Consider the following 144,179-nt stretch of genomic DNA (forward strand, 5'->3'; position numbering starts at 1 on the left):
TTCTGTTTAAGAGAATTGTCTTGCCCTTCTGGTACATTCGAGGCACTTGTGTCTAGTTCATTATGCTTGGTCAGCTGGAACTAGTTGGAAGGATCCAACAGTTGCTGTGTGACATCTCACTAGTTTAATTGAGTTTCATTGCTCTCTCAATGTTCTCACAATTTCACTCAGCATATTTTTTTTAACTCCATAAATTATGTACTGTTTTTGTGGTTGGAAGAGCAACCCTTTTAAATTTGACATTTCAAACATCTTTGCGCTGTGAGCATTCTCTCTGTCTCTCATCCATTCAACCTTTCCTGTCTGTCTTAATCCTGTCAAAGAGAGCAGGAAAGCACTCACATTTTTTTTCAGACACCCTCACATCTTCAGGATGCCCCTGAATAATATACAGCCCACAAGTTGTTTTTATAGAATCCCTCCAGTGTGGAAACTGGCCACTCGGCCCAACAAGTCAACACTGACTTTCTGAAGAGCATCCCACCCAGATTCACCCACCTGTCACATTCCAATTTCTCCCAATCCACTTAACCTGCACATCTTTGGACTGTGGGAGGAAACTGGAGCATCCGGAGGAAACCCACACAGACACAGAAAGAATGTGCAAACTCCACACAGACAGTTGCCCGAGGGTGGAATCGAGCCTGGGTCTCTGGTTCTTAAAATGTAGTCAAAACAGCAGCCATTTTGTACATCATAGAGTCCCATCAATGGGGACTGAGTAGGGAGTGACAAGTTGATTTATTTTTGATGGCAATGTTGACAGATAATTGTTGGTCAGCATCCCAGAACTCTCTGCTAGCCTTCAAAGAGTATCGTACAATTTTTATTTTTATCCAAGCTATTAACTTCCACCACCTGCAATAGAGCACAACATGAGATGCACAGGTGAAAATTTATCTCCAAGCCACACTCCATCCTGATTGGAATCAAAAACAGAAATTGCTGGAGAAACTCAGCAGGTCTGCCATCATCTGTGGAGAGAAAGCAGGATTAGCATCTTGAGTTCAGTGACTCTTCTTCAAAACAATAGTAACTCGTTAAAGGTGATGACACAGGGATGGGCTGGGGGGTGGAAAGGAGTAAGCCAATAGGTGGAGTTGGAGTCCAGAATAACCGTTAGGCAGACAACAGGATGGTTGGTAGTAAGCCAACTATCCACAATCTGCTCACCCCTCTGCCCCACCTCGCGTCATCAGCATATTTTTGTTATTCATTCATGGAAAGTGCTGGTCAGGCCAGCATTTACTGACCAGAGTGCAATTAAGATTCAACCACATTACTCTGCGTCTGGAGTCACATGTAGGACAGACCATGTAAGGACAGCAGTTTCCACACCCCCCCACCCCCACCCCCCCAAACAGCATTAGTGAACCATGTGGGTTACTCCCCAGCAAATAAAATGCTCATCATCAGACTTTTAATTCAAGATTTTTTATTGAATTCAAATTCCACCTTCTGCCCTGGTGAGATTCAAACCCACACCCTCAGAACATTACCTGGGTCTTTGGATTAACAGTTAAATGATAGTGTCACTAGGCAATTGCCTTCCCTCAGTTGTGTACCATCTTTAACCAGTTTTTAAAAAGGGTCACTGGACTCGAGACATTAATTCTGTTTCATTCCCCACAGATGCTGCCAGACCTGCTGAGGTTCTCCAGCACGTTCTGTTTTTGGTTTAGATTTCCAGCATTCACCGTTCATTGGTTTATGATCCACCCTGATTTGATTGTTCCTCTTCACAATTACTGGGCAGAGTCCTCCCCGCTCCTGAACAACATCAGAGATAGTGGGAAATTCGGGACTTCCAGGTGAGGTGTTCAGCTTGAGACAGCACCTAGAAGTTTGCCTACCGAACCAGTGGGAGTGGGAGGAGAGTAAAGAACCTGCTGAGTAAAGAGATGATTTGGAGGAGCCAGGGTTGGACTGGTGTGGACAAAGTTAAAAATTACACAATACCAGGGTACAGTCCGACAGGTTTATTTGGAAGCACTAACTTTCTGAACACTGCTCCTTCATCAGTGGTTGTCATCAGGAAAAAAAGAGATTGTTCAGAAAGAAATAGTGTTGAAGGTCTCTTAGTTCCACCCAACCTGATGATGTCACAGTCTTTGGGTGGTGGTCTTTGAGTTCTACAGGAACTTTCTTAGGGAGCAGGAGCCTTCTGTACAATTCCTGAGACTCCTTCATAACTGTGGCTGACCAATAACATTGGTTGTTCTTATTGCGATGGAGTAATTAGCCATTTTGCCAGAACTAAGACAAGTGCCTCATCTCAGCCTTATCTGTGGGTTTATCTTCTGCCACAGGTCCCACACCAGGATCAGTGGCAGTGAACTACCTAAAAATGGACCCTTATTCTGTGCCATGTCTGGCAGAGGTGACAGCTATCATGAGATCCTCATCGTGACACTCAGAGTAAGAGCCACAAAGCCTGATCTCTCAGGGTGGATTACAGAATGAGGCAGCTCGGCCCATCGGTCTTTGCTACAAGTTGAATTAATCCCCTGTCTCTGTCCCACCCTGTTCACCTCCTTCTCATCCTAAGTTCTTCTATAAGACTGTCCACTCTCCCATCCTAATCAGCATGAAATCCAGGATGTGAAGATGTTGCAAAACACAAGCTGTTTCACTTAATCGCTGTTCCTATGTGGCTAAGTTTCCAGGTGGAGGATATTAGGCACGTTGCCTGTGTGTTTTACTGTAGCTTAGTGATACTCCCTTCTTGGATAAATGCAGCAGCATTTGGCAAAGTGGATTTTCCACCTGGGACCTCTTTACTCAGATTCAAAAATGTAGCCGACAAGCACGAGAGCTCATGTGGAACATTAACCAGTCCATTAGAGGAATCTTAACTACATCAGAAAGTCTCGGAGTAAACACTTCAAAAAAAAAGGAGTCAAAACCTTTTTGAGGATTGGGAAATGGGCCAGTTGAGGAAAAGAGCTCGACTATTTTCCCAAGATTGGGTCTTCCCGTGATAGTAAATGGCATTATTTTCAGCCTTTGCTACTAGACCTCTCTCTCTGTAATGGCGGCGCTGTGAGTACCCCTCCACCACACTGACTGCTGGGGTACATGAGGGTCGCTCACCACCATCTTTGTTTACTCCACCATGACCCTGGTTGGCGAAAGCACACCAACCTGAAGGTGCCTCTCTGACTGAGTGACCAACACATTACATCAAAAGGGTGGTGCACTCTGACCCCCCTTCCCATCCTAGACCTATACCAATCATTCACCTTTTTATTGAATTCAATGTTGTCCAGCCTAATACTAACACATCATATAAAGACACAAAGGTCCCACCCACCCAGAGCACCCAGCAGTCAATGACAAAGTCCTTCGGCCTGTCAGCAACAATTTCAGTAACTTTTGGGTAGCGGAACAGCTTGTAGGTGTGAATGATATGGACAGAAGGTTTCAGACCTCTGGTCTAGGATGTGTTTTCTTTCTCTCTCTGCAATGAAAAATACCTAAAATGTGAATAAAGCCAATTTATTTTCCCCAATCAATTGCTTCAAGCTGTAGCTCTTAATCAATCACTAAGACTCTGTAATTTGTGAACCAGTTGCTCTGTGCCTTCTGCAAGCAAGTGAAAATACCTGGAGAAGAGAGGGTTGAGGAGCAGCAAGTCCTGACAAACCTTAAGGATCAGCTCAGTGAACCCTGTGGGCAGGGGCCACTCACCTGCCTTCCCAGTCCTTCCCTCCACCCAGCGCACCAATGCTTTTTTGAGTCTGTCTGTATGTGTTTGTATGGGGAGGTTTATAAGGAGATTAGAGCTTTAACCAGTAGAGTTATATGGCGATGGTTCATGATTGTTTACTTGTACCTAGATTCTAATTAATTGTAACAAATAGTCATTCTTGTTAAGTACAGAAACCTGGTCTGTGTTTTCAGTCATCCTAGTGCTAAACAGATAGACACATCAGGGATGATGCATGCTTTGATAAAATCTTTAATCTTTGTAATGACTCTGGGAAGGGCAGGGTTTGAGTTCCAGAGTGCTCACCCAGTGCAGTATGAGACCCTACAGCTCCCTACCCTCTCCCACCTCCCCATACCCTCCTCAATGATCAATGCACAGGCCCCCAGGATTGTATTCACCCCAGATCTCTGACTCATATTGACACATAGCTGCAGGAAGTGCCTGAACGGACCCCTAGCCGCTGTCCTTGCAGCTCCCTGACTGACCCTTGGTCACTGTCCTTGCAGCTCCCTGACTGACCCCTGGCGACTGACCTTGCAGCTCCCTGACTGACCCCTGGTCACTGTCCTTGCAGCTCCCTGACTGATCCCCGGCCAATGTCCTTGCAGCTCCCTGACTGACCCCTGGCGACTGACCTTGCAGCTCCCTGACTGACCCCTGGCCAATGTCCTTGCAGCTCCCTGTTTGACCCCGCCGTTCACTGACTGCTCCTGCTAGCCCCGACCGGACTGACCCCTGCCCACTCCCCGGGCTGTACCCGGGCACATATCCCATGACCATCAGCAGACTGGGTGATTGGGTGACTGTGCCAAGCCTTTGGACTGAATGTGGACTGTGCCCATGACCAGTGGGCACCAGGGCCTTTTGCCGGAGGTGGGTTAGTATTGTTATTATTAATGAGGCAGGATTGTTTTTAATTCAGAGCCTAACGAGCAACAATCCCCCTCAAGGGGCAACTTGCCACTGCCCAGAGAGAATCTCATCTTGGAGACGGGCAGCTGCACAAAAGACAGAGTGAGATGCTCCCGATGGAGAGAGAGAGAGACCTCAGCAGACTCCTCACTCAATTCTGACACCAATCTCACTCCTTCAGGCCCCGATCAGAGTCCACCCTACAGCTCTGATACCTCCATCTGGCTCCACCTCACATTTTGTTGCAGCAAAGTCCCTCCTGATGATTTACGATGCCAGAGGTGCTGTAAGAATGTGAGTTGTCGCTGATGTAGTGGACAGTGGATGTAAAACCCAGTTCAGACTATTGAATAGTCCAAATGAATTCTTCTCTCTGCTCGGCTCTGCTCAATGCAAAGCTTCCTGGGGCCAGGCAGGAGATTCATGCGACGAACTGATGAACATGAAACCTGCAATCTCACTTGTTCGAAACCTTTGCAAGGCAGCTGTTGGGGAAGGGGCAATTGCTACCAGGGTGGGTGAGAAGGATGTGTGTGGGGTGGGGGGATGTGTTTCGGTACAGGCTAGTTTACTCTGCAACAAACTGTGTCCGCCCCTGACAAGCAAGTGCCTGCTGCTGAACGATGAGAACAGGAATGTGTACCACTCGCCTGAAATATTGTCTCTCAGCACAGAAGGGAGAGACAGCGATACTTGTAATGTAAAAATTAGATGTACATTTATAATTTATGTTCATTAAATCTGTTAATTATCATAACATTATTGCTTTATTGAATAATGCATATTTTATGAGTCAGGATTTTGGATGCAGCACGTAGAGACAGGAAAGTATGAATAATTTGAGATAAAAAGGAGAATATATTTTGATATTTAAATGACCTTTTGCCTGCCCCCAGGAGAGAGTCACCACAACCAGTTTGTTGGGAAATGGGCCAGACCCAGGCAGCTGGAACAGGTTGAGTCTGGGAACATGGTCAGTGTAGACAGGCTGAACCAAGGGCTCTGCTTCCATTCTGTATAACTCTATAACTCCTTATCTGCTGCTTCATTAGCTCACTAAGATTGGAAGAAACCTCCAGGGATCAGCTTCAAAGAAACAAGAAAGAAACTCATTCATGTGGGCGGCTCAGTGGTTAGCACTGCTGCCTCACAGCGCCTGAGACCCGGGTTCAATTCCCGACTCAGGCGACTGACTGTGTGGAGTTTGCACGTTCTCCCCGTGTCTGCGTGGGTTTCCTCCGGGTGCTCCGGTTTCCTCCCACAGTCCAAAGATGTGCGCGTCAGGTGAATTGGCCATGCTAAATTGCCCGTAGTGTTAGGTAAGGGGTAAATGTAGGGGTATGGGTGGGTTGCGCTTCGGCGGGTCGGTGTGGACTTGTTGGGCCGAAGGGCCTGTTTCCGCACTGTAAGTAATCTAATCTAATCTAATCTAATGTCATGTGTTAGGACCATAGGAAGAGAAAGAGGCCTTTCAGCCTTGTGAGCTTATTCTATCATGCTGTTAAATGTTGGCAGATCTGTGTCTTAACTCCATTGAACTAACTTGGTTCCATTAAATTTAACAAAATTCTGTCAGTCTCAAGGGAGCCTCAGTTTCAAGGGGAGAGGGTTCCAGATTCCCATTACCCTGTGAGTGAAGTGTTCCCTGATATAACCCCTGATTTTAACGGTATGTCCCTTCATTCTGGACTGACCCCACTTGAGGAAACAGCTTCCATCTGCCTCCCTTACCAGTTCCACTGACGCTCCAGTGTGAAGTCATCGGAGGGGTGCAACTGAGGTTTACAAGAACGGTCCCTGGGATGAGGAATTTGAATGGTGATGATGATTTGGAGAAATTGGGAAGCTTTCCCTTGGAGGAGAGAAAACTAAGAGGAGAACAAATGTAAACAGAGTGCTGGGGAGATTCAGCAGGTCTGGCAGGATCTGTGCAGAGAGAAACACTCAGAATTATAGAATCCCCACATTGTGGAAGCAGGCCATTCAGCGCATTGAGTCCACACTGTTCCCACCCAGACCCTCACTCACACCTCTACGCGCTCTCTGTAACCCTGCATTTCCAATGGCTAACCCACCTAACCTGCACATCCCTGGACACAATGGGCAATTCAGCATAGCCAATCCACCCTAACCTGCACATCCCTGGACACTATGGGCAATTTGGCATGGCCAATCCACCCTAACCTGCACACCTTTGCACTGTGGGAGAGAACCAGAGCACCCAGAAGAAACCCATGCAGCCATGGGGAGAACATGCAAACTCCACACAGACAGTCACCCGAGAGTAGAATCGAACCCAGGTCCCTGGTGCTATGAGGCAGCAGTGCTAACCACTGAGCCGAGTCTGAATAAAAAGGAACAGCTTATGTTTTGCAACTTCTTTACAACTAGGTTCTGTAGAAAAGTCACACTAGGTTCGAAACATTAACTCTGTTTCTCTCTCTGCAGATGCTGTTAGACCTGCTGAGTTTCTCAAACACTTGCTGTTTTTGTTTCAGATTTTCAGAGACTGCAATATTTCACTTTCATTAAAGTTCAGAAGAGGTTTGATAAAGGTTTTCAATATCCCCTACAGAGGAGATACGGAGAAATTGTTCCTAATTGTTAAAGGATCAAGAACAAGATTAGAGATAATTTGATCAGCAAGTAAAAGTGAGATGAGGAGAAACCTTTTTGTCAGTGTATGGTTAGGGTGAGGAATGCACTGCCTGGGATTGTGGGGGAGAGCAGGGTCAACCGAAGTGTTCCAAAAGGAAAGTAGATGGTTATTTGAAATACGGTGAATAGGGATATGGGAGATGATGGGAGAATGGCTCAGATGGCATGGCCATTTGCAAAGTCACTGGGCTGCATGGCTCCTTCTGCAAATCTGTGCCTCTGTGGTTTATGATTCTCTATTAGACCACTCCTCTGTCTGTAGGTGGCGGGGTGGCTCAGTGGTTAGCATTGCTGCCTCACAGTGCCAGGGGCCCAGGTTTGATTCCAGCCTCAGGTGACTGTCTGTGTGGAGTTTGCACACTCTCCCTGTGGTTTTCCTCCCACAATCCAAAGATGTGCAGTTTAGGTGAATTGGCCATGCTAAATTGACCATGGTGTAGGTTATTAATCAGGGTAAATATAGGGTAGGGAAATGGATCTAGGTGGGTTACTCTTTGGAGGGTTGGTGTGGACTTATTGGGCTGTAGGGTCTGTTTCCACACTGTAGGGATTCTAATTCTACTGTATTGAAGTGTATACAGGCTGGATCTCCCTAATCCAGTACTCTATGTTGTCTCAACCTTTGTGCTTCAGCTCCTACAGAGCTCCCAGCTGTCCTTATAGTAGCTCTGCATTGATCTTTACTGATATTAATTTTGCTACACTTTCTCCAGTCTGAATATCCTGAATCATGCTTTTGGTGTTCAGCTGAAAAAATCATTCATCCATTCAGTTGGTCAGTGATTGATACAAATCAAGGTCATATCCTGATTTTTAAAGTGTCTGTGCAGTGAATATACCTGACTTCCTGTGGATCAGCAAAGCGCTGGTCCTCACGCTGTCAGATTAGGAGGGTTCAACCTGTACAGGCCTACTCTGTGGAACCAATCCTTTCAATGTAACCCTTTGAGCCCAGGTAGCATTCTAACAAAGATTTCCAGTCACTTGGGCACAAACACGCATTAAAAAGCACCGTGCTCTTTAAAAGCATCTTTCATTGATTAGTCATAAGTATATTAAAAATTGGAAAAAGTCTGTTTGAGTAGGTAGGGTGGTTGGAGACAGGAAGTCTTGTAATACAACCTACAAGATTACAGGACTGGAAACCTTTAAGCAGTTAAAAGGAATTGTGACTGGTTTCGATTTTTCTATCTCGTTCCCATTTCCAGAGTTTCATTTAAACATCATAATACTATCATTGAATTTGGTGGTATTCACTGTGGACAGAATTAATGTCATTACACTGTAACCCGAAGGTATTTCCGATAAACTGTTTTCAACAAGGGATGCTTTTAAAACAAGAAAGAGAATTACTTTAATGCAGTGCCTTTCACAGTCTTGGTGTTCCAAAGATCTTTGCAGGGAATGGAGTATTTCAAAGTGTGGTCACTGTTGTGTTTTGCAAAATATTGTTGCCAACCTGTGCTCAGCAAGGTTCCACAAACTGCAATGTGATAAATGAGCAGATAATCTTTAAAATCTGATTGAAGATTTGTAGCTTGGGTATCCGTTGTTGTGGTTCTGCTCGCCGAGCTGGAAGTTTTTGCTGCAAACGTTTCGTTCCCTGGCTAGGGAACATCATCAGTGCTGTTGGAGCCTCGTGTGAAGCGCGTGTAAATACCGGAAGAAACATCAAAGCAGCGCTTCACACGAGGCTCCAACAGCACTGATGATGTTCCCTAGCCAGGGAACGAAACGTTTGCAGCAAAAACTTCCAGCTCGGCGAGCAGAACCACAACAACGAGCAGATAATCTGTTCTTGAAAGTTGACTAGGAGATAAATGCTGGTTGTTTTGACTGAGATAGGAGGACTGCATGATCACTCTCGTCCCATTTCTCAATGGGCTACAACGTAGAGTAAAACTATTTTATCCAAGTCCTGGTAAGGCCAATTGTATGCTTTCTCTATATTAGGCTTAGAGTGAGGAGAGGAGAAAGTGAGGTCTGCAGATGCTGGAGATCAGAGCTGAAAATGTGTTGCTGGAAAAGCGCAGCAGGTCAGGCAGCATCCAAGGAACAGGAGATTCGACGTTTCGGGCATAAACCCTTCTTCAGGAATTAGGCTTAGAGTGAGGCGATCCATCAATCTGGGTTCCTTAAGAAACACAAAATGATCAATTAATTATAAAGCAAAACCCATTCAACAAAGATGGAGAATGGGCTAACACACACAGTTTTTGATATGAAAATATAGATGTTTATCCTTCTAGGGAAAATCTAAAACATTCACACACAAGCACACACACCAATGAATCACCTCAGGTAAAGGGAAACAAAAAAACTGATTTGTTTCTCCAGAGAATCTCTTCAAAAGAAGTTTCTGGACAATGGTAATTATTCTTGAAGGCAAAACAGGGTAGGGCATAAAGTTTTCTCAGGTCTATCAACCTGGTTCTCTTGTACATGTGGTCAACCCACTGATCAAACTTGTTTCTCTCTGGGAGATTGGCAGACATAGTTTGCTCAGGAAATGCAATATTAATAAGTTATTTCCCTTGCTCTTCCAGAAGAACAATGAGATTGTATCCTGATCTCATAGTAAAGGTATTTCAGAAACTGGAGGCACGAACTGAGAGGCTTACTGTATGGTATGCTTTCTTAAACTGGAATCCAAAAGCACAAACTCCCAACCTGCAATTGTAACTCCCAGAAATAAAACATTTAGCTGTTGTGCCTGAAGTAAGTTCAAATGACCAAGAGCAGCAATTATCTGGAACTATGTGATTTCCAAAAAATGCCTTTTAAAGAAAAAATTCTAATGTGTCGTTTCATAGTAATTTTATTTAAAAAAAGGCATCTCCACACTCGTCAAACTCAAGACCCAATTATAAATAGTAAGTACCTTCATAACTCATAAGAAGGGGCATGAGTTTCACATGTCATATAAGAGATAAGATCTCCGACAGCACAGAATTCCCTCAGCACTGAGTGTAGCAAAGTAGGATTAGAGTGGACTTGAACATTTGACAACTTAATTAAGGCCATCATTGTGTCCATCACTGAAAAGCTCAGTGGGTCCAAAAACCTTTGAGAACATTGGCTTTTGTGATTCCCTTGAGTCAAAGCTGGGATATTCTAATGTTCACAGCTAGTCCTGAGATCCTACTGCCAGTGATGTAGCCAGAATCCTGGTGATATTCCTGAGCCCCCCTGTTGGGACTCCCATCTTGGGCCATTTCACTACATTATTGGTGCTTATAAATCAAATTGTTGTTGAGCTGTAGCCATTTCCAGGTGTCACCATGAGGTTTCTGACACTGTGTGGCTGGAATTACAGTAATTATTCCAGGAACTGATTGGTCACTAACCATTTGTATCAGCAAGCAAACTCTAAGCAGCTTATTTAGCTATATCTCTTTCACTCTCATATGGGAAGTGTGCATGTATTGCCTCATTAGGCCATTTCAGAGGGATGAAGAGCTTATGCCCAAAATGTTGATTCTCCTGTTCCTCGAATGCTGCCTGACTGGCTGTGCTTTTCCAGCACCACATTTTTTTACTCTGATCTCCAGCATCTCCAGTCCTCACTTTCTACCCTTTCAGAGAGAAGTTAAGAGTCCACCTTGCAACTGAGTTTGGAATCAGACAGCAAATGTCCTTCCTTTAGGGACATTAGTGAACCGGTTGGGTTTTCCTGGCAATCACCAACAGTAGGGAGAAAGGGACCCTCCAACCATAGGTAACAACGAGAACTGCAGATGCTGGAAACCAAAGTCTAGATTAGAGTGGTGCTGGAAAAGCACAGCAGGTCAGGCAGCATCCGAGGAGCAGGAAAATCCACGTTTTGGGCAAAATCCCTTCATCAGGAATGAAAAATCAATTTCCCTGCTCCTCGGATGCTGCCTGACCTGCTGTGCTTTTCCAGCACCACTCTAATCTAGACCCTCCAATCATACCAGATCACTTTGGATTTTACTAGTTTCCCCATTTCTCCTCCCCCCACCTTACTCCAGATCCAACCTTCCAACTTGGCATCACTCTCTTGACCTGTCCATCTTCCTTCCCATTTATCCACTCCACCCTCCCCTCCGACATATCCACTTCTCCCCCACCTTCATCTACTAATCACATTCTAGCTCCCTTGCCCCCAGTCCTACTCCCCTCCCATTTATCTCTCAGCCCCATGGCCCACAAGCCTCATTCTTGATGAAGGGCTTATTCCCGAAACCTTGATTCTCCTGCTCTTTGGATGCTGCCTGACCATTTGTGCTTTTCCAGCACCACATTCCTGACATTCATCAACAGTAACATGGTCACCGGCTTTTTGTAGAGTCATAGAGCTGTACAGCACAGAAACACACCTTTCAGTCCAACTTGTCTATGCCAACCAGATATCCTAAATTAATCTAGTCCCTTTTGCCAGCAATTCCTATTCATGTACCCACCCAAGCGCCTTCCAATGGCAGATTTTATTGAATTTGCATTTTAACCATCTGCCAAGGTGGTATTCGAACCCGTGTCCTCGTGGAATTAGCCTGGGGTTCTGGATTAGTATTCTAGTGATATTCCGACTACATCACCAGCTCTCCCTCAGACCCAAAAACTGCACTTGCTTATTTCTGCAAAGATCCCCTTGTATTGACCAAGTCACCTTGCATCAGGGTCAGTCCTTCTGACACTGTCAATTCTTATGGAGTAGAATGCAATAGGTACCATGGCAACCAAAGATGTACCATTTATTCTCTGGCAGTAGCAAAGGTTAAATGTGGTGAAAAAGGGTGAGTTTCCTGAAATGCCAGATTGGCTCCCTCGCTTTACAAGATCTGATAGAAACTTGCCCTAAAATCTCATCAGAGTCAAAGTTTACAATGAATCTGAAGCTTAGCTCCAGGGTAGATACATTTCCCAAGCCATGGTCTGAACCCCAGAAGGTGAAACCAATAAAACTGGTGAGGGACACACACTGGTTCAACTCATCTCATATGTCACAGGATGGAGTTCAAAAATTGCCAAGCCATTCAAATAAAAGCAAATACTGTGGCTACTGGAAATCTGAAACAAAAACAGAGGATGCTGGAGAAACTTAGCAGATCTGGCAGCATCCAAGTTAATGTTTTGAGTTTGGTGTAACTCTTATACTAAGAATCTTGTACTCTTATATAAATTATATTGGATTAGATTACTTACAGTGTGGAAACAGGCCCTTTGGCCCAACAAGTCCACACCGACTCACCAAAGCACAACCCACCCATACCCCTACATTTACCCCTTACCTAACACTATGGGCAATTTAGCATGGCTAATTCACCTGACCCGCACATCTTTGTGACTGTGGGAGGAAACCGGAGCACCCGGAGGAAACCCACGCAGACATGGGGAGAACGTGCAAACTCCACACAGTCAGTCGCCTGAGTCTGGAATTGAACCTGGCTCTCAGGCGCTGTGAGGCAGCAGTGCTAACCACTGTGCCACCGTGCCGCCCACAAACCATGAACTCTGTTTCTCTCTGTATAGATGCTGCCAGACCTTCTGAGTTCCTCCAGCATTCCCAGTGCTAGATATGTCATCCATCCATCACATCATCAAGATGGCGGTGGAATTGGGGACCTGAACGGGTGCTCGTCCACTCTGACTACTTTTCTTTTAATTTACGCTTTTCTGTGTGTTTTTTTTTCTTCTCTTTTCCTTTACTGACCTCTCGTCCTGTGTTCGGATGACATCGGCGGTGGTGAGGGATCCCAGCGCAGACTCGAATGCGCCCTCACTTAGTATCTGGGATGAGCATGGGCCCTGACATCGGAAATGGCGGCTGTTACATCAGCGGAGGCCATGTTGGCCAGATAGGCCCAGTGGTGAAAGATGGCGCTTGAGGATCAGCAACTTTGTTGTTGGTTGGGTCTGGTGCTGGGGGCAAAACAGTGAGAGAAGGACACCATGGCTTGGCCAGATGGGCCCAGCACTGAGAGATGTGACTTTGATGTTGGTTGGTCCAACACAGGAGGGGAATCGGCCTTGCGTTGCAAGATGGCGTCTGAAGAGTGTCAACTTCAACATTGGTTTGGTCTGGTGTAGATGGTAAAAAATGAGGTCTGCAGATGCTGGAGATCACAGCTGCAAATGTGTTGCTGGTCAAAGCACAGCAGGTTAGGCAGCATCTCAGGAATAGAGAATTCGACGTTTCGAGCATAAGCCCTTCATCAGGAATAAGAGAGAGAGAGCCAAGCCGGCTGAGATAAAAGGTAGGGAGGAGGGACTAGGGGGAGGGGCGATGGAGGTGGGATAGGTGGAAGGAGGTCAAGGTGAGGGTGATAGGCCGGAGTGGGGTGGGGGCGGAGAGGAACGGGTCTGTTTGAGAACGTGGCTGAAGAGCTTCTGTGCAGAGGAGATGACCTGGGGGGTGCAGTGAGAGAGGGACTCACTGAAATCCTTGTAGAGGGAGGAAGAGAGCTTCTTCAAGGAAGGCATCCTTGTAAGAGGATTCGCAGTAGGTTAAAATCTTCGAGTAAAAAATGAGGTCTGCAGATGCTGGAGATCACAGCTGCAAATGTGTTGCTGGTCAAAGCACAGCAGGTTAGGCAGCATCTCAGGAATAGAGAATTCGACGTTTCGAGCATAAGCCCTTCATCAGGAATAAGAGAGAGAGAGCCAAGCCGGCTGAGATAAAAGGTAGGGAGGAGGGACTAGGGGGAGGGGCGATGGAGGTGGGATAGGTGGAAGGAGGTCAAGGTGAGGGTGATAGGCCGGAGTGGGGTGGGGGCGGAGAGGAACGGGTCTGTTTGAGAACGTGGCTGAAGAGCTTCTGTGCAGAGGAGATGACCTGGGGGGTGCAGTGAGAGAGGGACTCACTGAAATCCTTGTAGAGGGAGGAAGAGAGCTTCTTCAAGGAAGGCATCCTTCACGTTCTCAAATCCTCTGCACAGAAGCTCTTCAGCCACGTTCTCAAATCCTCTGCACAGAAGCTCTTCAGCCACGTTCTCAAAGCCTAACCTGCTGTGCTTTGACCAGCAACACATTTGCAGCTGTGATCTCCAGCATCTGCAGACCTCATTTTTTACTCGAAGATTTTAACCTACTGCGAATCCTCTTACAAGGATGCCTTCCTTGAAGAAGCTCTCTTCCTCCCTCTACAAGGATTTCAGTGAGTCCCTCTCTCACTGCACCCCCCAGGTCATCTCCTCTGCACAGAAGCTCTTCAGCCACGTTCTCAAACAGACCCGTTCCTCTCCGCCCCCACCCCACTCCGGCCTATCACCCTCACCTTGACCTCCTTCCACCTATCCCACCTCCATCGCCCCTCCCCCTAGTCCCTCCTCCCTACCTTTTATCTCAGCCGGCTTGGCTCTCTCTCTCTTATTCCTGATGAAGGGCTTATGCTCGAAACGTCGAATTCTCTATTCCTGAGATGCTGCCTAACCTGCTGTGCTTTGACCAGCAACACATTTGCAGCTGGTGTAGATGGTGATGGGATGGCAATGGGATGGCAATCAAGGAGGGTAGGTGGAACAGGCATCGTTAATGATGAGCTGGCTCATGACCAATGGATTCTCTTTAAGCTTCATCTTTCTATTTTTTTCTTATTCTTAAACTATTCCAAAATGGTGCTGGATCACTGTATTTTACTGTTTTTCTCACTGTAGGTATACATGGATAATAAAATCATTCATTCATTCATCATTCAGAGCAATTGCTATTTGTGGAATCTTGCTGTGCAGCAATTGGCTGCTGCGTTTCCTGCATGGAACAGTGAACACTTAATTTGAAAGAAAGCAAAAGACAGCTATTGAATCCCCATGAAGCACTAAATTAATGTAAGTCCTTCTTTCTATCAGTCAGACATTTTGATTCCCTCTTGCCCTGTGACCTTGTGGCCTCTGCAGGTGAGATTGAGAAATTAATGTCACTCGAAAGCCAATTTTACCAGGTCCCCACCAGACATTAGATTCAGACTCCCTTGAACAGTATCACTTAGGATCGTTAATAACAATCTGATAACTGATACCTCCATCTCAGCATCTTGGCCTGGTTTCAAACCTGGCCCCTGGGGGTGGGTGGTGGTGACGGTGGGGGTCATGGTGGAAGAATATTACTCTCGGGTGAGTTTTCAAATCATGAAAGCTATCCTGCACAATTAAATTCACACTTCACGGGCAGTAAAGTCATTCTGTAAAACTATCCCTGCTTTCAGAAAAGAAGCAAAATTCACATTATTTTCTTTAGGAATGTCCTTCGAATGTGGACACACACATCTGCAGAAACTCAGCTCCCCACCCCCCTCCCCGACCCCCCCCCCCCAAACCTCACTTGACTGGGGTCAAGGAATGAGAAATAGATTTGTTCTGTCCCTTATTTCTACTATAATGGAAAACTGCTTTTTCAATTTAGGCATTTAATTTTTTGCCTGGGGCCAGGAGTTGTGGATTGGACTGGAATCATCGAATTTCCCGTCTTTGAAGAATAATTATCCTGAAAAAAAAGGGAGGCAGGAACTGAAATGAACAGTGATATTGCAATCATGAATACATAACTCAATGTGTAATAGCTGGGGAAGGCCCCTAGGACATGGTATTAAATAGTTTAGCTCTCGCTGTCTGTGTGTTGTGTTTTGGGTCTTGCTGCCTGATTTAACTATTTATTGTAAAGCATCTATTGCGCTTCACCACCAATAGGGACACACTGAGAAACTGCTATCCATGATGCACTTTACTGATAATTTGTTTATATACGTGTCTTTATCTTACCAGTAAGCCTTATATATTTTTTGCCCTTCCAGTCTGCTTGTTTGAGAATGATTCTAAATAGGCTCAGATTTATAGGACAAATTTGATTTATTGTCGTCACATGTACCTAAATACAATGAAAAGCTTTGTTTTGTGAGCAGTCCAGGCAGATCATAGCAAACAAGGATATACTAATCACGGCGTGCTTCGACAGAACAAGGTATACAAGGTTACACTGCATAGGAAGTGCACAAAGCCAGATCAGCATTAACAAGATTAGCAGTATTTGAAGTTAGAGAGGTCCATTCAGCAGTCTTATAACAGCAGAGAAAGAACTGTTCCTGAATTTAATGGTGCATGTTATGACCATAACAACATGACGGTTGGAGGAAGAGCGCCTCATCTTCCGCCTGGGAACCCTCCAACCACAAGGGATGAACTCAGATTTCTCCAGTTTCCTCATTTCCCCTCCCCCCCACCTTGTCTCAGTCGATTCCCTCGAACTCAGCACCGCCCTCCTAACCTGCAATCTTCTTCCTGACCTCTCCGCCCCCACCCCACTCCGGCCTATCACCCTCACCTTGACCTTCTTCCACCTATCACATCTCCATCGCCCCTCCCCCAAGTCCCTCCTCCCTACCTTTTATCTTAGCCTGCTGGACACACTTTCCCCATTCCTGATGAAGGGCTTATGCCCTAAACGTCGAATTTCCTGCTCCTTGGATCCTGCCTGACCTGCTGCGCTTTTCCAGCAACACATTTTCAGCTCTGATCTCCAGCATCTGCAGACCTCACTTTCTCCTCCCTAATGTATCTGACTCTACTACCACTGCTGGCAGGGTATACCACGTACCCCACCACTCTCTGAGTAAAGAATCTACCTCTGACATCTCCTCTAAACCTTCCCCCAATTACCTTAAAATCATGCTGTCTTGTGATAGATATTTCTGCCCTGGGATTCAAGCTGCTGTATCTTCTGCCAGACGGAAGAGGTTGTAGGAGAGCATTAACAAGGTGGGGGGTCTTTGATGAAGAAAATCTTTGCATTTTTCAATGCCTCTGTGAGCACCTGCAGCAGCAATTGCAGACACTGAGCAAATGCACAGTAAGATCCCACAAACAGCAACAAGATGCATGAACAAATCATCAGTTTCCAGCTGGTTGGTGAAATAGTGGACAGCAGGCAGGACTCCTTTACACTCCCACAAAGTAGCACAGTGAGATCTTTTACATCTACCTGACAGGGCAGGTGGGGTCTCAGTTCAATGTCCCATTGAAAAAACAGAGCCTGTGACCATGCAGAGCTCCTTCAGTACTGCACTGGGCATACCAGCCTGGATTAGGGCTCCAGACTGAGTCTTGAATCCATAACTTTCTTTCTCTAAGCTGGGAATATCACTGTAAACTCTGTAAACCTGCACTCTCTTTATAAAAATAACGAAAGAACTGCAGATGCTGTAAATCAGAAACAAAAACAGAAGTTGCTGAAAAAGCTCAGCAGGTCTGGCAGCATCTGTGGAGAGAAATCAGAGTTAGCGTTTTGGATCGAGTGAGCCTTCCTCAGAATCTTGTGTTCAGACCTGCTAAGCTTTACCTGCCCCTCTCGGTTGTGACTGTATCTGGGACCCTGGGCACTGGATAAGGTGCCATATCGGAGGTTATTTATGGAAATTTAAAATTCACAGTATAGGGGTAGCACACTGTCATGGATGGGAGGTCAACTGGCTAACAGGAAATTGAGAATAAGCATAGCTGGGTCTGGATCTGGTTGGCAAGACGTAATGAACTGGGCCACAGGGATCAGTGTTATGGTATGAACTTTATACAAATTATATAAATGATTTGGATAAAGGGACAAAAGATATGGTAGCTAAATTTGCGGACATAAAAACAGGTAGGAAAATAAGTTGGGAAGAGCACATAAAGTTACAAAGAGATATAGATCACTGAAGTGAATAGGGACGGATCTGGCAAATTGAATATAACATGGGAATATGTGAAATTATCCATTTAGGCAGAAAAAATATTTAGAAAACATATCATGTAGATAGTGAGGGATTGCAGAACTGTGAGGTGCAGAGGGATCTGAATGTGTAATTCACTAAAGGTTAGTATGCAGATACAGCAAGTAATTAGGAATGCTAAGTGAATATTATTGCTTATTGGGAGGGGAATTAAATACAAAAGTAAGGAGGTTCTGTCTCAGTTACACTTGGTGAGACTGCATCTGGAGAAAAGATGTAAATACTTTGGAATCAATTCTGAGAAATTTTATTAGAGAAAAGGTCACACAGACTAGGCTTGTATCCACTGGATTTTGAGTAAGAGATGACTTGATTGGAACAAAGATATTCCTGAAGGATCTTAACCGGCTGCATGTGGAAAGCATATTTTCTCTTTGGGGCAATCTCAAACTAGGGGTCACCTATTTTATACAGAGGTGAGGGATTCCCTTTCTCAGAAGGTTGGGGTATCTTGCTATTTTTTTTCTCAAAATGAGACAAAAGCAGAATCTTTGAAGAATTTCTAGATAGAGGAAGATAGAATCTTAACAAACAAGAAGCTGAATTGTTACCAGTGAAGACTAGAATGTGTTTCTTACAAATTCATTCACAGGATATGGTGTTGCTGGCTAGACCCCCACTTAATACCGATCCCTAATTGTTAAGAGTCAACCACATTGCTGTGGGTATGGAGTCACCTCTAGACCAGACCAGGTAAGGATGGCAGTTTCCTTCCCTGAAGGACATTAGTGAATCAGATGGATTTTTCCTGACAATGGTCATCGTTAGATTGTTAATTTCAGATTTTCATCAAATTCAAATTCAACCATCTGCTGTGGTAGGATTCGAACCCAGGTCCCTTGAGCATCAATTGTGTCTCTGAATAACAGACCAGCAATAATACCACAAGGCCTTGGTCTCCTTTTAAATAAGCAGATCAGCCATGAGCTTGTTGATTGGTGGAAACATCTCAAGGGTGTTCACTTACTCCTAATTCATGGGATTTTAAAGGCCAGAGCTGGTTGGAAAAGATGGTGGGAAGGAAAAACTTTCAAGAGAGCCCATTTGGTGGGGCACTTAATGAAACCATTTCAATCAGCATCAATTCATTTCCAGTGGAAATGTTCTGGGCCTTTCATAAAACATCAAAACTCTCAACATCCCTCAGCTGGAACTATGCACCGAGAATTCCGGCCAGAATTCCTGAGGGAGGCTGAGAACATTCTGAGATGGTTTCCTTTAAGGTACGATATGATGGTTAAAGAGGAAGTCAGGACTCTGATATTACTTGTCATATTCCCTTCTCGTTTTTTGAAAGGGGATATGATATGTCCCAAATTCCATTCCGCCGACACGTGTCTGCTTTTTAAGAGTTGGTTTTGGAAAATGGAATGTTCTACCTGCTACCAAACTCCCTTCATATTTTACAAGAGGAAACTTCAGGTTGAGATCACTTTGCCATTTAAAGTCCAACTTCCTTTTCAATAGTTTCACTTTGAATATACATCTCCAGAAATTTTATTTTCACATTTTCCTCCATAAGGCCTGTTGGTGTAATTATCTCTGTTAATTAATTATCTCCTCACACTCTCAATCCAGGACGGCCCCTTCCACTCTCCTTTAGGTTGTGTTGTTATGTATGTCCTTGCTATTTCCCTTAATGCTAACCATCAATCCCCCATGCTCCCTCCTTGTTTACTTTTTATACTGTAAGAACTCAATGATATCAGGTCAATTTGAACCCAGATTGACGGGATAAAAATAGATTTTCTCTGCTGGCTCATTAAGCAAACTTGGCCAGTCTGAACCTAATCCCTAATTTGTTCCATCTGCTGAAAATTGTTGCCAAATTAACAAGGCTGTTCCAGGAGGTCACAAGGACCTGGTGTTGTGTGGAAATTACAAATATCACACAAGTAGAGACTGGTTGGCATTTTGAGGGGGATGTTAAAGTGCTCAGGAGAACAAGCATTGCTATACCTCAAAAGCACAAGAGGCATCATTATCGATCTCCTGATCATCACATGATACAATGGTAATGGAGTTGTTGACCAATCAGAACAATTGATCTTGATCATTGAGTCTGCAACACACCCAAGTGAGCCAGCCAATGGAGAGCTTTGGGATCCCCCATTCCCTAGTCACCTGTCCCTCTTTAATCATGCCATACTGCCCACACATTGTCAAACTAACATACAGTTTAATTAGAATCGAGGAAGTTTTATCTGGCACTTAGACCATCCTGTGCCGAACCCTAATGTATTTGAAGCTGAATATAAAAATGTTAAGAATCTTGAATATTGTGCGTTTTGGCGAGAAATTTGGTAGAAAGTTGAACGAGACCTTTCTCAGTTTCCAGAAGTTTCTAACGATATTGTGAACGCCCAGCTGAGATTCTCATTGTGAGCAGTGAGAGGCGTATCAACGGTGATTATAGCTCATTATCACTTTCTTTATTACTTTAACTCAATTTACTAACCTTCACTGTCATGGGAGAGAGAAACCAGGCATCAAGAATTTCTGACGGAGCCAGCCAGTGTACTGACATCTACAGCTTCCCACTTGCTCCTTCACACCTCTACCTCAGGGCATTCACAAACCTCGCATTCAACTCATTTCCAGCCTCTCTATACCAAGGTGGACCATCTCCAATCCACTTACAGTACAGTTCTGCACGTTATTGCTACACCTTGCTATCATTGCAACTGTTCTTGAGGGAGACTGCTGCAAGGGACACTTGTGATGTAGGAGCAGGGACCCAGCTCATGGGTTGGACCAGAATACACCTCACTGCTGCTCCCTTGCTTACTTAGTATCACTTAATTAGCACCTACCTGTATGATTACAGTATGTCTGCTGCACCTTTCATTTTGTACCTCGTCCCCTCAGCCATTGGGCTCACAGTGCTCCCTATATTTCGTGGTTGGGATTGTCAGCAGAAGGGGGTGGACATGCTGCTGTGTGGCACTGTGATACGTCGATCACACTCCTGAGCCATGTACCATCAGTGTATGTAGCAACACACTGTATGTGCCGCAAGCAAGTGGTCATCTCTCAAAGTCTAAGTCTAAAGTATCAAATGGAGGGAGGCGCCATTCTGTGAGGGGAGTCAAGGGCAACCTCTGATCAGATACCAGGGCCTTGAGCTGTGATCATTCAGCTACTTGGGGAGTTCAGGGTCAGGATCCTGCCCTCACTGGGGCTGAGGAGCTGCCATCTCTCCTAACTTGCTCTGCCTTACTGGGGTCTCTTTTCTCCTGGAATGAGTGGGGGAGGGTGAGGGTGAGGTGGGGGGAGAGATTGAGTGAGATGGAAGTGGGTGCTACATCTGCTGGTTGCTGGTGTGGGCGGGGGATGGGGTGATGAGGTGTCCTGTGTGAGTGAGTAGGCAGCACTGAGTGTATGCAGGGTTTGTGCTTTAGGAGTTATGGTCTTATCAAGACTAAGAGAGAGATTTGTAATCAGGAAGGAATCAAGGTTTCTAGGGAAAAGGCAGGAAAGTGGAGGGGTTGAAGATTATCAGATCACATGATCACGTTGAATAGTGGGCTCTAGGACCTACTTCAGCCCCTTTGTCTTCTGGATTGTGATGGGTGACAGATGTTACAGGAGAGAAGTTACCCTGGCGGAGTGGGGAAGGCCATTGACCTTCTTCCTACAGACACTGGGCATTCCTCCGGACACTAAGACTGCACTGACCGGGGTTGGGGGAGGTGGGGGGAGGCGGTTGGATATCCTGGCAGTGACGAATGGGAGAATCGGGTTCATGTTGGGTGAGCAGGGTACTATAGAGGAGGGATGGGTAGCTCATGAGGTAGGTTTGGGGTAATAATGTGAGAAAACTCATGAGACTTTGCAGGGAGAACCCTTCCGCGAAACTCAACAACAATGACACTATGGCCTTGAGTATTTAATTCCCTAACAATTCTGACTTTTGATGAGAACATTATATTAATCAAAACATGCAACACCACAAATTATCAAATTACATTTGAACAGAGAACATGGAACAGTACAGCACAGGAACAGGCTCTTCGGCCCACAATGTTGTGCTGAACATGAGCCAAATTAAACTAATCCCTTCTGCTTGCCCTTGGCCCATATCCCTCCGTTCCTTGGATATACGTGTGTTTATCTAAAAGCCTCTTAAAGGTCCCTATTGTATCTGCCTCCACCAGCACCCCTGGCAGCATGTTCCATACTCCTACCACACTCGGAGTAAAAAACCTGCTCCTCACCCCCCTTTGAACTTTCCCCCTCTCACCTTAACTGCATGTCCCCCAATATTAGACATTCCAATTTGCTTGTCCTTCCTCTCCCCTTCCAGTTAGTTTGTTTATCAGCTGTGACCTGGGCCTTGAACATTGAAGCAAATTTTATTTTTCTTGTATCGATGCTTCAGTGTAAAGCCCTTGGGACATTTTCCTGGGTTGAAGGTGCATGCTGCTGTTGTTAAATGTGTACATGTTTATTGTGAGCACTGTTGAATTCTCTGAGCAACAGACTTGGGGACGTTCGCTCAGCCTCTTGTATAAGAACCAAATGAATATGCACATTTGAAATGACGGGCTGAAAGAAACTCCCTGAGGTTAATGACTATTCATCCTTATTGATGTTAAGTCAACTCCTTGACACTGTTAGGCTTGGCAGCTCCTCCTGGCTAGTTTCTATCCTGATGCCCTTTATCTGCACTCACTATTCAAAATAAAAGGAATCTTGACATTGAACTACATGGGGGTAGGGGGTGCGCGTAAGAAACCAACAGGTGTCTAGGTTAACACCTAAGCACCTTATACTGTTAAATCAATACAAATTCACTAATCTCTCTGCTGAAATCAAAAAGTGTTGGAAATCCAGCATTTCCAGCCAGATTTCCAGCATTTTTTATTTTCAGTACAAATTCCAGCATCTGCCGTAATTTGCTCCAACACTAAGCTCTCTCTTTGCAGTGACTGTGCTTCTTAATTTTGAATCCCATGTGCTGAAAAGTGTGTGTGTTATTACCCCAGAGATGTTATGGTTGAAAAGCAAATTTCTGTTCGCCACCACCTCCTCATTCCCATTGATCAGCCTCTTGGTATTCTGTAGGGATACCTGGAGGGAGCAACTTCAACATCATCCAACTTGAGAGGCTACGACATGCATACAAACACATGTAGGCCATTCAGTCATTTAATGAGGTCAAAAATCACACAACACCACCAGGTTATAGGAGAAAGTGAGGTCTGCAGATGCTGGAGATCAGAGCTGAAAATGTGTTGCTGGAAAAGCGCAGCAAGTCAGGCAGCATCCAAGGAATAGGAAATTCGACGTTAAGCCCGAAACGTCGAATTTCCTGTTCCTGAAGAAGGGCTTATGCCCGAAACGTCGAATTTCCTGTTCCTTGGATGCTGCCTGACCTGCTGTGCTTTTCCAGCAACACATTTTCACCACCAGATTATAGTCCAACAGGTAGACCTGAAGAAGGAGTGGTGCTCTGAAAGCTAGTGTTTTGGACTATAACCTGGTGTTGTGTGATTTTTGATCCTGTCCAACCCAGTTCAACACTGGCACATCCACGTCATGGCTCCCATTTAATGACTAATCTATGAATTAACTCTCTATATCTGCCTTTGGCCCAAATTCCTAAAGACTGTTGCTTGACAAAAAATTATCGATCTCAGATTTCAAATTAAGAACTGACCTAGCATCCACTGCTGTTTGAGGAAAAGAGTTCCATTACTCTGTACCACAACAATCAGGAAGGAGTCACTGTTCTATTTCTCTTGTTTTCTCGAACCCTGATCCACGTTCCCTAAAATTTCCTTCCCTCTGTGCAGACCCTTGAGGATCATGTACACCAGCAGCTTCTGAAAGCAGGTGACAATATGCTGGACACTAATTGGTGTGAGTGGGAACCCCCCCATTCCCCCCTCCCCCACCTCCCAGGAGCTGCTCAAACACACACCTCAGAGCAAACATCGGAGCTGATTAATGTCTGAGGATTGATAATGATGTTCACCAGAGCAGGCTGACAGTCCAACAATTAGGGTTCATAAATAAAAGATAAACGCAAATAAATCCAAGAAGGAATTCAGGAGGAGCCTGTTCAGTCAGCTGGAGAGAGATACGAATGTGGGATACCACACGGAGCAATTGAGGTGAATTAAATGGGAAGCTACATAAACACATGAGAAAGCACTCAAATGGAAGGCTGGGAAATGGGACAAAACTCAAGTCTGTTGGGTCAAATCGCCTGCTTCTGTGAAACCTTTGTAATAGTAAAATTAAAGGCAGAGAAATATATGCCATTGTCTGTCCACCTACGTAGCAGGGCAAGAACTGGGCAACGTTACAAATAATTTTGAACAACTGTTGATGGTGACAACTAGTTGAGTGCAGAAAGATGGGATTAGAAAGGGCATCTGGGGTGTCTTTGGGTCAGCGTGGACACCATGGGCCAAACGGCCCTCTTTAGTGCTGTACCATTTCTACGGTTCGATGGTTCAATGATGAGTGATGTATCATTCTGTTGCTCAGAACAGAAGATTGTGAAACAAGACTTAGATGGTACACACTGCTGCTACTAAACACTCGTACTGGAGGGAGTGGATGTTTGTGGATGTGGTGTCAATCAAGTGGATTGCCTTATCCCTGATGGTGTCAAGCTTCTTGAGTTCTGTTGGAGCTGCATCTATCAAGGCAAGTGGGGAGTAGTGCATCACACTCCTGACTTGTGCCTTGTAGATGGAGGGCAGGCTTTGGGGAGTCAGGAGATGAGCTGGGAGGTGATAAGTGTCTCTTGTCTTTGCTGTGGGTTTAAGTTTCACTCCAGGACATGAGGACATGATCTAAGATAACACTCTATGAGGGAGTGCTATAATCTATGAGGAATGGCCTTTTATTGAGGCATCAAACCAAGGCCCTCTCTGGTGGTTCACACATATACAAGAGACCTCATGGCATCTCTTTACATTATATTTTAATATATAATATTTTGGAGCCATTTCTCTGGCTCTAGTCAGGAAGCATTTGGAATATTGTGAGCAGTTTTGGGTCTTGTAACTAAGAAGGCAAGTGCTGACATTGGAGAGGGTCAAGAATGATCCCAGGGATGGAAAGCTTGTCATATGAGAAGCAGTTGAGGACTTTGGGCCTATACTTGATGGAGTTTAGAAGGATGTTGTTAGGAATCTCATTGAAACTTACATAAGACTGAGAGGCCTGGAGAGAGAATACGTGGAGAAGATATTTCCACCAGTAGGAGAGATTAGTAATAGGAGAGACATCGGAATGCAGGGACAACCCTTTAGAACTGAGATGAAGAGCAATTTCTTCAGGCAGAGGTGGTGAATCTGTGGAATCTATTGCCACTGAGAGATATGGAGGCCAAGTCACTGAGTGTAATTAAGACAGAGAGAGATAGGTTCTTGATTAGTAACGGGATCAAGGGGACAAGGCAGGAGAATGGGGTTGAGGAACATATCAGCCGTGAGTGAATGGTGGAGCGTCTCGATAGGCCGAGTGGCCTAGTTCTGCTCCTATATCTTGTGATCTAATGGTCTCATTTTACAGAGAGGCTGGGAGTTTCCCATACGGAAAAAATCACTACACATTTTAAATGTGTAGTTACAGGAGCTGATCAGGAAAACCCTTGAGGAAATTCATCTCTGATAGAGCTTTAACATCGCAATGGTTTGAGTATGCAGAATTCAGTGCAAATGTGTACCAGCTGCAGTGCAATGTAACTTGAATAGAGCCCATGGGCAGTTGTTTTAATGAATAGATTATCGCTGCCTCTCTCAGCCAATTATTTTCGAGCAGGTTATTGAATGGCCCCCTTTAAAGGGGGGACAAATTAAGCCAAATCTGGGGACTACTTTAATGCTAATAACATTTTTGAAACATGTTTAGTGATGGAATTTAGGAAACGCAGCTGTCAATTTGACCACAGCGTAGCCCAAAATGCAGAGGAATGTTTTACAGGGGCAACTGTTCAATGCTACACCTCCCCTCTGACAGTGCAGCATGTTTGCAGCACCACACTGGAGGCTCAACCGAGACTTTGGGCTCCGGTCTTGCATGGGGCATGAACCATAAGCGCCTAACTCTGAGGTTAGAGTGCTGCCTGCTGAACCATCCAAAGTTGTCACCTTTCCCAGCCCGCTCCAGCAGGAAGGGTGGACTTAATTTGATCTGATTTATTGAAGAGTGCAGGCTGGCCTGGGAAATCAGTGATACAATATATTTCTACACAGAGATAAGAAATGAAGAAATAGAAATCAAATTCCTGGCTAAACACCACAGTTGGCTCTTCAAAAATACACTTGTTTCCCTAAAATACAGTATTATTGTTTTTATTTGAAGCTACAATGCTCGAACACTGGAACAAACTAATTGATTTGTGTTTTGAAGCCTTTAATATTCAATTAGGTAGTAAAACTTGGATGAACTCTGCTACACTGATCCAATTGCTTCCTCTCTGTGTTATTATGAATTAATATTCCATTGCAATGTGGGTTCCCAGAACTACCAGCCGCACTTGTCACTTGGAATCAGTTCACAGCTTGGTGTAAGAGCTGGTGGGCTAGTGTTTAACCTAGAGCTGTGTAGGCACTGTCATAATCTATCTAAATCTGCACAACAACAGCCTCATACTCTCACTACAACAATAGCAAGTTGTATTTGTATTGCACTTTTAACATGGTAAAAATGGCCCAAAGCATAACACTGGAGTGTTATCAAGCACAGGCTGGCACAATGGCTCAGTCGTTAGCACTGCTGCCTCACAGTGCCTGGGACCCGGGTTTGATTTCAGCCTACACAGTCCATGCAGTGTTTGCACATTTTCTCCATGTCTGTGTGGGTTTCCTCCCACAATCCAAAGATGTGCAGGTTAAGTGAATTGGCCATGTTAAATTGCCCATAGAGTTTAGGAATGTGTAGGCTAGGTGCATTAGTTGGAGGTAAATATAGGGTAAGGGAAAGGATCTGGATGGGTTACTCTTCGGAGGGTCAATGTGAACTTGTTGGGCTGAAGGGCCTGTTTCCACACTGTAGGAATTCTAATTTGACATGAAGGAAATTTTAGAACAGGTGACCAAATGTTCGACAAAATGGTTTGTTTTCCCAAGCACCTTAAAGAATGTTTTAATCCCAGCTAAAGAAATATTGGACAAATCAGCTTCTAAAGTAAACCTAACTAAGGTTGATCAGTTTGGCTACTTACCAGGGTGGTCAGTTGCTGAACACATTCACAAGAGGCTGCCAGTATACTCTAAACAAAGGAACATAAGTTTATTATACAAAATGAAAGAGAAAACAAAGCTATACACACACAATATGGCCAAATGCTATCATAAACAGCAAAAAGAGATTTTCATCCTTTTTCTTAGCAATATCCTTCACAGACACTCAACCACAGTGAAGTTTTTTTTCCCCTATCTTCTTACTCCTCACTGAGGTCATAAGCATTTCCAAGCAACAAATTTCTGCATATTCACCAATCTCTCTCTCCTTGTGACACATAGGCACAAGCTAACTCATTGCCTTCTAAGAAAAAACATGCAAATTTTCCAGTTTCTTTGACTAACTTTGGGCTCTTTAACAGTACCCATGATGTTTTGGATCTTATCTTTGGAACTGAAACTGTTTCAAGTCTCTGGCCTCTCCGTCTGTCCCTCTTTGTGGATCTTAAATCTTAATAAGCAGTTTCACAATTATTTCACCAGGCAGCTTTTCTAATCATTCAGTTTAAGTGACATGATTTATTGGAAATTATGTTTTGAGCTACTGTTTAAAAAGGTGAGTTCTGACCCTTAAAAAAAACCCACCTTCATAGAACTGAATAACAAAAGCCCACTTATGACTACTTGAGAATCTCAGTTCCAACACAACAATAATATATTACACATCTATTACACATCTCCATCACAAGGAGCAGAACATGCTAGAGAGTTTTAGTGAAGGAATTCCATAGTTTACAGCATAGGCCTGAAAATCAATGGTGTTCAAGAGACCTCAGAAATTGAGAAGTTTAAATATCACAGAGGGCTGTAGGCTTGAGAATTACACAGCTCCAGGGACCGGCAGGTACTTGGAGTGTTTTGGAAAAAGGACTCAATGTTTTAAAATCAATGCATCGCTTAATCAGGAGTCAATGTATCCCCATATTCCTACAGTGTCAGCGGCAGGCCATTCAACCCATCAAGTCCACACCGACCCTTCAAAGAGCATCCTACCCCACACCCACACCCCCTACCCTATTACCCTGCACTTTCCATGGCCAGCCCACCCAGCTGACACATTCCTGGGCAATGTAGCCTGGCCAATCCATCTAATCCGCACATGTTTGCAGTGTGAGAGGAGGATGGGCAAACTCCACACAGACAGTCACCCGAGGCTGGAATTGAAACCGAGTCCCTGGCGCTGTGAGGCACCAACTCTAACCACTGAGCCACCCATGTAGCCCCATGGGTACAGGGAAGCCCATGGGAAGCAGGACTTAGTGACAATTAAAAGACAGGGCAGCTAAGAAGATGCCAGGCTTATTCTGTTTTTTCATTCAAACAGAAACAGTGAAGGAGAAAACGATAACAATCAATGGGATCACAGTTGGATGGCTGCTTGCTGATTGTTACATAAACAAAAGTTAGCTCAAGGAATCTTTAGTTCATGACAAGAATTCCTGGAGGATGTACAAAAGCAATTGTGCAACATATAGGCACTTAAAATTGACTCAAGACAAATTTATTTTGTTTAGATATACTTTGATGTGATGTGGGCTTTGCAAGGGGGACTGCTATTTATCCTTGAGGAGGTAGTGGTGAGTATCTTCTTAAACCACTGCATTTAGTGTGATGGACATACTTGCTAAGGTCTGTGATTTTGACCAGAAATGGTGAAGGAACAGTTAATATTGTTCCAAGTCAGGGTGGTGTGCTGCTTGGAGGGGAACCTGTAGGCAGTAATTATCTTATGCTCAGATTACCCTGTACCTTTTAGAAGCCTCAAGTGTACAAGGCTTTGAGGACTATAGGTGAGAATGTTGTCCCTCATTCCCCAAACCTGCACCCCACACACTGCCCTGGCTCAGCTAGTGAGTACACCACTCACTGTGGAACTGAGCCTTGCAAATTAGGAAGCTTGCCCACCCTATCTGTCACGGTCATTTCATCTTTTCCGAAGACCAACTGCGGAAGCTACAATGAGTTTCAGTGTCCCTGTATGGGGAGAAAAAGGAACAAATAAAACTCTTCCTGGATTTGAATCCCTCGTTCTGTAGCACTACAAGAGAAATCAGTGTGTGTGACAAAAACATTAACTCAATTGTGATACCCCTATTGACTGACAATTTTGCAATATTTGTTTCCTGGCAATTACTAGGAAATCCAAAAAAGAGGAGGATAGACAATAGAAGCTTAACACCATTCAGGCCAAAGAAGCCCATCGATTGGCACCACATCCACAAACATTTACTTCCTCCACCACTGATGCTCAGTAGCAGCAGAGTGTACCATCAACAAGATGTACTGCACAGATTCACCAAGGCTCCTCAGAAAGCACCTTGCAAACACATTACCTCTACCATCTAGAAGGACAAGCGCAGCAGATAGATGGGAACACCAAGCCCTGGAGGTTCGCCTCTAAGCCATTCACCATCCTGACTTGGAAATATTGGTAGTATACTTCTGTGTTAGAGGATTGAAATGCTGGAACTCCCTCTCTAAATGTGGTATGGGTGTACCCATGTCACACAGGCTGCAGGTGGGTCAAGAAAGCAGCTCATCACCACTTTCTCCAGGGCAATTAACAATGGACAATAAATGCTGACCCAGCCAGTGACCCCCACATCCTCTGAATGAGGGAATCAATAACTTTTAAAAATGTCATGTGCTTGCACCCTATTTAAATCACTTCACCTTTGGTTGCCTGGAGCTTAAGGTGGAATTCCTCCTCCTCTGTCTATTTCTTCTTTTCTATTTTCCTTAAGAGTTGTCCCACTGACCAAGCTTTGCTGGTTTGCTGCAATACTATAGAGATCAGTGTCAAAACGTTATTCGGTAATGGTTCCAGCGAAGCAGCTTAAAATGTTACAGGGCAGTAAACGGTGCTATATGAATGCAAGTTGCTGTTGCGTAATCTTAGCAAGCAAGTCACCCTCAAGACTGTGCCTTCCTTGGTGAGATATAACTAAGAAAAGCCCCCTTGGCAGATGGTTTGACATGGTGATGGTACCAATAAACTTGGTGCTTTGGAAAGAGATGGAAAAGGCTACTTAGAACCACAGCCCTATTTATAAACACATTGAGTGTGCAATCATTCAACATTACAGCTGGGAACAGCTGCTGTGATAAGTAAACTCTCAGCAGACAATAGGAAGCAATGACATTTTTAAAAATCCGCTTATTTATGCAAAGCTAATGATGCCCCCCTTCAGATGTTGTTGGTCAGTTTTGTTTTAGTGAGAGGTTTGTTGGAAGTACATGTGAGGCATGAGGAATATTTGGATTTCTTTTCAGATATTTCCTTTTGTTCCTGCCCTGGTAATTAAATGCTATTCAGGAAATGAAATTGATCTATAGGAAATCATAAGAAATCTTACGAATGCGAGAAGCATCTTGTCAATGGCAGCCTTATTAATAAATGGTAAAACTGCAGTATTTAGAAATTGCTGTAGTATTGACTTTTGTTCAGCTCATGATGTAATCAATTTGGGAACATAAAGCTTGATATTTCCAGGATTGCTTTCCTTTGAATATAGAATTGAGAGGGTGGGGGGTGGATTGTATCAAACTCAAGATGGTTAAAAGATTTAATAAGGTTAATAGGAAGAAAGTATTTCATGCTGGGATTGATTAGTGTCCAGAATACGGTAGGGTGGGATATTGGAGAGATTCAGGATGATATCACAAAGCAGTTCATCAGAGGAAGGTTTATGAAAATCTGGGACAGTCTCCTCACCAAGAACAGGCTGAGGTGGCGAGGGGAGACATTGAAAATTCCAGAACTGAGATTGATGAGTTTTGTGTTGAGGTAAGGTTCTTAAATGCCTGGGATCCGAGATCCTCAGATAGAATTCAGGTACAGATCAGTCATACAGCACAGAAACAGATCCTTTGGTCCAATTCATCCACTCTGACCATACATTCCAACCTGACCTAGTCCCATTTGCCAGCACTTGGCCCATATCCCTCCAAACCCTTCCTATTCATATACACATCCAGATGCCTTTTAAATGTTGCAATTGTAACTGCCTCCCCACTTTCTCTGGCAGCTCATTCCATACACGTACCACCCTCTGTGTGAAAACGTGACCCATTAGTTCCCTTTTTAAATCTTTCTCCTCTCACTTTAAATTTATGTCCTCTAGAATCATTGAATCAAAGAATCCCTACAGTGTGGAAGCAGGCCATTTGTCCCATCGAGTCCACATTGATCCTCCCATCCAGACCCTGTCACCCAGCATTTCCCATAGCAGATCCACCTAACCTCTTCTGGTCTTAGACCTCCCCCTCCACCCTAGGAAAGAAAAAAGGAGAGCTGAATGGTCTCCTTCTATTTCAGGATATTCAGATTATTTACTTAATCTTCAATTGCATCGCTATGGGTTCTCATGTGGTTGTGTCCATACCTCTGAATCAGGCGGTATGGGTCCATAATCCTAACTGCTCAAGTGGTGTGTAATAACACCGCTAAGCCAGTTGTAAAGAAAATACCTTTGGATTCTCTGTTATAATATCCAGTTGTCTCTGAATGACTCCAGGCTCCAGCCCTGAACACCATTCCAATGATTAGAATCATCTTTAAGATGATGTATCCCTTGACATCAGTCTTGAATTTATATGTTGATAGCAAACAGCTCTTGTCCTGTACTTGCTCAGGATTAATCTTTCCTATCCTCCTTCGTATTGTTCCATTTCTCCCTTGACCTCCTTTCACAAGTGGCCTCACATTGTGTCTCCTTCCCATTTTGGAGATAAGGCAAATTGCTCTTCAGCTTCAGGCAATGCTGCTGCCGTTATACAGGCCATGGCCACCAGGAGGAGTGCAGAGCATCCACTGCCATTGTTGACATTGAGGTGGCTGAATAAGGCACCCAGGGAGTTTTGTCAGAATCTCAGCTGTAAACCCCATTAAAGTTACAGAAACAGACCAGAGAAGAATTTCAAATTATGTAAAATAGACAGCAACAAGGGTGGCTCAGTGGTTAGCACTGCTGCTTCACAGCACCAGGGATCTGGGTTTGATTCCAGCCTTGGGTGACAGTCTGTGTGGAGTTTGCACATCCTCCCTGTGTCTGTGTGGGTTTCCTCTCACAGTCCAAAGATATGCTAGTTAGGTGGATTAGCCATGGTAAACTGCCCTATAGTGTGGAGGCTGGGTGGGTTAACCATGGTAAATACAGGGTTATAGGGTCGGGACTGGGTCTGGCTGGGATGTTGCTCAAAGAGTCAGTGCAGACTTGACGGGCCAAATAGCCTCTTTCCACACTGTAGGGATTCTATGATAATGCAATTTTAAAAAAATCCATTTCAAGGATGTGGATGTTGCTGGCTAAGCCAGCATTAATTGCCCATCTCTAGTTGCCCCTTGAGAAGGTGGGGTGAGCTGCCTTCTTGAACCACTGCAGTCCATGTGCTGTAGGTAGACCCACAATGCAGTTAGGGAGGGAATTCCGGGATTTTGACCCAGCAACAGTGCCGGAATGGTGATATATTTCTGAAGTCAAGATGGTGAATGGCTTGGAGGGGAACTTGCAGGGGGTGGTATTCCCTTGCATCTGCTGCCCTTATCCTTCTAGATGGAAGGGGTCATGAGTTTTGAAGGTGCTGTCTAAGGAACTTTGTGGGTTTCTGTAATGAATTTATGTAGCACCTTTTACACTGTAAAATGTTCAAAGAAGATTTATTGAACTAGTTTCAAACAAAATGGGAGCTAGCCACCTCAGGAGATTTTTTTTCTTCAGGGCAAATTTGAATTCTAAATTCTGTTGTAATTTATGCTTCATTTTTATTTCTCATCCATTCTCAATAACTCCTGGTCTTTCTATCTCTCACCTTCTCAAACTTTCTGGAATTCCTGTCTCTCTCTCTTCAGTTCACCTGGTTACCCAATGCAAGGGAGGTAGGGGACTACGCAGAGCTCCCTCTTCATTACAATGTTCCATTAACTGAACACCATGGGGAACTGTGAGAAGCTTGTCCCCATTAACAATAACATGCCCTGTAAATGCCTAAGCACTAACGAGATCAGAGCAACCACTGCAGGTTCACACTGCATGAAGGAAGTGTTTGAAACCTTCCCACTGAGCCCTGTGGAGTAGGCCGCAGGAAGAGTGACTCATTTACTGACACAATTGCATCTCTTGATGGGAAAACCTCTTTAGGATACATTACAAACAATACCTGGTTAACTCAATTCAAATTAAAATCTGACAATTGCTATTGGTTAATGTATCTCCGTCTGCTAATGTAACTCAGGATTGGATGTGATGGTGATGGGGATTGTAACCCCTGGTCTATAACCCAATAGGTTTCTCATTAAAATCTATAGAGATTAAGTCTGAACAGATATTCCCCTATTTAAAGGGCGTCCTCACAAACAAATGATCCATTCATTAGATTATTGGATAAAGTCTTGATGGAGTGGGACTTTGCAGGATGCAGTGCTGATTAGACATTTTCAACTCAATGCGTTAATGGTGGAATGAGAGCAACAGGGAAGCAGTGATGTTGTTGAAGGATAGAATCAGCACCTCGATCACTTCAATCACTGGGATTTGAGGAATGCGAAAGAAACTGCAGAGCAGCAGGAAAGAAAATGGGGTGAATAATCAGTTTCAGGAAGAGAAACTAAGAGAGGAGAAGACTGAAATAAAGACAAAACTTGATTTGGACTCTTTATACCTCAGCCCACCATGTTTTTTATATGTTAGCATTTATCATCCAGTAAAAAGACAACCACATTGCTCTGGGCCTGGAGTCACGTGTAGGCTGGACCAGTTAGAGATAGAAGGTTTTCTTCCCTGAAGGATATCAATAAATTGGATGGGTTTTTCCCCTGGCAAAGGTTTCCCAGCTGTTATTACACTCTCAACTCCAGACTAGTATTGAATGCAAACTCCACAATCTGTCCTGGTAGGATTTGAACTCAAGTCTCCTAAATATGACCTGGGTCTCTGGATTGATAGTCTAGTGATGACACCACTAGGCCATCGCCTGCTCTGATGCTGGAATAAGAGTCTCCAGTTTAAATTGTGCTTTGTTGGCTTGGAGTGATAGGCCTTTAATTTACATGTTCATACTTGTTAATGTATATACGGACACAATTTTTATGAGTCCTAACTGTTAATGGGCAATTAATATTCAAAGTTTAGCAAGATCTTATAAATGCTGGAGATGGCTGAAAACCAAGTTGTTGTTTGTGTGATGTGAATTAAACAGCAAGTTCTGAAGATTTGCAAATCACGGTGTATCACTTATGAGTTATGTGAAATCACTGTGACCAATTTCTAGATATCCATTAGCTTAATAAACATCGCTGTCTTCTCATACTCATTACAGTTCACAAGGGAATTCATTCCTTGGACTTTTGCCAGTTTTGTTTTTTTAACTCTTCTCCCACTCTGAATGTTCTAAACCCCATGAGGACATCATGCTTTTACCATCTCTAATCGATCCTGATCAATCTCACCACTCCTCCCACATTCCCTCCTCAGTGATTGTGAATTTTACTCCATTCTCTGGGAAAGAAGTTCTGTAATAATGCTGCCAACAGACTTTCATTCTATGTGCTCCCTCTATCTCACACTATAGAAAGTTTTTTTAATTTCAAGAATATACTTTATTCATAAAATATTTTGATGATCTGTACAATTGATCATGCCATACATCCATAAACATTCCATTTCTTGGTATACAGAGACAGAGTAATCATTCATATATACAGGTCTGTACCATTACATTTTTAGCTGAGGCGTCAGTGGAACCCAAATGACTGCATGGGCCCCCTGTTCTTCTTTAGACAGGCAGATGTTACACGGTGGTCTTTCCCCACCGCGCCTTGGTGGCAGCTGCCCCAAGCTTCAGCGCATCCCTCAACGCATAGTCCTGGACCTCGGAATGTGCCAGTCTGCAACACTCAGTCGGGGTCAACTCCTTCAGCTGGAAGATCAACAGGTTTTGGACCACCCAGAGAGCGTCCTTCACCGAGTTGATGATCCTCCAGGCACAATTGATGTTCGTCTCGGTGTGCGTCCCGGGGAACAGACTGTAGAGCATGGAGTCCTGTGTCAAGGCGCTGCTCAGGACAAACCTCGACAAACACCACTGCATTCCTCTCCAAACTTCTTCTGTGTAGGCACATTCCAGAAGGAGATGTGTGACGGTCTCGTCCTCCCCGCAGCTGCTTCGAGGGCAGCGTGCAGTGCGGTTGAGAGTCTGGGCGTGCATAAAGGATCTCACAGGCAGAGCCCTTCTCACCACCAGCCAAGCCATGTCTTGGTGCTTGTTGGAAAGTTCTGGCGATGAGGCATTCTGCCAAATGGCTTTGACAGTCTGCCCAGGGAACCGCTCAATAGGATTCACCCTCTCCTTTTCCTGAAGGGTCTCAAGGACACTACGTGCTGACCACTTCCTGATGGACTTGTGGTCAAAGATGTTTTCCTTCATTAACTTCTCCACAAAGGACAGATGGTACGGAACGGTTCAACTACTCGGAGCGTTCTGCGGCAGCGAGGCCAGGCCCATCCTTCGCAACACCCGAGACAGGTAGAACCTCAGTACGTAGTGACACTTGGTGTTTGCGTACCGGGGATCCACGCACAGCTTGATGCAGCCACACACAAAGGTGGCCATCAGGGTGAGGGTGGCATTGGGTGTATTTCTTCCCCCCATTGCCCAGATGTTTGTACAGCGAGTCCCTTCGGACCCGGTCCATCTTTGACCTCCATATAAATTGGAAGATGGCCTGGGTGACTGCAACGGCACAGGTTCTGGGAATAGACCAGACTTGTGCCATGTATAACAGCAATGACAGTGCCTCACACCTGATGACCAGGTTTTTTCCCGTGATGGAGAGTGACCATAGCTTCCATCTGCCCAGTTTCTGCCTCACTTTGCTGATACCCTCCTCCCAAGACTTGGTGCACGTCCCAGCTCCCCCCGAACCAAATACCCAGCACCTTCAGGTGGTCGGTCCTGACGGTGAAGGGGATCGAGGATTGGTCAGCCCAGTTCCTGAAGAGCATGGTCTCGCTCTTGCCTTGGTCTACCTTGGCCCCCGAGGCCCATTCAAACTGGTCACATATGCACATGAGTCTGCGCATGGACAGCAGATCTGAGCAGAAAATGGCAACGCCATCTATGTACAGGGAGGCCTTAACCTGCAGGCCCCCGCTGCCAGGAATAGTCACCCCTCTCAGGCTCACATCCTTCCTGATAGACTCGGCAAATGGCTCTATGCAGCACACAAACAAGGCAGGAGAGAGAGGGCAGCCCTGCCTGACTCCAGATCTGACTGGGAAGCTATCTGATTCCCACCCACTGATTGAGACTGCACTGACAATGTTGGTGTAGAGCAGTCTGATCCAATTGCAGATCTTACTCCATAGAAAGTTTTTTTTTATTTCAAAAATATACTTTATTCATAAAATAATTTGATGGCCTGTTCAGTTGGTCATGCCATACATACGTAAACATTTACATACAGATATCAGAATTTATCAATTTTATACAGGTCTGTACATTTTTCAATCAAAGGCCCATATATTGAGCTGAGGCGTCAGTGGAACCCAAACGAATGCAAGGGCCCTCTGTTCTTCTCTAGGCAGGCAGATGTTACACGGTGGTCTTTCCCCACCGCGCCTTGGCGGCAGCTGCCCCAAGCTTCAGCACGTCCCTCAACACATAGTCCTGGACCTTGGAATGTGCCAGTCTGCAACACTCAGTCGGGGTCAACTCCTTCAGCTGGAAGATCAACAGGTTTCGGACCGCGCAGAGAGCGTCCTTCACCAAGTTGATGATCCTCCAGATGCAGTTGATGTTCGTCTCGGTGTGCGTCCCGGGGAACAGGCCGTTGAGCACGGAGTCCCGCGTCACCGCGCTGCTCGGAACGAACCTCGACAAACACCACTGCATTCCTCTCCAGACTTCCTCTGCATAGGCACATTCCAGAAGGAGGTGTGTGACAGTCTCGTCCCCCCCACAGCCGCTTCGAGGGCAGCATGCGGTGCGGCTGAGAGTCCGGGTGTGCATAAAGGATCTCACAGGTAGAGCCCTTCTCACCACCAGCCAAGCCATGTCTTGGTGCTTGTTGGAAAGTTCTGGCGATGAGGCATTCTTACTCTATAGAAAGTACTTTTGCAAATCATACAGGGGAAAGGGGAACATAAGATTTGCGATTGGGTAGTGTGCTGGCTCAGTAGTTGGCAGCGCTGCCTCACAGTGCCAGGGACCTGGGTTCGATTTCAGCTTTGGGTCACAGTCTGTGTGGAGTTTGCATGTTTTCCCCGTTGTCTGTGTGTATTTCTCCGGGGTGCTCCAGTTTCCTCCCATACTCCAAAGATTTCAGGTTATGTTGTTTGGCCATGCTAAGTGCGGGGTCGTGGGGATAGGCTAGGAAATTGGGTCTAGTTGGGATACTCTTCAGAGGGTTAGGGCAGACTTGATGGGATGAATAGCCTCCTTTCCACACTGTAGGGATTCTATTATCTCTTTGCCTAATAATAAGCCAATGACCCAATATCTAATTGTATTAACATTGTGCATAAAAACATCAAGCAGGAAACATCCAAACTTGGGACACCTCAATCTGTAGAAATAAAACAACATGGACATGATGGGTTGAAGGGCCTTTTTCTATGTTGTGGATCTCTCTGACTCTGTACGACTGTAAGGAAAAACTTGTGTCAATGTAATGCCTTTCATGCCTGCAAGATAACCAAAGCATTTTCCAGTCAATTAACTACACTTCCAAGGAGAATCGCCTTTGTAATGTATGAAATGGAGCAGTTCGTTAATGCATTGCAAGCTCCCACATACAGTAAGTGATGATAAGCAGATGTGTTCAGTAACATTTGTTGAGGGGTCAATATTGAAGGAATTGAGGGAGGGTTCCCTTGCTCGTTTTCCAGATTATCCCATGGGATCTCCTGTGTCCACCTGAGATCAGACATGCTTCAACAGCTTATCCAAAAGACGGCATTTCTGACACTGCAGCACCGCCCCCTCCATCCCGCGACACGACACACCCAGGGACTTCCAACTGATTCCACCTGCTCAGATCTCTGGATTGAGAGTCAATCTACAGTCTTCAGTGGAAAAGCAAAGCTGACACTGGGCATGAGCCTGGACAGGAGAAATGAAAACATTCAGTAACATAATTAGCCTCTGCACACAGGCCTTCCTCACGTCCATAGTCAGGAGATCTTGACATATATTTACACCTGTTTCCACTTGATGCTGAATTCTTGATTTTTTTGCAGATCAGTAAGATCAGGTCATCCAGAACTCCATATATGAGCAAGTCAGCTGGAAGGACTCTTTCGAAAGCATTGAACAGAGAGCAAATTCACGAAGTGAGACATCATTCTAGAAACAAAGGTGCTTTATTTATCAGAGGTATTTTGTCAGTGTATTTCTAAATAACATACAGCGAATAGAAGCTGAGAATGTTTGCCCCAGAAAGATCTTTGTATGTCTAGGACAGTGACCCTCTTGTTACTTTATGCATTTTGCTGGTATTGATGTTTATTGAGTGAGTTGTAAATCATGTTGTTACACTGATACAATCAGATGCTGAGATTAGCTGCACATGACCACCCTTCATCTGGCCATCCTTGAACACAAGTGACCTCTTCCTAATTAAAATTCATCAAAATACATAGCATGTTGTAGAGGAAAGAATTATATTTCAGACCTAGCTTCTGAATAACTAAACGATTATCTTCCATTCAAATTGTGCACCTGAATATTTTATAGAATGCAGGAGGTGCTGATGTGAAAATGGCTGCCATTGAACGTCCCTCCCTTGGCTCCCAATTTGGCCTCTTGTACCTCCCTCACTTCCATTACACTCCACTACTCCACTAGCTACCTGATGAAGGAGCAGCGTTCCAAAAGCCAGTACTTCCAAATAAACATGTTGGACGATAACCTGGTATCGTGTGATTTTTAACTTTGTCCATGCCAGTCTAACACCGGCTTCCATTGCTCCACTCTTGTCTACCTCGCTGAACTTGATGAAAACCTCAGCTTTGGAATTCCCTCCCTAAAGTTCTCCATTTCTCAATTTGGCGCTCCTTCTATAAGATGCTCTGTGAAAGCATTGGTCACCAGTCCTAATACCTCCTTGTGGGGCTAGGTGTCTGGTTGTTCGCTGACCCTTGATCCTACATGTTTAATATTTTAACTGTGTTAAAGGTCCAACACAAAAACAAAATGTTGTTGTGTTGAATGAAACCAAATACTTTCCCAAGAGGTGGAAACGAGAGAGACTGGGCAAGAGTTTTGTCCAGTGGAGAGATGGAAACCTTAATGCTGGTCCAAGTTAACAATTAGACAGTAAAGCCTTTCTGTGTTGAAAGTGCAATTGTGCAGAACCAACCCTTATGTTTGATCCTCTCTAACTCAAACTAAGGAGAGGTGGTGGCCAAGTGATATTATTGCTGGACAGTTCATCCAGAGACCTAGATTTAAGTTTTATTGTCGCATGTGCTCAAGTACGGGGTACAAGGGTGCGGTGAAAAATCTTAATTACAAATGCAAAAATATAAAGAAATAAAGCTAAAAGTTAAACATTACAGTCCTTTCTTAAGCCTGCAGATGCTCCAAGCTGGGCTTCCCCAAGACGGCTTGTTCTTCCCTGCGCAGGGCTAAGACCCATCTATGTTTGGCAGCCACCCTCGCTGCCATCATCTTCACAGCCATTACCCAGGTCATGTTCTGGAAACCGGGTTCGAATCCTGCTACGGCAGATGGCGGAATTTGAATCCAATTAAAAAAAAGATCTGGAATCAAGAATCTAATGATGGCCATGAAACCATTGTCAGCTGTTGGAAAAGCCCATCTGGTTCAGTATATTCCTTAGAACATAGAACAGTACAGGCCCTTCGGCCCTCGATGTTGTGCCGACCTGTTATCCTAATCTAAGATCAAACTAACCTACATACTCTTTATTTTACTCTCATCCAAGTGCCTGTCCTAGTGTCACTTAAATATCCCTAATGTATCTGACTCTACTATCACCGCTGGCAGAGCATTCCACACACCCACCTTTAGGGAAGAAAGCTGCCCTCCTTAGCTGGTCTAGATTAGATTCCAAACTGTATGGAAACAGGCCACTTGGCCCAACAAGTCCACAGCGACTCTCCAAAGAGTAACCCACCCAGACCCATTCCCCTGCCCTATATTTACCCCTGATTAATGCAATGGGCAGTGTAGCATGGCCAATTCACTTAACCTGCACATTTTTGGAGTGCAGGAGGCAACCCACGCAGACAGTGCAAACTCCGCACAGACAGTCACCCAAGGCAAGATTTGAACCCGGTTCCTGGTAGTGTGAGGCAGCAGTGCTAACCACTGAGCTACTGTGCCACCTTATCTATTACTGGCAATGTGACTCCAGGCCTTCAACTGCCCTCTGGGCAATTAGGGATGGGCAATAAATGCTGGTCTAGCCAGTGATGCCCTCACCTCATGAATGAATAAAAAAAAACTATTGATGTTGCTCTACTGATTGGTTGCTCTCTTCCTCTCATCGATATAAGGCCTTGCTGTCTCCGCATTGGTCAAACAGTATTCCTGACCTCTAAGGCAGGATCTGTTGAGGAAGGACTTCAAGACTCTGAAGCAACCTTATAATGATGTCATGAGCTGCTTTGCTCAGGGCGTAAATAGCACAGTATGGGTGGAGCTAATTAGATTTGAAGAGAGAGACACAGGTCTTTCAAAAATGTAGCAGTTAAGACTAGACTATTGGAGAAACTCAGCAGGTCTGGTAGCATCTTGGGATAGACAGAGAGTTAACATTTTGAGTTGAAAAGTGTGGAACTGGAAAAGCATAGCAGGTCAGGCAGCATCCGAGGAACGCATGTCTGAAACGTCGACTCTCCTGCTCCTCGGATGCTACCTGACCTGCTGTGCTTTTCCAGCACCACACTTCTGGACTCTGATCTCCAGCATCTGCTGTCCTCACCTTTTCCTGGTTAATGTTTTGAGTCTGGCGTGACTCTTCTTCAGAACTAGATGTGAAACGTTACCTCTGTTTCTCTCTCCACAGACGTTGCCAGACCTGCTGAGTTTCTCCAGCATTCTCCATGTTTGGTTCAGTTTTACAGCATCTGCAATATTTTGCTTTTCTGATAGTAATGTTAGGGTCAGGTCTACGTCAGACTCCAGTATTTCGTAAGAGGTGGTATTAGAATGCGATAAGAAGAGTTATAAAGTAGGCTAAACATGAAGATAATTCTTGACTTCATCTTCCTTTGATCAATCTATTTGAAATCTTCAGTGTGGACACAAAAAACACATGACAAAGAATGTCCAGAAGAATATTAAAGGAAGGCTTCAGCATCGATGTAGTCCCACCCACCATGCGATATTCTCTGTAATTACAGAAACACTTACAGTCATAAAGCATTCTTGAGCACAACTGGATATTGAAGGCGATCTATAGATCATTCTTCTATAATGTGGTAGGTGCATTCTTGTGCAACCTACATTATAGAAAAATCGCACTTTAGAAAGTGTTGGCAATGTAATCATGTTACAGCCAACACATGCTTTAAAAGTTCACATTCTGAAAATGGCGTCCCCAATTTGTCAATCACGTTGCAGTGAATTTGCGTTGACGAAACACACGTTATAGCAGAACGACCTGTACAACCAATGGGGCACACCTGTAATCTCTAGGTCTCAGGGAGATCCCACAGACACAATCAGATAATGTGTTTCAAGTGAATTGACTTAGTGGTGAACATTAGACAGGACACCAGGGTTAACTCTCCTCTTCATCTTGATAATAGTGGCTATGTGATCTGAGAGGCTGTAGCACTGCCCTGGAATTCCTGCCTTGTGAGCTTGTGTTCAAATCCATGGAGTGAGAGCTCCCCACTGTCACAACTGGCTTCAGATGGTCTCAGGAGGTGAATCCCAAGGTTTCCCATGTGTCCCTTGATTTGACCTTATTCACCTAAGTGCTCTCTCTCCCAGAAACTTGGTTTTTCGACTATTTTTCCAGGTTGGCCTGATTCAGTTGGAGTTGCAATATGTGATGGAAATAGGGCAGCAGGGTGGCACAGTGGTGAGCACTGCTGCTGCACGGAGCTAGAGACCCCGGTTCAATTCCTGCTCCAGGCAACTGTCTGTGTGGAGTTTGCACATTCTCCCTGTGTCCGTGTGGGTTTCCTCCCACAGTCCAAAAATATGCAGGTTAGGTGAATTGGCCATGCTAAATTGCCCGTAATGTTAGGTGAAGGGGTAAATGTAGGGGAATGGGTCTGGGTGGGTTGCTCTTCGGAGGGTCGGTGTGGACTTGTTGGGCCGAAGGGCCTGTTTCCGCACTGAATGTAATCTAAATGTTGTGTTAGAACTCCAGGGAGTGGCCTCATGCTGTCCTAAGACCAAGATGTAGGTGGAGAATTAGGCCATTTGGCCCATTTAGTCCACTGCAACATTCAATGAGATCAAGACTGATCTGATAATCTTCAACTCCTCTTTCCTGCCTTATCCCAATACCTTTGATTGCCTTACTGACTAAAAATCAATGCCAGTATTGCTCACTCAATGTTATAAGGGATTGATGGGACATTTTTGAGAAGTAGGATTGATATAGTTTTGTTTTCAGTGTTTGAGGTTAGACTCCCCAATGTTTTGTTCAAGCTAATGTTAAGGATCTCATAAAATTCCAAATGCCTTTGATCTATCAAGTCCATACTGCCTCCTCAAGAGCAGAGCCTGCACAGTAGGAGCAATTTAGCATGGCCAATCCAATCTTTGGACTGTGGGAGGAAACTGGAACAAATGCACGCAGACATGGGGAGAATGTGCAAACACCACACAGACAATTGGAATCAAACCTGGCTCCCTGGTGCTGTAAGGCAGCAGTACTAACAACTGAGCCACCATGTCACCTGCAGGGTAGGAGAGCAGATTGGAGTGGATTGGGAGGGGGGTGGGAGCTGGTGTTTGTGGTTAGTGCTTAGAGACTATTCTGAAACGGATTTCAAAGGGTTTAGTTGCATGGAAGCAGTTTGAAGCTTTTGTTGGGTTTTTTTATATCTGGCAACCAGATTCTTAGGGGCAAGCACAGCTCTATTTTCTGATGGCTAAAAGTTTCTGGTGGTGAAAGTGCTACAGGGCTATAACATAAGTGTGTGCCAGTAATTCAGCGATTCTGATTTAATTCTGTGTAACCTTTCAAAGATCAGCGAAGTGTAAAAGAGCTCAATGATACACATCAGCATCTATAAATTGAACAGTCATATTCATTAAGGATGCATTAAAACATCACCTCATTGACAGTTCTGGGGCTCTGTGTTTGGTGTCGCCTGGTCACTAACAATGCAGGCAGCTATTAAGAGAAGAAATAAATTGTAAAGGGCCACAATATCCAGAGTGAAAGAGAGAAAAAAATGAGAGCAGAAATGTGCACAGAATTCTATTGATTCTCTCCATGTGCCATTGATCTGAGAGGGTTTCAGACAGTGATGGGTCGCTAATCTCGCCAGTGTCTGGAAGACGCTTGGTGGGCAATTCTAATTGTGTATTCCACTTTGACAGCTAACCTAGTGATCCTAAATAGAGATTTGTCACACTTCATTCAGCCCTGTCTCGGAGGCGAGGTACTGATGAGCTCTCTGAGTCACAGGAGGTTGACTTCCAATCAATGTGCAAAGTGAAAAAGTCATCAGTAATTCAGTGAACGAGAGCAGTATTTCAAGGGATGGAGAGTAACAGCAGAGGTCAGGCACAGGCGAATATCAAAAAGATCAATATTGGACAGCTATCAATCTGATTACATAATGGAGTTGCTGTCTGCGTGTTTATTCTGCATTGTCAGATATACACTGATACAGCTGACCGTGATTGAAGATCTATGACCAATTTCATACAACTTCTGCACACATTATATGTACCGCATTCAAAAACTGTATTAGTTAAGTTTTGATGAAGGCGAAAGATGAAGGTTGGAAGCAATTGGACATGATTTGAGAAGTGGCATTTAGATTAAGACACACTTAGAGTTTTAACAATCTGTAGGCAGCTGGAGCAAAGGGAATAAAAAATGTTCATAATCTCCTTAAACTGCTTTCATTTGTACAATGGCAATCATAGCTTGGATTTTTATAGCACATTTAATATAGTCAAATGTCCCAAGGAACATGATCAAAGAAACTTGACACTGGGTCACATTTGAGGATATTGCAAATACCCAAAAAAAAAGGCTTAGGTCTTATACGATGGAGAGAGAGAGAGAGAGAGAGAGAGAGAGAGAGAGAGAGAGAGAGAGAGTGAGACTGGTGGGGGTCTTTCTTCCTGGCGTCAGTTCTCCTGCTCCTCGGATGCTGCCTGACCTGCTGTGCTTTTCCAGCAACACACTCTCGACTCTGATCTCCAGCATCTGCAGTCCTCACTTTCTCCTTTCATTGTACAAGTGTTTGTTTAAAAACTTAAAAGCTTCTTCAAAATAGGAGGAGTTTGGAGGGATATGGGCCGGGTGCTGGCAGGTAGGACTGGGTACGGTTGGGATATCTGTTTGGCATGGATGGGTTGGACCAAAGGGTCTGTTTCCGTGCTGTACGTCTCTATGACACTACTCAGATGGTACCTTTTAAACACATGACCACTTCCATTTAGAAGGACAAGGGCAGCAGATATATGGAAACACCACACCCTCCAAGTTCCCCTCCAAGCCACTCACCATCCAGACTTGTAAATATATCACTGTTCCGCCAGTGGATCACAATGCTGGAACTCCCCCCATGACTGCATTGTGGATGCCTCTACAAAAGTAGTTCAAGAAGGCAGCTCAGAACTACCTTAGAACAGAGAATACAGAACATTTCAGCGCAGAACAGGCCCTTTGGCCCTCGATGTTGTGCTGACTTTCTCCAAGGTAATTAGGGACAGGCAATAAATGCTCAGTGATGTTCATATCCCCTTGATTAAGTTTTTAAAAACACAAGGAGATTTGAGAAGGAGAGAGAGGTGGAGAGATGTAAGTGGAGATTCCACAGTTTCGAGTCTCAGGTAGTTGAAGGCATACATGCCATTTGTGATAGCAATGTGAACAGAGTGGCGTTGAACATTGGAACTGCAGCAGCAAAGATGATCAAAGAGATTTGTACAATGATATGGCCAGGGTTAGAGGGTTTGAGCTACAGGGAGAGGCTGAATAGGTTGGGGCTGTCTTCCCTGGAGTGTCAGAGGCTGAGGGATGACTTTATAGAAGTCTACAAAATCATGAGGGGCATGGATAGGGTGAATGGTCAAGGTCTTTTCCCCAGGGTAGGGGAGTGCAAAACTAGAGGGCATAGGTTTAGGGTGAGAGTGGAAAGATTTAAAAGGGACCTGAGGGGCAACTTTCCACACAGAGGATGGCGCGTGTATGGAATGAGCTGCCAGAGGAAATGGTGGAGGCTGGTACAATAACAACGAAACATCTAAAAGCAAACCTTCCAGCACAGCAAGTAAACCTACATCCACACTAACATTTAAAAGGCATCTGGATGGGTATATGAATAGGAAGGGCTTAGAGGGATATGGGCCAGGTGCTGGCAAATGGGACTAGATTAATTTAGGATATCTGGTCAACATGGATGAGTTGGACTGAAGGGTCTGTTTCCGTGCTGTACATCTCTATGACTCTATAAGCGCATCACTAAGATGTGATCAACATGTCTCCCAAGACTGGTAAACTCTAATTGACTACAGGACCTTGAGAATATGAGGGGAGAAGCTTTGAAGAATGAAGCAGAGATGTTAACCTTATCATTCCCCAGTAAACCAGAACTGGGCAGGTCATGGACAAATCCAGGTCCATGACTGAATAGGTACGTTTTAATGCTCGTTCAAATGTAATCCACATGTGAGGAGAAATATATATTAATGTTAGCTGCCTTCATGGCTTTGGCTTGTGATGAACACACTGAGATTATTGTGTCAGGAAATGTGGTGCCATTCTGAGTATTGCAGAAATTGCATCTTAAAACTTGCGTGAATCTTCCAGTGATCAAAGCACCAACTAATGAGGGAACCACGTAGAGGTGATCTACAAGCTTCATTAAACCACAATCTCTAGGACAGGGGCTTCAAAGGTCATACAGTCATGGAGTCATAGAGATGTACAGCATGGAAACAGACCCTTCGGTCCAACCCGTCCATGTCGACCAGATATCCCAACCCAATCTAGTCCCACCTGCCAGCACTTGGCCCATATCCCTCCAAACCCTTCCTATTTATATACTCATCCAAATGGCTCTTAAATGTTGCAATTGTACCAGCCTCCACCAGTTCCTCTGGCGACTCATTCCATACACGTACCACCCTCTGTGTGAAAAAGTTGCCCCTTAAGTCTCTTTTATATCTTTCCTCTCTCACCCTAAACCTATGCCCTCTAGTTTTGGACTCACCGGCCCCAGGGAAAAGACTTTGTCTATTTATCCTATCCAGGCCCCTCATAATTTTGTAAACCTCTATAAGGTCACCCCTCAGCCTCCGACTCTCCAGGTCAAAGGTCAATAATAACCTATCACTCAGAATCACACTAGTCCTACCTTCAACCACAACTAATAGGAACTTTGAACATATCAGAGACTTTCAATCAAGTTCAAAGAACCACTGGTTCAATATTTTTAAAAGAAAAGGAAGGAGAGAGGCAGGTAGCCACATTCTGGTCTGGAGACTGTTGGCTCCGAACAATGGATATGACAGCCATGCTACAGGAGATGTCTTATCAGCCTAATCAAAGGAAGGAAATCTCTGAATGTCTATTTCAGAGTCTAAGCTCAAAGCTAAAGACTGTCATGGTTGAAGAAAAATTATTCGACTTCCCTCCTTGACACAGATGAGTCTCTACTGTTAGACCTGAAGCACATTGTTGATGTCTCTTCCTTGGATGAAATCCAAAGTAAGGACCTGTATTTCTGTTCACATCTCACACTTGAGAGCCATAAGGACTGCTGGCAAGTGTTGACCTTTGCCTCACAAAACAAGCTGATAGACAATTGCGATTGCCACTGATGTAGCTCTGCCTAGAGCCAAGAGTCTTTTGTAACAACTGCATCTGTGAAATTACTGATTTGAAATGCCCTTTATCATTGTAATGGGCTGTGAAAGTATTCTCATTTCAGCATCTAGTGCTTACACTCATAAACCCAAAAGGAAGCAGTTCATGCAGAAAAGAAGGTGGATTTATACAGCACCTTTTGTGAACCTCAGAATATCTCAACGCTCTTTACAGCTAATGAAGGATTGGTTTTAAAATGCAGTCAGTGTTGTAATGTTGGAAATGTGGCAGCTAATTTATGGAGAACAAACTCCCAACAAGCGTTGTGACAAAAACACATTGAGTTTTTTTTTAAGTTGCGAATCTGTCAGTATCTGAGAGCAGAGAAACAGAGTTAATGTTTCAGGTTGGTGACACATCACCAAAATTGATAAGGTGGCCAATAAAATAAAACGAAGAACTGAGGATGCTGGAAATCTGAAACTCAAACAAAATTGGGGGAGAAACACAGCAGATCTGGCAGCATTTGTGGAAAGAGTTACAGAGTTAATGTTTCAAATCCAGTGTTCAATTCTGAAGGAGGGTCACTGGACTCAAAAACGTTAACTCAGTTTCTCTCTCCACAGATGTTGCCAGACCTGTTGAGGTTCTCCAGAAAATCGTTGAAATAACTCCACAGAGGCTGGTATTCAATCACCAAAGTCACTCTTTATTTACATGTGCATAGTACTCAAGACTGCTCTGGCTTCCTCAGAGCCAGCTCTCAAAGTGAACAGAACTTCTGACACTCCTGTTTCCATCTGTCAGCCAGGGCTCCCTAATTGGACTGGATTAACAGGCCCCATCAGAGAACTCATATTCTTTGAGGTCCACCTGGATGACCTCATTATAATCACCATAATCCTGTTTTTGTTTTTGTTAAGACTGCAATTATGAAAGGTCTTTAGAACACTAGAGGAACCTTGCAATGATGTCACAGAGCTGCTCCTCACTGGGTGTAAATAGCATGGTATGGGTGGAGACATAAAAAAGAGAGAAACACACAGAGAAGTGGGTAAAAGCTTTAGGTCTGGCTGTGTGAATATTAGAAACACGTGCAGGGATGCATATTGACTAGACTGACTAGAATTAGGGAATAGAGTTGAAGGAATAGTCTTTCAATAACAGAACAATAAGATAAGGACCTGGTGTGCTCCTGATTACTATATATTTCAGTATTTAGTCTGAATATGTAATAAATAATGCTGGAAAGAAACCCAAGCCTGAGATAGGCTTGAAGTTGTCTTCTCCTAGACCAGTCTGTCCTGAGTCAAAAAGTGTGGTGCTGGAAAAGTACAGCCAGTCAGGCAACATCCGAGAAGCAGGGGAGTCGATGTTTTGGGCATAAGCTCTTCATCAGGAATATGGGGGAGGCTCAAGGGGGCTGCGAGATAAATGGGAAGGGAGGGTAAGGCTGGTAGCTAGGAATGCGATAGGTAGATGGAGGTGGGGGTGATGGTGATAGGTCGGAGAGGGTGGAGCAGATAGATGGGAAGGAAAGTGGATAGGTAGGACAGTTCAAGAAGGCAGTGCCAAGTTGGAGGGTTGGATCTGGGATAAGGTGGGAGGAGGGGAAATGGGAAAACTGGTGAAATCCACATTAATCCCACGGAGTTGGAGGGTCCTAAGGCGGAAGATGAGGTGTTCTTCCTGCAGGCTAGAGTTTGGTGGTGGAGCAGTCCCAGGACTTGCATGTCCTTGGTGGAGTGGGAGGGGGAGTTGAAGTGGTTGGCTGCGGGCAGTGGGGTTGTTTAGTGTGTGTGTCCTGGAGATATTCTCTGAAGCATTCTGCAAGTTGGTGTCCTGTCTCCCCAGTGTAGAGGAGACCACATTGACAGCAATGGACACAGTAGATGAGGTGTTTGGACGTGCAGGAAAATCTCTGATGGATATGGAAGAATCCTTTGGGGCCTTGGATGAAGGTGAGGGGGAGGTGTGGGCGCAAGTTTTGTACCTCTTGCGGTGGCAGGGAAAGGTGCCGAGAGTGTAGGATGGAACGGTGGGGGCGTAGACCTAACAAGGGAGCCATGGAAGGAATGGTCTCTGTGGAATGCTGCAAGAAGTGGAGATGGTGGTGGGGTCTGACTGTAGGTTGCAGAAATGGTGGAGGATGATGCATTGTATCCAGAGGATAGTGGGGTGAAGGTGAGGACGGTGGAGGAGGGAGGTGTGGGTGTTGCTGTATCCTTGTTGCAGTTGGAAAGGTGATGAATAATGCATGCTTGAAATGTCGGCTCTCCTGTTTCTCAGATGCTCCCTGACCTGCTGTGCTTTTCCAGCACCACACTCCCGACTCTGATCTCCAGCATCTGCATTCCTCACTTTCTCCCAGTCTGTCCTGAGCCCAAACCCATGTACATTGGCATACAAACCAGACAATAGAAAGGAAAGCCATTAACCTGAAATTGAAGGTTGTTTACCTTTACACACATGCTGCCAGACCGGCTGAGTATTTCCCATATTTTCAGTTCTGTTCAGCAACCTCGGCAGTATTTTGCTTTTGTTTTTGGAAGTGTTGCAGATTCAGGGATGAGTGCTGGCCCTGGAGACCAGCTGAGTTGCCTTCCTGCTGTTTGAGTTGAGTTTTCCCTCAGTCCAACCACTGGAAATAGCCATGGAGGTCCTGGGAATCTACCACACTGCTATGGGTCAGGAGGCAGGGGAAGATCAGATCGAGTGAAGCTGGTAGTTCCCTTACCAAAAGGAAGTGAACCAGATGGGATTGAGGATAGTTGTCATGGTCACCATCACGGAGATTAATTTGCAGTTCCAATTTATCTGTTGAATTTAAGTATCATTAGTGACTGAGGTGGGAATTTAACCTGTGTCTACAGAGTATTAACCTGGTCCTCTCAAATACGAGTCTATTGGCTTTATTACAAAGATACCATCTCCTCATAAATGGTAGGAATCAATCTTACTTATAATTCATAAGAATTGGCCCTGCATCCATGAACAAATCAGTCTCGAGTACTGTATCTCATTTATTAAAATATTGCAGTACATTACTTTTGCATAGTTGGATGTCTGTTCAGCAACAGGGTTTACAAAATTATTCTGTTTGATTTGATTTTGATTTGATTTATTATTGTCACATGTACCTTGGCACAGCGAAAAGCTTTGTGTGCAGTACAGGCGGATCATACCATACATATTTCATGGGGTGATTGAACAATCGCCTGATGAAGGAACGGCGCCCCGAAAGCTAGTGTGCTTCCAAATAAACCTGTTGGACTATAACCTGGTGTTGTGTGATTTTTAACTTTGTCCACACCAGTCCAACACTGGCTCCTCCAAATCATTACAACTTCAAAGAAGGTACACAAAAAGCCAGATCAACATTAGAGTTGGAATTTCAGCAGTCTAACACCAGCAGGAAGAAACAGTTAAAGGTTTTGTGTCTTCTGCCTGATGAATGAGTTTGGAGAGGTTATAACCAGGGTAGGAGTGACCTATGATGATGCTGGCTGCCTCCCAGAGACAGCAAGACGTGTAGATGGAGTCAATGGATGGAAGTAGGTTTGTGTGATGGTGTGGGCTATGTTAACAACTCTCTGTAGTTTCATACGATTCTGGGCAGAGCAGTTGAAATGATCTTCAACCTTCATCATATTTTTCCAATAATCCCAACCGGACAGGCTTCCATTCCACTGAAAGGAGATGTCACTCTCTGATGAAAACAGTTGAAGCATTCTGCAGCAGTGTGATAGATTGAGAAATCAGGCTGTCTTCAGAGACTCCAATCTCACAGGCAGCTGAGCAACATGTGAGGCACAGATAATACTGATGGGGTGTACGGGTTTCTGTCAGACACAGCTGGCAGGCTCTACAACCCCAGTACATTGAGTTTCCTCATTTTTCTTGATCTCTCTGGACACCGCACACAGAGCAGGAACAGCCAACATTATTCTTTTTGTCCAGTCTCTTGACTCTGTTAATATATGGTACATCACTCAATCCCATTGCAGCCAAAAACACCTTTAACAATAAAAACAAAATACCGGGATGCTGAAAATCTGGAATAAACACAGAGAATGTTGGAGAAACTCCGCAGGTCTGGCAGCATCTGTGGAGAGAAAAAAATTGTGAACATTTCGAGTCTGGTCAGACTCTTCTTTAGAACTGATATGTGTTGAAAAATAGGTTATGTTTGTACTTTTGACAGAGGTAAAGGAGAAAGAAGAGGACAGGTGATGTGGAGGCCCAGTGCAGTGTTTGCAGTGGCCTCTTGACTACCTCTCCTCTCTAAGCATCTACTTGTGCCTCTAGCTTGCTCTCCACCTCCATGTAGCTGCTCAGTGACGCCATAAACCCACAGTATGCTGACAATATACACTCCAAATTCAATCACCATCTTCTTCCAACCCATTGGCGACCTGTAAACATTCAGAACCTTCCTCTCAAAGTCCTTTGGATAATGTAAATTGGGCAGAAGGCTCTAATTATTTGAGCTGGTCTCTACCACTGGCATTAACTGGTCTGACTCCTACTGGGAGAATTGACATTCTCTTGTTCCCCGTGCCTACTGTTATCTGTAAAAAGAAACACTTTGTGCCCATAGTCTTTTTACTCTTGGGATATTCTTCACTGTTGACAGCAGAACTGGAATGCAATTTCCAGAGAAACATGATGTACAAAGGTTGCTAGTATGGTTAGATCAGATGAAGGGTTTAAGTAGAACCCTGACATCATCTGTACATAGAACATAAAACTATACAGCACAGAACAGGCCCTTCAGCCAACCTGTAAACTAATCTAAGCCCGTCCCCATACACTATCCCATTATCACCCATTTGCTTATCCAAGGACTGTTTATATGCCCCTAATGTGGCTCAGTTAACTACATTGGCAGGCAGGGCATTCAATGCCCTTACCACTCTCTAGGTAAAGAACCTGCCTCTGACATCTGTCTTAAATCTATCACCCCTCAATTTGTATCTATGCCCCCTCGTACAAACCACCACCTAGGAAAAAGATTCTCACTGTCCACCTTATCTAATCCTCACATCATCTTGTATGTCTCTACTAAATCCCCTCTTAGCCTTCTTCTCTCCAATGAGAACAGATCCAAGGCCCTCAGCCTTTCCTCATAAGACCTTCCCTCCAGACCAGGCAACATCCTGGTAAATCTCCCCTGCATCTTTTCCAATGCTTCCACATCCTTCCTGTAATGGAACAACCAGTACTGTACACAATATGCCAAGTGCGGCTGCACCAGAGTGTTGTACAATTGCAGCATGACATCATGGCTCCAGAACTCAATCCCTCTACCAATGAAACTTAACACACTGTATGACTTCTTAACAGCATTATCCACCTGGGTGGCAACTTTCAGGGATCTATGTACGTAGACACCAAGATCCTGGGCTTTTGCCTGAAACGTCGATTGTGCTGCTCCTCAGATGCTGCCTGAACTCTTCCAGCACCACTCATCCAAAATCTGGTTTCCAGCATCTGCAGTCATTGTTTTTACCAAGATCCCTCTGTACATCCACACTACCAAGAATCTTTCCATTGACCCAGTATTCTGCCTTCCTGTTATTCTTCCCAAAGTGAATTACCTCACATTTATCTGCATGGAACTCCATTTGCTACCCCTCAGCCCAATTCTGCAGTTTATCCAAATCCCCCTGAACATAAAAATGATTGAAGCCACGAAGTCTTGAGGCATTGTAATCAGTGCAGCTACGTAACAGGATAAAGTAATATCTCAGTATCATTTTGATTTGGAAGTACATAACTGTTGTTTCAGTGGCTCTGGAAACCCCTCCCTAATGGGATTGTGGATCTACCTACAGCACATGGACTGCAGTGGTTCAAGATGGCAGCTCACCAACCGCCCCCCCCCCCACCTTCACAAGGACAATAAGTGCTGGCCCATCCAGTGACACCCATGTCCCATGAATAAATGATAAATTACTGAAAAAAATTAATGATCTCGTAACTGTGTGACGCTTTCCACAGGTGTTAGACATAAAAGAGACTACACATCATACAGCAAAACATTCTGATTGGCTGAGGTCATACTGATCTGTATGTCATCCATTCTGATTGGCATAATTATCCCATGGATAAACTCAAAGCCAATTAAGATCCAATTCTATTCCTGAGCCCAGCAAAGAATCCAAACAACAAAGCAGATGTCACAAAACCACCTGATTGAACGGGGCTGCACAGTCTATTGTCAGATTCAGCAATTAGCACAGGATGATTTCCACACAAAGTTTCAAGCTCCTGCAGCTCATCATTCTGATCAGGCACATGGCTCAGAGAGACATTGGGAACAAGCAAAGGCATAATAACATTCCCCTGTTTAATCCCCTCTCCGACACACTCACTCACAAACACACATTCACACACACACAGTCAAACACAGTCACACACTAACATCCACTCACACTCACACACACCCACACTAACATCCATGCACACACACACCACTTGTACTAATGCATGCATAGCACACACACTCACCCACACAGACACACACTCACACCACTCACATGCGCACACGCACAGACTCCCTCACATACGCACACACACACGCACAAACACACACATAGGCACACCACACACACTCAGATAAACACATTCAAACACACTCAGACACATGCTCACCCACACTAACACTCACACACACATAACACACGCAAACACTCACAACACACAGACTCAACCACTCTCAGACACACACTCACACACAATGACACACACACACACACACACATACTGTTTACATGCATGCACACAGACTCTCTTACACACATGCAGATGCACACATAAAGACAAACACTGACACACATCACACACACTCATCCACACAATCAAACACAATGTTCACACACACTAACACACACACATAACACACATACTCACCAATCACAGACATGCACATGCACACATTCACTTTCTCACACATAGACACACACAACTAGGGACACACATACAAATACATACATCCATATACACATACACATACACAGATATACATGCACACTCATAAGTACAGACATACATCTACAGACAAGCAAGCACTTTGCTACAGAGACCAACCACTCTCCAAGGATACTGTCCCTGTTCTCACTTGACTGTGACCACAGCTAGAGATAATAACAGCAATGTGAAAATGTATTGAATCAGGAGCTATTTTTGATGCCAAAAGCAAACTCACTTGAACTTGTGGTTTCCTGTGTTCCTAATTAACTCCTGTCCTGTGTCAATCCGACTGCTGTGAGTGACACTTCTGACAAGTTGCGAACACCAGACCCCCCTTACACATTGACCTCATTAACGGCAATGGTGGGCACCTTGATCATTCACACTCCAATCAAATCTAAATGATCTGTTACAGAGGCAAGGTTAAATTAATGATAGAGCTCATTGACCAGAAACATTAATGATGTTTCTCTCTCCATACACACTGTCAGATCTGCTGAGCTTCTCCACATTTTGTTTTTACTTCAGGTTTCTAGCATCAGCAGTATTTTTTTTGATTTATGCTAAATTAACATCAAACTGAAGTCTTAACTCATCACCCATTGCCAACAAATGGAAGTAAAAAAGATTTTGTATGTTTATCACCATCCTCACATTTCAGACTACAACTCAAAGTGTTTCCATGTTATTATTGACTGGAGTGTGTCATTTCACTGACGCGGGCGGGGGCAGGGGGGGGGGGGGGGGTATCAGCATTGGGTGGGTGTTCCTTCTTGTTCTGACCAATGGAGGTCCCCTGCCCAAAGTGGTTCGCTCCCCATCTGTGTTTGTATCCCCTACTGAGATGAAACTTGTCTCCAGCTTCCTTACCAGGAGCACACTTGCAGGCTGCCATTGTATTGGTAACCACTAACCTATTGGCAAACTCATTACAACTCCTAATCACTCATTATACGTATCAACTTTATCTGAAGGTTCTTGAATCAATCAGCTTTAATCTGTGTCTTTAACTCTCCGGTCAATGGAGATAGTTTCTGTTTTATTTACTTTATCTAACCCATAATAATTTGAAACATCGCATTTAAATTCTCAAATAGAGGTAAAGCACAGGAACGGGCCCTTTGGCCCATCTAGACAGTGCTGACCAGAATGCTGTTCTAATCCCATCTGCCTGCACATGGTGCATTTCCCTCTATTCTTTGCTTCCTCTTAACTTTGTTGCTCTGAGAGGAATCTCAGTTTCTCCAGACTCTCCACTTAAACTCAAAGGCTTCACACCCTTTCTAAAGTGCAGTGCCCAGAATTGGATGGCATGGTGGCTCAGTGGTTAGCACTACTGCCTCACAGCACCAGGGTCCTAGGTTCAATTCCTGTCTATCTGCATGGAGTTTGCACATTCTCCCTGTGTATGCGTGGGTTTCCTCCCACAATCCAAAGATGTGCAGGTCAGGTGAATTGGCCATGCTAAATTGCCCACAGTGTTAGTCAGGGGTAAATATAGGGTAGGGGAGTGGGTTTCTCTTCAGAGGGGTGCTGCCGAAGAGACAGACACTGTAGAGAGTCTAATCTGAAGGTGAGTTTGTGTTTTATCTGGGTTTGGCGTAATTCTTACCTTATGGGCACAAAGCCATTATGTGGCTTACAAGATTGGGACGCTTTGCATTTCATAGAAAAAATGGCCATTTAGCCCATCAACCCTCCACCCTATCCCTGTAAACCGTGCGTTTCCCATGGCCAATCCATCTAACCTGCACATCTCTGGACTGTGGGAGGAAACCAGAGCTTCCACTCAGACATGGGGAGAATGTGCAAACTCCACACAGACAGTCGCCTGAGTCTGGGTTTGAACCCAGGTTCCAACTGTCAAACACTGAGCCACTGTGGCATCCTTCTGGCATGAGAAATTTACGTTTATAATTACACCCTGTATCCATTGGTCCGGTTTCCGTGGTTTCAGTTACCCGTGGTTTACCGCAGCCCGATAAACATATTTTCGGGAACATTCTAGAACCTGGGACCAGGACGTTGCTGGGACGGTATGTTTCCCATTTAACTGAATGGGTTTGCACCTGTGCGCGGTTTTGAGCTTCCCAGGTAGGTCTTGGATGTATCCCCTCGTGGTACAGGGGTGTACTACCATACAATACAACCAAGTCTATATATTGTAATCAGTCCATCAATGAAACCTGAATCATGACTGAGGTGGCTCTGACAAAACACAACTGACCCCTCTCTGACCCAAATCTCAATGTTCGAATTTGAGGATTGGAAAAACTCTCCAGGTCACAGCCAGATTTTCTGGCCATTGATTGATATTTTGTGCAAAATGTTTCAAACGGAAAATCATTGCACTGACCCTTCCTTATGCTGGGCTTTATGTTTTTTTTTAAGTGCATTTCATGACATGGGTATAAGACACACTGAAAATGTAAAGCGTTTCTTCAAAAGCACATTACATCTGATGACCCAACAGTGATGGCGAAGGGTTTGAAAACAAGCATGAGTCACAGTATTGCGGGTCTGGAATCCCAGAGAAGGTAGTGAGTACAGGAGTTGCTGGGTAAATAGGAGGGCGCAAAGTAGGAGGGTAGCAAGTTGAATATTGGGATAGTGAGGGCTGGAGCTAATAAAAGCAGCATCACGCTCCTAGTTTTCTCAATCTCTTGTGCACATACCTCACTCGCTGCTATGATTCTGGGTGCCATGATTGAACTATAGATTTGCAAGAGCTCAAGCTGTTACATGCAAAGTGCAGGAAATGGTTTTGCATGAATCCTATCCGTTTACAATACCTGACATGTGCTTGACCTACCTGAAACACTGTTGTGGAAACATATGTAAATCCTGCAGCATCCACTCTGACAGTCCTAGTGTAACAGTGAGGGGGTGCTGCATTGTCAGAGGTGCCACCTTTCAGATAAAATGCAAAACCAAGAACCCACTTCTGCTGGAATTAAAGATTTCAGGGAGGGTCTCCCACCTCAATATTAAACAATGTCAATGAAACAGAATGGTTTATTCAATATCATGGTGCTCTCAATGGAATCCTGCTCTGTCACCAGTTCCTACATTAGAAGAGTGAAGACACATCAGAACAACTTTATGAGATGTGAAGTGCTTTGGGCTAGCCTCAGGATGTGAAAGACAATATATAAATGCAACTTCATCTTTAAAGTCTTGCTTTGATCCTGCCAGAGTTGTTGAATTTCAAGTTGCTTCTCAACAGCCACAGGAACCGTTAGTTGAAAAATCCAGGAAATGGTTTCACACATGCAGTGTGTTATGTTTGTGGGTTGTGAGTGTGGAACAAGGAACTGCCAACCTCAGTGTTGAAGACTAAATGACAGCTCCGGATAGCTCTGTGGGTAAAGGCACAGTGTGGTGTCGAAACTGAAACCAGGATGTCAGGAGGAGGCCATTCAGCCTTCAAGTCCACACTACTTTTACACAGCAGGATCCCAGTAAGAGCACCATGATATTCAACAAATCATCTGCTTTATTGACATTGTTTAATACTGAGCTGGCAACCCACCAGACCTTCCTGTGGAATGGTAGCTGCTTTGACCTGTCTTGAGCCCATATCCCTTGACAAGCCTTAACGATTCAAATTCTATCCACCTGAGCCTTGAAAATTGAATTTGTCTCCGCAGCATCCCCAGTCCTGTGTCTGAGTTTGAAGTCAAGATTTCCAGAAGTCTTTAAGTGAAGAAGCACCTCTTCATTTCTTTTGCAAATAGCTGAGACCTCAGTTTCAGAATCTGCCCTTTGATCTGGAGCCCTGCTACTAAAAGAAACCATTTTGTAGAATCGAACCTCAAAGTTTAACTGTTTAATTACTATGTGCTGAGCATTTTTATCCCTGGTTGGTGTTTGATGTACCTATACATTATGCTGGCTCTATTCTGTGTGTAGTCTCCCTGTGTGGAACCTTATCACCTGCAGTATCTTTGAAAGTTTGGTCATGCCTTTAGTACATTCTCAGGTTAAATGGATAATCTGCTCTGCTCTGACAGTCAGTGGGTATATGTCCACATGACCAGAGATGGGGGTCATCTGCCATTTAGAAAAGCCTGTTATAGCCTATACGTGACTCCTGGCTCACAGTGATGTGATTGGCTCTTAACTGGCCTCTGAAATGGTTTTCAGTTCAAGGACATTTACAGATCAACAACCAATCCCTGATTTGGCCAGTGACATCAACATCCCCTGAAAGATCAAAAAGCCAGGATTGTTCCTTTTAGAATAGAGTGGGTCAATGGGAAACCCAGTTGAGGCATTTCAGAACAATGAGGAATTTTGTTAAAGCTCCGCAGATGGAGTTGTTTGTTCTGGTAATGAAAAGCAAAATACTGAAAAACTGAAACAAACACTGGAAGTGCTGGAGAAACTCAGCTAGTCTGGCAGCATCTGTCTGAGAGAGAAACAGAGTCAATATTTCAAGATATGACTCTTCTTCAGAACTGAAAGAAACATTTAGAGAGGAAATGTGGAGGAGACTTTTTTTTCACACAAAACTGGAAAACGCTACCTGAAAACATGATGAAATCAGATTTCACTAGAACTTCCAAAAGGTAATGGGACATGTACCAGAGAGGAGTAATATGGACATGTACTGGAGATGAGTAATATGGACACGTACTGGAGAGGAGTAATATAGACATGTACTGGACAGGCGTAATATGTACGTATCGGGGAGGAGTAATATGAGCATGTACCGGAGCAGAGTAACATGGACATGTACCGGAGAGGAGTAACATGGACATGTACAAGAGGGAAGAAATATGGACACGTACTGGAGAGGAGTAACACGGACATGTACAAGAGGGGAGAAATATGGACACGTACTGGAGAGGAGTAACATGGACATGTACCGGAGAGGAGTAACATGGTACGTACCAGAGAGGAGCAATATGGACATGTACCGGAGAGGCTTAATTTGGTACGTACCGCAGAGGAGTAATATGGCCATGTACCGGAGAGGAGTAATATGGACACATACCAGAGAGGAGTAATATGGACATGTACCAGAGAGGAGTAATTTGGACATGTACTGGAGAGGAGTAATTTGCAAGGCTTACTGAAAGTAACTGAGATTTGGGAATGAATTGACAGTGCTTTCCAAGAGCCAGTACTGAGATGGCAGGCTGAATGGCCTCCTCTGCACTGTGAGATTCTATTATTTTATCAACTGTGACGTGCTCCTTGAGTCTGGTCAGCACGTGCATGTATGTGAACCTTGAGTGGGAATACAGTCAGGATATGGATTAGAATTGGGATCAGCTGGCAGGCAGTGGGGAGGGCATCTGTCAGTCATGAGTGGGAAGACAGGTTCTTACTGTCAATTTGTAATGCTCTTGAGAAGATAATGGTTTGTCCAACTTTTGAACCAATACAATCCCTTTGGCGAAGACTGGAACTTCCAGGATTTTGAACCAATGACTGTGAGGAATGGCGAGGTAAAATCCATTATATCTTTGAGTTAGAAACAATAAAGAACCAGGTGTTTATTTAAGAAACAACAGTGTACAAGTGATGTCATAGGTCTATGGTGCTAAGAGGCTTGAAGCTTTAATCTTCTCCCTCTCTCCTTACCATTCCCTTCTTTTTGTTGTCATCACCCTCAGTGAGTCTTGTAGGTATGGTGGCTCAATGGTTAGCACTGCTACCTCACAGCGTCAGGGACCTGGGTTCAATTCCAGCCGCGGGTGATTATCTGTGTGGAGTTTGCACATTCTCCCTGTGTCTGAGTGGGTTTCCTCCGGGTGCCCTGGTTTCCTCCCACAGTCCAAAGATGTGCAGGTTAGGTGAATTGGTCATGCTAAATTGCCCGTAGAGTTAGGTGCATTATTTAGGGGGAATGGGTCTGGATGGGTTCCTCTTCGGAGGGTCAGTGTGGACTAGTTGGGCTGAAGGGCCTGTTTCCACACTGTAGGGTATCTAATCTAATCTAATTAATAGTTTGGTTAAAGCACAGCTCAGTTAGTGTTGGAGGATAAAGAGAAATTTAAAGCCTTCAGGATGAGGATGTGTTTCATTTTCTTAAAGACAGCTATCAAAGGATAAGGAGCTAAGGCGGTTATGTAAATGGAGTTAAGGTGCAGATAAACTCAGCTATAATTGAATAACAAAGCAGACTAAAGGGGCTGAATGGCCTATTTTGTTCTTAATGTTTCTACGCTGTGCACATTAGTCACTTTGAACTATGTGAACAACTCAATTTAAAATATTAATGGAAACAGAAAGGGTAATTATTATTAATTATTTCTATCTCCCTACAGCTTATTGCAAAGTACAAGAGGCAGGGAACACTTGCATTTACAGAGGAACCTCAATTATCTGAATATCAGTTGTCTGAACCCCAAAAGTGTTACAACAAAGAGGTAAGTGTATTTGGATTACCTGTACTGACGAAGATGTGAAAACACTGGCAAACACAAAGAAATACAAGCAGCTCAAGCATCAGTGACTGGATATTTTTTAGGTAAGGGTTGTTACACAGCCCTTTGCAAACATCAGTGTTTTACAGTATTCCCATCACTTTATCAGGCTGTTCATGTAAAAAATGGCTGCGAATGTAAACGCATATGGGAGGTGATGCTTCTGTCTTTCTATCGTAACACTGAGTTCCTGAAAACTGACAAATGCTCTTGTGATCAAAGAAACTGTTCTGGATTTTGTTTAATGCTGGAATTTCATATATTTATGTGATGGCAAGGGTTTAGTCCTTCTTAGTTTTCCCTGTAATTTGCAGAATACAAAGATTAGTTTGTTTAAATATCAAACTCATTAAAATTATAGATTTAATCAATTTCTCCGGTAGAGCACAGTATTGGATCAGCATGGCTTCCCTTGTTTAAGGTAAAATCGATTATCTGAATAATCAATTATCCAAACGAAACAGTGCCCGCCCATCTCGTTTGGATAATTGAGGTTCCTCCGTATATAGTGTAACATTGACCTAAACCACATACTGAAGCATGAAACTAGAGACTAATACATTTCTTTATAATAAGTTTATTCACAGAATTCAGGATCATATATGTCTATCCAATGTCTCAGCAGTCACTCCTTTCTTTTTGTAGACCCAGCACCAAATTAACTCATTAAAACAATTAAACAAGTAACAATTAACAATCACTGCCCTCCAGGGGTGGGGCAACAGTAACAAAACAACAAAAGAGTAGGGTTCAATCAAAATGGTGTTGGAGGTGGAGATAATGCACTCCAGCACCCTCCTCCTAACTGTCCTAAGGGCAAACAGGTACTCCTTATTAGAGTTCTAAATATTTACTGAGTCATGGAGTCCTACAGCACGGAAAAGACCCTTCGGTCCAACCAATCTGTGCTGACCTTAATCTCAAACTAACTTAGTCCCACTGTCTGCGCTTGGCGCATATCCCTCCAAATATTTCTTATTCATGTACTTATCTTAATGTCTTTTAAATGTTGTAACCATATCCACATCCAATACTTTCTGTGGAAGTCCATTCCACAAATGGACAACTCTTTATGTAAAAAAACTTGCCCCGCATATGTCTTTTCTTTTACATGTTTCTCCTCTCACCCTAAAAATGTATCTCCTAGCCCTTTCCCTCGCTCCCCTTCCCCCATTCTAAGCCACCTGCCATTCACCTTATCTCCACCTCTCATGATTTTATAAACTTCTATAAGGTCACCTCTCAGCCCCCTACACTTCAGTGAAAAAAATCCCAGCTTCTCCTGATAACTCAAACCCTCCATTCGTATAGCATCCTGGTAAATCATAATTAAACAACTCTCTTCATTTGCATATTTGTACATTATTCCCCTGATGCACAACTGCTTTCATGGGTAAAATTGCTTTCCAGTCAATAGTGTAGTTTTGAAGTGCAACGTCGGAAACACAGCAGGATCCCAGAAACAATGTGATGTTGATCAGCTACCCTGTGGTTTGTGTAAATATTGGTCCAGGACATTGAGGACAACAACTTGTTCTTCAGTGAAATAGTGTCAGTGGAGACTTTGACACCCATCCAAGGAAACAGACAGGGCCTTCTTTAACATCTCATCTTTAAGACAGCACCTCCAGCCATGTAGCACTTCCTCAGGAACTCTGCCAACAGGAGCAGCTTTTAACGTAGAGCCAGCATCAGATATCCCTTTCACACATATAACATGAGAAAATGTATCTTCTGGATACAAGAAACTGACTTCCAAGGCAGAATACAAAAGGCACAGCCTCTTAATCCATGCTTCCTTTGACTTTAAGCTTGTGCAATTGTTCCCATTCCTTAACACTCCTGTTCCTTTAGACTCAACTCACCTTCAAAACCCAAACTTTGAGCCCTCTATAAGTTGAGTCGTATATCATTCCCAAAGTGTTTAACTCTTTCTCTCTCCACAGATGTTCCCAGATCCGCTGCGTTTCTCCAGCATTTTCGGTTTTTATTTCAGGTTTCCAGCATCGACATTATTTTGCTTTTATTAGATTCCTCTTCTGAATTGTGGTGCTTTCCTGAGCAATGCCTTTGGCCAACTGAAAGCGGAAAGCTTTTTGTGTTTAACCAAGAACTTCCTTCCTCCACAGCACAGGGTCACACACACGCTCTGTTCTGATAGACCTTCGAACACACACTACCTCCTTCTGTGTGGATTGACCCCCTGAGTCCTGTAATACAATCACTGCCGCAGTGAGAATCACGAATCAATTTTTCAACTTCATTCAGACCATTTTGCCCACAGGGAATTAGCTCCCTGTTACACAATCTCCATTAACCTGGAAATAATCTCCATTCTTCCCTCTGGGACTTGTCAAGATGCCATCTGGTATTTCACAACAAGAGAAACAATCTGTCTCTATATAACATCTTGAAAGTAGCCTCATAGCAGGGCTATCAACCTGAATTTGATACTGAACTACTTAGGAAGCTGGTATAACAGGTGACTAAACGCTTGGTCAAAGGTATGGCGTTGACAGAGCATCTTAAAGGAGGAGAGAAGGAAAGGTAGAGAGGTTGAGTGTGAAATGACAGTGTTTGGAGCCTAAGTAGTTGAACTCTGGCAAGACTGAACCAAAACAAGATCAGGGATGTTCAAGAGGCCAGATTTGGAGTATTGCTGATAACCAGTGGGCTGGAAGATGTTACCGAGGTATTGTATATTTCATATCCCAGATCTATCCAGAGACGGTTTATCAATCGATATATTCATAGAATCCCTACAGTGTGGAAGCAGGCTATTCGGTCCTTCGAGTCCACACTGACCCTCTAAGAACATTCCACCCAGACATACCCTCTAATTCACCTAACCTGCACATGTTTGGACTGTGGGAGCACCCCCACACAGACACAGGGAGAATGTGCAAACTCCACACAGACAGTCACCTAAGGCTGGAATCAAACCCAGGTCCTTGGCACAGTGAGACAGCAGTACTAACCACTGAGCCACCCCGCCACCCCATGTGTTGCATGAACTTTACTTACAAAACTTTAAAGCATCAATTCTGTATTTCAGCTCTTTCACAGGCTTTATCTGAGTCCACACCCAGGCTCAATCAATCAAGTACATGGTGCATCAGGAGAAAACAATCTCACATAACCAAACATAGATCCCTCAAACGCATAGCTCAGGTGCCAAACATTCATTCTTGCAGTTGGGAATAACGTGCTGCCACAAACCCACCTTCCGATGCTGGATAAGGGATTAGTGCAGTAGATTATGGTGGAGAATGGACCACGGGTAGCTCTTGATAGAAGAAGCTCAGTCCTCCATAACTGGATGGTGTTTATTGCATCACTGTAACGCCAAGGCATAATAACTATCACTAACAGGAGAGAGGTACAACATGCTAAAAATTGCCCATAGTGTTAGGTGAAGGGGCCAAATGTAAGGGAATGGGTCTGGGTTGGTTGCGCTTCGGCAGGTCGGTGTGGAGTTGTTGGGCTGAAGGGCCTGTTTCCACACTGTAAGTAATCTAATATAAAAAAAATCTAATATCCGACAGGAGCCTGTGACAGATTCTTACTCAATCTTCCTCCAATTGTCATCTGTCTAGCATAGAACTCTACAATGTGGAAGCAGGCTGTTCAGCCCATCATGTCTGCAATGTCCCTCTGAAGAGCACCTCCCCTCCCCCTGTAAACCTGCATTTCCCATGGCTAACCTACCTAGGCTAGACATGCCTGGACACTATGGGCAATTTAGCATGGCCAATCCACCTAACCTCCACATCTTTGGATTGTGGGAGGAAACTGGAGTACCCTGAGGAATGTGAGAATGTGCAAACTCCACACAGACAGACAGTGCCCCGAGGCTGGAAGCAAACCTGGGGTGCTGTGAGGTAGCTGTGCTAACCACTGAGCCACTGTGTCACTGTGCGCTATTGACTGTAATATTCCAATATCTAGTGACTGTGCTAGTGTTCAGAGGCCCAGCTTGATCCATACACTAACTCTTTTATGACCACTAAATTATACAATAATCACTACAAGATTTAAAGGGAGTGTGGGGCCACGTAGAAACAATGACCGAGGACAAGACTCCTCTTATTTTAACTCCAAAAGCTGAATAGCTGAGGAACACTGTCTATCAACTCCCAAGTATGAACCCTGACCACCTGGGCAAGGCAGGAGAGAAACGGTTCTTGTTCACCTGGAACAAGCGACTACTGAGGTGTCAATGCCATCAAAAGAGGAAAAGGAAGATTGCTGACAAGAGAAGGGAGGAAGTCAATGTAATGGGGGCAGGTAGCACACGTTGCAATGCTAAGCTGTGTGTCCTTTTACTGAATCAATTCACTATGAAGGTTAAGCTGTCCTTTCAGAATGCAAACATTACACCATTTGGAAACTAATTCTGGAATGCAATTCGTCAGAACAAAAATTACATTTCTACGGACGGCTGAATTAGTTGTTTAATAATGCAAACCTCAGCATCCAATTATGCCTGAAGAAATTGACAAGAGCAATGTGTAATGTGATATTTCATGTAGGAATAGGACAGGTTAGCAAGTATTAGGGATTTTCTGGGGGAGAAACTGACGTCAATCATTCAGTTCAAGGTTCAGAAAGGGAGATCTGAACCAATCACAAGCTGCTTTAGTCTTTTGGCAATTGGGAAGGTCAGGGTTGTCATCAATGCTTATAATTGTAATTGGATCGTTGTGTCGAGGACTGTGTATATCTGACATCCTAATACAAAAAATGTGAAGCAGCTTTGGTGTGAGTAGCAAACAGATTGGTTGTTTCGATATCTCTTGAGTCTGAATCCATCGATTAGATTCAACGTTTCGGGCATAAGCCCTTCTTCAGGAATGATTCCTGAAGAAGGGCTTATGCCCGAAACGTCGATTCTCCTGCTGCTTGGATGCTGCCTGACTTGCTGCGCTTTTCCAGCAACACATTTTCAGCTCTGATCTCCAGTATCTGCAGTCCTCACTTTATCTATCAATTAGACCCATTTTATAGGGAATACCTTGGCATTAAGCAGGCTGAGTACATCCCGAGTAGAATGTGATGCCAACTTGTGCCTAGAGTCACTCTTTGATCTCAATGCTTGTATTTGTAAAGTGCTTTTAAAACATTAAAATGACTAAAGTGCTTACAGGTGATATTATCCCACACCTCTGGAATTTTCCAGCTTCTTGTTCCTTCCTAAATATCTGGTACCCTTTAGTATTCAGGTCCCAGTTTACATCATATTGCAAGCACATCTCTGTAATGGCTATCAGATCACAATTATGTGTTTCTATATGGACTCCTAGCTCATCCACCTTGTTCTTTGTGCTATGTGCATTTAGGTAGAGAGCCTTTATCTTCATCGTTTTTAAACTGTTTGTAATCTCTAACCTTATCTGTTGGTTTATTCTTAAATTTCACCTCCTTCTGTCACAGCTGTTTATAACATGCTACGTTTAATACCTTCATCTCCTGCATTGTTTCTACTCTCTGATTTAAGACACCTTTCCAAAGTAGAAGTTCTGAAGAACAGTCAAATTGGATGCAAAACGTTACCTTTGTTTCTCTCTCCACAAATGCTGCCAGACCTATTGAGTTTCTCCATCATTGTTTTGTTTTTCTTTCAGGTTTCCAGCATCTCCAAATATTTCTAAATTTGATCCTCCAACCCCCAAACCAGGGATCAGTGCTGGGCTTTAACTTCTTGCAATTGATGTGACTGATTTGAAAGAGAGGGCCAAGGGCGGCATGGTGGCACAGTGGCTAGCACTGCTGCCTCACAGCGCCAGAGACCTGGGTTCAATTCCCGCCTCAGGCGACTGACTGTGTGGAGTTTGCACATTCTCCCCGTGTCTGTGTGGGTTTGCTCCGGGTGCTCCGGTTTCCTCCCACAGTCCAAAGATGTGCGGGTCAGGTGAATTGGCCATGCTAAATTGCCCGTAGTGTTAGGTAAGGGGTAAATGTAGGGGTATGGGTGGGTTGCGCTTCGGCGGGTCAGTGTGGACTTGTTGGGCCGAAGGGCCTGTTTCCACACTGTAAGTAATCTAATCTAATCGAATCTAATCTATCGTTGCTACATTTGCTGATGAGCCAAAGAAAGTAAGTTGTGAAGAGCACAGAAAGAAACTACAAGAGGATATAGATAGGTTTAGGTAGGAGGCAACGATCCGGCCTGATGCGGGAGAATGTGAAAGTGTCCATTTCAGCAGGAAGGAAAATGAAGAAGCATATTATCCAAATGGTAAGAGATTGCAGAGCTCCCAATGCAGAGAGATCTGGGTCTCCTAGTGCATGCATTACACAAGGTAACAGGTACACTTTGGAATAATGTGAGCAGTTTTTGGGCCCTGAATCTAAGTTTGGCCTTGGAGGGGACCCAGGAGGTTTATAAGAATGATCCTGGGGATGAAGGGCTTGTCATATGAGGAGCGGTTGAGGATTCTGGGTTTGTATTAAATGAAGTTTCGGAGGATGAGGGGGGATTTCATTGCAACTTGCAGAATACTGAGAGGCCCAGATATTGTGGATGTGGAGAAGATGTTTCCACCAATAGGAGAGGCTAGGACCTGAGGGCACAACCTCAGAGTGAAGGGTTGGCTATTTACAACTGAGATGAGGAGGAGTTTCTTTAGCCTGAGGATGGTTAATCTGTGGAATTTATTTTAGTGGAAGGTTCTGGAGGCCAAGTCATTGCGTGCCTTTAAGACAGAGATAGAGAGATTTTGATTGGTAAGTGAGTCAAGGGGAGGAGGCAGGAGAATGGAGTTGAGAAGCATATTAGCCTTGGTAAAATGATGGAGAGGTCTCAATGGGCTGAATGGTCTAATTCTCCCCCTATATCTTATGGTCTTATGGTACAGCAAATAATTACAAATATTTGTAGAGTATTATCTTTTATTGCAAGGAATATGTGAAGGAATCTGGTCAGCTATGATCACCTTAAATGATGGAGCAGGCTCAAGGGACTGAATGGCCAACCGCTGCTCTTAGTTTGTATTGTTTTGTAAAATCTGAAACATAGCCATATAAGGAGATATTTAGTCAGATGACCAGGATCTTGGTCAAAGAGGTAGGTTGCATTTTATAGGAGGTTTCAGGAGGAAATTCCAGAATCTAGGGCTCAGGTAGTGTAGGACACCCCCATCAATGCAGTCATTTAACTGAAGACGGGCATGAGGCCGGAAGTGAAGGAATACGGGTATCACTGAGGGTTAAAGGGCTGGCAAAGGTTACAGAGACAAGGAGAGGAGAGGCCCATGTGGAGAATCCTTTTAAAAGAGAAAACGCTAATAAAGTCATTGATGGACGACGTGCCAGTGAAGCTCAGTGAGACAGGGGAATGTTCTGTAAATGCATGATGCTCAATGCTTTATCAGGCATGTCTCTTGAATTTTCATTTTTTCCTCACTTATCCACTGCACAATCATAACACGGTATTAAGTATAATTTTTTTTAAATGAAGTTTTAATGATATTCATGCATCCAGGTTTTAACAAGGACTCAAGGATGAAAAGTCCAGTAATGTTTCACAGCAGATTTAGGTTAAGGTACTTGTCTATTCACCATTTTAAAATCCATTTCAGACTACAATTTATCAATAAAAGATAGGGAGATCTGGGCATATTTTTAATAATGCAGAACTCATATTCAGCACTTGATAAGGGCATTATGCAATAGCAATAATTCATACAGGACTAGGTTTACATATTTGTCCTTGTGTTGTTGCAAAATGAGTTTCAGAGTGCAATTTATCAGCTATGCTAAATATAATATTCATTATTGGTTAGGATTTGTAAAGAGCCGAGCTAGCAGTTCAATTGTTCTCAAGAACATTCTTAAATGTTTATTTTATGATCCAGTCCATGTAGTAAAATTTGATGGATTTTCTAATTGTCTGAATCATTGACTGTAGTTCCTGCACATTCCAGTTACCAGCACTCTCCCATCCTGATAGATCTCTCCCCCCTGCTTCCCACTAGGGACACCTCAATATCTATCCTGCACTTTCAGAATTACTTCTGTAACATCTACCATCACGTTAGGACAGCCCAACATCAGTTCACACCTGATGATGTACATTTGAAGGGCACACGCTGTTGTTTTGTGGGAAATTTAACGGCCAATTTGCACACAGCGAGCTCCCAAAAGCATGCAATGTCCTGATAATGAGTTTTTCCATGATGTTGGTTGAGTGAGCAATATTGGCCAGGAGATTTCTTTCATTCACAGGATGTGGGTGTCACTGACTGGGCCAAGCCTGGATATTGTCCAGGTCTTGTTGTATTTGAACATGGACTGTTTCAGTATCCGAGGAATCGCAAATGATGCTGAACATTGTGCAATCACTTCTGAAATTATGACGGAGGAAAGGTCATTGATGAAGCAGCTGAAGATGGTTGGGCTGACGACACGACCCTGAGGAACTCCTGCAGAGATGTAATTGAGCTGAGCTCCAACAACCACAACCAACAATGTGCCAGATATGACTCCAACCTGAACAGAGTTTGCCCCCAATTGTCATTGACTCCAGTGTTGTTAGGGCTCCTTAATGCCACACTCGTTTGAATGCAGCCTAAATGTCCCTCTCTCCTCCCCTCTGGAATTCAGCTCTTTTGTCCACGTTTGAACCAAGGCTGTAATGAGGTCAGGAGCTAAGTGGTCCTGGTGGAACCCAAACTGGGCATGTTATTGCTGAGCAGATGCTGTTTGATAGCACTGTTGATGACCCCTTCCATTACTTTACTGATGATCAAGAGTAGACTGATGGGTCAGTAATTGTCCGAGTTGGATTAGTCCTGCTTTTTATGTACAGGACATACCTGGGCAATTTTCCACATTCTGTTGGTTATGGAGTTGCTTAGCTCTGTTTATCACTTGTTGCTTCTGCTGTTTGACAAGTATTCCTGTTTTGTAGCTTCACCGGGTTCACTCTCCATCCACAGTGCTGCTCCTGCCATGCCCTCCTGTACCCTCCATTGAACCAGGGTTGATCCCCTGGCTTGATGGTAATGGTGAGTGGGGGATATGCCGGGCCATGAGGTTACAGATTGTGCTGGAGTACAATTCTGCTGTCATTGATGGCCCACAGCGCCTCATGGATGCCCAGCCTTGAGTTGCTAGATCCGTTTGAAGTCTGTCCCATTTAACTTGGTGATAGTGCCACACAACCCGATGGACAGCATTCTCAATGTGAAGGTGAGACTTTGTCTCCAAAAGGACTCCAAGGGACCAAAACTGAAACCAATATCCATATGCCACCAGTTTAAAAATCCAAATTCTAAACAACAGATAGTAATATATGCAAATCATAGACTTTCCATTGATTGATCATTGATATTGCACTCCCTTTAACTTATCTAAGACAGTGATTCTAAATGGCTTGGGGCTGACCAGTAGTAAGTAACAATTAAGGCAATAACTATTTCCAACAAGAGAGAATCTAACCATCAGCTCTTGACATTCAGTAGTGTTACCATCATTGTGGACTCCACCAAACATTCTGGGAGTTACTATTGACCAGAAACTGAACTCAACCAGCCATATAAATACTGAGCTACAAGAACTAGCCAGAGGCTGGAACTTCTGTGGTAAGTAGCTCACTCCCTAACTCCCCAAGTCCTGCTTGGAGGAGTGGAGTCAGGAGTGTGGTGGAATACTCCTCACTTGCCTGGATGGGTGCAGCTACAACAACACTCAGGAAGATCAACACCATCCAAACCAAGACAACTTGCTTTATTGGCACCATATCTATCACGTTCAATATTCATTCCCTCCATCTAAGATGCTCAGTAGCAGCAGTGTATACTGTCTGCAAAATGCACTACAGAAATTCACCAGAGATCGTTAGTTGGCATCTTCCAAATCCATGACCACTTCCATCCGGAAGGACAAGGGCAGCAGATACATGGGAATACCACCCCACCAAGTTCCCCTCCAAGCCACTCACCATCCTGATTTGGAAATATATCATCATTCCTTCACTGTCACGGGTCAGAATCCTGGAACGGCCTGCCCGTAACAGCACGATCGACATCCCTACACTTGAAAAACTGAAACATTTCAAGCAGGCACTTACTGCTCCCTTCTGCAAGTATTACTGTTGTTTTTTAAAAATGTTTTCATTGCCTACCTGGGGTATGTAAAATACTTAAACATTCCAAGACATATCTGAAAGAAAAAAATTCTCCTCAGGAGACAATGGGGACAGGTGTTTGAAAACATGGTCAAACAGGACCTTTCACTTCTAAGGGATATCTTTAGCAAGAGAGCAAAATGGGAGAGATGAGCATTTAGGGAAGGAATTCGGGTCTGGACAGCTGAAAACATGACCCTGATGGAGTGAGATTGGGGCACATGTGAGCTACCAGGCATATGGAGATCTCAGAGGGTTAGAGGAAATTACAGAGTGAGGGAGGAGTAAGGACATGGAGGATTTGAACAGGAGGGTTACCTCTTTCACTTCTTAACTGTTCAGTCAACAGCCTGATTGAAACCACCAGGGAATTTCTACTTTCTGAGCAAAATGTTGTTGGAGTTCTCATCTCCAGGGTCCTGAGCGATAAGGATGTGAATGATTGACGTGGAGTTGCAGAGTTGTTGCCTGAAGCTGTAAGTTGCCCAAGAACACAAGCTTCATAAACAAAAAGCCACACAAACCAAACCACACCAGTGAATACAAACTCCCGATGGCCCAACTTCTGCAAACCCTTCCGGCCTAAGGTTGAGCAAGAAGAAAATAAAGTTTTAATGCATTATTCTTGTCGCAACGCTTCCCCCTCCCCCCCCTCCCCACTTTGTCTCTACTAGCTAAAGTTTCAGAACATGAAAGTTTCAGAAATCCAACATGATAGCAGAATGTGAGTGAGCCGATATGGAAACAGTGTGGTGACACTGCCTACCTTGTGGTTTTGATAGAGCTTTTGACTAGAATAGATTACCGAGTTATTTTTAATCAGTGTGCTTTGGCTGACAATGTAAGTCTGAAGTCAGCTGATGTTCCAGAAATTAAAAAAAAACCCTTCCAACTGTGTGTTCTGCTTACATCTCTCACTTCAGTAAATAGATTTCAAAGCCTTGCCTGGCTTGAATAGGTTCGAATGAAGGAAACTTGGTTGTAATTTTCCAGTATTCTACCTTTTTCTTCTTGAATAGCTTCTGGCTTTTCAAAGGTCAGATGTGCTCCTCCTCAATAGCTCAGCCTATGTGTGAAATGAAGTCCCTCTGAGTATCTGTCCTGTTTACAGCCCCTGTGTTTCATTGTCTGACACCTCACTGTATTTGGGTTCAATTTTCAACACACTGTTAAAACACTGTGGTTCACTTGATGACATCACTCTTGCCTCCATCAAATGGCGATGGGTCTTAGTCCTTCCTGCTAATTATAAACACAGTCTGACACATCAGGGTAGGACTGAGGGTGCATCATCTTTGGGATGAGACCTTAACCTAAGGCATTGTCTGTTCTGTCCAAGATCCTGTGGTACAGCTTTGAGGAAGAGCAGGGCAATTGTTCCTAATGATTTGGGTAAATAATAATCCCTCAGTCAACATCTGTTCAATGTCACATAGTGGGAGCTTGCTGTGCACAAATTGGCTGATGTACTTCTTGCATTACAACAGCTGGACCATTTCCGTAAGATCAGAAGAAACAGAAGTAGGCCATTCAGCCCATCGAGCCTTTCAAGGAGATCACGGCTGCTCTGATAATCTTCAACTCCACTTCCCTGCCTTTTCCCTATTACCATCAACTCCATTCCTGATTAAAAATCTGTCCACCTCGGCCTTGAATATTCTTAATGATCTAGTTCTGCCAATCTTCCTTGGTGAAGAATTCAAAAGATTCACTCCCCTCTGAGAGAAGGAATTCCTTCTCATTTCTGCCTTCATTGTGTGAGCCCTTAACTCTGAGATGATGTCCCCTGAACCGGGATTCCCCCAAAAGGGGAAAGGACTGCTGACCATCTCACCTCTCATTCTTCTAAACTCCAGTAGGTACGGGCCCAACCTACTCAACCTCTCCTCATAGGACAGTCCCTCCATCCCTGATATCAATGTGGTGAACCATCTCTTCACTGCCTCCACTGCCAGTGTATCTGTTCCCAGTCTTCCAGCTGTGGCCTGTCTTATGTTTTGTACAGTTTCAACAAGCCTTCCTATTATTATTATTTTCCATTCCCTTAGAAATAAAGGACAAAATTCCATTTACCTCCATGTCACCTTGCTGAACTTAGATGCTAGCTTTTTGTAATTTAAACATGAGGACTCTCAGATCCCTCAATTCTGTAACTTTCTGAAGTCTTTCTCCGTTTAAATAATTGTCTTTATTTCATTCACAGGATGAGGGTGTCACTGGCCAGGCAGGATTTATTGCCCATCCCTAATTGTCCAGGGGCTAGTTAAGAATCAACCACATTGCTGTGGGTCTGGAGTCACATGTAGACCAGACCAGACAGGTATGACAGTTTCCTTCCCTAAAGGATATTAGTGAACCAGATTGGTTTTTCCAAAAGTTGACAATAAATTCATGATCATCATTCGATTCTTTCTTCTAGACTTTGATTGAAATCAAATTCTGCCCTCGTGGGATTTGAACCTTTTTCCCCAGGAACTTACCTGGGTCTCTAGATTAATAGCCCAGTAACAATACCACCAAGCCATCCCCATACCCCCTCATTCATATCCTCTATTCCTGCCAAAGTGCTTCACCTCAAATTTTCCCACAAATCTGGACATTGGTTTGCTCCCAGAGCTGGAAGGTTCATTTCCAGACGTTTCGTCACCTTACTAGCCCAATGAGACCCAAACATATAAATAGAAAGCAGGAATTAGCAGCAGTGCTTCACCTGGAGGCTCAGCGAGCAAACCTGAGGGGTGGCGCGGTGGCTCAGTGGTTAGCACTGCTGCCTCACAGCACCAGGGTCCCCGGTTCAATTCCAGCCTCAGACAACTGTTCGTGTGGAGTTTGCACATTCTCCCTGTGTATGCGTGGGTTTCCTCTGGGTGCTCTGGTTTCCTCCCACAGTTCAAAGATGTGCAGATCAGGTGAATTGGCCATGCTAAATTGCCCATAGTGTTAGGTACATTAGTCAGAGTGAAATGGGACTGGGTGGGTCACTCTTTGGAGGGTCGGTGTGGACTGGTTGGACCGAAAGACCTGTTTCCACACTGTAGGGAATCTAATCTAATCAAACCTACATCCAGAACCTCAATCTGAGCTACAAATCTTCTCAAAACTCATTTCCCACAAATGTATACTGTATGTTCAAGATTTCAGAAAAACCTTCATTGGCTGGCTGACCCTTAGTTGTGAAAAGCTATGGTACAAAGAAGTTTCTTTTCTATGTTTTTGTTTGTTGTTTGAAGGAACTTGAAACTAGGATTGGCATTGGCTGATTGTCAATAAGAAATGAAATAAGGAACTCATGGGAAACCTCTTTACCTGGAAAGTGATGGGGGAGAATAATTTAGAGGCAGCAAAGAGGAAAGAAATAGAAAGATATTATGGGACTCTTGTAATATGGTGGTAATGTCCTTATCATTGAGCCAGGAGGCCCAGGTTCAAGTTCCACAAGTTCCAGAAGTGTGCAATAACATCTCTGAACAAGTTGCTTAGGAAAGTAGGTTAAATTAAATAAAATATATTGGAAGGATATGCTGGGGCTCTTACAGCCAGGAGCCACAGGCTCAGGTTTCACCTGCTCCAGAGGGTGTGTAATAACATTCTGAACAATTTGATTAGGAAATATCTAGGAGGGATTAGATGAATCAGGGCAAGTTGATAAACACCAGCATGGAATAGCTGGGCTGAATGACCAGTTTCTGAGAGATATCTTCTTTGGTCATATCTCCCAGGTCACTATGAAGTCCCATTTTGGATCATCACTGGGTTGAGCTTCAAAAACTTTAAAGTAACTAATGCTTGCTCACAGTTTAGCTTTGTAACACGGGGAGTCAGTGACGCTGTCCTCCTCCTCGCTAGCTCTTATGTCATCTATGAAGCACCTCATGCCTGACATCAGATGCATTTGAAGAGGCAAGGTATGATTAGGGATGGTCAGCATGGTTTTGTATGAAGGAAATCATGTCTCACAAACTTGATTGAGAGCTTTTTGAGGGGGTAGCCAAAAAGATCAATGAGGGCAGAGCAGGAGGTGTTGGACTTTAGTAAAGTATGGTCGACTAATTATTAGTTAGGTCACATGGGATTTGGGGTGAGCTTGCCAATTGGATATAAAATTGGCTTTCCAGTAGGAGAAAGAGTGTGGTGGTGGAGGGTTGTTTTTTGACAGGAGGCTTGTGACCAGTGGTGTTCCACAGGGATCAGTACTGGGTCCATTTTTGTTTGTCACTGCTATAAATGATTTATTAAATACCTTCTAAATCACCCTGTTTACCTATGATGCAAATTTCAAAGAATTATGTATCTGAACTCCTCGGTCACTCCCAATCCCAGGTTCGATCCCAGCCTCGAGCGACTGTCTGTGTGGAGTTTGCACATTCTTCCCGTGTCTATGTGGGTTTCCTCGGGTGCTCCAGTTTCCTCCCACAACCCAAAAGATGTGCAGGTTAGGTCAATTGGCCATGCTAAATTGTCCACAGTGTTAGTCGGAGAGGTGGGGGAGGGGGAGGCGGGCGGTGTGGGTTACTCTTCGGAGGATCAGTGTGGACTTGTCGGGCTGAAGGGCCTGTTTCCACGCTGTAGGGAATCTAATCTAATCTAATAACTGTATAGGAGAATTTAGCAGGTATGGTTAGTAAGTTTTCAGATGACATCAAAGTTGGTGGTAGATAGACAGTAAAGAAGGTTATCTAAGATTACAGAGAGATCAATGGGCTGAGGAGTGGCAGATGGAGTTTAATTTGGATAAATTCAAGGTATTGCGTTTTGGTAAAACAAGTCTGGGCAGGACTTATACAGTTATTGGAAGTGACCGAGGAGTTCAGATACATAATTCTTTGAAATTTGCATCGCAGGTAGACAGGGTGATTTAGAAGGTGTTTAGTACACTTGCCTTCATTGCTCAGAGCTTTGAGTATAGGAGTTGGGACATCATGTTGAGGTTGTGCAGGATGTTGGTGAGGCCTCTTTTGGAATACTGTGTCCAGTTCTGGTCGCCCTGCTATCGGAACGATATTATTAAACTGGAGAGGGTTCAGAAAAGGTTTACCAGGATGTTGCAGCAAATGAAGGGTTTGAGTTCTAAAAATAGGCTGGGACTTTTTTCACTGGAGCATAGGAGCTTGAGAGGTGACCTTATGGAAGTTTATAAAATCATGAAGGGGTATAGATAAGTTGAATAGCAAAGATTTTTTTTCCCCCGAGGGTCGGGCTTTAAAAACTAGTGGGTATAGTTTTAAGGTGAGACGAAAAGGATTTAAAAAGGATGTGAGGAACAACTTCTTTACACAGAGAGTAGTTCGTGTGTGGAATGAACTCTGAGAGGAAATGGTGGATGCAGGTACAGTCACAATGTTTAAAAAATAAGTTCATGAATAAGAGGTTTGGAGGGATATGGACCAAACAGCAGGCAGGTGGGACTGATTCCACTTGGGAACACGGTGGGCCTGGAGTGGTTGGACTGAAGGGCCTGTTTCCATGCTGTAGGACTGTATGAATATGACTGAGAGAACAGCTGACTCATCTGTGTTGCCTCCACAGTTGAATAACCCTTTAGTCCTCTAATATATAGCCTACACTTACACAAATACGCTACTTGAGGGAGGTAGAGGAGGGTCATGGGATCACATCCCAGCATGTCCTGAGAGGAGAGGAGGAAATACTGTCCCTCAGTGTGCCGTCTCTAGACAAATCTAGCAACCACTTCACAGCAGCAATAACGTGAGTGACCGGTTTGTAATGTTGACTGTTCCTGTTTGAACAGTGCTCTGGGATTCTTTATAGCCACCTCAACAAGACCTCATTTTATTGTCTCATCTAAAGGAACGCTGTGCTCAGCAAGGCTCAGGACTTAGATTACTTTACAGTGTGGAAACAGGCCCTTCGGCCCAACAAGTCCACACTGACCCGCAACCCACCCATTCCCCGACACTTACCCCTTTACCTAACACTGTGGGCAATTTAGCATGGCCAATTCACCTGACCCGCACATCTTTGGACTGTGGGAGGAAACCGGAGCACCCGGAGGTAACCCACGCAGACATGGGGAGAACGTGCAAACTCCACACAGTCAGTCTCCTGAGTCGGGAATTGAACCTAGGTCTCTGGCGCTGTGAGGCAGCAGTGCTAACCACTGTGCCACCGTACCACCCACATCCAGACATTAGGAATAAATCCAGTCTGGATCAGGTCCCAGTGTGGGATTCAAGATCAGAATCCTCTCATTGATAGAGCAAAGCTAACACTGTACTGTCGTGTAAATTTAAATGGGATTTTCTTGTATTGTTCATCAACAGCCAAAGGAGTGAGAGTTTGGGAGTCAGGAGGGGACTGAGAGGCTATCCCAATGGCAGGGGCAACTGTAGCACTTGGAGCAGAACCAAGATATAATGGGTTTCCATTCCAACTGAGGAGGGCGAGACAAATCATTTGGAATTCCAGACTGATGCTAAGAATTTAGTCCATTAGATTCTCATTGGGTCCAAAGTACTACTGAAAGAGCAGAAGGAATGGCAAGATAGGCCAAGGCAGAAATATTGTACACCTGATTCATGTGATTCTATAGGAGCTGAGGAAAGTCTTGCTTGGGTTTGGCCCTGGTAAGATCACAGACTCCCCTGACTGTGCCAGGCATGGACTACATTGAATCCCTCTGGAATTCTCAATGGCTGCATTACACCCTATCCATGTCCAATGAGCACTCATGTACTTCCAAGACAGTGTCCTCCATGAGAAACGCAGTGGGAACTCTGTAGGTATCATCCAATAATCCGGATGGCTTTGATGACAAATTGGCCTGAGAGGATTTTGAACATTGTCTGCAATGTCAAATTCATTAATATCAGGTGTAAAACCCAGGGTTTGAGTATAGAAAACACAGACTGGTTAAGCTGACCATGTTGCATGAGCAAGACTCAAGTCCCATGTATTTGTTTTGTTAAAACATCACCTTAATGTTTCTTATTGCGGGAGAGAATTAGGGCCTATCAATTTAAGGCAGCTACTCCTATTTCAAAATCAGGGAATTCAAGATAAAGTTCCTCACCCAAAGAGGAGCTAACTTGAGGAAAGCTAGGAAGAGTTTGAGGAAAATGGATCGAAGAAGGAAGCTGGATTAAGTCTGGAGGGAGAGGGGAATAGAAGGATAGGTCAAGAGGGATTGACAAAATGGAGTGAAAGGAGCATAGCCAGTGGCACAGACCAGTTGTGGCTGAATCGCCCATACCGTTTAATTCTATCTGTCTCCCATGTTTGTTATTAACTTTCACTTCCCACCTCTTCTTCACCTCCCCTGTTTTTAACAGCCAACCTTGGAGGGGCCCAGTGTCTGTCCATAATCCATTTCCTTGCATGTGCCTTCCTGTAAAGTAACAAGAGCAAAAGCAGTAAAAGATTCTACTGTCCCATCAGCCAGGCATCACTGGGTCCCATTACAGATGACCAAGCAACAGGAATAGACTACTCAGCCCTTTGATCCTGTTCAGCCTTTCAATGAGATCATGGCTGATCAGATCTTGGCCTCAACTGCACTTTCCAGCCTAACCCCGTATTCCTCAATTCTCTTCCTGCTCAAAAAGGAGTCGATCTCAGTCTTGAGTACATTCAACCACTGTTCGTCCACTGTCATCCGGAGTAGAGCATTCCAAACATTCACAAACTAGTGGGTGAAGAAGTTTTCCTCATCTTAGTCCTAAATGGCTGACCCCTTACCCTGAGACTGTGACCCTGTGTTCTAGACTCTCAAGCCAGGGGTGAGGGGGAGAAACAGGCTCTCAACAATAACCCCCATCCCCAACTAATCTCATAAAATAGCCCCTAGCCGACTGAGCCCAGTCCTAAATGCCACAGGTCATACACTGGAGACTCAGTAATCAATTCTATTAGTGTTTCAAGACCAGTTGGCAGGCATTAAGATGCGAAACAGGGTTTTGGATGAAGAAGTGTGATAAATTATGATTAACAATTAAAATTACTGCAGGCTACTAAACCAATAAGAGAGACAGCCTGTAATAAAGTCACAGCTTACATTAAATAATATGTCAGTTAGTGACTTTATTTAGCATCTTAAAACAAGAAACTGTCAGCCTACATTAAGACTGTGTTGCATGCATTGAATTTATATGAAGAAAGCTGTTGAGAAGATTTAATCCAAAGAGACAAATCACGCATGCAGATGTGAGATAGAAGGTGCCCACTTGTCAGGATGTTCGACTCTATCTATTTATGTACAACATTGTTGCATGCGGCTTAAACAAAGGACACTGCAACCTCAGCTAATTCACAGCAACAACATTTAATGCTGAAAAAGATCCCAAGATGCCTCGCAGGAGTGTTAATGAACAAAATCCTTCAGTGAACTGCGTAGGCAGATGTCAGGACAGGGAACACACAAGCTTGGTCAAAGACACAAATATTATGGAGTTTTAACGAGAGAGACAGAGAGGTGGAGAAGCTGAGAGGGTTGATGAGGGAATTCCAGAGATTGTAGTCATACAGACATAGAGAAATACAGCATGGAAACAGACCCTTCCGTTCAACTCGTCTATGCTGATCAGATATCCTATAAGTCCCACTCATATCCCCATCCAAATGCCTTTTAAATGTAATTACACCACTTCCTCTGGCAGCTCATTTCCATTTGTGCATCACCCTCTGTGTGAAAAGGTTGTCCCTTAGGTCTCTCTTCAGTCTTTCCTGTCTCACCCTAAACCTATGCCCTCTAGTTCTTGACTCCCCCACCTCAGGGAAAATACCTTGTCTATTCATCATGTCCATGCCCCTCATGATTTTATAAACCTCTATAAGGTCACCCCTCAGCCTCCGATGCTCCAGGAAAAACAGCCCCAGCCTACTCACCCCCTCCCTATAGCTCAGAGCCTCCAACCCTGGCCAATCTTCTCTGAATGCTTTCAAGTTTCACAACCTCCTTCCTATTGGAGGGAAGCCTCTTGACACCTGGTGGTGGAGTGATGAAAATGAGGGATGTGCAAGAAGCTAGAATCGGAGGAGCACAGTGTTCTTTGAGAGTTATCGAGGGTTATGGAGATGGGGATGGCCAATCTATGAAGGCCTCACCCACTCATCCCAATATTAGCTTCCCAAGTACAGCCCCCAAAGAGATCATTCAATCTATGTTGATGAGAATGGGGATGTGGAATGTTTGGCCTGTAGTGTGCGCAGGCCAGGGATGCAGAGAGTTTTCATCACAAACTCACTAGGGAAAGTTGACTCAATAGCGGTTCTTAAATGTTTCTGTATTTCTGTATTCAAAAGAATCTATCACTAACTTTCAAAATGATACCACCTTTTCACAGAATGTGCCGCATTGAAACAGGCCATTCAAATCAATGGGTCTGTTGTGGTGTCTATACCACACACTGGCCTCCCCGAACCATGTTTCATCATCATCCCCTCAACATAACCATTTATTCCTCCCACCTCCTGGATTTGCTCTTCCTACAAATGGAAGTATCTTCCCTGCACTGATCTTTTAAAATCCGTCTGAGATTTAAAGGTCTCCATCAGGCTACACCTACCTTTTACTAAGAGAATAGAATTCCAGACAATTCAAGCTTTTCGGGTCAATATTAAACCACAGTCCTGATGTCAGTTGAAAATTCTCCAGGCTTCTATAATATTCTTTTTGCATACAGAGCAGATCTGGGTCCACTGAAGGAATGGTGATGAAATTCCAAGTCAGGATAGTGAGTGGCTCGGAGGGAAATTTGCAGGGGATGGTTTTCCCATGTATCTGCTGCCTTTGTCCTTCTAGATGGTAGTGTTTATGGGTTTGGAAGGTGTTGTCTGAGGATCTTTGGTGAATTTCTGCAGTGCATCTTGTAGATGGTGCATACTGCTGCTACTGAGCATCAGTGATGCAGGGAATGGACGCTTGTGGATGTGATGCCAATCTAGCGGGCTGCTTTGCCCTGGATGATGTCAAGCTTCTTGAGTGTTGTTGGAGCTGCACCCATCTAGGCAAGTGGGGAGTATCCATCACACTCCTGACTTGTCCCTTGTAGATTGTAAACAGGCTTTGGGGAGTCAGGAAGTGAGTTACACACTGCAGAATTCCTAACTTCTAACCTGTTCTTGTAGCCATTGTATTTATACGGCTAATCCGACTGAATAACTGGTCAATGGTGACTCTCAAGATGTTGATAACCAGGGAATTCAGTGATGGTAATACCATTGAATAGCAAAGGGTGACGGTTAGATTCTCTTTTGTTGAAGATGGGCATGGCTTGGCATATTGTGTGCCATTTGTCAGCACAGGCCTGGATATTGTACAAACCTTGTTGCAGTTGGATACAGACTGCTTCAGTACCAGTGGTGTTGTGAATGGTGCTGAATATTGTGCAATCATCAGCGAACATTCCCACTTCCGACCTTATGATTGAAGGTAAGTCATTGATGAAGCAGCTGAAAATGTTTGGGCCGAGGACACTATCCTGAAGAACTCTTGATTTGGAGATACAGGTGTTGGACTGGGGTGTACAAAGTTAAAGATCACACAACACCAGGTTATAGTCCAACAGGTTTAATTGGAAGCACACTAGCTTTCAGAGAGACACTCCACCATCACCTGATGAAGGAGCGTCGCTCCGAAAGCTAGTGTGCTTCCAATTAAACCTGTTGGACTAAAACCTGGTGTTGTGTGATTTTTAACTGAGGAACTCTAGCAGAGATGTTCTGGAGCTGAGGTGACTGACCTCTAATAACCACAACTATCTTCCTATGTGCCAGGTATGACTCCAACCAGGGAGAGTTATCCCCCTTATTCACACTGATTCCAGTTTTGCCAAGGTACCTTGATGCCACAGTCAGTCGAATGCAGCTTTGATGTTAAGTTGCTGTCACTCCCACCTCCCCTCTGACATTCAACTCTTTTGTCCCACGTCTGATAGAACGCTGTAATGAGTTCAGGATGCTGAGTGGCTCTTGACAAATGAAACTCAGAAATCTTAAAGTCAAGTTGCCAGTTTATGAAACTATAAATGACAATAACGAGAACTTTAACATACTGACCTATTACTGTATCTACATACAAACGTCACGCTATTATTCAAATTCACACTAATATTCTGTAAAATCTTACTGAAGTGCATTGTTATTCTGATTTTGTTATTCAGGATGCGCTGTTGAATTAACTGGATAATTGCTGTTTAACAGTCTGTTTAATGTTTTATTTAAAGTTTTGCTTACTAAATTAAGCATGCAAAAAGTGCTACATTATTGCCAAAGCGATTAATAATGTATCTCATTTTTTCTTGACAATGCACAAAGTGTAACAATGTGAAAAAATGTAACAAATTTGTACATAATAAATATTTTATTCATTAAAACCACTTCTACATTTTTCCCTTCAAGTTTGCAATTTGTAAATTATCCAAAAGCCAAATTTTACAGCTGACAAATATTGGGCACAACTCATGCATCAGGAATTAAAGATTGCCACCTTGTACTTTCAATGCAGGTATTTAAGGTGGTTACAAAATCCTGCTCCTGCCTCAGGAGGTTGTGAGCTCTAGAGAATTTAGATTCTAGAGAGTTGAGCCCCTCCCTGTGCCATGCTGAGGGTGTGCTGCCCTGTTGGCGGTGCAGTCTTTCTGCTGAGGTTAAACTGAAATCCTGTCAGTATCTTCAAATAGAAGAGCTGGAGAATTCTCGCCAGTGTCCTGTCCAATAACGATTTCTCAAACAACATCATCAAAACTGCTCAGTTATCACATTGTGTGTAACACTAACAGCATCCTGAGATGATTAATAAAAGATGTCATATAAATGTATTTTCTTTCTTTACAGTGGACTAATTTCTATATAAAAGAACGGTTAGAACATTTAGCTTTCATGTGCCCAACATTACTTTTTTTGGCTAATGCACAGACACACTCACTCACATTCTCTTACACATGCATTCTCACACAATCTCACACACACTCTCTCTCACACACACTTACAAACACACTCTCACACATTCTCACACACATATTCTCACACACACACATTCTCACACACACATTCTCATACACACATTCTCACACACATATTCTCACATACACATATTCTCACACACACATATTCTCACACACACAAACATTCACACACCTGCACAGGTGCTAAGGGAGAGATGTCTGGGCTGTTGGCTCTTGGGAGGATGTGGGTGAGGAGGCAGCTGCTCAGGCTGTGGCAGGAGGGGCTCCTGTGGTCCCGGTGATGGGGGATGTCGTGGACACCCTCAGAGATGGGTGAGTTTGGCAGAAGGTTTAATTCTTTGAGGAGGTGACCAAGCATGTGGATGAGGGTAGAGCAGTGGATGTAGTGTACATGGATTTTAGTAAGGCATTTGATAAGGTTCCCCATGGTAGGCTTATGCAGAAAGTCAGGAGGCACGGGATAGAGGGAAATTTGGCCAATTGGATAGAAAACTGGCTAACCGGTCGAAGTCAGAGAGTGGTGGTAGATGGTAAATATTCAGCCTGGAGCCCAGTTACAAGTGGAGTTCCGCAGGGATCAGTTCTGCGTCCTCTGCTGTTTGTAATTTTTATTAATGACTTGGATGAGGGAATCGAGGGTGGGTCAGTAAATTTGCAGATGATATGAAGATTGGTGGAGTTGTGGACAGTGAGGAGGGCTGTTGTCGGCTGCAAAGGGACTTAGATATGATGCAGAGCTGGGCTGAGGAGTGGCAGATGGAGTTCAACCCTGCCAAGTGTGAGGTTGTCCATTTTGGAAGAACAAATAAGAATGCGGAATACAGGGTTAACGGTAGGGTTCTTAGTCAGGTGGAGGAACAGAGGGATCTTGGGATCTATGTACATAGATCTTTGAAAGTTGCCACTCAGGTGGATAGAGCTTGTAAGAAGGCCTATGGTGTATTAGCGTTCATTAGCAGAGGGATTGAATTCGAGAGTCGTGAAGTGATGTTGCAGCTGTACAGGACTTTGGTTAGGCCACATTTGGAGTACTGTGTGCAGTTCTGGTCGCCTCACTTTAGGAAAGATGTGGAAGCTTTGGAGAGGGTGCAGAGAAGATTTACCAGGATGTTGTCTGGAATAGAGAATAGGTCGTACGAGGATAGGTTGAGAGTTCTCGGCCTTTTCTCGTTGGAACGGCGAAGGATGAGGGGTGACTTGATAGAGGTTTATAAGATGATCAGAGGAATAGATTGAGTGGACAGTCAGAAACTTTTTCCCCGGGTACAACAGAGTGTTACAAGGGGACATAAATTTAAGGTGAAGTGTGGAAGGTATAGGGGAGATGTCAGGGGTGGGTTCTTTACCCAGAGAGTGGTGGGGGCATGGAATGCGCTGCCTGTGGGAGTGGTAGAGTCAGAATCATTGGCGACCTTTAAGCGGCAATTGGATAGGTACATGGATGGGTGCTTAATCTAGGATAGATGTTCGGCACAACATCGTGGGCCGAAGGGCCTGTTCTGTGCTGTATTGTTCTATGTTCTATGTTCTATGCTCTATGTGTTAAGGTAAAAATCACACAACACCAGCTTATAATCCAACAGGTTTAATTAGAAGCACTAGCTTTCGGAGCACTGCTCCTTCATTAGGTGGTTGTGGAGCACTTCGAAAGCTAGTGCTTCTAATTAAACCTGTCGGAGTGTAACCTGGTGTTGTGTGATTTTTAACTTTGTCCACCCCAGTCCAACACCGGCTCCTCCACATCATAGGATGTGATAGCTCTCCTCCTGACAAGGTGGAGCAAGGGTCAGTCCAGTGACTATTTGGTTGCCCCTGGAGCATCACGGAACGACACAGTAGACAAGAGGCCATTCAGCCCATTGGGTCTGTACCTCCATGGTCAGGCCAGCAGCGGGTGATGGAGAGACACACTTTCCCAGCACCCTCAGGGAATGCTGGAGTGACACACACCCTTCACTCCATTGTGAGGCAGTGTGGCTCAGGATCAGACCTGGACTGGGCAGAGAATCGGGAGCTCTGGGCACCATTACGGTGCCCCAGCTTCACCACCGACACAGAGCAGTGCCCTGTCTGGAGGTTACAGAGGTGGACATGGCCTCCACCTCCTTCCTGAAGAAGGGCTTATGCCTGAAACATCGAATCTCCTGTTCCTCGGATGCTGCCTGACCTGCTGCGCTTTTCCAGCAACACATTTTCAGCTCTACCTCCTTCCCAACCTTGGAAGTTCAGGCTGGGAAGGTCACCTTGTCCCAGGCAGGAGGACCCTTGGCACAAATAGACTGTCTGGACCCTCAAGCCCCTAGGTCCACCTCACCAAATCCACAGAGCCAAGGAACTCCATGACAAGGCAAGCTCTCTCTCCAGACCATGTGAGGCGCAGCAGGAGGGAGAAGAGGAGAGAGGGTTAGTGAGACTCACAGCTAGCTCTTCTGAACAGAATTTGAGCTTGTGATTAAAGTTTGTTTCTTGTGTCCATGTCTGTGTCCTTACTGCGACCTGTTTCCTTGGTCCTAACGGATACATTCAGATGGAGTTATACAACAGGAGCAGGACGGTGGGAAGGTCTCTCTGAAAGGCAGGAGCTAGTGTTTGTGAATCGTGGCCTGGTCCGCAGTTTGACCCTGGACAACACATTTGGAGAAGGAGAAGGAAGTGAGCTGAGGCCATCAGGTACCGACTGGTTACCATGTCGATGGCTGGTTTGGTTAGATCACGACACGTAGTGATGTGTGACAAGGAGTTTAACAAACAATGAAGAACATTGGCTGGGAACTTGCTGCTCCTGGCCAGAATCAAGCTACTTGAGAAAAGTGATGAAATGACCTTAACACTGAGACAAATATCTCAGTGAATTCTGCTTCCCATCTCATTAAAGCCCACACCATTCAGTTCAGAGTCTGCCCTAATTCTCAGAGCTGGAAGGTTGCACTGGATTTTCAAAGGACCAGGGGTTTGTGGTTCCCAATGTGGATGGGAATTAAGAAATGCATGAATTAAGAAATTGAGATTCTCGGGATCTAATGTTTCTGGAATTGTTTCTGAATTTTCAAAGACCTGGAGCACTGAGGGTGGGGGATGCTCAGTCCTTGTTAATTAATAGCTGTCTAAGGCCATTAAGAAGCTCAGTTATAGCTTGTTAATGCAAGATTGGAGTTTTTAAGTGTTCTTCCGGAGCGCCTGAACAGTCCCACACACATTTATGTCAGAGTGAAACCTTCAAGAATTGTTTTGTATCAGTTTTGAAATGTACTCGGTGGGCCCTAACCAGCTCCCCCTCTTTGTGCTGATGCTATGGTCCCTCATCTGGGCTCAGTTTCCCCAGAAATCCACCCCATGAACTTGGCAGCTCTGGTCAGGAAACCAGCAGCAGTCCCCAACATGGCTGCTGCCTGCTCTTGTAGCTGGTGCCTGGCAGGTAACTCCCATGAAGCCCCACAGCAGCTCAAAATCTCTCAGTGGACACCTCACTCAAATCCTGGTCAATCAGGCCATTTGAAAACAGCACTGCATGATCAATACAACCCAGGTGTGGGACTGGGATCTACATTTTACCTGGATGTTTGATTGCAAAATCCTAGCCAACTCAAAAGCTCAGTTCTGAAGAGGTGTCAGACCAAACTCCAAATGTTAACTCAGTTTTTCTCCCAGCAGAAGCTACCAGGCCTGATGGGTGTTTCCAGCATTTTCTGTTTTCATTCTGAACTTTGTTTTATTAGTTGACCAGCCTGTAACTGTTGCTTTAGAAACATCCTCCTAAAGCCTGAAGGTTGATCCAGGACTTGAATCCCTGGATTTAATTTGTCACTCTTCACCAGAAAATGTGGCATTTGGATGAAAGCTGGAGCATTTAAAACTCTGCTTCAGTGTAAGAAGCTATTGGCATTTCCTGGGGTAGGGCAAACCTCCCCAGAGGACTGTTCAGGCCAGATACCTGTTTTATTCACAACCTAATCCTATGCCCAGTGACACCAACAAACAATAAAATCAGTTGAAGGTACAAATAGGAAGTGGGATTGAGGGGCATCTGGGCTGTAGGAACTTGGTGTTCACTCTAAAATGGGTGGCATCTCACTTTCCAATCTGGACCACAATATTCCCAATGGATTGCTCCTTGGCCCCAGTGGGACCTTGTCCCAACAATGAGAATTGTTGGAGAGAAGAGGGTTTTGTTTCTCAGCGCAGTCACAACCTACAATGTCCTCTTTGAGAGGTGTTTGGCGTGCTCGCCTTCATTACTCAGTCCTTTGAATGTAAGAGTTGGGAAGTCATGTTGAGGATATATACAGGACATTGGTGAAGCTTTTTCTGGAAGATTGTGCGGAGTTCTGGCCGCCCGGTTATAGGAAGGATATTATGAAGATTGAGAGGGTTCCAAACAGATTTACCAGGATATTGTTGTTTATGGATGGTTTGAGTTATGAAAAAAGGCTAGATAGGCTGGGTCTTTTTTCACTGTAGTCAGAGGTTGAGAGGTGACCGTATAGAAGTTTATACAATAACAAGGGGCATAGATAGAGTTAATGGAAGTTGTGATTAGAGTAGTGCTGGAAAAGCTCAGCAGGTCAGGCAGCATCCAAGGAACAGGAAAATCGACGTTTCGGACAAAAGCCCTTCATCAGGAATGGAAGTTGTCTTTTCCCTAGGTTGGGGGATTTCAAGACTATTGGGCACATTTTAAGGTGAGAGGAAAGAGATTTTAAAAAGACGTTGGAGGCAATATTTTTACCCAGAGGGTGGTTTGCATGTGGAATGAACTTCCTGAGGAAGTGGTGGATGTGGGTTCAATTACAACATTTCAAAGACATTTGGATCAGTACATGAAGAGAAAAGAATTGGAGGGACATGGGTCAGGAGTAGGCAGGTGGGACTAGTTTAGTTTGGGACTATGTTCAGTATAGACTGGTTGGATCGAAGGGTTTATTTCTGTACTGTATGACTCTATGACTCTATAAATGGCCAGCTAGTGACATAGGATGAGGGAGGAGAATTGGCCACAATATTGATGGGATATCCTGTTCTTATATGACCTTCTGAGATCTTTAGCATCCAACTCCAAAATCAACCAGGGGCCCTTAACCTCAACCTGAGTATCTTCTGGGTTCTATTTGCTACTTCTGTCAATGTTTCTTCTTTTTAGGAAAAGCAAAGCAATATCATTGCTTTCAGCCAAGATATTTATCACTGTGGAAGACAGGACTGTCTAAACTTTAAGGATGGACAATACGAGGTGGAGAGGGAGGTGCTACGGTAATACCATAGAATCCCTACAGTGTTGAAACAGGCCATTTGGCCCAACAAGTCCACACTGACCCTCCAAGAGAATCCCACCCAGACCCATTCCCCTACCCTACATTTCTCATGGCTAATGCACCTAAACTACACATCCCTGAACACTATGGGCAATTTAGCATGGCCAATTCACCTGACCTGCACGTCTTTGGACTATGAGAGGAAACCGGAGCAACTGGAGGTAACCCATGCAGACACGGTGAGAATGTGCAAACTCCACACGGACAGTCGCCCGAGGCTGGGATCAAACCTGAGTCCCTGGCGCTGTGAGGCAGCAGTGCTAACCACTGAACGAAAGTGCCACCCCAATGGGTTTGGCTCACACCATGGCTGATGGTGAAATTTGAATTCAGTAAAAAAAAACCTGGAATTCAAAGCCAGCCAGATGGTGAAAATTTTGTCAATTGTTGTAAAAACTCACCTGGTTCACTAATGTCTATTAGGGTGGGAGACTGCTGTCCTTACCTGGTCTGGCCCACATGTGACTCCAGACCCACAGCAATGTGGTTGATGGTTAACTGCTGTCTAAACTGACTGACTAAGCTACTCAGTTCAAGGCAATTAGGGATGGGCAACAAACATTGACTTTGCCACCGATCCCCCACATCCCATGCATGAATAAAAGGGAAAGGAAGTGGACCAGTTCACAATATCCACACCTCATGCATAACTATGAACAAAGAACACACAAAGGCCGTTCAGTTGGTCATTGGTCCATGTTTCAATTGTATTCACCAATCTGAGTTTCTGCCTTCATTAATAGCTTTGGTTACTAACAATCTATCAACAACAGCTTTAAAACTTTCAAATTTCAATTGACCCCAAACTTAGAGGCATTTTGGAGTAAGGTTTGAGAATTTCTGCACCCCGCTCGTATGGAAAAATATTCCCTGATGTCAAAATGTTCATATGCTGTCCCCTTATTCTAGACACCAATTGCACAGGAAGTGATTTCTCTCTATCTACCTTTAACTACCTTCAGCACCTCAATTACTCCCACTAAATGACAATAGACAATAGGTGCAGGAGTAGGCCATTCAGCCCTTCGAGCCTGCACCGCCATTCAATATGATCATGGCTGATCATCTTTAATCAGTATCCTGTTCCTGCCTTATCTCCATGACCCTTGATTCCACTATCCTTGAGAGCTCTATCCAACTCTTTCTTAAATGAATCCAGAGACTGGGCCTCCACTGCCCTCTGGGGCAGAGCATTCCACACAGCCACCACTCTCTGGGTGAAGAAGTTTCTCCTCATCTCTGTCCTAAATGGTCTACCCCTTATTTTTAAGCTGTAATCTGTATACAAGGGACTATAAACCTTGAATAATGAGTTCTTACTTTGATTGCTAGATCATGTTAAGTAAAGAAATGTACTGCCTCAAAACCCGTTATAGCAGGGCTGTGATGAAAGAACATTGAACTGAAAATGTTGACTTTATTTTTTTCTCTATAGATGCTGCCAGACCTGCCAAGTATTTTGCATCATTTTCTGTCTCTATGCACTTGGGGCCACATCTCTGGATCGCTGCTCTCCTCTCTTGATCATTCTCAGTCTCCCTTGCACACCACCTCACCAATGCCGGCAGTCAATATCTGATACTGCTGAATTGCAGATGCATCAAAGGTTCTGATAAACAGGAAGTGAGGCTTCTGTGGTGTGTCCTAGATCTTGTTGCCAATGCCTGAACGCTGGCATTATTTATAGAAGTGCTGTTTCTCTCGGTTGTCAGGACCACAGTTACACTGAAACCTTACTGTGCAAAGAGAAAACTTTAAACGTGCATGATTTCATAAGATAGATCTCCCGTGGCAAGTGAACCATTTTGAAGATTTCCATTTTCTTATTTTATTCTCTGTCTCTCCGTTTTGGTTAAGTGATACAAACCACATATATGTCACATGACCACAATCAATCAGAGATCACTCAGTAGTTCTCTGCTACAATGACTTGTCTCCCTTGTTCGAGGTGACCGCACTAGTGCACGTGGGATACAGAGTGGAAACCACACGGTGTTGAGGTGGCTGTTCACACGCCATGGCTAGGCTTTCGTTCCCCTTGAGTCTCAGCTGAAACAGGAGCTCAAGAGGTTAGGACCAGACTGCAAATAAATCGTGTATGTAAACACGTCATGGAAATGGTGACTGTGTGTAGAGACAGCATCCACATCTCAATGTTTGTGCTTTAGTCTGTATCAGTGAGACACCAAACCTTTTTTGGATTCTATGTTGGGATTGATTGCGGGGGGTTTAGGAGATGGATGAGGAGTTGGGGGAACATTGGTGGCTGAGTTTAGAACTGTACTATGTACTAGAAGAAGATTCTGGAGGAGGTTAGTGTTGTTTGAAAGTGAAAGGAAGTGGCTGAAAGAAGTGGATAACTTGCAGTCCCATTCTGTGTGGACTAGAGTTCTTGATTTTCCTTTTCAGTGAGTGAAATTCAGCGTGACCTTGATTATACCTCAGGTAGCCTGCCACACACACACACTTGCACAGAGTCATCAAATTATACAGCACAGAAACAGACCCTTTGGTCCAACTCATCCATAACAATCAGATCTCTCAAACTAAATTACCTGTATTTCTCTCTTTTCCCTCTAAACCTTTCCTACTCACGTACCTGTCCGTATACCTTAAAAATGTTGTAACTTACGAGCATTTACCACTTCCTCTGGCAGTTCATTCAACACACAAACCACTCTCTGTGTAAAGAAATTGTCCCTAACTTCTCTTTTAAATCTTTCTCCTGTCACCTTAAAACTATGCCCCCAAGTTTTGAACTCGCCCCATCCTCAGGAAGAGACCTTTGCTGTTCACCTTATCTTTGGAGCACGTGTCATTAGGATAGGTGTCTTTGGTTTGGCTTTATTTCCACACCGAAGTTATTACTGTATCAAAAACAGAAATTGCTGGAGAAGCTCAGCAAATCTGGCAACATTTGTGGATAGAAAGCAGTGTTCATGCTTCAGGTCATTGAATCCCAACAGTGTGGAAGTAGGTCATTCAGCCCATCACTGACCCTCTGAAGGTAATCCCACCCCATGACCCAAATTTAGCATGACCAATCCACCTAGCTTGCATAGCTTTGGACTGTGGGAGAAAACTGGAGCAATCCCATCCAGACACAGGGAGAATGTGCAAACTCTACACAGTTGTCCAAGGCTGGAATCAAATGCAGGTCCCTGGTGCTGTGAGGCAGCAATGCTAGCCACTGAGCCACCATGCCATGCCAGTGTTCAGTGGCCCTTCTTCAGAATACTTTTGTTTTAGGTTTCTAGCACTCGCAGTTCTATGGTCTTTGTTTAGTTATTACTGTGTGATGCGCCGAGTGCTATAATTTGAAGATTCTTGATTTGCCCAATGACATGAATCAGGCAAGGAAGCTAGAGTAGGGGCTTAACCCCTCACCCCCCATCCTATCCCATGGATCAGAGTAATGTCTCCATTACAGGGACTGAAAGCTGAGTTTTGCACATTGTAAGTAGACAATCCTTGCAAGTACCTATCGAGTGCTGCTCCTGTGCAGACATCTTTACTATCAGTGCATCATCCTTGGCTCAGTCACAGGACCTGTAAGAGCCAGAGTGGGAAGCAGCCAGTCAGATTGTAGAAGCAGCGAAAGGCCATTCAGCCCCATGAACCTGTTCCTCCATTTGTTTTTGGTTTATTTTATAAATCATCCTGCTCAGGCATGTTATGATGCATCTCTGCAGCCAGTGGGACTTGAACTCAGGTCTCCTGGCTTAGAGGGAGGAATACTACCACTTGTATCACTGTTCTTTCCAACTCAAGGAAATCCAACTGGAAAGGACCATTGTTTATTGTTGAACATGAAAACATCGACATTCCTTTTGGTGTATTTGAGCTAGTCCCAATCCAGGGCACACAGTTCTGCAAATCCATCCCTGAAGCTGCTCTATCTTTTTTTAATTTAACCTATTTTTCTAATCAGTCTGTTCAGAGGTGTTACTGCATCCCTCTGGAGCAGGTGGGACTTGAACTCAAGTCTCCTGGCTCAGAGGTGGGGACACTACCACCATGTCACAGACCTGCATCTTAACCTTGTCCACCTGCTCCAGTTCCAATTGCTAGATTGCCCTTACTTGTCTCACTCAATAAATTACCAATGAATCCCAGCCTCAGCAACTCTTTGGGAGAGATGGCCTTAGTTTTTGTGTGAAGTTATGTTTCGAGATCTCACCCCTTGAATGGCCTCCCCCCTTCCCCAACCTCCATCCTCCACAAGAGGAAGTGGTTTCTCTCTAGCTGCCCTATCAAATACTTTAATCATTTTAAAACACCCAGAGAACTTGATACTCAAGGAGAATCTAATACTCAAGGAAACACTAGCCTACAGTCTATGCAAGCTCAAGGGGGTTGTTGTGGTCAGTGGTAGTGACCCTAGCTCTGAACCAGGAGGCTGGGTTCAGCTGCTCCAAAAGTGCATCATAACAGCTCTAACACAGCAGGTTGATTAGAAAATAATCTCTGTGCAACCTTGCATTGCAACAGAGTGGTTTGACAGATGCTACAGAACCGCTGGAGTTTTCCTCCTTCTTTTGTAATGGGGCAAGTAACCTGTCAGATATGGTCTAACCAAAGTTCCGTTACATTTCACAAGTCGTTGGGTTCTTGTGTTCTGTCAGTCCAGAGCTAGACCTCAGTACTTTGTTTGCACAGTTCATCACAAAGGAACTTTGTGGTGCTTTGAGCTGATGATGTGCTGCTCCAAGTCAGTGTAAAGGTGCAGGGTGAAAGGCCCAGCATAGAAGCAGCTTCACTCAACAGTGATGTGCTCCTGCTCTGCATGTGAAGCGGGTTTCATTAGAAAATACTCGTCGTGTCAGATCCGAGGTTGCTAGGGGCAACACCGTCTTTTCAAAAGTAGTGGTTGCTGCTACACAATCAGACAGAGCACGAGGTGAGGGTGGTTAGCTATGTGTTGCAGCTCAAGTATTCATACCTTTTTGCTGTCACTGGTCTCAAAGTGGAAATTAGTGACACGTCTCCACAAAGCAGGCAGCCATCTGCTAGCCAACAGGTGACGGATTTTGACAAGACTCATACTCTGGTCCATCACTTGTGTTATGAAGCTCATTCTCACCCCTATCTCAATCCTGAAAGATTGGAAGCAATTACAACCACATCAAGTATGAGTGGCCACTGTAATTGGGGGAAAGGAGATAGAGACAAAAGTGGGAAAGAGAGAAAGACAGCTGTAGGATCATCAATACTGGGACAGAGGAGAGATTCCGAATTTGTAGAATCATCATAGAATCATCATCTGCAGTGTGGAAGCAGGCCATTCAGCCCATCAAGTCTTTGAGGAAGTGACAAAGTTGATTGATGAGGGATGTCATTTACATGGAATTCAGTAAGGTGTTTGATAAGGTTCACCATGGTAGGCTGAAGGAGAAGGTGAGGTCGCATGTGGTCCAGGGTGTTCTAGCTAGATGGATAGTGAACTGGCTGGGCAGCATGAGACAGAGAGTAGTAGGAGAAGGGAGTTTCTCAAAATGGAGGCCTGTGACCAGTGGTATTCCACAGGGATCTGTGCAGGGACCACTCTTGTTTGTGATATACATAAATGATCTGGAGGAAGGGAAAAGGTGGTCTGATTAGCAAGTTCACAGATGACACTAAGATTGGTGGAGTAGCAGATAGTGAAGGGGACTATCAGAGAATGCAGCAGAATATAGATAGTTTGGAGAGTTGGGCAGAGAAATGGCAGATAGAGTTCAATCCAGGCAAATACAAGGTGCTGCATTTTGGAAGATCCAGTTCAAGAGTGAACTTTACGGTAAATGGAAAAGTCCTGGGGAATGTTGAGGTACAGAGGGATCTGGGTGTTCAGGTCCATTGTTCCCTGAAGGTGGCAACGCAGGTCGATAGAGTGGTCAAGGCGGCACATGGCATGCTTTCCTTCGTCGCACTAGGTATTGAGTACAAGAGTTGGCAGGTCATGTTACAGTTATATAAGACTTTGGTTCAGCAACATTTGGAATATTGTAAACAGTCCTGATCGCCACATTACCAAAAGAATGTGGATGCTTTGGAGAGGGTGCATAGGAGGTTGACCAGGATGTTGCCTGGTATGGAGGGTGCTAGCTATGAGGAGAGGATGAGTAGATTAGGATTATTTTCATTAGAAAGAAGGAGGTTGAGGGGAGGACCTGATTGAGGTGTACAAAATCAAGGGTGGATGGCAAGAAGCTTTCTCTCCAGCATGGGGCACTCAATTACCGGGGGTCATGAGTTCAAAGTGAGAGGGGAAAGGTTTAAGGGAGATATGCGTGGAAAGTTCTTTATGCAGAGGGTAGTGGGTGCCTGGAATGCATTGCCAGGGCAGGCACGATTGTGTCATTTAAGACGTATCTAGACTGACACATGAATAGGCAGGGAGCAGAGGGATACAGATCCTTAGAAAGTAGGCGACAGGTTTAGATAGAGGAGCTGGATCGGTGCAGGCTTGGAGGGCCCAAGGACCTGTTCCTGTACTGTAATTGTCTTTGTTCCATCTGGACCCTCTGAAGAGCATCCCACTCAGACCCACCCCCCTATCCTATCCCTGTAACCCTGCATTTCCCCTAGCTAAATAAAAACTGAAAGAACTGCAGATGTTGTAAATCAAAAACAAAAGCAGATGTTGCTGGAGAAGCTCAGCAGGTCTGGCAGCATCAGAACTGAGGAAGGGTCAGTAGACCAAAAGATGTTAACTCTGATTTCTCCCTTCATAGATGCTGTCAAGCCTGCTGCGCTTTTCCAGCTGCTTCTGTTTCCCATGGCCAATCCATTTAGAATCTATGGGCGATTTCCCATGTCCAACCCACCCATCTTTGGACTGTGGGAGGAAACTGGAGCACCTGATGGAACCCACACAGACACAGGGAGAATGCACAAACTTCACACAGGCAGTTACCTGAGGGTGGAATTGAACCCAGGTCCCTGGTGCTGTGAGGTAACAGCACTAACCACTGAGCCACCCTGCTGCCAATTCAGCAGAGGCAGGAACGAAAGGTCCCATTTTCAAAGCAGTAATATCTATTGTGTTCTGTTTCAGATGGTTCCCCTTAATCCCAATTTCAGAACAGAATGGCTGTTGCAGGAGTATAAACCTCTGTGTGACATAGCATTTCGCTCCCACCGGGAGGAGCATTATCCAGGTAACATCCCTTTACAATAACTTTGGGATAAATGTCCTCATACAATGGGGAAGAACTGTTTAAAGTTGATTCATTAAGGAAACTCAAGATTCTATCAATGTGAATATCAAAACCTGCACCAAAAAGACCACCACTAATGACAACATCCCTAACTTGCATGTAGTATCAAATTATCAATGTACAATACTATCAACAAGCATTTTACAGAAGCATCATTAAAAAAAACAAGGAGACTGGGGAAATGAGGTGGCTTGGGACTTTGGTTGTACAGTGTAGGTTTACAAAAACACTCAGTCAAAGAACTGACTGGAAACAATGATGGAGAAATTTAGGAATCTCAGAGCATGGGACTTTAAAAGCCTGAAACCTCCATTTCGCTGTCTCCAACAAATACAAACTATCCAGGGGAGAGGATCACAGTCAGAAGTACCCATGCACCCCTTCCTGGACCAGGATTTTTCATCCTAACACAGGATCAGTTAATCCAGGGCAGACTGGGAACTGAACCTAGGATCTCCGGCATTGTCTACAGCCTGTCTTAGCGACTGAAATGTCTGGGGAGTCCTGAAAATGTGGGATGAATTACAGTTGCTGTCATCTTTAAGCAGCTGATTTATAGAAACAGGAGACTGCTCCTCTGTACAGAGGAAACCAGGAGCTGGAACGAGAGCGTTTTGAAAGTTATCTTGAACACTCAGCATAAATCGACAATAAATTCTAAGGACCTGCCATTAATCCTGGCTGGAAGTCTTTTTTTTAAGATATTTTCCTGTGTTACAACAGCGAGGACACTTCAGGAGTACTTCAACCGGTTGTAATACACTTTGAGACTTCTGCTGCGTTGTTCAAAGTGCTATATAAATGCAAGTTATTCTTTGTACTAACGAAAAGGTTTTATGAATTGAGTCCATTATGTTGCCAAAGTGGGTACACTAGCAATTAATGTCACATGCCTTTGGTTGTGAAACGGATATCTTTCTGAGTTAATGTGAAAGTGCCTTGCTAGTTTCTTTGCTCTGAGCTTTGCAGGATCAAAAAGTGTCCACGACCCCCCCTAATTGCCTCTTCGCCCGCTGTTGTTCCCCATGCCGGTGATGAGCAGGCCATACAGGAGATGATGGGGAGGGGGTGGGCATGGATTTCTCATGGGTCATGTCTGCCTGAGCCGGGCAGTGCCTGAAGTCCGCTGCACCCCATTCCATCATTCCATTATGTAGCAGTCAGAAAGACAGGACCCACAGAGGAGAAACAAATTACTTTATAAATCAGGACCGCAGGGCACAGAATGGACTGCGTTAGCTCCTCAATGTGGAGTATGATAGCGACAGCATCCACATTAAAATGTACTCCAGAGAAACAGCTGTCTTATTTTCTCCATCAAATGGCTAAACAAATTATATAATATGAAATGATAAGTATTAGGCTGGATATCACCCCAGTTTTCATATTGATTAACTTTTATATTGGTGTTGACAATGTAATATTTTATCTTTTTTAATATATCAGTTTTGATCACACCATAACACGCTGCCAACATGTCCTAGTCTTAGATGCCTGTGTTAACCCTTGAAGTGCATTAATGTTCAGTTTCTATCCAGTTGATTGTACAAAGTTAAAAATCACACAACACCAGATTATAGTCCAACTAGTTTAATTGGAAGCACTAGCTTTTGGAGCGCTGCTCATTCACAACCACCTGATGAAGGAGCAGCGCTCCCAAAGCTAGTGCTTCCAATTAAACCAGTTGGACTATAACCTGGTGTTGTGTGATTTTTAACTTTGTACACCCCAGTCCAACACCAGCAGCTCCGTACCACAGCTGATTGGATGTTTTTATCTCTGCCTTGATGATGCTTTAATGAATAACAATATGGCAACTATACATTCCCTCAGATATCACAGACAACTTTATTATTTTTGCATTAAACAAGCCAGGGTCGGTTGGGAACAAACACACCACAAGGTCAGAGGGAGGTGAACAAGCTTGTGCTCGTGTGCAGTCTGTTGTCACCCTGCCTCAGATCAGATTCTGCTGGCTGTCCAGCCAGATGTAAAAGATTCCAGAGTATACAAGCAGGAGGCTGGAGGAACACAGCAAGGCAGGCAGCATCAGGAGGGACAGGCAGGAGGCTGGGAGAACACAGCAAGCCAGGCAGCATCAGGAGGGACAGGCAGGAGGCTGGAGGAACAAAGCAAGCCAGGCAGCATCAGGAGGGACAGGCAGGAGGCTGGGAGAACACAGCAAGCCAGGCAGCATCAGGAGGGACAGGCAGGAGGCTGGAGGAACACAGCAAGCCAGGCAGCATCAGGAGGTGGGGAAGTCAACATTTCGGGCAGAACCCTGCTTCAGATTCCAGAGTGATAGTGGAGAAAATGAAATAGTCCTCCTGGTATCCAAGCCTACATTCATCACCCATTGCTGGGTTAAATATCAATCACACCGTACACTCGTGATCAGCAGGACTCAGTGACCGGTGGAAAATGTTCCCCACTTGAAGGACTAAGGTCTTTCACAGGAACTGTTCCAGATGGAAATCGATGCCAAACACACCAGCAAGTCACAGGATGGTTGACCAGGCTGAGACAGATAGTACTTGATCTGTCGGGGAATCAAAGATTATTGGGAAAGAGTAGGAAAGTGGACATGAATGATCCTATTGAATGGTGGAGCAGGCTCAAGGGGCTGAATGGCCTACTCCTGCTCCTATTTCTTATGTTCATATAGTCTTCCTAAAATAAGAAACGTTGTAGAGTCATGGAGCTGTACAGCATGGAGATAGACCCTTGCGTCCAACCCATCCATGCCAATCAGATAACCGAAGCTAATCTAGTCCCATTTAGAATATTGAACATAGAACATTACAGTGTAGTACAGGCCCTTCGGCCCTCGATGTTGCACTGACCTGTCATACCAATCTGAAGCTCATCTAACCTACACTATTCCGTGTAGGTCCATATGCTTGTCCAATGACGACTTAAATGTACTAAAAGTTGGCGAATCTACTACTGTTGCAGGTAAAGCATTCCATACCCTTACTACTCTCTGAGTAAAGCCAGCATTTGGACCATATCCCTCTAAACTCTTCCTATTCATGCACCCATCCAGATGCCGTTTAAATCTGAGTAGTTATAAATGTTTGAAGAAGTCATACCATATTCAAAATGTTAGCTGTTTCTCTCTCCACAGATGCTGCCAGACCTGCTGAGTTTCTCCAGCAATTTTTGAATTTCTTTCAGGTTTAAATGTATACTTCACAGATGGAAAGCTTGATAAAGTGACAGAGGGAGGAGGGGGGCAGAGCCTTGGCAGCTAAAGGCTTAGCTACACATTGTAGAGTAATGTAAATCAGGGATGTAAGAGGCCAGAATTAGAGCAGTACAGACAGGGATCCATAGTCCAGTTGCATCCTCCACAGACACCTCATCATAAACAAAAACAAGTTGATTGGAAGATGTCTTTAATTGAAGGAGTGAGGTGATGTCTGAGGGGCTGGAGGTGGTTACGGAGATACCGAAGGCTGAGATAAATGGATTTTCAGTTGGAAAATAGAATATATTTTCATGTTTGATTGTGTAAACAAATAAAAAAGAGAAAATGCGATTTAGTGACAATTTCCCAACCTCCGAAAGGATTCCAAAGCCATGAAGGTATAGTGGCTATTATCATGTACAGCAACTTCCACACACAGCAAGATCCCACAAACTGAGATGTAGAAAATCAACAAACTAATTGGTCTTGAAGCAGGTAATTGAGGGATGCACTTCGGACACTTGGATGACTTGCTTGCCCTTCTTTGAATAGATTGTTTCAGTCCATCTGAGACGACTCAGACTTCAACTTGACAGCTCACCCTCAGAGTGTCAATGGTGTCTGGGTTGAGAGGGCATGCCCATCTCTGAGTTCAAGGAGATCTCTGAGCGTTCCACTCCAGAAACCTGACCACACAGTCAAAGGTGACCCCTCAGTACAGTACCAAGACAATGCAGCATTGTCGCAGAAAAAGATAAGCCTTGCATTTATATAGCACCTTTTGTCACCATGAAGGCGTGGACAAGTTGGGCCGAAGTGACTGTTTCCATGCCTTATACTTCTATGACTCTAAGTACTTTTGATGGGTAATGACTATTGCAATGTAGAAAATGCAGCAATTATCTCCAGTGAACTCTCACAAACAGTAACATGATCATGGCTAGATCATCAGTTTTAATGAGGTTAATTGAAGATAAATATTGACTGGGAAACCAGACAGACATCACCCGCTCTGCTTCAGGATTGTACCCATGGATCTTTCATATCCACCTTTTAGGTCTCAGTTTAACATCTCATTTAAATAATGGCACCTTCAATAGTGCAGCACTCCCTGAGCACTGACCCTCCAACAGTGCAGCACTCCCTCAGCACTGACCCTCCAACATTGCAGCACTCCCTCAGCACTGACACTCAGACACTGCAGCACTCCCTCAGTACTGACCCGTAGACACTGCAGCTCTCGCTCAGTACTGACCCCCGATACTGCAGCACTCCCTCAGTACTGACCCTCCGATACTGCAGCACTCCCTCAGAACTGACCCTCCGATACTGCATCACTCCTTCAGCACTGACCCACCAATACTGCAGCACTCCCTCAGTACTGACCCACAGACACTGCAGCTCTCCCTCAGTACTGACCCTCCGATACTGCAGCACTCCCTCAGAACTGACCCTCCGAAACTACATCACTCCCTCAGCACTGACCCACCAATACTGCAGCACTCATTCAGTACTGACCCTCAGACACTGCAGTACTCATTCAGTACTGACCCTCTGACAGTACAGCACTCCCCCAGAACTGACCCTCCAATACTGCAGCACTCCCTCAGCACTGACCCTCCAACAATGCAGCACTCCCTCAGCACTGACCCTCCAATACTGCAGCACTCCCTCAGCACTGACCTTCCAACAATGCAGCACTCCCTCAGTACTGACCCTCCAATACTGCAGCACTCCCTCAGCACTGACCTTCCAACAATGCAGCACTCCCTCACTCCTGACCCTCCAACAGTGCAGCACTCCCTAAGTATTGACCCCCCCCGACAGTACGGCACTCCCTCAGTACTGATCCTCCCACAGTGCGGCACTCCCTTGTACTGACCCTCTGACAGTGTGCCATTCCCTCAGCACTGACCCTCCAATACTGCAGCACTCCCTCAGCCCTAGCCCTCTATTAAGTGCAGCACTCCCTCAGTACTGACCCTCTGACAGTGTAGCACTCCCTCGGTACTGACCCGTAGACACTGCAGCTCTCGCTCAGTACTGACCCTCCGATACTGCAGCACTCCCTCAGAACTGACCCTCCGATACTGCATCACTCCCTCAGCACTGACCCTCCGACAGTGCAGCACTCCCTCAGTACTAACCCGCAGACACTGCAGCTCTCCCTCAGTACTGACCCTCCGATACTGCAGCACTCCCTCGGAACTGACCCTCCGAAACTGCATCACTCCCTCAGCACTGACCCACCAATACTGCAGCACTCCCTCAGTACTGACCCTCCGATACTGCAGCACTCCCTCAAAACTGACCCTCTGAAACTGCATCACTCCCTCAGCACTGACCCACCAATACTGCAGCACTCATTCAGTACTGACCCTCTGACAGTGCAGCACTTGTTCAATACTGACCTCCAACAGTGCAGCACTTCCTCAGTACTGACCCTCCAACACTGCAGCACTTCCTCAGCACTGACCCTCCAACACTGCAGCACTTCCTCAGCACTGACCCTCCAACACTGCAGCACACCCTCAGCACTGACCCTCAGACACTGCAGTACTCGTTCAGTACTGACCCTCTGACAGTACAGCACTCCCCCAGAACTGACCCTCCAACACTGCAGCACTCCCTCAGTACTGACCCTCCAACACTGCAGCACTCCCTCAGCACTGACCTTCCAACAATGCAGCACTCCCTCACTCCTGACCCTCCAACAGTGCAGCACTCCCTCAGTATTGACCCCCCCAACAGTACGGCACTCCCTCAGTACTGATCCTCCCACAGTGCAGCACTCCCTTGTACTGACCCTCTGACAGTGTGCCACTCCCTCAGCACTGACCCTCCAATACTGCAGCACTTCCTCAGCCCTAGCCCTCTATTAAGTGCAGCACTCCCTCAGTACTGACGCTCTGACAGTGTAGCACTCCCACGGTACTGACCCTCTGACAGTGCAGCACTCCCTCAGCAATGATCCTCCAACAGTGCAGCACTCCTTCAGTACTGACCCTCCAACAGTGCAGCACTCTCTGTACTGATGCTCCAATAGTGCAGACCTCCCTCAGCACTGACCCTCTAACAGTGCAGCACTCCCTATACTGATCCTCCATCAGTGCAGCACTTCCTCAGTACTGACCCTCCGAAACTACATCACTCCCTCAGCACTGACCCACCAATACTGCAGCACTCATTCAGCACTGACCCTCAGACACTGCAGTACTCGTTCAGTACTGACCCTCTGACAGTACAGCACTCCCCCAGAACTGACCCTCCAACACTGCAGCACTCCCTCAGTACTGACCCTCCAACACTGCAGCACTCCCTCAGCACTGACCTTCCAACAATGCAGCACTCCCTCACTCCTGACCCTCCAACAGTGCAGTACTCCCTCAGTATTGACCCCCCGACAGTTCGGCACTCCCTCAGTACTGATCTTCCCACAGTGCGGCACTCCCTCATACTGACCCTCCAACAGTGCAACACTGCCTCAGAACTGACCCTCTGACAGTGTGCCACTCCCTCAGCACTGATCCTCCAATACTGCAGCACTTCCTCAGTCCTAGCCCTCTATTAAGTGCAGCACTCCCTTGGTACTGACCCTCCAACAGTGCAGCACTCCCTCAGCACTGACACTCCAACAGTGCAGCACTCCCTCAGCACTGGTCCTCTGACAGTGCAGCACTCCCTATACTGATCCTCCATCAGTGCAGCACTCCTTCAGTACTAGCCCTCCAACAGTGCAGCACTCCCTCAGTACTGACCCTCCAACAGTGCAGCACTCCCGCAGCACTGACACTCCAACAGCGCAGCACTCCCTCAGCACTGACACTCCAACAGTGCAGCACTCCCTCAGTACAGCACTGCACGCCTCAGCCGAGGTTTGGTGCTCTGTTTTCTGGAATGAGACCCAAACATGTTGTGGTTTTAATTGCACAATGTCACACCACACTGGGTAAACAGACAGAGGTTCTGTTGGTTTGTAGATCTTTTAAGGAGTTGCTCAAAAGGCAGATTTGTTACAGAACCTCAGCAGCTATTGTTCCACAAAAGCAATGCTCTATGTTTTCCCATCACATGCTGCAAGTTATTCTGAGAATAACTGCTACTCGGCTGTTCAACATCTTGATGATTTGCTCATTAGCATGTTTGCTTTTAAAATGCTATCACAATAAAACCTCAGACCTCCTGATTTCAAGGTGAGAGCATTACTCACTGAAGGCTCTTGTGGTACAGTGATAGTGTCCCTATCTCTGACCCACGAGGCCTGAGTCCAAGTCCCACCTGCTTCAGAGGATGTGTCATAACATCTATGAACAGGTTGATTTAAAAGAAACTGAAATCAGCCCTTCAAAATGTGTGACACTGTAAGCACCATTTCCAAACTGTTCCTTTAACAAAGTTTAATACATTTACAAATCGATAATTATTAGTCTGGATCCATTTGGTCTTCAGAGTGTTCCATTTTGAGATCATTATTTGAGTAAGGTTCTGAATTCAAAGCCATTAATCCCATCAAGGAGAAAAGAAGCCTATTAAGTTACTGGAGTTTTGAAGATTGAGAGCTATTTTAATGTCTGTCATTAGAGGACTGTATTACCAACATCAATTAACAAGCTTGATAGCCTGTACAGTACATGATAGTTAATGGGCAGACTGTTAACTAGAATGTTCATTTAAAAGAACCCCCGCTCTGGCAGGAATTATAAGGCTTTTACATTGTAGTGAAATAAACCTCTAAATATACCGAAGACTTCCTCACAGGAACTGAAACACACACACACACACACACTTTAATCTTGTTGAGAAAGGTCAGCAGACTGCTGGTGTGGCTGATGGAAGATTGCTGTATTATGCAACCTAGAGTGATTGGAGAATTAGATCGAGACTGATGGTTGTGCACAGCTCAGGGAGCTTTATGGTGAAATTCTGTTTCAGAGTATCTCCTGCCAACAACACACTCGCGGAGGATGCGGTGCTCCTCACAGCTTCACCAGAACCCATGAGGAAAATTGTAAGTTATGGTATAAAAGGGTCAGTAGCAACGTGGATAGAAAGTTGGCTGATTGATAGGGAACAGAGGATAATGGATTCATTTCAGGCTGAAGGACGGTTTGGAATAGATGTCCCTAGGTGTCGGTATTGGGATCTTTCACTTGCCCTAATATATAATAATATGGCACAAAACTTTGAAGAATTTTATATAATGAAGAGGACAATGCAGAGCTCCAGAAGAACAATAGTATGTTGGTGGAGTATGTGGATAGATGGCAGATGTGTTTGAACATAGAGAGGTATGAGGTGATACTTCTAGTCAGAAGAACATTGAAAGATAATACAAAATCGGGGCACGTTTCCAAAAAGGAGCAGGAGTAGAGGGTGTATATGGGCACAGATCATTGAAGGTACAAGGACAGGTGAAGCGAGGGATAAATAAAGCAGATAGAATCCTCAGCTTTGTTAGTAGGGGCATAGAGTACAAGAGCAAGGAGGCGATGTTGAAGTTGTACAAGACACTTGTGGGACTTCAGCTGAAGGACTGTATGTAGGTGTAGGTGTGTAGGTGTATGTAGGTGACTGTATGTAGGTGTATGTAGGTGACTGTATGTAGGTGACTGTATGTAGGTGTAGGTGCCACCTTATAGGAAGGATGTGAATGCATTGTTGGAGGTGCTGTCGTTCCAAAGACATTATTTGAAGAACAGCTGGAGCTTTCTCATCAGCATTCAGACCAATAATTATTTCTTAACCAATGTGATAAAATTGATTACCTGGCCATTACAATGTTGCTGTTTATGGGAACTTGCTATGCACAGACTGAGCAATGCTCCATTAAAATAATAATGCTATCACAACAATAGGTGTGCAATTAGATTTTGAGAGAGGACTTGCATTTATATAGTCCCTTTCACAGTTTCAGGGCCTTGCAATATCTTTTAGTTATGACCAATAATATTGGGCTCAAAGTTGGGTAACCATCCCTCTTCTGAATCCATTGGTTGTAAGTTGTGAAAACTGATGAGCATAAAAGATATGGTTGAGGGAGTGCAGACCTGGTCAGGGTGTTCTGTCCTCTCATTTGGATATAACTGATCCTGAACAAACTATCTTGTTTAATTAGATCACAGCTAAAATTAGTTCCCGAGATTCGACTTATTTCTGTTATGTGTTTTATTAATATTTTATATTCTAACATTATGGAGCTGAATGACAAGAATTATCAAGCTGCTTTGTGTGAGGATGCTAAATGAACATGTCTTGTGGAAATGCCAGGAACATTAGGTGTGTGGCATCCACACTGATGGTAATTCTGCTTTCCTGAGCTGTTAGGTTCAGCGAACCCTCCCAGGAGCATAAACAGAGTTATCAAGGCAGGAACAGCTGGACACCAGAAATAATTTAACTAACAACACTAGGAAACACTCAGCTTATGAGCCCAAAGTCTCAGCAGCCACACTTCATCATTCATCGCCCTGTGGGTCCATTTCCTACTGTTCCTTACTGGTGATCGTACACATCCCTACTGATAGCAATCAATCTGTTTCAATAGCAGCCATAATGAAGAGGTGCCGGACTGGCGTGGAGCAGTGCTTGTGGTTTCAAATACACCTGCTGGACTTTCACCTGGTTTTGTGTGACTTCTGACTTTGCTTCAATAGAACCCCTATAGTTTGGAAGCAGGCCATTCAGCCTATCAAGTCCAAAGCAGCCCTTTGAAGATCATCCCACCCCATCCCTGTAACCCTGCATTTCCCATGGCCAATCCATGTAACCTGCACAACTTTTGACTGTGAGAGGAAACCGGAGTAACCGGAGGAAACCCGAACAGACATGGGGAGAATGTGCAAAGCCCACACAGACAGTCACCTGAGGGTGGAATCAAACCCTGGTCCCAGTTACTGTGAGGTAGCCACCCTGAGCCACCATGCCGTCTGAAGTAGCACTCATTCAGGCAAATAGGAATATTTCATCACAGTCCCAAACTGTTTCTTGCAGATGACAAGCAGAGTCAGCAGGTGAGTGGATGGTACAGAATTCCTACATCCTGACTTGCCCTTTCACCGGAGTATTTACATGGCTGTCAAGGTTAGAGTGGTGCTGGAAAAGCACAGCAGGTCAGGCAGCATCCGAGGAGCAGGAAAATCAATGTCAGGAATCGACGTCATTCCTGATGAAGGCCTTTTGCCCCAAACGTTGATTTTCCTGCTCCTCGGATGCTGCCTGACCTGCTGGACTTTTCCAGCACCACTCTAACCTCGACATTATACATTGTCCAACTGCCAGCAAACCCTCTGGCCTTATGTTACAGGCAACGACATTGATGAAGGACCGGAAGGTAGTTGGGCCGAAGACACTACCCTGAGGAACTCCTGAAGCAGTGTCCTGAGATGATTGGTTTCCATGAAGCACAGTTATTTTCTTTTATGTATAATTCAAATAGAGAATTATCCACTAATTAGAGTCATAGAGTTGTAGAGAAGTACAGCACAGAAACTGTGCTTCTGTCCAACGTGTCCATGCCGACCAGATATCCCAACCTGATCTATTTGCATTTGCCAGCACTTGGGCCAAATCCCTCTAACCCCTTTATTTTCATGTACCTATCCAGATGTCTTTTACATGTTGTAATAGTACCAGCCTCCATCACTTCCTGTGGCAGCTCATTCCATACAGACAACACCCTCTGCATGAAAATGTTGCCCCTTAGGTCCCTTTTAAATCTTTCCCCTTTCACCCTAAACCTATGTACTCCAGTTCTAGACTCACCCACGCCAGGGAAAAGACCTTGGCTATTTATCCTGTCTATGCACCTCATGATTTTATAAACGTCTATAAGGTCACCCCTTAGCCTCTGACACTCCAGGGAAATAAAGTCCCTGCCTATTCAGTCTCTCCCTATAGATCAAACCCTCCAACTCTGGCAACATCCTTGTAAATATTTTTTGAACTCTTTCAGGTTTCACAACATCTTTCCTATAGCAGGGAGACCAGAATTGCATGCAATATTCCAAAATTTACCGAACCAATGTCCTGTACAGCTCCCAACAGCTATACTCAATGCTCTGACCAATAAAGGAAAACATACCAACTGCCTTCTTCACTATCCTATCTACCTGCAACTCAACTGTCAAGGAGCTATGAATCTGCACTCCAAGGTCTCTTGGTTCAGCAACACACCCGAGGACCTTACCATTAAGTGTCTAAGTCCTCACTGGATTCAATTTTCAAAGGCTTCTTGATATATCATTTGGTCAAATCTTTGCTTAACATCAAGGACAGTCACTCTCTTCTGACCTCTGGCAGTTCTCTCTTTCGTCAGTATTTGGACCAAGACAATGTTGTGGTGACCCCCACAAAGCCTAAACTGTGCATTAGTACGAGGGTTATTGTTGAAGATTAATGACAGGAGATTTAGTTGGCCTGATTAGAGGTTACCTGCAATTTAAGGGCAGGACGTACCTGAACAAGTTTCCACATTGCTTACTGGATGCCAGAGTAGTAGTTGTAATGCAATACTGTGACTATTCTACAATTATAAGTCTTTATGACTGGATGAAGCAGCATTCCAGAGCTTTGATCCACATCCTTTGTCACAAACTATTAACTGTCGCAGTGAAATGTGACTACTAAATGTATCATTTAATTTAACAACACTAGAGATATGAAATCTTGTGGAATATTGAATATCTTTAAACAGCCGTCCACTCTGCATGTGCAGCTGCATCAACATAAATTGATCCAAGAAGTTTGGAAATCTCCTTATCCAAACACTGGATCCATTCAGTTAATCTGAAGGGAGTAGCAACAAAATGGAGCTGAGAGATCTAGATCTTGTTATCTCTCTATCTGGAGCACTGCTATAACAGAATGCATCTTCTTCATTGACATTTCTCCAGATATTTACTACCAGATTAGTTTTTACAATGTAATGATCCCACTGTAAAGGGGCTGATGTTTATTTTTAAAAGCCACTCTTGGGGTGTGTGTAGCAAGATCAGCAGTTATTTGAAAAAAGCATGTATGGAATGAGCTGCCAGAGGAAGTGGTGGAGGCTGGTACAATGACAACATTTAAAAGGCATCTGGATGGGTACATTAATAGGAAGGGTTTAGAGGGAAATGGGCCAGGTGCTGGCAAATGGGACTTGATTAATTTAGGATATCTGGTCGGCATGGACGAGTTGGACCGAAGGGTCTGTTTCCGTGTTGTATGTCACTATGACTCAATGGCTGCCTTTTGCTCCACTCCTGCAGTCTCTGTGATTTTGGCCCAGCCATAGAGTTATAGAGATGTACAGCACGGAAACAGGCCCTTCAGTCCAACTCGTCCATGCCGACCAGATATCCCAACCCAATCTAGTCCCATTTGTCAGCACCCGGCCCATGTCCCTCTCAACTCGTCCTAATTGTAGACCCATCCAAATGCCTTTTAGATGCTGTAATTGTACCAGCCTCCACCACTTCCTCTGGCAGCTCATTCCATACACGCACCACCCTCTACATGCAAATGTTGCCCCTTAGGTATCTTTTAAATCTTTCCCCTCTTGCCTTAACCCTATGCCCTCTAGCTTTGGACTCCCCTACCCTGGGGGAAAAAGAGCCTTGACTATTCACCCTACCCATGCTCCTCATGATTTTATAAACCTCAATGTAGTCACCCCTCAGCCCCTGATGCTCCAGGGAAAACAGTCCCAGCCTATTCAACCTCTCCCTATAGCTGAAACTCTCTAACCCTGGTAACATCCTTGTAAATCTTTTCTGAATCATTTCAAATTTCACAACATCCTTCGGATAGGAGGGAGACCAGAACTGAACACAGTACCCTGTATTCCAAAATCCCTGAAGACATAGAACATAGTACAGCACAGGAATGGGCCCTTCGACCTACGATAATGCGATGAACATGACACCAAATTAAACTGCTTCCTCCTGCCTGCTCTTGGTCCATTCCTTGCATATCCATGTGCTTATCTAAAAGCCCCTTAAACACACCGATTGTATGTGCTTCCACCACCACCCCTGGCAGCACGTTCCAGACTCTGACCACTCTCTGTGTAAAAAACGTGCCCCTCACAACTCCTTTGAACTTGCCTCCCTCGCATTAAATGCATGCCCCTGAATATTCGACGTTTCAACTCTGGGAAAAAGAAACTGACTGTCAATGCTATCTGTGCATCTCATACTTTTATAGACTTCTAACAAGTCTCCCCTCAGCCTCTACCGATTCAGAGAAACCAACCCTCGATTTTCTCACCTCTCCTTGTAGCTTATACCCTCTAATCCAAGCAGCATCCTGGTAAACCTCTTCTGCGCTTTCTCCAAAGACAACAATTCAAATCCCAGCCTGGCAGAAGGTGAAATTTGAATCAATGAAAAGCTGGCTGAATGGAGACCATTTTCATGAAGACCCATTTAGTTCAGTAAGGTCCTTTAGGGAAGGAGACTGCAATCCTCACCTGGTCTGGCGTTTGCATGGCTCCAAACTGCTTTCTGTGCATTTAGAGATGGGCAAAAAATACCAAGGTCAAAGTGAGTAAGGTCCTCATCTGCGAGGTCTGGTTTGCTAATGATGCTGCACTGGTATCTTCTCATCCCAAAGTTCCCTTGTAAAGGTTTGTGGATCAGTTCTGATGTGCCTAGAATGTGCTTGGCCTGACAATTGGCATCAGGAAGATCAAAGTTATGGGTCAAGCTACCACCAACATTGACATCACATGACTTGGATTAACAATTACCAGCAAGCTGCCCATAATACTGTGGTGCCAAGACCACAGCTGTTAGGTCAAAGTTGAGATGTTGTGTGTTGAGTAAACTAACCAAAGCTCCATGGCTATAGGTTTGTGTTCACAGTATTGACCTCAACGGTAGTGAGGACTGGTTAACTTAAGCCAAGAAACGTCAGTAAACAGCATCCATCTTCAATGCCTCAGATGACTATTGGATATCTCCTGTAAGACAGTGTATTGAAAACAGGAGTAGACCAACCCATAGGGAGCCTCATCGCATTTGCCCTCTGAGTCAGTGGTGACTCCATTGGTAAGATCACATGACCCAAATGGATGTAGGCCACATCCCCAGAGTCATGCTGAATGACCACCAGGGGATCACATCTCTGTGAGCAAGACCTCAGGCTGTTAGAAGTCCTTGCTGCTGATGAGTGTGGGATATACCTGGGTCAGGAAGAGCATGACTAAAGCAGAAGATAATAAGAGAAGTTGCCAACTGGTGGAAAGGAAAGCTCAGAGAAAGGAGAAATTGACTTTGGGCCAATGCCATTCAACTGCACCAGTTTCAGATGGCACAGCCACGCACAAATTGGCCTTCACAGCCATCACAGAGTAGAAGAGATACACCTTCGGAGCAATTCAGCATCTCTGGAAGACAGGCAAGATGAGAAATAACCTGCTCTCTCAGAAGATAACATAAACATTAAATGTCCCATCAATCGGTTGACAGTCACATGTATTGCCGATTCAAATGATGTGTGGTCTGACCTCTGTGGCTTTTAGGACTAATTCAACAATCACTGAACACTCCACCTTTCCCAGATTTCATTGGTGAAAAAATCCTTTGACCCACAAAGATCACATTGTACAGTCTACATGAAAGGATTCATTTACTTTAACAAAAGGATTAAACAAACTGACGATCATCTCATTATAGTGTCAGATTACGAATGCCTCTCGAACTGACTGGAATCACTTACCGTAAATAAATGGGATTAGACTTGTTGCAGGAGTGGTAGTTATTTTCTCAGGAAATCACAAGGGGAAGGTCACAGTGATACAACAATAACAGCTATACCCATTGTATTCAACATTGTCAAACATCCCAGCATGCACCACAAGCAAACAAAAATTCACATTAAACCAAAGCAGTCACTGGCACTGATGCTTGGTCCAAGATTGGTCATTGGGATGGATTCTAACAAACATCTTAAAAGAGAAAGTTCTGGAGTGGAATCCCAGTCCTTTGTATCAAAAAACTCAAAGGTAAGACTGCCAACGGTGGAAATTGTGAAGGGATAAAAGGCACGTTCTGGAATAGCAGAGTGATCATATTGAACACAAAGGCCCTGTATACGAGCAGCCTTTATCATCACATTGAAATCACATTTGTGCAACGTCCACACCTAATGGTCAACTGCTAAACAGGCACAATGAGGCCTAATTTCATCACCAATACCAAATTTAGCATGCAACAATACTTACATTTATATAGTGCTTTTAACATCATAAAACATCCCAAAATACATCACAGAAATGAGTTCAATCAAAACTTGACAAAAAAAGTACCCACAGATCTGTTTCCATGTTACATGAATCTCTGACTGTTTGTCTCTATAAGGCCAGTGCTCAGACCTTGGTCAAAATGGCCAGATTTAAGGAATGTCTTGCAGAAGGATAGAGGTTTAGGGAGGCCATTCTGAGCTGGTGGCCCAGGCAACGGAAGGCACAACCATTGAAAGTGGAACAATTAAAATCAAAAATGTGCCAAAGGCCCAAACTGGAGGTCTGCAAAGATCCTGGGGGACGCAACAGCTGGAAGAGATTTCATAGTAAACAACTGGCCAATTATTCTTTATCACAGGATCCTGAATTTTTAATAGCTGAGAATAGAGATCGGGAGAGATCAGGACATCGGGTCTTAACGTTCCAACAAGCTGAACCCAATTAACTCACCTCTGCATTATTGAGCTGTGAATACCAGTCAAATAGGAGGTGAAGAATACCTCAGATTGTTTACAACATAATAGGATCTAGGTGGAGGTTCTATACACTAATTGCAAAGTCAAACCAATACACAGAGTTATGACTAACCTTGAGTTCATTACTTTTTGCTGGCAAGATGCTTTGTGGAAACCTGGACACAATTAATGGGGATTGTGGCTGGGTGGAGTCACGCAGTGATGACAAAATGAACACCCTGGGATGTTTTATTGTGGTGCGTGCTATGTAACTTACAATGTTGCTGTTGACTGATTTTCTGTGCAATGAAATGATACACAAAGCAATGTGCGTAATCTTACCAACATTTTATTCCCCATTGTGTTTATTAACTGCCCTTGTTAGTTGGAGGCAACCTTTCCTTACTGAAGTCACCACCTCCCATTGATGTCCTTCCTGAGAGATAACCCTTTTCCATTCCATTCTGAGTTTGGGTTTGGAGTAATTGTAATGTCACTGGATTAATAATCCAATGATCCAGCTAACGTCCTGGGGGGTGTGTGCTCAAATCCCACCATTAAATTTGTGACAGAACAAAATCTGGAATTAGTTTTGATTTGTTGTAGTCACATGTACCTAAATACAGTGAAAACCTTTGTTTTTTTGAGAGCAGTACAGGCAGATCATAGCAAACAAGGCCATACTGATCATCGGGTGCTTAGACAGAGCAAGGTATAAAGGTTACGCTTTATTTAAACAACGTTTTAAAACCTATTCATGGAACGTGGGTAATGCTGTTAGCATTTATTATCCATCCCTCATTGTTAAGAATTGCCCACATTGCTATGGGTCTGGACTCACATGACGGCCAGATCAGATAACAACAACAGATTTCCTTCCCTAAACAGTATGAGTGACCCAGATGAGTTTTTAACAAGGGTTGAGAGTGTCAAGTTCCTAGGAGCGACAATAACTGACAATCTATCCTTGACCTCCCACATAGATGGGAAGGCACAATAAATACCTCTTCTTCCTCAGGTGCCTAAGGAAATTCAGCACATCCACAACAACCCTCACCACCTTTTACAGATGTGCCATAGAAAGCGTTTCAGCTGGGTGCACAGTGGCCTGGTATGGCAACTGCTCTGCCCCGGACCATAAGACACTCCAAAAGTTGGTTTGCACAGACGGGACCATCGCGGAAGCCAACCTCCCATCCATAGAGTCCACTTACACAACTCGTTGCCGTGGAAAGACTGCCAACATCATCATAGACCCATATCACGTTGGTAATGCTCTCCTATAACCTCTTCCGTCAGGCAAAAGATACTGAACTTTGAACATACACTGCAACAGGTTCAAGAATAGCTTCTTCCCTGCTGTTGTCAGACTGCTGAATGGACCTCACTAAACCTCAAATAATGCTGATCTCCCTTTATGCACATCCTGTGCAACTGTAACCTTGTATACCTTGATCTGTCTAAGCACCCTATGATCAGAATGGCCATGTTTGCTATGATCTGCCTGTACTGCTCTCCAAATGAAGTTTTTCACTATATTTAGGTACATGTGACTACAACAAACCAAATCTAATTCCAGATTTTGTTCTGTCACAAATTTAATGGTGGGATTTGAGCACACCCCCCCCAGGACATTAGCTGGATCGTTGGATTATTAATCCAGTGACAATACCATTACACCAAACCCAAACTCAGAAACCCAGCTTGAATTTTCCCAGCAACTTCAGAACAATAAATAGCCATTAGGCACTTCACAGGAGGGATATCAAACTAAACTGGGCACTGAATCAAACTTCAAGACAAATTATCTAAAGATTGGACAAAGATTGAAATTCTTAAGATGGTTTAATAGGGGGTGGAGAGACAGAGGTGAGGAGATGGAGAGATTGAATGAGGGACTTCAGACTGTAGTGCCCAGCCAGCTGACAGTACAGCAGTGACTAAAATCCAGGATGGTGTGTCAAAATGAAGGGATAGCATGAATTGCCCCAGTTTTGAAACTTTCACACGTTGAGGCCAATTCAATCCGCTGGGACTGCTCAGCCTTATTTAAGCAACTCACACAAACGCCCCAATTAGACCTAATCTTTCAGCTCACCAGAAGCAGCAGCAACACCAACTCATGGGCAAAGCAGCTGGATGCTTGTACTCATTGCTTTCCTGCAATGATAAGCAGATCCCAGGCTGCAGCTTCATGTTCCGTGGTTTCACTGTGTGGTTTCCATGCTTGCCATCACTGAAGCCAATCAGCCCAGCACTGTCCCCTAACCCAGTCTGGCTTACGCACATTAGCAACATGCTGCAGATGCTGGAAACCTGAAACAAACAGGTTGGCGAATCAGTGGAGAAACTCAGCAGGTCTGGCAACATCTGTGGAGAGAGGAACAGAGTGAATGTTTTGAGTCTGATATAGGTCTTCTTCGGAACTGAGTATTCAAAAGACTTGAAATGTTAAGTCTCTCTCTCTCTCTGTCTCTCTCTCTCTGTCGCTGTCTCTCTCTCTCTCTGTCTCTCTCTGTCTCTCTCTGTCTCTCTCTGCCTCTCTCTCTCTCTGTCTCTCTGTCTCTGTCTCTCTGTCTCTGTCTGTCTGTCTCTGTCTGTCTGTCTGTCTGTCTCTCTCTCTCTCTCTCTGTCTCTGTCTCTGTCTCCCTCTCTCTGTCTCTGTCTGTCTCTCTCTGTCTCTCAGTCTCTCTCTGTCTCTGTCTCTCTGTCTCTCTCTGTCTCTCTCTGTCTCTCTCTCTCTCTCTCTCAGTCTCTCAGTCTCTCTGTCTCTGTCTCTCTGTCTCTGTCTCTCTGTCTCTGTCTCTGTCCGTCTCTCTCTCTCAGTCTCTCTGTCTCTGTCTGTCTCTCTCTCTCAGTCTCTCAGTCTCTCTGTCTCTGTCTCTCTGTCTCTGTCTCTCTCTGTCTCTGTTTGTCTCTGTCTCTCTCTCTCTCTCTCTGCAGAAGCTGCCAGACCTGCCCAGTTTCTTCACTTTGTTTTGCTGTTTTTATTTGGGACAAAACACCTTTCCACATCCAACTGATATAAGGCAGTAATTGATGTGAATGCCCAGAAATGTTACTGAATTTATTTTTAATTTAAGCATGAGATGTGGGTGTCACTGACTGGGCCAGCACTTATTGCCCATCCATGTCTGCCCTTTGAGAAGGTGATGGGGAGCAACTTACAACCCTGTGGGTGGCCTAGGGCTGCTGGGAAGGCAATGGCAGGACTTTGACAGAGTGACAGTAAAGGAACGATAATGTAGGAGCTTAAAACATAGGTGTAGGAGCACACAATTCAGCTCATTGATCCTGCTCTGTCATTAAATATGATGATGGCTGATTCCACTATCTCAGTGCCATATTCCTGCACACTCACCATACTCATAGAGTCATACAGCTTTGACATCTTTAGCTTCCAGAAGGCTCTCTACTTATTTCTTAAATGTACAGAGTGACTTGGTCTCCACAACCTTCAAGGGTAGGGAATTTCCCAGGTTCACTACCCTCTGAGGGAAGAAATTCTGTTCAATCTCAGTCTAAAATGATCCAATCATAACCTGGGACTGTGACTGCCATATTCAGGAACACCTAGCCAGGGGACACATCATCCCTGCATTGAGTGGTTTGGAGGGGAGCTTGCAGGGGATGGTTTTCCCATGCATCTTGGTGTTCCCATGCATCTTGGTGTTCCCATGCATCTTGTGTTCCCATGCATCTGCTGCCCTTGTCCTTCTAGATGGTGGAGGTCGTGTGTTTGGAAGATGCCATCACAGATACAATATGCAGTTGGCGTTTCAGTCACATGCACGCAAACCTAATTTACTGCACATATCTCATGATTCAGTGAGCAAGAGTGTTCTATGACTTACTCAGAAAGAACACGTTACTTAAATAAGTGTCAAATTTGTCCCTCACTTGAAAGACTCTGACTCTGAGGGAAAGAAGAAAATGCCAGGGAATGTGTAAAATTGCATGTTTTGAAGGTGGGGGAAGTAGGATTTATTTTTATCTGGGCTGAGGAATGTTTCTATATGACCAGTAAGGAAAGTTTGCATTTGTATAGCTCTTTTCACAATGTCAGGACATACCTAGGTTCGCATGGTCAATAAAACGTACAGCCCCTGTTGTGGTCTAATAATCAGCTGATTGGTAGATGTGAACCCAGTGTCAGCAGAGAAATGGGTTAATGTCAGCTTCTAGCCAGCATTTGATAGGATTTGATCACAGGACTGCAAGAATCTGACTCAACCTCAGTCATGACTGAAAGTAAATCAGGAAATCTGTATGAGTTTTTAATATGTATTCGTCGTGCAATTTGGGCATTGCTGGCTGGTCCAGTATTTGTTGCCTGTCCCTCGTTATCTCTTGAAAATGTGATGGGGAGCTACCTTCCTGAACCATTGAGGTTCATGGGATGTGGGGATTCTCCCATGTGATATAAAAAGGTCACACAGTGGTAGGAGTGAACTGACCCAAGGCTAGTGATGGGGAGCAGGAGCTATACCTTCTATGTTCATCCTCCCTATGTTTCCCCTTGGATTGTTTAATGCTCGGAGTGTAGGGTAAGATGTTTCTCTTTCTCCAGCATTGTTAATACTTAACTAAAACATGTTTGTCATGTTTAAAGGGAGCAAAGGGCTGGCAGAAATGAAACCCAGGAATGTAAGGGAATCAAATCAATGCGACACATTTAAAATGATTCCTATTGAATCCTCAGCAAAATGAATATTCTTAATTAAATCTCAAACTCCTCTCTGTCACCTTGTCTGTTCTCAATGTTTAAACAGAAACATATTTGTTGAACTTGACAAATGCAGCAAAGGAATATAGAATGTTTTGTAAGTTTGCTTTTTAAAATGGCATGAGGGGAGCATCGGCCTTTTTAAAAGTTTTGTATCTATTACAGTTTGGAGGGCATGACAGCTCCCTGTTTCATTGTGGGAGAAATGAGAAATAGAGAAATATTCAAATTGGATTCACACTTTTCTAAAAGTAAGGAAGAATACACTGAACAGGTGGATTGCTGTTATTTCCATCTAGAAGGACGAGGGCAGCAAATACATGGGAACTTCATCATTGACTTGGAAATATATCACTGTTCCTCCAGTGTCGCTGGGTCAGAATCCTGGAATTCCTTCCCTAAGGGCATTGTGGGTCAAACTAAGTACATGGACTGCAGCAGTTCAAGAAGGCAGCTCACCTCCATCTTCTCAAGGGGCAACTAGGGACAGCCAGCAATATCCATGTCCCATGAATGAATAAACTAAGGATAAGGGGCTTTGGAGAAAGAAACCTTAGAGACTGTAAATATAAATGGTCTTTTGATGGCATAGAACTTGAGGTTAGGTGAAGAAAAGACACATTTTGTCAAATGTTTGTGTCTTGCACTCATCAGGACACCTTGCAAGAATACCAATTCATGGGGAAACCAACATTAATTCTGCTTGAGAGGCGAGTGCTTATTGGTTGGGAAGTAGATTTTAATTGATGGAGATGTTTCCATGGAGAATGCATCCTATAATGCTGGTTGACAGTTAACTACCAGGCTTAGGTTAAATTTAAAATGGTCTTGATGAGTGCAAAATGCAAAGTTTCAGCAAAATCAATTTTTTTCCAGCAATTGTAAGGATATAAATGTATTACCTTTTCAAGAGTGCAAGATCCAGCACAATCTGTGTGTTCAACTTTGTCAACCAGAAAGGTGACCTTCCTCTTAGTCTTCTGTAATACGTTCTTTGATCTGACAGCATCAACGGATTTACCTCCATGGATCATGGGGTAATCAGTCCTCATGGATTCTGCTGAACATGAGATTCAGGCATCGGTGTTCACTCCTGCACTCCAGAGATCTTAGACTGCTAGGTTTGTGGAGGTTTGTAGCTCAGGTTGAGGTTTAGGGTGTAGGTTTGCTCGCTGAGCTGTAGGTTTGATATCCAGACATTTCATTACCTGGCTAGGTAACATCGTCAGTGGCGATCTCCAAGTAAGCGAAACTGTTGTCTCCTGCTTTCTATTTATATGTTTGTCCTGAATGGGGTTCCTGGAGTTTGTGGTGATGTCATTTCCTGTTCATTTTCTGAGGGGTTGATCGATGGTATCTAGATCTATGTGTTTGTTTATGGCGTTGTGGTTGGAGTGCCAGGCCTCTAGGAATTCTCTGGCATGTCTTTGCTTAGTCTATCCCAGGATAGATGTCTTGTCCCAGAAACACTACATAGGACAAACAGGAAGAAAGTTAGCCACCAGGATACATGAACACCAGCTAGCCACAAAAATACACGACCCTCTCTCCCTCGTAGCCCTACACACAGAGGAAAAAAAACACCATTTCGACTGGGACAAGACATCTACCCTGGGACAGGCTAAGCAAAGACATGCCAGAGAATTCCTAGAGGCCTGGCACTCTAACCACAACGCCATAAACAAACACATAGATCTAGATGCCATCTATCAACCCCTCAGAAAACGAACAGGAAATGACATCACCACAAACCCCAGGAACCCCATCCAGGAGAAAGATATTATTAGAAAGCAGGAGACAACAGCTTCGCTTCACTTGGAGGTCACCACTGACGATGTTACCTAACCAGGTAATGAAAGGTCTGGATATCAAACCTACAGCTCAGCGACCAAACCTACACCCTAAATCTTAGACTGGACTGGCCCCACTCTGATCCTGTTTGTACCTCAGCCTCTGTTTTGTCTTAGAGTGACTTTTGCCTGACTCTCTGGAGATCCAATGAAATCTTTTATTTACAGATTATTATACTGAACACTGATCTTTGTATTACAGTCTTCTAACACAGTTCTTCCATTTCCTCTTTCAGAGTCTTGACAGAAACATAGACAATAGGAGCAGGAATAGCCCTTTGAGCATCCTCTGCAATTCAACATCATAATGGCTATCATCCAAATCAGTTACCTATTCCTGCCTTGGCCTGGACTCTTTGATCCCTTTAGCTGAAAAACTATATCCATCTCCTTCATGAAAAAAATTCAATGTGTTGACATCAACCGCTTTCTGTGTAGTGTATCCCACAGGCTCACAACTCTCTGGGTGAAAGAAATTTATCCTCATCTCAATTCTAAATGGTCTACCCCATATCGTTAGGCTGTGATCCCTGGTTCTGGACTCCCCAGTCACCGGGAACATCCTTCCTGCCTTTACCCTGCCTTGTCCAGTTGGAATTTTATAGGTTTCTATGAGATCTCCTCTCATTCTTCTAAGCTCCTGTGACTACAGTCCAAACTGATGCAGTCACTTTTCATATGTCAGTGTGGTCATCAGTCTGGTGAAATTAAACCAAACTCAGAGTCTGCATCCCTATCCCATTGAAGCTATTGCCGAATGGGAAAAGACTGATTACAGGCTTTAGTCAGAGCTTTAGTGCGTCACGTAGAGTTTGGTTCAAGGTTTTGGGTATGGAGTTACAAATACCAGACTGTGGCCAGAGCAGTTCCAACCCAGATTGGTGTAAAATAGGAATTAGAATCATCTGTCGGCCCAAGCCAGTATAAGACATTGATGAAGGACATCAGTGATCTACCTGAGGTTTTTACAGCAATCTAATAGCTTCATGACAATCTTCATTGATATTAGCCTCTAAATTTCCACATTACGAAATGCACGATCCTAAATTATAGCAATGGGAGGTGAAGACACATCCTTTGAATTGCTTGTCGTGTCACATAACCAGCACAATACCATTTCCATATCAACCACACTATCTCCACCCACCAACAATGCAATGTCATGTGGCTTCAAAACTTTGGGAGCATTGTATTCAATCAGATTCTTGCCTGGAGCTAATCTTGCAGCTCAGGGTAGAGTTAATATTATGACTGTGGTTTACCCATTGTTAAGAAATCTTCACATGAGTCAGACTATCTTTCGTGATTACACGTAGTTGGTATGACATTGAGCGTTTATGCCTCTTGCAATCTCAATACCAAGAAAAATGACTGTTGCCATGCCTGTGGTCTGTGATATGCTCATATAGAGCAGTATTTGGGTTGGGGAACAACACACTTATTAATTCCGAACTGTAGTGCTGACTTTTGAAAACAGTGATATAGTAACTCTTCCATTTAGCACTGCGGGGTCAAACCAACATTATAACCAACTGTTCAAATACTCAACCATTATTTCATTTTTATTTCATAGAATTACAAAGATTGTACACATAGAAAAAAAGTCCAAACGCATCATGCCCCAATCTAATCTCCTTGCAGCTTTCCTCAATTCATTCTATTAGCCTATCCAGCAATTTATATTATAAATCACATGGTTATTTGGTTTCCTCACAAGTATATCTATATTAGTCACCTCAACCACTCCCTGTAATAGGAAGTTTCACATTCACACTCTCTCTCTGGTTAAAGAAGGCAATGCTGGATTTTTCAGTCAGGATCTGTCACTGATGCTCTCTGGTTTTCTGCTCTCTGTGAGTGAAAACACTCTCTATGTGTATTCTATCAACCTCTTTTCATCATTTTGAAGACTATGATGAAGCCATCTCCAGCCTTCCCTTTCTCCCTGAAAACAGACCCTGTCTGTTGAACTGCTCCTGATGGGTAGAAGCTCACCATTCTGGTATCACCTTCCCTAGTGATTTCTTTCAACGAGTAAAAAGTGAGGTCTGCAGATGCTGGAGATCAGAGCTGAAAATGTGTTGCTGGTTAAAGCGCAGCAGGTCAGGCAGCATCCAAGGAACAGGAAATTCGACGTTTCGGGCAAAAGCCCTTCATCAGGAATGATGATTTCTTTCAACGAACTTAGATGGATCATCCCATGCTCTGAGATCCATGGTTCTATTGGAACCCAAACGGGGCATCTCTGAGCAGGCTATTGCCAAGCAAGTGCTACTTCATAGCACTGTTAATGACACCTTCCATCACTTCACTGATGTACAAGTGACGAATGATGGGACAGGAATTGGCCGGGTTGGATTTATTCTACTTATTGTGTAGGACATACCTAGACAATTTGCCATATTGTTGGTTACGGTGTTATGGTTGTACTGGAAAAGCTTGGCTGGGGTACTGCAAGGTGGACGTGATTGATATGGACTTCAATAAGGCGTTTGACAAGGTTCCTCATCGTAGACTGGTTAGCAAGGCTAGATCACATGAAATGTAGGGAGAACTAGCCATTTGGATACAGAACTGACTCAAAGGTAAGATACAGAGGGGGGTGGTGCAGGTTTTATTTTCAAACTGGAGGTCTGTGACCAGTGGAGTGCCACAAGGTTCGGTGCTGGGTCCACTGCTTTTTGTCATTTATATAAAAGACTTGCATGTGAACATAAGAGGTATAGTTAGTAAGTTTGCAAATAACACCAAAATTGAAGATGTAGTGGACAGCAAATAAAGTTCCCTCAGAGTACAACAGGGTCAATGGGCCAAGCAGTGGCAGATGGAGTTTAATTATAAATGTCCAGATTACAGAGGAGGAAGTGCTGGATGTCTTGAAGGTGGATAAATCCCCAGGACCTGATCAGGTGTACCCGAGAACTCTGTGGGAAGCTGGAGAAGTGATTGCTGGGCCTCCTGCTGAGATATTTGTATCATCGATAGTCACAGGTGAGGTGTCGGAAGACTGGAGGTTGGCTAACGTGGTGCCACTGTTTAAGAAGGGTGGTAAGGACAAGGCAGGGAATTATAGACCAGTGAGCCTGACCTCGGTGGTGGGCAAGTTGTTGGAGGGAATCCTGAGGGACAGGATGTACATATATTTGGAAAGGCAAGGACTGATTTGGGATAGTCAACATGGCTTTGTGCGTGGGAAATCATGTCTCACAAACTTGATTGTGTTTTTTGATGAAGTAACAAAGAAGATTGATGAGGGCAGAGCAGTAGATGTGATCTATATGGCCTTCAGTAAGGCGTTCAACAAGATTCCCCATGGAAGACATAGCAAGGTTGGATCTCATGGAATACAGGGAGAACTAGCCATTTGGATACAGAACTGGCTCAAAGGTAGAAGACAGAGGGTGGTGGTGGAGGGTTGTTTTTCAAACTGGAGACCTGTGACCAGTGGAGTGCCACAAGGATCGGAACTGGGCCCTTTACTTTTTGTCATTTACATAAATGATTTGGATGCGAGCATAAGAGGTACAGTTAGTAAGTTTGCAGATTACACCAAAATTGGAGGTGTAGTGGACGGCGAAGAGGATTACCTCAGATCACAACAGGATCTGGACCAGATGTGCCAATGGGCTGAGAAGTGGCAGATGGAGTTTAATTTAGATAAATGAGAGGTGCTGCATTTTGGGAAATCAAATCTTAGCAGGACTTATACACTTAATGGTAAGGTCCTAGGGAATGTTGCTGAACAAACAGACCTTGGAATGCAGGTTCATAGCTCCTTGAAAGTGGAATCACAGGTAAATAGGATAGTGAAGAAGGCATTTGGTATGCTTTCCTTTATTGGTCAGAGTATTGAGTACAGGAGTTGGGAGGTCATGTTGTGGCTGTACAGGACATTGGTTAGGCCACTGTTGGAATATTGCGTGCACTTCTGGTCTCCTTCCTATCGGAAAGATGTTGTGAAACATTGAAAGGGTTCAGAAAAGATTTACAAGGATGTTGCCTGGGTTGAAGGATCTGAGCTACAGGGAGAGGCTGAACAGGCTGGGGCTGTTTTCCCTGGAGTGTCGGAGCTGAGGGGTGACCTTATAGAGGTTTACAAAATTATGAGGAGCATGGATAGGATAAATAGGCAAAGTCTTTTCCCTGGGGTTGGGGAGTCCAGAACTAGAGGGCATAGGTTTAGGGTGAGAGGGGAAAGATATAAAAGAGACCTAAGGGGCAACTTTTTCATGCAGAGGGTAGTACGTGTATGGAATGAGCTGCCAGAGGATGTGGTGGAGGCAGGTACAATTGCAACATTTAAGAGGCATTTGGATGGGTATATGAATAGGAAGGGTTTGGACGGATATGGGCCGTGTGCTGGCAGTTGGGATATCTGGTTGGCATGGACGGGTTGGACCGAAGGGTCTGTTTCCATGCTGTACATCTCTATGACTCTATAACTCTAGATAAAAATGTGAAGTGTTACATTTTGGAAAGGCAAATCAGGGCAGGACTGATACACTTAATGGTAAGGTCCTGGTGAGTGTTGCTGAACAAAGAGACCTTGGAGTGCAGGTTCATTACTCCTTGAAAGTACAGTCACAGGTAGATAGGATAGTGAAGAAGGCATTTGGTATGCTTTCCTTTATTGGTCAGAGCTTTGTTGGGAGGTCATGTTGCGGCTGTACAGGACATTGGTTAGGCCACTTTTGGAATATTTTGTGCAATTCTGGTCTGACTGCTATTAGAAGGATGTTGCGAAACTTGAAAGGGTTCAGAAAAGATTTACAAGGATATTGCCAGGGTTGGAGGATTTGAGCTATAGGGAGAGGCTGAACAGGCTGGGGCTGTTTTCCCTGGAGGCTGAGGGGTGACCTTATAGAGATTTATAAAACCATGAGGGGCATGGATAGAGTAGATAAACAAGGCCTTTTCCCAGGGGTGGGAGAGTAAAGAATTAGAGGGCATAGGTTTAGGGTGAGAGGAGAAAAATTTAAAAGGGACCTGAGGGGTTACTTTTTCATGCAGAGGGTGGTACGTGTATGGAATGAGCTGCCAGAGGATGTGGTGGAGGCCGGTACAATTACAACATTAAAAGGCATCTGGGTGGATATATGAATAGGAAGGGTTTGGAGGGATATGGGCCAAGTGCTGGCAAATGGGACTAGATTAGGTTAGGGAAACTGGTGGGCATGGACGAGTTGGACCGAAGGGTCTGTTTCGTGCTGTATGTCTCTATGACTCTATGGAGCAGACATCTTCAGTACCGTTTCTGCAATATTGTCAAACCTTCTACAATTGCAGGACTCAATGTATCCAATTGTTTCCTGATATAACATGGAATGTGTCAGATGGTCTGAAGACTGGTATCTGTAATACTGAGGAATCACTGATGAGGCTAAAATGGATCATCCACTTGGCACTTCTGGCTGAAGATTGGAGCGAATGTTTCAGCCTTATGTTTTGCGTCGATGTGCTGGGCTCTTCCATGATTGAAGATGGGGATATTTATGGAGCCTCCTCCTCTGGTGAGTTGTTTAGTTATCCACCATTGGATATGATAGGATTGCAGAGTTTAGATCTGATCCATTGGTCGTGGGCTTATTTACTTTTGTGTATCACTTGCTGCTTATGCTGTTTGACAAGTAGTCCTGGTTGGTATCTTCACCAGGCTGACACATCCATCTTCAGGTTTGCCTGGTGCTGCTCCTGATATGCCCTCCTGCACTTCCATTGAACCAGGGTTGATCCCCTGGCTTGATGGTAATGGCTGAGTGGGGGATATGCCGGGCCAAGAGGTTACAGATTGTGCTGGAGTACAGTTCTGCTGCTGTTGATGGCCCACAGTGCCTCATGGATGCCCAGACTGGAGTGGCTAGATCTGTTCAAAGTCATCCCATTTAGCATAGTGATAGTGCCACACAACACAATGAAGGGTATTCTCAATGTGAAGGCAGGACTACATCTCCACAAGGACTGTACGGTGGTCACTCTTACCAATTCTGTTATGGACGGACGCATCTACAGCTGGCAGATTGGTAAGGATGAGATCCAATATGTTTTTCCCTCTTAGTTCCCTCACAACCTGCTGCAGACCTAGTCTAGCAGCTGCGTCCTTTAGGACCTGATCAGTAATACTGCTACTGAGCCACTCTTGGTGGTGGGACATTGAAATCCCCCGGCTAGAGTACATTTTGTGTCCTTTCCCAACCTCAGTGCTTCTTGTAAGTGTTGTTTAACATGGAGGAGTAATGACTCATCAGCTGAGGGAGGATGGTAGTTGGGAATCAGCAGGAGGGTTCCCTTGCCCATATTTAACTTGAAACCAGAAGACTTCATGGAGTCTGGAGTCAATATTGAGGACTCCTGGGCAACTCCCTCCCAACTGTATCCCACTGTGCTGCCCACTCTGCTGGGACTGTCCTGCTGGTGGGACAGGACATATCCAGGGATGGTGATGGTGATGTCTGTGATATGGTCTGTAAGGTATGATTCCTTGAGTATGAATGTGTCAGGCTGTTGGTTGACTAGTCTGTGAGACAGCTCTCCCAAATTTGGCACTAGTCCCCAAATGATGGTGAGGAGGACACTTTGGAGGGTAGCAGGGCAGAGTTTGCTGTTGTCATTTACAGATTTCAGCTCAATGCCAGATATTCTGTCCAGTTTCATCCCTTTTCTTCAGAGAGCAAGAGCAATTCTTCATGAGCTACTTTGCAATGTGGTCTTTAAGAACTATTGGTAAAGAGCAAAATGTAGTTGCGTTACCTTGTCATAACATGCAAATATATGTGCCTCTTGGCACCACTGTGCTGCACTTTGTATGTCCCAAGCTTTGTTAGTCTCACTGCTGCTAGGCAACTACTATCCATCACAATCCAGTCCCTCGCTCTTCACTCATAACAATTCTCAGTATCGCTTCAGAGCCCTGTAATGTCTCCTCTCCCTGTCTGCCTTCTATCCCACCCAGTGAGTAGTTGCAGCACAAAGTTGGTTCGGACTGACCTTATTAAGCTAGAGAAGATTCAGAAAAGATTTACCAGAATGTTGCCCAGAATGAAGGGGTTGAGTTATAAGCAGACACTGGATAGGCTGGGACTTTTCCCCTGAAACTTAGGAGGTTGAGGGGTAACCTTATGGAGGTTTATAAAATCATGAGGGGTAAAGGTAAGTTGAATGACAGGTGTCTTTTTCCCTAGGATGGGGGAATTTGAAGACTGGGGGCAAATGTTTAAGGTGAGGGGAGAAAGACTTACAAAAGACATTGGGGTAACTTTTTTATACAGAGCGTAGTTAGTGTGTGGAATGAACTGCTAGAGGAAGTGGTGGATATAGTTACAATTACAATGATTGAAAGACATTTAAATAAGTACATGAAAGGAAGGGTTTGGAGGATATGAGCCAAGTGCAGGCAGGTGGGGCTAGTTTAGTTTGGGAACATGGTCAGCAGTGGACTGGTTGGACTGACAGGTGCTGTATGACTCTATGACTGAGGAACTGTGACAGTGCAATCAGAATGTGTTACCAAGCAACATTCTTCATTTCAATATTGGACAGAGCACCACGGGAGGACTTTGATATGTTATAAATAATAGTCGCCCTGCAATGATCGCTGCAACAATTCAAATCAAGCAGAATGCTGGATCTTAAAATCAAATATCCCTAATCGGACAGCTGGTGTTAAAGGAAGAAATAACATGCATTCATGTAGCGCCTTTCACAATTGTAGAACATCTCATTCTACTTCACAGCCACTGAAGTGCCTTTACAAATGCAGCACCCATTGCAACATTGGTGCACAGCAAACTCCCAAAAACAGGCAGGTGATAATGACCAGATCATCTGATATCAGTGATGCATGGACATTGGGAAGTACTTCCTTAGCGTTTTCAAAATAATCCAAGGGGGTTAGCTGGAATCTCGGCTCAAGATATCATCAGCAAGTCGGCACATCCAACACAAGGCTGTGCAGGACTTCCTCAATACCCAAGCGTGAGGGACAGCTTCAGTTTTGTGCAAGAGCAGAGACCGGACCCCACCCATTGTTGACTCAGATGTTACCCATTGAGTCATGGCTAACAGTCAAGATCCTGTTAAAGTCCATGTTATATTAGTAAGGTGCATGATAAAAATATCGCTCCTTAACAACAGTGCACACATTGTGTGACCTGAGGGTCTTAGGAATTCCTGTCTAAGCCAGCACAACAAAGGTAACACTTCTAGCTCCACAGTTAATCCTGGTGTCCCTGTGCTGAGGAAAATTCAAACTTTCCTCTCCCTGCCCAGAAATAGCTGCTGGCTGGCAAATGGCAAGTGAGCATATATCAAAGGAGAGATGACTGTGATGTCTCCTAGGGTTGAATAGCTGATTTACATATTTGGGTGAGGCCACAAGGGTGATCACAACACTTGGAACAGCACTGTCCTCTCAGTGAGATGGTGAACTGTCCTGCCCTCTCGGTGAGATGGTGAACTGTCCTGCCCTCTCGGTGAGATGGTGAACTGTCCTACCCTCTCGGTGAGATGGTGAACTGTCCTGCCCTCTCAGTGAGATGTGAACTATCTTGCCCTCTCGGTGAGATGGTGAACTGTCCTGCCCTCTCGGTGAGATGGTGAACTGTCCTGTCCTCTCGGTGAGATGGTGAACTGTCCTGCCCTCTCGGTGAGATGGTGAATTATCTTACCCTCTCGGTGAGATGGTGAACTGTCCTGCCCTCTCAGTGAGATGTGAACTATCTTGCCCTCTCGGTGAGATGGTGAACTGTCCTGCCCTCTCGGTGAGATGGTGAACTGTCCTGCCCTCTCGGTGAGATGGTGAACTGTCCTGCCCTCTCGGTGAGATGGTGAATTATCTTACCCTCTCGGTGAGATGGTGAACTGTCCTGCCCTCTCGGTGAGATGGTGAACTGTCCTGCCCTCTCGGTGAGATGGTGAACTGTCCTGCCCTCTCAGTGAGATGGTGAACTGTCCTGTCCTCTCGGTGAGATGGTGAACTGTCCTGCCCTCTCAGTGAGATGATGAGCAATCTTACCCTCTCGGTGAGATGGTGAACTGCCCTCTCGGTGAGCTGGTGAACTGTCCTGCCGTCTTGGTTGGATGGTGAACTATCTTGCCCTCTCGGTGAGATGGTGAACTATCTTGCCCTCTGGGCTGGATGTAAAAATCCCATTTCAAGGTAGAACAGAGAAGTCCTCCCTGAAGCAAAAAGCAAAATCCTATAGATTCTGAAAACCTGAAACAAAGACAGAAAATGCTGGGAAACATTTGACGGGATCAGTGGAGACAGGAGCAGAGTCAACGTTTCAGCTCAATGGCTGCACCAGTTGAATCTAATTAGGATAAAAAGCCATCTGTCTCCTCAGACACTACCTGGGTTCCTGGAATGCCCTGGTCACGAGGATGGCACAGTGCCTCACGGTGCCAAAGACCCAGGTTCGATTCCAACCTTGGGCTACTGTCTGTGTGGAGTTTGTATATTCTCCCCGTGTCTGTGTGGGTTTCCTCTGGGTGCTCCAGTTTCTTCCCACAGTCCAAAGATATGCAGGTCAGGTGAATTTGGCATGGGAAATACAGGGTTAGGGGGAGTCTGTGTGGCCAAAGTGGGCCAAATGACCTCCTCCACACTGCAGGGATTCTATGAAAATGTAACCCTCAACCAATGTGGCTAAGACAGATTTACCTGGTCATTATTATCATGTTGTTATTGTGTGGAAACTGGGCTCCCTATGTTGTATCAGCGATGACACTTCCCAAAGCACTTTGATTACAAAGCACAGGCTGTGGAAGATGCTTATAAATGCAAGTCTTTGTATTTTGACTGCAGCATCACAGGGAAAGTAAAGTGACTATAAACCCAGAGAACGATAGGGCTGCTGTCTCTCATTAGAGGGAAACCTGACTGGTGGTGGTTTAACCTGAGGGTCACTCTGCCTCTGGTGAGGGGAGAGGTTGAGAGGAACCTTAGTCAGTGTAGGAACAGAACCCATTGCTGTGGGTGTCATATTGTTTTGCAAACTAGCCATCCAGCCAACTGAGCTAACCAACCCAAAATAATCTGAGTTCATTTTTGCCTGATCCTAGAAGGCAGCAATTTAAAGTATTTAGTGAAAGAAAAGCAGCTGAAAGTGAGGTGACGTTCGTTTTCTGCAGTGAGTCATTATGAGCTGGAACACATTGGCTGAAAGAATTGCTGGTAGCAGATGCAGTACTTACTGTCAATAAGGAAGTGTTTAAAAACTTAAAGAAGGGGAGTGGGGGAATATTGCAGGGCTATGGGGGCAAAAGTAGGTGACTGGGTATTGGAAAGCTCTTCTACAATTCTGGTCTGAGCACAATGGGCCAAATGGCCACTTCCTGTATCATTCTACAATTCTTTAATTCCGTGTCAGGGGGTGCTTTAGCTGGTAAGCGACACTAACAGTACAGACTCAATTCACATTCTGGCTGAGGTCACCATAAAGGATTGTCAAACCCCCCCAAACCCCCCTCTCCGCTCACCTGAGACTTGGTGACCCTCAGGGTAAAGCATCTGGATGGGTATATGAATAAGAAGAGTTTAGAAGGATATGGGCCAAGTGCTGGAAAATGGGACTAGATTGGGTTGGGATATCTGGTTGGCATGGACGAGTTGGACCGAAGGGTCTGTTTCCGTGCTGTACACCTTTATGACTTGATGATTATGTAAACAATCACCAGTCATCGCTCTCACTCTCAGCCCCATGGTCTGGTAGGACTATGGCAAATTTAATCCTATATTTTTTCTCACAACTGACAAAAATTGAATTTTCCAGTTTTCATTACAAATGGGTTTTGTTATTACGAAGAGCCCCTGAATCTGACTTAGTATTTTGGTTTAATGTTTAGCTTCATTGTTACTTTGTGCTTTGTCATTTCCCAGGCCCGTCACTTTAACACCTGCATTCATTCAATCCTGCGTGTTTACCATCAATTGATCCTTCCCTCCTCAGATTCTGACCTTGCACTTGATTTCTCTTTGTGAATGTGTTTACCTCCCACTGCTCTTGACATCAGAGGCCCCTCTCACCCTGCCACCAGCAAATTAACGAGATTCTAATGACACTGCCCATGTTGTTTCACTTTGCTCTCATTAGTTTGCACTATTGCCGCTGTAGTCAGCTGTGTGTTGTGCCCACAGATCATTAAAGCACTCTCTTCTCAAGTATTACCTAAATGTGCCACTGAATGTTCACTCTGGGTCCAATTGAGGAAGCATCGTTTTGCACAGTGTCACTTTTCATGAGGATTTGTCAGTATTACTGTCACTATTGGTATTCAGTAAGTAACTCTCTCTGTAAGTAACTCTAACTCTTTCAATGAGCAACTCTCTGTGAGTAACTGTCCCAGTAACTCTGAGTAACTTGCTGTAAGTAATAACATTAGCGGATAAATTGCTTTGAGTAACTCTCTCTGAGTAACTCTCAGTGAGTACCACTACCAAGGGGAGTAATGTTCATAAGTATCTATCTCTGTGGGAGTAACACTCTGTGAGACTCTGTAAATAACTCAGACAGCCACTGTCAGCTATTCAGTGAATAACTCTGAGTAACTCTGTCTAACCCTTTCAATGAGCAACTCTCTCTGTGCGTAAATATCCCAGTGAGAAATTCTGAGTAACTCTCTGTAAATAACTTCATCAGTTAACAAATCTCTCTGAGTAACTCTCAATCACATCGCAGTGAGTAACTTTTCTAAAACCGAAAGAACCACGGACGCTTTAAATCATAAACAAAAACAGGAGTTGCTGGAAAAGCTCAGCAGTTCTGGCAGCATCTGTGAAGAGGAATCTGAGTTAATTGATGCAGGGTCATACACGGAGTAAACCCCCCCCCCCCGAGTAACACCCTCCGCCCCAAGTAACACCCCCTCCCGAGTAACACCCTCCCTCCCAGAGTAACACCCCCCTGAGTAACACCCTCCCTCCCAGAGTAACACCCCCCTGAGTAACACCCCCCCCGAGTAACACCCCCCCGAGTAACACCCCCCTCCCGAGTAACACCCCCTCCCGAGTAACACCCTCCCTCCCAGAGTAACACCCCCCCGAGTAACACCCCCCGAGTAACACCCTCCCTCCCAGAGTAACACCCCCCCGAGTAACAACCCTCCGTGTAACAACCCCCCGAGTACCACCCCCTGAGTAACACCCCTCCCTCCCAGAGTAACACCTTCCCAGAGTAAGACCCCCCAGTTTGTGGAGAGCCAGTGTACATTTGGTGCAGAAGACTCTAGTTTGGTCCCTGAACACCACAACCTTTTGACATGGACAGACCAAACATTGAGCCTCAAAACGGTTAACCGCTGTGTTGGGGAAACACCTCTATTTTGTTGCATGCCAATGGTGCAGTGGTGATGTCGCTGGGATAGTAATCCAAATATCCTACCTGGGGCACAGGTTCAAATCCCATCATGGAAGCTGGAACTAAATTCATGGAGAGAAGGACATAGGGAATCTGTAAGGGGATATAGAGTTTTAGAGATGTACAGCACGGAAACAGACCTTTTGGTCCAACTCATCCATGCTGACCAGATATCCTGACCTAATCTAGTCCCATTTGCCAGCACTTTGCCTGCATCCCTCTAAACCCTTCCTATTCATATACCCATCCAGCGTTAATTGTACCAGCTTCCACCACTCCCTCTGTCAGCTCATTCCATACGCACACCACCCACTGCATGAAAAAGCTGCCCCTTAAGGTCCCTTTTAAATCTTCCCCTTTCACATTAAAGCTATGGCCTCTAGTTTTGGACACCCTTACCCTGGGGAAAAATCCTTACCTATTCACCCTATCCATACCCCTCAAGATTTTATAAACCTCTAACAGGTTACCCCTCAGCCTCTGATGCTGCAGGGAAAATAGCTCCAGCCTGTTCAGCCTCTCGGAATATGGATAGGTTCAGGGAATGGGCAAAGTCTTGGCAGATGGAGTTTAATGTAGGGAAGTTTGAGGTCATGCATCTTGATAAGAAGAATCAAACAGCAGATCATTATTTCAATGGAAAGAGACCGCAGAAAAGTGTAGCACAAAGGGACCTGGGAGTTCTAGGTGCATGAAACAGACTATCAGCATCCAGGTGCGGCAAGTCATTCAGAAGGCAAATGGATCTTTGGCCTTTACTACTGGGCTGGGTGGGTTGGGGGGATGGTGGTGTTTAAAAATAGGAAAGTCTTGTTACAATTTGCACAGAGTGTTGGTGAGACTGCACCTGGAGTACAGTGTCCAGTTTTTGTCCCCATGGAGGCTGTTCAAAAGAAGCTGATCCCTGGGATGAATATGTTATCGAGAAATGGCTACGCAGGTTCGAGCTTTATTGATTAGGGCTTAAAAGATTGAAGGGTAATTTTATTGAAATATCCAATATTCTGAGGGGACTTGACAGGGTGGGTGTTGAGAAGATGTTTCCACTTGTGGGGAATCTCAGTCAAGGGGATATTGTTACAGAATGATGCTGGCCTTACCAGCTATGCCCACATCTTGTGAGAGATTAAGAAGAAATTGCCAACCTGGATGGTAAATGGGTAGCAAGTGGCCTTTGGTCTATTTGTGTCTAACAACTCTTCTGTGGCTGTGCCAAATGTTTTTAAACATTGCAAGAGTATTTTAGAAATGCTGCATGCTGAAGAAACAAACACTGTATGAAAATGTGTGAGAGTATCGTTTCACACTAGATCATCAGCTCAATATCACACCATCTTGATCTGGACTTATATTCCTGCTCCTTCACAGTCACTGGGTCAAAACCTCAAACAGCCTGGGGGTGGGGGGGCCTACGGACTGCAGTCATTCAGCTTCTCAGGGGCAATTAGGGCTGGGCAGCAAATACTGGCCCAGCCAGCGAAACCCATTTCCCAAGAAAGATTTCTTTTTTAAATACATGGCTCGTCATGGGTGAGTGAGCCAAACAAGGCTACAGCTCCTCAGGTCTTCATTCGTATCAATCCATCATGGCAAGGTGATGAGAGGAAGAAAGCTATGATGGGGAGGAGCTGGTGTTGAACTGGGATGGACAAAGTTAAAAATCAGAATCAAGTTTAGACTGGTGATGGAACGGCTGATGAAGGGCTTTTGCCAGAAATGTCAATTTTCCTGCTCCTCAGATGCTGCCTGACCTGCTGTGCTTTTCCAGCACCACACTAATCTCCAGCATCTGCTGTACCCACTTCTGCAAAGTTAAAAATCGCTCAGCACCAGGTTATAGCCAACAGGTTTATTTGGAAGTACAAGCTTTCGGAGCGCTGCTCCTTCATCAGGTAGTTAATCAGGTAGATAGTGGGGCAGGATCATAGGAGACAGACTTTACTGCAAAAAATCACAGTGTCATAGAAATGCTGTGATATATTAAACAAACTTAGATTGCTGTTAAGTCTTTCAAAGTAAGAAAGATCACACCAATGATTTGCAACTCCAATCTTTCTATGTCTAGACAGTATCCCTATCTAGGTAAGGTAATGCACCCAAAGGAGAGTTGCTTAATTAGCAAGAAACCTCAGGCAGTGATTGAGTTTCACTATATTCCATTGGGAAGTATTTCTCCTGTATTAGCTGGGCCTCCCATTAATGCATGCTGTGTGAAGGAAATATTTCCAAATGATAGTCAAACTCAAACAGGCTTAATCGTCTTTCTGGGTCATTATCTTCACCTTAAGAATTCATTGAGATTTCGCTTTTTTTTAAAGAAGATGTGTTTTGCAATCTTTTCTCTGTTCCTGCCTTGTTTAGGCAGCTAACTGCTTTGTCTTAGTTCTAATTTACAACGTAAGATTGAATGCAAGATGTACTTGTGAATCTAAACAGCCCATGCAGCTGGATTTACAAGGGACTGATACTGCAGTGTTTCCTGGGAGCTCAAATCACCCAAATGACCATAAGACACAGGAACAGGAGTAGGCTATTCGGCCCTTGAGCCTGCTTCCAAATTCATTAGGAGCATGGCTGATCCCACATTTCTTATGTCCACTTTCCTGCCTTTTCCCTATATTCCTTAATTGCCGGACGGATCAAAAATCTATCACTGTCAGCCTGAAATATAAACAAGGACTCTGCCCTCATAGCTCTCTGTAGCAAGGAGTTCCAAAGACTCACAGTGCACTGAGAGAAAGAAATTCCTCCTCATCTCAGTCTTAAATCGGCATCCCCTTATTCTGAGATTGTACCCTCTGGCCCGAGACCCTCCCCATGAGGGGAAACATTGTCTCAGCATTTACCCTGTCAAACTCCTTAAGAATCCTCTATGTTTCAATGAGATCATCTCTCATTCTTCCAAACTTCAGTGAGTAGAATCCCAACCTGTTTATCTTTTGCTCATAGGACAATCCCTCCATATCTGGGATCATCCCAGTGAACATTAATTGAGGATTAATTGAGAATACAGGATCAACCACAATGAACTGCAGCGATTCAAGAAGGCAGCTCACCTTCGCAACAGCAACTAGGGACATCCAACTAGTGACACACATGTTCTGTGAGTGAACATAAACGAAATTCAGAACACACTATGAATTTAAGTTGTTCTGGTAGAAAAGTTGTTGTTGTAGATCCTATGTAAAAGTTGTTGTAGATACTATGTAAATGCATGTTGCCATTAAGGTTTGCTGATGCAATTGTGGAGAAAGTTGTTCGAATCATTGGAAGCTCTAGCCCCATATTATTTCAACAGGGCCTTTCATTTTCACTGTTAATCACTGGAATGGACAGGGACCCTGAGGAGTATAAGGAAATCAGGAAATTCCTCAAGCAGGGAATTAGGAGAGTAAGAAGGAGCCATGATATGACCTTGGCAAATAGGGTTAAAGAGAATCCCAAGACATTAAAACAAGAGGACGATTCGGGTGAAGGTAGGACCACTCAAGGATAAAGGAGGGAACCTGTGCTTGGAGGCAGAGGATGTGGCAAGATCCTAAGTAAGGACTTTGCATCACTATTCACCCAGGAGAAGGATATGGAGGATAGTGAGATGAGTGTGGAGCATGTTAATATGCTAGGACAAATTGTGATCAAGAAAGAAGTGACGTTGAAGAGCATTAAAAAGTGGCTAAGTCCCCAGGGCCTGATGGTATTGACCCCAGGTTACTGAGAGAGGTAAGAGAGAAGATTGATGGGGCCTTGATCAAGATCTTTGGATCCTTGCTAGCCACTGGAGAGGTCCCAGAGGACTGGCAAGTAGCTCATCTAAATACAGATAAGCCAGGAAATTATAGACTGGTGAGTGACTCATCTGTGGTTAGGAAGCTTTTGGAAAGAATTCTTCAGGATAGGATTTATGTACATTTGGAAAAGCATGGCCGAATTAGGGGCAGGCAGCATGACTTTGCATGGGGCAGGTCATGTCGTACTAATTTGTTTGAAATTTCCAAAGGGAAGATGAAAGTGATTGATGAGGGTAGAGCAGTGGGTATTGCTGACATAGATTTCAGTAAGGCTTTCGACAAGATCCCTCATGACAGGCTCATCCAGAAGATTAAGATGCATGGGATCTATGGTGACTTGGCTGTGTGGATTCAAAATTGGCTTGCCAATAGAAGGCAGCGGGTAGTGGGGGAAGTGTGTTTTTCAGGCTGGAGGTCTGTGACTAATGGTGTTCTGCAGGGCCTGTACTGGGACCTCTGCTGTTTGTGATCTATATGAATGAATGGATGAAAGTGTAGCTTGGTGTGTTCGTAAGTTTGCAGACAATGTTGATAGTGTAGAAGGTTGTCAAAGGGTACAGTGGGATATAGATCAGTTGCAGATATGGGTGGAGAAATGGCAGATGGAGTTTAATCTGGGTAAGTGTGAGGTGCTGAGAGATCAAATATTAAGGAAAAGTATACAGTAAATGGCAGGAGCCTGAACAACATTGACATACAGAAGGATATTGGGGTTCAAGTCCGTAGCTCCCTGAAAGTGACCAAACATGTAGATAGGGTGATAAAGAAGGCTTATGGCACGCTTGACATTATTGTTCGGGGAATTGAGTACAAGTGTCAGGATGTCATGTTGCAGCTTTATAAGACTTTGGTTAGGTCACATTTAGAGTACTGTGTTCAATCCTGATCACCACATGACAGGAGGATGAGGAGGCTTTGGAGAGGGTACAGAAGAGGTTTACCAGGATGCTGCCTGGATTTGAGGGTACAAGCTATGAGAAGAGGCTAGAAAAAGTTGGATTGTTTTCTCTGGAGCGGTGGAGGCTGAGGGGAGACTTGATATACGTTTATAAGATTATGAGATGCATAGATAGGGTTAGTGGTCAGAATTTTTTTCCCAGAATTGAAATGTCTAAAACGAGGAGGCATACATTTAAGGTGGGGGTTGGGGGGAGGGGGGCTGGGTTGGGGGGGATGGGGTGCAAAATTCAAAGGACATGTGAGGGCCAAGATTTTAACAAAGAGAGTGGTAGGAGTCCAGAAAATGCTGCCAGGTATGGTGGTAGAGGCAGAAAACATAGGTGCACTAAAGGGACTTTTAGATATACACATGAATATGCAAGGAACGGAGAAATATGGACAAGGACAGGCAGAAGGGATTAGTTTAATTTGATGTCATGTTTGGCACAACATTGTGGGCCGAAAGGCCTGTTCCTGTGCTGAACTGTTCTATGCTCTATGACCCTTTTCCTGCTATGTGCATTCATCTCAGGGACTCAGTAGCAAGTCGGAACAGTGGTATCAGCATCTTGCATCTAAAAGACAACAGCAGCAGATACATCGGAACACCACCACTTGCAAGGTCATCCTGACTCGGAAATATATCGCTGTTCCTTCAATGATACTGGGTCAAGCTCCTGGTACTCCCTCTCTGACAACATGAGGGTTGTCCATACATCCAATTGACTGCAGTTCAAGAAGCCAGGCTCCTCTCCAGGGCAGTGGGGGATGGACAATAAATGGCGGCCCAGCCTGAAGAAATAAATTAAAAACAAATTTTAAAAATGCTCCAGCTATGTTCAATCCTCCATGATAATCTGAGATAGATAAGGTGTCAGTGGCATTATGGAGATATAATCCAGACCAGTAATCCATAGGTCCTGCATCAACCCTATGGGGTAGAGTGCCAGTTGGGCAGGGGATAGGGTACCAGATAGGTAGCTGCCCTGTGGGTAGATACCAGATATCAGGCTGGGGTCTGGGAGAGGTGTAGTTCAGGGTGTATGTGATAGGTTGAGAATTGTCAGGTGTCAGTTGAATAGTTGCCTGGATGTTAGTGCAGGGTTTTAACTGCCTGATTTTCCCAAGTAACTATTTCCTTAACTGCAGTGGAACTTATCAGATTGTCCAATTTAAATGGATATTTTCAGAGGGTTTCAGGAGCCAGGAACAGTGCACTGGAATCTTCCATTTCCTGGAAATTTCTTGGAGTATTGAGCAGGGGTCAGGAGACTGATTACCTTGTCTAGAAACTGTGCTCTAACAAGGCAGGTATATGCAGGAACCCAGCATGTAAATACAATCATAGTAAGTGGGGACAGGACTAGGAGGCTGAAACTAGTGAGAAAAAATATTGGAGGTGGGGATTAAACACTATGCAGTTGACAATCTGAAATAACTTCAAAAGGCCAGCATCCCATCCCCAAGACATCCTTTAAATACACAGGACATGACACTGACCCAGCTAGCTCAGAGCCAGCTTTCAGAGTGAGCGGAGCCCCTGACATGCCTGTTTCTCTTTTTACCCCCACACTACTGCCTGACTGTGATAGTGCTTATTTTTCCATATTGTGTGTGTGCAGGTGTGAGACACAGTGAAAGACACAAGGTGTACAATTCTTTATTCAGTTACCACCACCAGGAAGAAAAGAAACACCTGACTGGCCAGTGACAAGCAGTGCCCTTCACATCAAAGGACAATGCTGTGTGGTCATACTTGTTTCTATCTGTCAGCCAGGGCTCCCTGATTGGACCGGGTTAACAGTCCCAATCAGGGAACTCCTATTTTAGCAGGTCCACCTGGATGACCTTGTTATAGTCACTACACAATCAATTACCATCTTTGGGGGAATATGGTAGCACTGGTTATATTGCTAGTCTTATAGGAGTGGGGGGGATAGGGATAGACTAACTGGAGATGGGACATCATGTGATGAAACCTCCAAGAATACATCGAAGCAGAGTTGGCAACTGTGTTTCAATGTGAGGCCCCTCCTAATACAAGACATTTGAGCTTTAGGGGGCAAACAATTAGATTCTTACACCCTGCTGGCTGGGAGTATATTTGTATGCAGCAGTGATGCCCCACATAGTCAAACTGCCTGACTAGTACTCACAGCTATGTGGAAGTGACTGCTGTTTCTCTACCGTTTAACGTCAAATATCTCAGCAGAAGCCAAGATGCAGAAGCGAGCAGAAATGTGGAAAATATTGATTCAAATCACTTACAAAAAATGGTTTAGTTTCCAGTTGCCTTGAACATTTTATTACATCCTTTGGTATTAATCTTTTCTGATGACCTTCCACTGAATCTGTCTCAGCCTTTGTATGCTGTCTGTCTGTCTGATCTGTACGTTGTAAAGCAGGATGATTGGTGTTCAGCACACTGGTATCTCAGTACATCTGTTACAGTAAGTGCCTGATCCCTATTGAGAGTACAAAGAGAAAAATATTGCATCTATATAGAAACTTTTACAACAGCTGAACATTTCAAAGTGCTTTACAACCAATGAAATACTTGTGATGTGTAGTCTGTAGTGATTGGAACAATGTCAGCTGGGTGGACATCATAGAATATCAGTTCCCTGATTGGGGCTTTTAACAGACCAAGGAGGCCTGATGAAGGGCTTTTGCCCGAAAGGTGGATTTTCCTGCTCCTTGGATGCTGCCTGACCTGCCATGTTTTTCCAGCACCACTCTAATCTCCAGCATCTGCAGTATATAGTGTTAGGTAAGGGATAAATGTAGGGGTATGGGTGGGTTGCGCTTCGGCGGGTCGGTGTGGACTTGTTGGGCCGAAGGGCCTGTTTCCACACTGTAAGTAATCTAATCTAATCCAATCTAATCTAATCTACCCACTTCCGTCTAACAGAGCATGGAGTTGACTCTTACTGGGTGCTGCAGATTCCAAGGTGCAGGACTCTATGCTGAGACATGGGGCAGCTGCTGCCGAGTCACAGTGAGGAAAGCACTGTCTGAGATCTTTCTGTTGAAGCATAATGAAGATCTGTTGAGTTATCGGACCCTCTCTCTGCTTTGAAATGTATGTGAATATATCCTGCAAGAATAGGAAATGCCTTTGTGTTTTGACACTGTAGAGAACTGTCAAAATTCCAATTTTCTTTTGTTTTATTTTCTGCAAAGACTGGACAGAACTGATTTGAATATTTGTCCCTGCTTATAGATGATTTTAATGAATTATTATATTTTCAAAGTAAAAAAAATGCTTGTCAATTGACTCTGTGAGCCTGGCTGAGATTATTCGAGATGTTCTATGTGTCACCATTCAATCCCTTTGTTTTACTGTAATTTCTGATGATTGTAGCTTCATTGTTCTCTCTCATTTCAAAGAGTGCATTGAACCATGCACAGCACCTGGGGAGAGAAGTAAAGTTAACATTTCAGGCATTTTTCCTCAGATGCTGACAAAGATGAACGCCTTGTTAGATTAGAATGGAGAGACAATGAATCTGTGATATTCAGTGCTTCTAAAGTGCTTTCAATCCTCCACACTCTCTATAGATGCCATCTGGCTTCCAGCGTTTAACTGTTCCTGTCATTTTCTCCTTCTCTTTGATGCCTCAAAGGTTTGCCTTTTCCTGAAAGGTCTCCTTGGTGTTATCAAACACAGAAACAAACTCTGTTTGCAAGTTGAGAGACAGAACCATGAAATAATACAAAGACATGTCCCTTAGGTCAAAAATAATAGGAGCAGAGCCGGACATTTGAGCCCTCAGTTCTGTTCAGTTTGTAAACTCGTGGCTAACCTTCTACCTCAGCTGCAGCTTCTTTCTCCATCCTCACCTGCCCCTTGATTAGCTCATGTTCAAAACATTACTGATCCATTTCTTAATGAATAAACATCCACACAGGGAGGCAGTGGCATGGTATCACTATCATTGGGCCAGTAATCCAGAAACTCAACTCTGTTCTGGAGGATCTGGGTTCATAAGACCATAACACCACAAGACCATAAGACATAGGAGTGGAAGTAAGGCCATTCAGCCCATCGAGTCCATTCCACCATTTAATCATTGCTGATCGGTATTTGAAAGCCACTAACCTGCACTCTCCCTGTAGCCCTTAATTCCTTGCGAGGTTAAGAATTTATCAATCTCTGCCTTGAAGACATTTAACATCCCGGCCTCCACTGCACTCTGTGGCAATGTATTCCACAGGCCCACCACCCTCTGGCTGAAGAAATGCCTCCTCACTTCCGTTCTAAATTGCCCCTCTCTAATTCTAAGGCTATGCCCACGATCCTAGTCTCCCTGCCTAAGGGAAACAATTTCCAAGCATCCACCCTTTCTAAGCCGTGCATTATCTTGTAAGTTTCTATTAGATCTCCCCTCAACCTCCTAAACTCTAATGAATACAATCCCAGGATCCTTATCCTCAACCATAAAGGTTGGTGAATGTTGAACTCAATTAAATCTGCAATTAAGAGCTAGGCTACAACCGTGTAAAGATTGGAAACAACAAATGCTGGAGATCACAGTGGGACATCAGCATCCATGGAGACATAGCGATAACGTTTCAAGTCTAGATGACTCTTTATCGGAGCTAAGGTGAAGTGTGGAGCATTGATGCAATGGTTGGGGGTGGAGTGCGGAGAGGGCACTACCATCTCCAATGAAGTCATCTAGACTCGAAGCGTAAGCTTGCTTTCTCTCCATGGATGCTGCCTGACACGCTGTGATCACCAGTTGTTTACGGTACAGATTCCAGCATCTGCAGTAACTGGTTCCTGCTGTGTAATGAGGCGTTGGACAGACCCATCTCGTTCACAGATACCACTTATGGAAGGAAATCCGTCATCCTTATCAGATCTCTGAAGAGGAAGTAGGATCCTCACATATTTTTCAGGTACACAGACACCTAGGTGGTGAAAGATTATCAGTCATTGAGTTATGCTATCAGGTGAGCTGCTATCATACTGACTCTTGGAGCAGCTCAAAGAACTGTTCCTAGTCTATATCTTCATTATTCCATTAATAAGAGAGAAAAAAAGTCACATGTTTATTTACATCGAGCCTTTCACAACCTCAGGATATCCCAATGCACCTTACAGGCAATGGCATGACTCTTTTCAAAGCATAATCACTAGTTTAACATAAACAACCAATGTGGAAACAGCAAGATCCCACCAATAGCAATGTGAGAGTGAGCAGTTAGTCAGTTTCTTGTGTTGTTTTTTGAAGGGCAAACATTAGCCAGGTCACCAGGGTAACCTCCTAGTTGTACTTCAAGACAGAACCACCGGATCATGGACATCAATACAATCGAGCAGACTGGGCCTCTATAGTTTGATCTAAAAGACAGCTGGCTGTGCAGCACTCCCTCAGTCCTGCTGTCTGCACATTTGCCACATTGAGTCCTTCTGTTAGAATATGCCACACCAATCATGTGAAAAAGAACTCTCTGTGGTCAGTCAATTTGCTGTTTGATTGTGAATATTGCAGATTGGAAATCCTTCCAATGTTTGGAGCCTGTGTTTTAAATGATTGCGATATGTGCACCTGGATGAATTTGCACTGAATTTATTAACGACGTTAAATTGGGCGCCTCGCATCTACTATAATTTATCTCTTAAAAAGTGACACATATTTAATTAGTTTCATTTTAACAACTTCTATTTCACAGGGAGAGTTATCACAACATTGTGATTTTTTTGGCTCTGATCTTCAGCTTTTTTTTCTCTTTTCTGTCCCAAGGGTTGCACCACAATATTCAACACACCTGTCACACTCTCTCTCACACTCTCTCTCACACTCACACACACATTCTCTTTCACACTCACTCACACATACTCTCTCTCTCTCACACACACCCTGCCTCTCTCACACACACAAATATACACTCTTACACTCTCACATGCACACTCTAACACACACACACACTTTTTCACACACACACAAATACACACATACTGTCTCACACGCACAGATGCTCTCTGTCCCATTTCTCTCTCTCACACACACAAATACACACACTCTTTCTCTCACACACACTTGCACACACACATACCCTCTCTCCCTTGCTCACTCCATCACATACACGCACTCTCTCTCACACACACATACGCATTCACACACACTCTCACACATGCACACATTCATGCACTCTCACACAAAAGTACACACACACTGTCTTTCTTAAACATGTTGCTTTCCCACACACACACATACACATTCCCTTTCGCCTATATCCACATACACATTTGCACACTCTTACTCTCATTTTCACGCACATACACAATTGCATGCATACTGATGTAGACACACTCTCACACATACTCTCCCTTTCACATGCACATTTCATAATCTCTCATAAGCACACACATACTCTCTTACACACATATTCACATTGTCTCTCTCACACACCACACATTTACACTCTCGCACATACCCTCTCACACACAGACTCTCATACTCTCTCACACACATTCACTCACATGTGTATGGAGACACATACATGACACACATGAACATACACATACATGCAGATGCACATATGCACACACGTGCATAGCAGAATTATGCTGAGATACCTGAAAACAAGTTTCACCTCCAGTGAGCAAATGACTTTCTGATGCACCACACATTTCTAGTTTTCACAGTAAATTGAATATGAAGTGAGTCACAAGTCAGTTCATTTCCTGCAGCAGCAGTGTTCAGTGACCCAAATTAAACAAAGGAACTGTGAGAAACATTGGCCTGGATTTTCTGATGGTCACACAGTCATTTCTGCCTTCAATCACGCTCTCTGTATCATGGAGTCAGTGAATTGTGGTCAGTCAGTCAGCTAAGTATGTGTAATGTACAGAAGCATCAGTAAGCCCTGGGTATAATCTGTGACTCTAAAACAATGGAAATAGTGTTGTTAATAAACTTCAAGACATCTGTCTCAGCAGGAATCCAGTCGTATATAGCATAGATAGGGCTAATATACAGAGCAGCAATCAGACTACTTCAAACAGGCAGTGGCATTAGATTCAAACCCCATGTCATGGCACTATCCTTGGCTTGAATGGTCTTGCAGAATGCACTAATGGTACAGTAAAATCCACAAGAGTCAAATGTAAAATTACTTGGCAAGATTTTTCAACCCTTCCTGAAGAAGGGCTCATGCCCGAAATGTCGACTCTTTTGCTCCTTGGATGCTGCCTGACCTGCTGCGCTTTTCCAGCAACACATTTTCAGCTCTGATCTCCAGCATCTGCAGACCTCACTTTCTCCTAGAAGATGTTTCAATAGCTGTGCTAAATCTAAATGGTACTCTCAAGGCAATGGAGCATCTCATCTTCAGACTGGGCACTTTAGAATCTTCTGGACTTAATACTGAGTACAGCACCTTCATATTGTGAACTCCCAGTACTTCCCTTCCTTTTAGATTTACCTGTTACATTCTCTGTTACTATGTCCTCGCTCTCTTTCTCTCTCTCCCTCTCCCGCAAACCCCGCCCCCCCCCCACCTCCAGTGGGACTGTCTGTACTTTACAGTTTGGTGGTTAGACACACTGCCATTCTCACAATCCAATCACTGAATCTGCTCTCTCAACACTCTTTCTCCCCAGCACTCCCCCCCACCCGCCCCCCCCCCCCCACCATTGCATCAGCTCTGATGAAGAGTCAACTAGACTTGAAAGTTTAGCTTGCTCTCTCTCCATGGATGCTGCCTGACCCACTGTGATCTCCAGCATTTGTTATTTTCAGTAGATTCTGCATCTGCAGTAATTCGCTTCTGCCTGGGTTTGCCCTCACTGGCACCACTCAGGTTTGGGGGGTCAGATTGACATGGTGAATTCCCTCCCACCCACACACTCTTCACTCAAACCCATGGTGCACAGTCAGAAAGAAGAAGGAAATGGTACATGAGCAGGATCAGTCAGCATCTGAGCTCTAACCAAGATAGAGCCTCAGAGTTCAATCCTTTTGTACGAATACATAGGTTAATGCTGGATACGGTCTCTCCAGCCTAAGTCCTGTGATGTTGTAATGAGCAGAGCTCAAGTCCTGTGAAGAAATAGATGACATATCCAAACTTCATTGAGACAACCACCCTTCACACATGGAGAGCATCACAGCAGCCAACAGCCATACCTCCTGGTCAAATGATACACACCTACCCATCATGACAGACATCACATTGTGGAGTGAAGCTATACAGCCACATGATGATCCCTCGATAAGGACAAGATCTGATCTGATTATACAAACCACCAAATCATTTTTTAAAAGTGTAAAGACAATGGGTGAAATCTTAGCCAAAAAGGCACAGGATTCAGCCCAATGTCTCTATATTCATCCTTGTACACATCAGTGTAAATGGCGTCACATTGTTTAAAGGGAGAGTATTGTGTTATGACACAGATTTCTGGCTAAACAGGTCTGTGTCATGTCAGATAGCATTGCAACAAGTGATGTTCTGATTTAACAGTGTCCACCTCACCATCAGTCAAACTCTTAATGCAAATAAAGTGGTGTGTTCACTGAGACAGTTTTGTATCTGTAATGTATAGTAATATCACTAGTGTAGAACCCAGACTATGTATAGGCCTCTGATATTAAACCAATGCAAACAGTTAGAGTTGATAACAAACTTCAAGACATCTTACTCAACAAAAGCCTGATCATTGTAGTATATATTACAGGAGCTAACATCTAGGACAACCCCAGACCATATCATATTGGCAGTGATGTCTGAACCAAGAAACCACATCAGCAGCAGACAGTAGTGTCTTTCAGATTCCTGGAGAGTTCTGGGCAAGCCTGGGGAGTGGACAGTCTGAATAAGCCACCACCTCACAATGATGTAATCCTGTCTATTTGGATTTGCACGCTCAATAGCATTGAGAGCTGCAGTGTGACTCAGTAATGCTCAGGAGTGGAGCCACATGCAAAAAGTAATTTGTGTTGGTTAACCTCCTTCCTGTATTTCATTTCTGCAGATGTAGGCACAGACCCCGATTTTCCAACAAGCAATCAGGAGAATGTAAATATTGAAGAGTGACATTTTAAAATATTTATCGCTCCTAGATTAATAGCAAACACAAATTTTAATATTTAATGAAAGTGGATATTTAAGCCGAGCAATGGGTAGAGCAATGAGGTACAATTCAACTCCCGAGAAAATGCTGGTCAAAATGAATTCTAGGACACAACATCTGGGATTCATCTTCACAGGCAGCTGCAGATGTGAATACATCCTCAGTCAAGAGGTCTGAATGCACAGCCCCTGACTGGCTTAAACCGGGTGGAATGAAGAGGTCATGCCCAGGGCTGTGTTGTAGCTCAGGAGATAGCTTTTCCTTTTATGCACATTTAATCATTTGCTTCAGAAGCAAGTCAGTATTTTGATAACAGCAGCGGTCATCTCATCCCAGGCTTCAGCACTTAGATCTGCCAGGGATAGCTGACTGCTGCCCTAACCATTCAGCCACTTCCTATCA

The sequence above is a fragment of the Hemiscyllium ocellatum genome, chromosome 39 (assembly GCF_020745735.1).
Source record: "Hemiscyllium ocellatum isolate sHemOce1 chromosome 39, sHemOce1.pat.X.cur, whole genome shotgun sequence".
Lineage (NCBI taxonomy): Eukaryota > Metazoa > Chordata > Chondrichthyes > Orectolobiformes > Hemiscylliidae > Hemiscyllium > Hemiscyllium ocellatum.